This window comes from Budorcas taxicolor, chromosome 1 (assembly GCF_023091745.1).
Source record: "Budorcas taxicolor isolate Tak-1 chromosome 1, Takin1.1, whole genome shotgun sequence".
NCBI classification, from domain to species: domain Eukaryota; kingdom Metazoa; phylum Chordata; class Mammalia; order Artiodactyla; family Bovidae; genus Budorcas; species Budorcas taxicolor.
This window is the reverse complement of record NC_068910.1, coordinates 100,045,934-100,190,112: the sequence shown is the minus strand read 5'-3', so window position 1 is coordinate 100,190,112 and position 144,179 is coordinate 100,045,934. Positions and strand designations below refer to the sequence as shown.

General features: G+C 37.6%; 1 pseudogene; it reads left to right on the top strand.

Moving 5' to 3' along the window:
• Positions 1-41,076: 41,076 nt before the first annotated feature.
• Positions 41,077-81,850, top strand: LOC128052287 (40S ribosomal protein SA-like; annotated as a pseudogene).
• Positions 81,851-144,179: the final 62,329 nt, after the last annotated feature.

Sequence of the window (144,179 nt, the reverse complement as noted above, 5' to 3'; positions counted from 1 at the left end):
CTAGTGTGTTCTCTTGGCAAAACTCTATTAGCCTTTTCCCTGCTTCATTCTGTAATCCAAGGCCAAATTTGCCTGTTACTCCAGGTATTTCTGACTTCCTACTTGTGACTTCCAGTCCCCTAAAATGAAAAGGACATATTTTTTGGGCTTTAGTTCTAGAAGTTCTTGTAGGTCTTCATAGAACTATTCAACTTCAGCTTTTTCAGCATTACTGGTTCGGACTTAGACTTGGATTACTGTGATATTGGATGGCTTGCCTTGGAAACGAACAGAGATCATTCTGTCATTTTTGAGAATGCATCCAAGTACTGCATTTCAGATTCTTTTGTTGACTATGATGGCTACTCCATTTCTTCTAAGGGATTCTTGGCCACAGTAGTAGATATAATGGCCATCGGAATTAAATTCACCCATTCCAATTCATTTTAGTTCGCTGATTCCTAAAATGCCAATGTTCACTCTTGTCATCTCCTGTTTGATCACTTCCAAGTTGCCTTGTTTCATGGACCTAACATTTCAGGTCAATGTTGCTCATTACAGCATCGGACTTTACTTCTATCACCAGCCACATCCACCACTGGGTGCTGTGTTGTTTTGGTTCCGTCTCTTCATTCTTTCTGGAATTATTTCTCTGCTTTTCTGCAATAGCATATGGGTCACCTGCTCATTGGGGAGTTCACTTTTCAGTGTCCTATCTTTTTGCCTTTTCATCCTGTTCATGGGGTTCTCAAGGCAAGAATACTGACGTGATTTGCCATTCCCTTCTCCAGTGGACCATGTTTTGTCAGAACTCTCCCCCATGACCCGTCCATCTTGGGTGGCCCTACACTACATGGCTCATAGTTTCCTTGAGTTAGACAAGGCTGTGGTCCATGTGATCAGATTGGTTAGTTTTCTTTGATTGTGATTTTCATTCTGTGTGCCCTCTGATGGATGGATAAGGATAAGAGCCTTATGGAAGCTTCCTGATGGGAGAGACTGACCGAGGGGAAAGTTGGCCTCGTTCTGATGGGCAGGCCTGTGCTCAGTAAATAAATGTTAGTTATTGTAAATATCTATGCAACATATTAAAAATTAAACTAAAAAGTATCTGTTCACTCAGCAAATGTTTGTTAGAGTTGGGTCACATCTGGAAACAAAATATTCCAAAGGTACCCCTATGGAAAACACATTAGAGATGGTTCTTTTTGGCTATGTGTGGTATAAAAACTGGATCTCCACCACATACAGTCATAAATATGCACACTCACTCAGTGCCCTTCTCCATATGCTTAGAAAAGTAGTCTGAAAGGAAATACTCTCACATATCAAGGCAATTATATTTTAAAAATATTTTCATGAAAGCTTGTTTTATTTTTATAACCTGAACAAACAGGCATACAAATGAAAATTCCATGAATATGTTGTTTATCCTGAAGACTGTGCAGTTTTCTCATTTTTATGCTGGAACTGTGCAGTGGTCTCAAACCCTTTTGAAAGAAAAACACTGATTAGACTCCCAATTCCCATGACAAAGCTGTTATCTTTCATTACTTTTTCATTCTAGGTATCCACAGCCAGCATACCACCAAGTCCTGTCATAACCTTCTAAATATCTTTAAGTAGTTCCCAGCTTTGTCCTCTCTCCACCTTCTCTTCTCCTGTTTAGCAGAAATCTAAATCCTCAGCTTTTGATGTGATGCTTCTGACTGTGATCCTTGCCACATTCTCACCCTTTCCCATACTCATCCTCCACAGAGTTCCTAGGAGCCCTTCCTGAAAGTCCTGCCTATTCATGTCATCCCTTGCCTAAACTTTTTCAAAAATTATTTTGTTCATGTAAGATGGCTCTTCTAATCTGATCCCTGAATACTTTTCCAGCTCCATGACTTATCCTGTCTGCAGTCTACCAAATCATTTGCTTTTTCAATTACCTTACATATCCTTTCAAAGGTCACTGCCTTTGTTCTGCTTATCACCCCTCCTGGAATATGTGTCACCACCTATGAACTTAACAGCAGCTCAGTTTTCAAGATTCATTCCCTTCTCTCATATCCTTCTCTGACACCTCCTAAGAGGACTTTGGGTGTTCTTTCTCCATGCTCTCAGAACACCACTATCCTAACTTTGCACTGTGGTAGTGTGACTGTTAACTTAGCAATCTCCTTCTAGCATCTTTAAGCTTTCTTGTCCTCAGAACCAAAGCATCTGGCACTTAAAGGTTATCATAAAATATCTTTCCTTCATGAATATTTCCCTTCTCTGAGCTGCATTTCTCTTCTGAGTTTCTCTCTTGGTGGAAGGTTCCTCTCAAGTACATCAAGAGTGGAAGTGAATGGTTTAACCTGGGAGTTCCCTTTAAGTATGGAGCACTGATGAGCAGGGATTTTGTAACCCTTGGAAAGAACTTAATTCCCAAATTCTCAATCATTTTTCCAAAGAAGGGTCAAACTCTCTTCTCAAAAGGTTGTTGTGAGAATTAAATATTTTTCGGAAATTACTTAGCACAGTGCCTGGCACAGCAAGGAACTCAATAGGCCTTAATTGTTATCATTACTTGTATCCTTGTTGCTGTTGATGTTATTTAGTTGCTAAGTTGTGTCCGAGTCTTTTGTAACCCCATGGACTGTAGCCTGCCAGGGTCCTCTGTCTGTGGGATTCTCCAAGCTAGAATACTGGTGTTGCTTGCCATTTCCTCCTTTAAGTTCAGTTCAGTTCAGTCGCTCAGTCGTGTGCGACTCTTTGCGACCCCATGAATCACAGCACGCTAAGGGATCTTCCCAAATAAGGGATTGAACATGTGTCTCCTCTTTGGAAGTTGGATTTTTACCACTGAGCCACCAAGGAAGCCCCTGTATTCTTTATATCTTACTAAAAACTCTATTGATAGCCCCAATCCTTTTGTTTGTGCATACTGTTTCAGCTATTTTTTGACTCTAAATTTGGACTACACATTTTATTGGTAAATAACTTATGTATTGCTTATATTGCAAGGCCAGAACTTGATATCTTATCATTAAATTATATCATTTTTTAAATCATTGACTTTATAATTAAAAATGTAACATCTTATAAATGGTGTTAAGTAACAAGATATAATACATGCTTTTAAAACTATACTTTATATTAAAATATAGAACATAACAGACTTCTTGGCCAACCCAATAAATTAAACTTTAAATATATAAAAATCAAATTATAGACAAGCCAACATCAAAGAGGTAACTTCTAAATAGAGGAATAACATAGGAAATATGATGAAGATATATGTATTTTATTTTAAAGGACATAAAACTTAAAAGAATATAGACTAACAAGCCCCTAATAAGTGATGAAAAGCCATGACAAGCACTTTGCATAGCAGAAAATGAATTAGTAAACACGGAAACATGCTGAACCTCATCAGTAATAAAAGAAACATGAAATCTGAATACAAATAATATATTTTTAGTAGTACAGCAAAGGCAGCCCACTCCAGTGTTCTTGCCTGGAGAATCTCAGGGACGGGGGAGCCTGGTGGGCTGCTGTCTATGGGGTCACACAGAGTCGGACACGACTGAAGCGACTTAGCAGCAGCAGCAGCAGTACAGCAAAGATGTAAAATAATTAAAATGCTCTCTGCTATTAAGAATGAGTTGGAACTTTTAACCAATATGCTTAAAATTAAAAGAAATATTTGGCAAAGCAATTTAGCTTTGTGTTTTTTTTTTTTAAGTTTACTTTCTTTACCCAATAATCCCAATCTTCATAAATTCCTTGCTTGAGAAGGAAAATAATGAGCCTTAGTATATATTGATAAAGCATCCTGATTGAAGATGTTTTAGAATGCTTATGCATTTGCCTAGTTCAAATGCAAAAGAGCATTCTATTTTAGCCTATTTTCTTATTTAATTTGCCATCATTTTAAATTACTCTTTAAGTCAATTAATCTGTTTCCCAATAAATCCAAGATGAAAATAGTAATTTTGTATTAATATGTTTAAAAATACATGAATTTCATTCTGAAGTCTATAGTATTATTATCTGAATTACTTTTTTATGACTTGTTTTAACCCTTAGAATTACATTTCTAGATCATATTGTGAACTCATTGCCAGACTAGTACTTGCTAAAGAACAAAGCTATTCTCCTTTGTCCCTATACCTTCTGTCCTTAGCAGGGAACCTGGCATGGTGAACACATGTATTACATTTGTTGATTGAGTGTATAACTGAACATTTTCTAAATATTTATATCTTCTTTTAGAAATTTTGCTTTATCTTTTCTTCAAGGTTGTATTCTTTGTGTTTTAGATTAGTTGTTTCTATTTAAATATATTCAGACCCTAAGGGATTATATTCATCTAATTTTATTCAGATGGTTCCAATCTTAAAAACAAACACAATCTTTCAAATCATCTACCGTTACTAATTTTTGGCCATTTTCCATATTTCTTTTCCTTTGTCTCAATTTCTGGGATATTATATTGGCCTGAGTTTTCAAAGCTAAGCCACAGCCTTAGCAACAGAATTAAGAGTTGGGAGGAATTTTTAGAGACCTAGTAATCTTGTAAGTAAATTTAGAGATGAAATAATTGTATATTAAGTAATTTGCTCATGGTTCTAAAAATACATAACTGCAAAGTTAGGACTAAATCCCAGTTCTAGATTGCATTGCTTCAGTATTCTTTCCATTATAAGCCTAAATTTTGAAGGTTCCCCCCCTTTTTTTTTCTTTAAGCTGTTCTTTTCAAAAACCATTTATTGAGGGCACACTTTTTGCCTGGCCCTGTGAGGGTCATGATTAATAAACAAGAATGCAGGGAAAGGTCATTGTTTGATTTGAACAGAGATGCGTGGCAGTTAGAAATATGGAAATGTTTTCTCTCCCACGTGTAATACTTCTCAAATCTTCTCAGATTTGTTGTTTTGCATCTTAAACAAGCTGATTCAGCCTAGTGTTGAACGCTGAATTTCTTTACTACTTTTTAAATTATAGTCTTCCCTTGAGAAACTTGATTAATTCATATTGCTGAAATTATCACCTTAGTGCAAATGACATATGGTTTCATTCTGTTTCTAGCCTCTCTGGTTTGGAACATATTTTTGAAGCACTAATAGATTTCTTATCCTGGAAGCCTCTTAATGCTTTGACATTAAACATAGGCATTACAAAATGTAGCAGTGTTAATTGAGAATGGTAATCAGGATGTCACCACTGGGTCCTATTTCCTGAGAGTTAATGTAACTCAATTATGTGTGGTATCCTTAGAATGGAAGTTTAACAATGAGCTATTGTTTTAATTTTATATTATTTCTATGCAAAACTGTGCTCTTTGTAAAATAACAGTATTTAAAGTTTGCAAAATATAAGTAATATTTAATTGCTACCATAGCTGATGCTAGTGTTTACCAACATTTTGGAGGTCTCTTTTTATCAAGTTTAATCCTTATAAAGGATATTTAAACATTTTAAATGCACCTATTCCTTGTAATATTTGTTTTTACTATTTAAAGAAAGCCATTTCACCTTAAGCTTGAGAATTCAGTTAAATATTTTTTAAAAACTGCCAATCAACAGAACTAAACAATAGCTTCTTGCACTAAAATATCCATTTTAGATATAACAGATTTAAATCTAAGATTCTTCTAAACCAAATTTGTTTTCCCCTGCTCTACACTGACTTTACCTTTGTGATAATACCTCCAGAGAGTGAAACTGGGACCAGTGTAGAAATATCAGAGCATTGAAAGGGCTGTCCACAGAAGACAGTGAGTTCATTGTGATGAAAATGATCAAGGTCAGTGTTATTTTTGACTCTGGCAGGATACTGCACAACCTGTATCTTTAAAATTCAATGAGACAGATAGAAATGATGAGTACTAAATGTCCTCTTGGAATACTGGGAAAAGCGAATTTTATGCCAGAAAGTCTTTCTGGAAGCCAACTGGTCATTTGTCTTTTCAGTACTTGATTCTGGTTCTTTTCCTTACATTTTTGGTTTGAGAAAGACGCCCACATTTCATGCTTTGCTTTTTCGTTAGTCATTTTCTTTTTATCCTAGTCATTTTCTATCTATCCTCTCAACATTATTCTTCTACCTATTACAACTTTGGTTTTGTCTCTCTCTTTACCTCCCTCACCCCATGACATAGAAGACTTTTTGGTTTTGTCCACTCAGAGGCTTAATTTATTTGCTAAAATTAGCCTATGGAACAGTTATCCTGATTCAGCTCTTGGTCTGTGTATCAGGTTGGGAACTTTTAGCCACAAATTACCGAACATGTCAGTTTACAGCAGCTTACATACCGAGTTAGGAAATTATTTCATGTAACCAAAGTCCAAACATCTGGAGAAGGGAATGGCTTGCTCACTCCAGTATTCTTGCCTAGAGAATTCCATGAACAGAGGAGCCTGACGGGCTACAGTCCACAGTGTCACAAAGAGATGGACACAGCTGAGGGACTAACACAAAGTCCATACACAGAGCAGGCCGTAGAATAGTATGACTGGATATTCAGCCATGTCCTTCAGTGTGTTTCCTCTATCATCCTGTAATTCTCAGTGTCAGCTTCACACGGAGATAATTCATTTGTGTTTGCATGACAAAAGGCAAGGGTTGTACATTTTTTGGAAAGAAAATCTCCAAATGTCCTCAGCTGACTTCTCATGTCCCACAAGTCTAGCTTGGATATTGGACATGGGATTTCCGTGATTGATTTATAACGTACATTTAGGCATCAACTACTAGCATATGGACTCATTGAGAATATATACTATCTGACTCATGACTATTCCCAATGCCTAGATATTTTCTGGCACATAATAGGCTTTCACCTTATAATTTTGAATAGATATTCAAATCCTCATGACTACTACATATGGCAGGTAACTACAGATGATGTTCCCAGAAATCAGCTAAAAGACCATCTGTCCATTATCTCCCCGTGCTTTCTTCCTCTCCTTGAAATCCCTATCCATACAATCAGCCCTGCTTTAACTCCTAGACCTACCTGGACTTTGGAGTTTGTCAGCCCTTTTTCTGTCTTTAAGACCTTTATTAATATGGATGGAATTAACAATACTACCTTAAAGAGTGATTGTGAGGATTAGAAAAAAAATGTATGCAAAGCATCTGACACTGTGCCAGATGTACAGATGGAATTTGATCAGTGGTCATGTTACTTTCTGTTTTCTTGGTACCAGACTAAGATTATGACATCCTCCCAGGCTCTTCCCTGTGCCACTAGTTATATTTGTGACAAACCTGACCTGAGTTCACGATTCACAGGGCTGACAGCTTGGACCTCACATGGTTTTCAAGTTCCTGCTCTGAAGATGTTTCAGGCACCAGAATATCTATACTCAAGGTCCTAACTGTACTTGTTTCTAGCTTCAGCTTCTGATTTGGTTTCTATCTTAATTGATGCTCTCATTGCTAATTCCTTAATGCCCTGAGGTGCTGACTATTGTTTTGTTCTGATCTGCTCCATATATGGGAGCTGGAATTGCCTCAGAACTCAGTTGACAACTTGGGCTTCCATTTTTAAGGACTGACTTGTTCAAGGTCAGTGTCTTCCTGCCTAAATGGACATACAAATGTCATCTAACTAGATTACCCATCTCCATGCTTGTCTATCTTACTAGTATATCTCATTCCTAACGCTTCAAACCTCAAACCTAGGAGTTTCATGAAAATCATTATATTTTGTAATTCTATGACTTACTTGCTCTGCAGAATAGCTCTGGGTTTCAGAATATACCAGATGTAATAGTGGAAACACAATAAAAAATAAAATCAATGTCAAAAGTCTAAGAACAAATTTAAAATCAATTCAGTTCAGTTCCGTTGCTCAGTAGTGTCCGACTCTTTGCAACCCTTCCTACCCTAAATATAGGAAATTCCTAGGGCTTTTATGTCAGCTAAAAAAGACAACAAAAAGATGGGTAAACATATAGCTGGTGTAGTGCCTACTTGTTATTCAGTGCTATCTTAAAAAAAAAAAAAACCAAAAACAACAGCTTTCATATAAAGCCTTGATTTCTTTTGAAATATCAGACTCAAACTGAAGTGTTTGATTTTGCAACTGAGACAACATATGTCACTTTTAGTGGTGGGAATTGAGTCGATAATTTTATGTCTACTTTTTCATCTGCAGTATAGGAATCTGGACTATTTAAATAACCCCTTTTCTTGCACTGGCAATGCTTAGTTATTAAGTTTATTTCCAGAGGTCTATCTACTCTGGTTCTACAGAAAGCAAATGGTACCATGATGCCTACACGCCTGCATTCTTGACATGTAGTGACTGCACCCTCTTCCTTTTATGGATAAGGACATCCCTGGGCACTCTACAAAAATGTTAACTGAAATCAAATCCTCAATTGGCTCTCTATTCTTACTTGAGTAACACACCCTATTTTCAAAGAAATGCTGACATGTGGAAGATTAGCATGAAGGTGAGAGGAAAGAAAGAAATCAAGGCAGTAAACCCTAAACTTATGTATGTGTTGAATATTTCATGGGTAACTGCATAGGGACTGTGTTTTTTTAAAGTATGTGTAACATCTGGTTCTTTTCTTCACTGAACTCATGTGCAGTGCTTTTTTTATGCTTAAGAACAGATTTTCTATTGTTTCAGAAGTAATTTTGCTTTTGTACCAAAGGCATTTGTATTAACTCAATATGGTGCAGTAAAAGTATTTCGTGGAATGGATTTGACCATATTGTTTATTGATCTCTCCACTTATTCACTTTATGTTTATCTTTAGCCAGCCATCACATCAAGTTTTTTGGCATTTATCTGGATACAGAAATTAGATATCGAAGGAAACCCTACAATTCATGTGGTTTTTTGTTGGTTTTTGGTTTCTGCCTTTTTGTTACGGTGTTTGGAATGCAGGAGGTAGGAAGGAAAAGTAGAATTTAATGCCACTTCATTTTACAAGAAAGAAACATGTATATGTAAATACTTCTGTTACTGCTCTCCACTTAACAAAGCAACAGCGATGCTGTGAGTATATGAAGCTTGTCAGTAAATAGTAGACCAGCAGGACTCTTTTCCATCTTAAGGTTGCATTTTTGCTGCACAGGTAATGGACAGAAAACATACCTGAAATATTTTTAAATATGTGGGAAGAAAAACTGATTAAAATCTGAACCTGTCAGTTTTATAAACAGAAAAATGTAGAATATTTTCAATTTCGTGATAATTATGACTTCTGTTTACACTTACGGTCTTAACTTCCATTGTAATATAGGTTGAAAACCTTACCCTATGCTTAGTGGTTAAGCCCAGTATTCTCTCTCGATTCCTTAGGCACCCTGCAAAGTATCAATCTTGTATATTTGCCTTCATGCTAAGTTTCTGTTCTGCTCCACTGTTAACTTAAAATGAACGTGCCAAACCTGAAATCAGTGTTTGTTTCCCACAAAACTAGCATTTTCTTCAACTTCTTTTAACAGTGGACCCATCACTTCACCATTTCTGCTGCTTACTGCACTTCACATAATTCACATCACCTGCTTAGATCTTCTAATTGGATCAGAAAACTGGTATTTTGATTGAGGGATTTTAATACATATCATCTGCAAATATATCTTAATACATACCTCCCTTGCTCAAATATTTTCAGTGATTATTTGTCTCCTAAGGAGTAATTCATAAACTTTCAAGCTTGGCGCGAATAGTTTTACACAATCCAGGCATACTGACCTAAGAGTGCACCCCTTGTCACTGTAAAGTGCTTTTGTAGAGACATCCTTGTTGCGAAAGTTATGGTTGTGAACGCTACATTTAAGCTGGGTTGTATTCTCATCACTTCCAAATTTATGACTCTATGATTCATAACTTTTTTACTTTAATTCTCACTTTTTCCTACTATTCCTGACATAAATCTTATTTATGTTTAATTAATATACATGTTGGATAGAAAACAATGTTTGAGGTGTGCATCCCATATAACTGAGACTAGATTACCTATTAAAGACTATTTTAAGTTTCACCTCATTCACTCATTTTTTTCCTGGCCACCTAACCCCATGTTTCTGAGCTTATGTTGCATTTACTGTCGGAATCTCTTACTTAGTATTATAATTTGTTGGTGTGGATTACTATTTGTTTTTCTAGTGGTATGTACTTCTGATGGTAGATTGTAAGATCCTGAGTAAAGAGAGTGTCTTACGTCACTTTGTTTCCCATCTCGTGTAGAATCTTCCATACTGTCCATATTACAGATACCTGTTGAATATTTCTGGATGATTCAGTGATCCTTTAACTTTACCACCTGTGTGAATCCTAGTTAATTTTCCACACCTATTAGCAATCTGCCTGCTGCATTCGAACTTGCCAGATTATAAAACCTAAGTAACTTTACATTCTCAAAGTTCTTTCAAACTTTTAGCCAGTTTTATTTTTTATTATCACCACCAATCATTTCTTTCTCTCTCTCTCACTCCCTCTGTCTCCTTTAAAGATTCTAGACATATTGTAAGTATGTATTGTAAGTATTTATGATTGACTGGTAACTCCTCTGGAAATATCTCTTTCTCCAGGTCACAACTCTGTAGACTTCTATGAAAGAGTTCTGCGACACAACTGGGTGATCAGTATCTCTGGGACTGAACAGTAGTGTGCATACGACCATGGAGTACGGTTCTTTAACTCCAAGAAAGTAGGTCCCATAAAACCCAAACAAAAGGCCTATTCAAGTAGCTCAGTGAGAATTTGCCAACCAGCTGGAAGATTGAGGTGACATCTCTCCACTAAGATACACCACCCCATGTACTCTTCTCCTCTGGGTGCTGCTCCTGATTATGGGGAATTTGGCACATGTTTATCAGACCAGCCAAAAACCTGCATGGTGAGGAGATAATTCAGAAGCCATGGGTCACACTATCAGATGAGCAGTCTCCGTTATCATAATGCAGGCATCCCCAGTGACTAGCCACACATTTTTACATGACTTTATTCACTAATTTCATGCCAAAGAAAGACAACAGATGGAAGGTCTCATGTAGACAGCTGTGCCAAATGGATGTGGCGCCACTGCTACCCAAAAGTGTCAGTCCTAGTAAACCAGGGCTATGAAGACAGCCAACGGGTGGGGCAGCCCAACACAAATATAGATAATATTTGTGGTTTAACTCCCACACAGTTATGCAGAAGGCATTATGAATTGGCTTACAGTTTGAACTGGTATTTTTAAAAATACTAAGGCATAAATAAAAACATGATCTAAATGCATAAATAGAGGTCTCTGCCTACCATGTGCTAGAAAAATATCTCAGGGTCTCAGGACTAAAATAAACATGATTTCTACCATGGGCTCAAACAATTGAATTTTGCCCAATTCACAATTAGGCAAAGCATGAGTATTTACTAGTAAAATTAACTTATTTTCTCCCTTTTCTCATTATAGCTACAGGCAAACAGAGGAAAGGTAAGCCATTATACAGCACTTTTAATTGATGCATGGAATCAATTGTGTTAACTCATTACAGAAAACCAACATCTCTCCTCTGCCCCTCACTTCTATGTAGAGGAAATTGATGTACTGAGGATAATTACTTGAATCTTCCCCTTCACTTTTATTCTATAAACATATCACTAGGCTTACAGTTCAGTTCAGTTCAGTTCAGTCGCTCAGTCGTATTCGACTCTTTGCGACCCCATGAATTGCAGCACGCCAGGCCTCCCTGTCCATCACCAACTCCCGGAGTTCACTCAGATTCACGTTCATCGAGTCAGTGATGCCATCCAGCCATCTCATCCTCTGTCATCCCCTTCTCCTCCTGCCCCCAATCCCTCCCAGCATCAGAGTCTTTTCCAATGAGTCAACTCTTTACATGAGGTGGCCAAAGTACTGGAGTTTCAGCTTTAGCATCATTCCTTCCAAAGAAATCCCACGGCTGATCTCCTTCAGAATGGACTGGTTGGATCTCCTTGCAGTCCAAGGGACTCTCAAGTCTTCTCCAACACCACAGTTCAAAAGCATCAATTCTTCGGCGCTCAGCTTTAATCACAGTCCAACTCTCACATCCATATATGACCACAGGAAAAACCATAGCCTTGACTAGACGGACCTTTGTTGGCAAAGTAATGTCTCTGCTTTTGAATATGCTTCTATAAACATATCACTAGGCTTACAGTTTTCAGTAAAAAATGTGTAAATAGGGAAAAAACAATAAGGGAAAAATTTCTCCATATAGAGATGAATTTCAGTTTTTCTATTGTTTAAATTATAATGAAGATTTTTGTTTTCCAATAGGAAAACTAAAGATAAAATGTAATAAATTGAGGAATGAATCTTAGGCATCAAATAATGAGATTTCCCGCTGAGCTACCATGTAAGCCCTTCAATAAGCAAGATTTCTTATCAATTCTTGTGAGTTTGTTTTACTATAAGAAAGTACATAAACTCCTGTTTATCAGGGAGAAATTAAAATTATATGTGATTTCTGTAAGGCAAAATTACCTTTTCCCCACAAATTTATAAGTAGTTGGGCCTTGTAGAAGCTCTCCATGGTTATTATCTGCCTAAACTAGTCCTCATATTTAGATTTTTTCTAACTTAAAGAGATACTATGTTTTCACACCTTATATAAGGCCAGAAAAAGCATAGCTAATGTTGATATTTTCATGTAACATGTAACAAATGTATACTTTCATGTAACAAAATTGGTATAGTAAAAAATGTACAGGGTTTGTACCACAGAGATAGGAGTTCAGTTCTGAACTCTATGTTGTAATCTTCAGCATATCACTTCTTTTCTCTGCATTTTTTTTTCATTTGTAAAACAATACTAATTTTCAGCTTTGTTGAGGTCATTTATATAGTGCTTGACACATGGTAGGCTTAAAAAATTGGTAGGTCTTATTATGGCCTTTTAATCAGAGACTTATGCCATAATTAATTGTTCATATATGACCTTTGCTTCCCTGATAGCTCATCGGTAAAGAAGCTGCCTACCAAAGCAGGAGAAGAGAATTCAATCCCTGGTTCAGGAAGATCCCCTGGAGAAGGAAATGGCAACCCACTCCAGTATTGGAAATTCTCTTGTCTGGGAAATTCATGTGCAGAGGAGCCTGACGGGCTATGTCCATGGGATTGCAAAGAGTCAGAGATGACTGAGCATGAACATGAACATGAAAGATCTTGGTAAAACAGTTCAGTTAAGTTGCTCAGTTGTGTCCAACTCTTTGCAACCCCATGGACTGCAGCACGCCAGGCCTCCCTGTCCATCACCAACTCCCGGAGTCTACTCAAACTCATGTCCATTGATTTGGTGATGCCATCCAATCATCTCATCCTCTATCTCCCCCTTTCCCTCCCACCTTCAATCTTTCCCAGCATCAGGGTCTTTTCAAATGAGTCAGCTCTTTGCATCAAGTGGCCAAAGTATTAGAGTTTCAGCTTCAGCATCAGTCCTTCCAATGAATATCCAGGACTGATCTCCTTTAGGATGGACCGGTTGGATCTCCTTGCAGTCCAAGGGACTCTCAAGAGTCTTCTCCAACACCACAGTTCAAAACCATCAGTTCTTCGGTGCTCAGCTTTCTTTATAGTCCAAATCTCACATCCATACATGACTACTGGATAAACCATAGCCTTGACTAGATAGATCTTTGTTGGCAAAGTAATGTCTCTGCTTTTTAATATGCTGTCTAGGTTGGTCTTGGCTTTTCTTCCAAGGAAGATGTGTGGTATCCAGTCCCATCACTTCATGGCAAATAGATGGGGAAACAGTAGAAACAGTGGCTGACTTTATTTTGTGGGGCTCCAAAATCACTGCAGATGGTGATTGCAGCCATGAAATTAAAAGATGCTTACTCCTTGGAAGAAAAGCTATGACCAACCTAGACAGCATATTAAAAAGCAGAGACATTACTTTGCCAACAAAGTCCATCTAGTCAAGGCTATGGTTTTTCCAGTGGTCATGTATGGATGTGACAGTTGGATTATAAAGAAAGCTGAGTGCTGAAGAACTGATGGTTTTGAACTGTGGTGTTGGAGAAGACTCTTGAGAGTCCCTTGCACTGCAAGGAGGTCTAACCAGTTCATCCTAAAGGAGATCAGTCCTGGGTGTTCATTGGAAGGAATGATGCTGAAGCTGAAACTCCAATACTTTGGCCACATGATGCAAAGAACTGACTCATTGGAAAATACTCTGATGTTGGGAAGGACTGGGGGCAGGAGGAGAAGGGGACAACAGAGGATGAGATGGTTGGATGGCATCACTGACTCAACAGACATGAATTTGAGTAAGCTGCGGGAGTTGGTCATGGTAAGGGTGAGCTTGTGTACTGCAGTCCATGGGGTTGCAAAGATTGAGCAACTGATCTGAACTGAACTGAATATTGAAAAGGCAGTCTTTCTTCCTGACCTCCAAATTTCTTTATGGTCCAAAACTTTAGGAAATAAGGCATTTGAAATAAAATAGTAGTGCAGCATCCAGGTTACCTTTTGTCTATTAACTCATTCATTAATTAATTCAAGGAATATCTAATGAGCACATATCAGGCCATACCTCAACTGCTCTGATAGGATATTTTCCCTCAGTTCCCTCCATGCCTCCATGCTGCTCAAAGGTACTCTGCATCTGCCATGTGCTCCCATAGTATCCTGTGCATTTCACTGATAGAGAACCTATTGCTAGGTATTTCAGTCATATATTTGCTTCTCTGTTTACTTCCCACTAGACTGTATATCCCAAATCTCATTTTTCTGTCTGTACTACTATATATTCGGTTCAGTTCAGGTCAGTCCCTCAGCTGTGTCTGACTCTTTGTGACCCCCATGAACTGCAGCACTCCAGCATTCCCTGTCCATCACCAAGTCCTGGAGTTCACCCAAACCCATGTCCATTGAGTTGGTGATGCCATCCAGCCACCTCATCCTTAGTCATCCCCTTCTCCTCCTGCCTTCAATCTTTCCCTGCATCAGAATCTTTTCAAACGAGTCAGTCAAATGCATCAGGTGACCAAAATTTTGGAGTTTCAGCTTCAACAGCAGTCCTTCCAATGAATATTCAGTACTGATTTCCTTTAGGATTGGCTGGTTGGAAAAATAAGTCATTCCTAATTTAAGTTTTTACAGCAAGGAGAACAAACTAGATATATTAATAACACCTGGAATACAGAGCTGGTTGTAAAGATTCAATGAGAATATGGACTAATCAACCCAGCAAATAATTTTATCACACAATCCAGAAAAGGAAAGAAAGTTATATGATGAAAGTAGAAAATGTAGGAAATCAACTATGAAGTTCAAGGATAGAAGTACATTTGAGTAACCCAGTGTTTTTTTGTTTGTTTGTTTGTTTGTTTTTAAGCAAAGGAGCGCTTTACTTTCTAATTAGGGAATGGACAATTACGAGCTCCTTCTCTAGAGCATCTGCAGCACACATCCCCTGCCAGCTTGGACCAGGCTGCTTTAGAGGGATCTCATCAGCGGGGAGGGACTGGAGTTCACGCGGGACTGTCCTGCGCTTGCTCCAAACCAGTGGGCAGAAGGGCTAGTCTCTGCACATGGCCCGCCGCCACCATCTTGAATTGAGTGTTGCTTGCACGTTTCTGTAAAACGTCTGAGCTGAGGTGTCAGCACAGCTGTTTAACAGAGGGAGCTCTTGTCTAAAGTGCCAGGTGCAAGTCTTCTGCATGCTGCGCCCTATGAGCAAGTGAAACAGGACTAAGCACAGGAGGGAAAAAAGGTTAGACTAAATTTTGTTACCTTTTCTGTTTTTATTTCTCAAGAAATATTAGTAATCCAGTTTTTATTACACAGTGTATTCTAAACAAATTATGTACTTTTTTCCTCCTTGACTTTTCTACTGGTCTAATATTCTCTACCCATTTTTCATGCAAAGAAAAAAAAGAGAGAAAAGGCAGAGGTTGAGATCATGGTTATATAAACCATGTGTGAGAATATTCCATTGCATAGTAAAGCAAAATTTGCACCATTGAGGAGAAAAGATAAAGCATTGTAAGTTGTCTCTATAGCCTAAAGAGGTTTGGATTTTCAATATGCTTCACTCCCCAAAATTTAGAGCCACAAAATCTAAGATCCTTACTTGCTGTTACAAAACCAAAATTCCACAAGCAAAATGTTAGAGATATAAACTTCTTTTATCCAGATGTAAAAGATAACTTTGAATTGCTTTTCTCTTTTTCCTCCTATTTTTTCTTCACTTGTAATTGGGCTAGTATTTCTCTGCTTTTATGTTTTGAAAATATCATCCCACTGATGCATACACTTAAAAAGTTACTTGATAACTGTATTCCTTCACTATATATTCAAATAGCATGGGGAGAAATTGAAGATAGAAAAGCATTTCTAGACTTTCAGAGATTAGTGGATTGAAACTGAGAGATCCTTGCATCTACCCAGCATGAAAATGCCTCTAAGCTGAACAGATCTTCTAAGTGCACCTGAGGGAATACATTCTGCTCAGGATTCAGTCATGCTTTCATACCAATTAAGATGATAGACTGTATATTTAATAAGTGTTTTCAGTTGTGAAAGAGGATATATATTGTGAAACAACAAATCACTAGGGTATGTTTTTATTATATTATAAAAACCTTTAAAACACGGAGTGACAATAGGAAATGGCTTTTTGCCATAATTATTTTGAAGTGCTACTTTCATTCTTCCTGGTTGGCACACTGTAGTATTTATACTTGACTTAACCTGTGGGCCATTTCTCGGCAGGAGTAGGCTTACACAGCAGTGAGTGCAACTTTTAATGGGGTGATATCATCAGCAACATTATTAGTATCATTTATATAGTGTAATAAATAATACTTATTTCTAAACTGATGTCAGCAGAGAGAATCCCTGCCTTGAGGATCTAGCTGTATTCTTAGAGATTGTATTTGTACATGGTTGGGTCAAGTCATCCAAATATATCTCTGTTTATCTTTCTGACTTAAGTGTCTTGTAGCCACCTACTTGACTGAAGTACACTGAGTAAACTGAATGGAATCACTCTTTTTGAATTTCCCAAACTCACTAAGAATGAGGGCTAATTCTGATTGTTCATGAATGATTATAGTTCACAATCTGGAGTTTGACCATATGGTTTGTTTTCCATCCCATGACAATTGCGAGAGTGCATGAGGGTCCAGGAATAATTAACCTGGGAGAACTATAAACCAGACTATTTCATGTAACCTTCGTGGTTACCTTTGTTATGTGTGAAGCAACTTCATTAATATCTGCTTTCCTGCCTCTCCTACTAGTGGATCACGTGAATACAAATTAGGAATTTTCAGCTCTATCATTTACTGTTTGCCAACTGTATAGAGTATCCTGTTTTAAACTTTGATATACATAAGAGTTTTCTGAGAATCTTTTAAAAAAGCAAATTTGATTAAGAAAAACAAATTTCTGAATTACATTCTGATTCTTGGATTGAACCGGAGGAACTGCATTTTCAAGGAGTGAGCAGGTGATGCTGATGCAGTTGGTGGTGTTCACACCTTGCATAACAAGGGAAAAGAATTTTAGCATCCTAGCTAAAGGTCATTTCCTGAAGATGATGCGCTCTTCAGAATGATAAAAAGGTATTTCAAACTTCTTGTGCCCCATCCCAGGAACGTCTGCTAGCTCACAGCTTCTCTCTTTGTTGTCCCTTCTTTCCCACCACCCATCTCTTTCTATTTTCCCTCCTTCCTTACCCCCAGCACCCCTTCCCTGCAACCTGAAAACAGTGAATCATTCTTGCTTTAGTTCTGAGCTAAGCAGTTTTTGCAGATCTCTTTTGTTGGGACACATTTTCCCTTCCTTAAACAAAAAACACCAGGGAGGAACAGGGCAATGCACAGGGCAGAAAGAGGTTTATTAGAACAATGTCCCTTTGTTTGGTTTTCTAATAGAACACCAGGTTTATCAGAATTAATGCAGTCAGGGTTAGCACAAATCCTTCCCCTTTTGGGGGAAGATTTTGCTTAGCAGCAAGGAAATCTGCTGAGCAGAGTGAACAATGTTTTATTTGACCAACAGATGGCAGTAGCAGTCTCTCTTTCTCTATTGCAGTAATCAGAAAATTGAAACTAACTTGCTCCTGAGAGCCTTCTAAGAGCACTCATCAACATTTTTTAGGTTCTTTGAGCTCCTGGCTGATTTCAAAACGTTATCTCACTCTTTGAGCACTGGACCACTTAATCACTCTTACAAAATGTAACCCTATTTTCAGGAGACATGCTACCTACCCAATCCATATTTGCCTAATTCAAATGGAAAACCAGGAGACTGTGACTGTCTCATTTCCAATATGCATAATTTTTTATTTTACGCATCTGAAAATTTTAGCTACACTAAAAATACAATTTTAAAAAAGAACTCATATTTTTGAAAATTACATATGTTTTCAAATGAGTCAGTGTAAATCATTTCACCAGTCTCCATCAAGATCCAAGCTTTAGAGCTATGCAGTTGTACATGTCAAATATATCAAGTGTGTTTCTATCTATAGTGTCTCTGAGAATATTTATTACCTTTGTTAGTATATTTGGTAGGATGTGTATCTACAAAAGCCTGCTCAATACTCCTTTTTATAAACATTCTCCTTACTATTGGGCAGATTTCTTATAGAATTTCAATTAAGAGATACAGAAAAAATATTTTGATCCTCAGTGTGAAAAACTACATATAATTTACTTGTCATTCTAGAATTATAAACATTTATATATGTGTACCTGTTTCCTATTTAACAGCTACCATTTAACTATAACATGTCTGAGCATCATAATTTAACTGCTAATCTTAAATTTAAACTCAGAATATCATTGATACATTTTTATTCTATCCATAGTGATAAAATGAATTTTTATAATTCATACTGATACTGTCTTCCTTGATACCTGTTCTAACTTCTGGTTAAAGCTCAGGGTTTGAAAGTTTGTGTTCCAGCTTTTGCTGTGGCTTCATTTCACTCACCTGTTTTAAGGATGGCTCAGACGGTAAAAAATCTACCTGTAATGCAGAAGACCTGGGTTTTATCCCTGGCTTGGGAAGATACCCTGGAGAAGGGACTGGCAACCCACTCCAGTGTTCTTGCCTGGAAAATCTCACAGTGGAGCCAGGAGGCTACAGTCCATAGGGTTGCAAAGAGTCGGACACATCTGAATGACTAACACATTTTGCTTTTTAGACACTTAGTTCAGAATTTCTATGTTCATACCCTGTAAATGTTTAAAAATGCATTTATAGAAAAACTGAATGTTCTCCCCTAAGATTGTGCACAAGGCAAGAATGTTACTTTTCACCCCTCACTCAACATACTACTTAAATTTCAAACCACTGTGAAAAGGCAAGAAAATGAAATAAAAAGGCATACAGATTAAAGGCAGAAGAAATAAGATTGTCTCTATTTTCTAGTGCTTTGGTTGTCTACCTAGAAATCTCAAGGAGACTACAAATATACTCCTAGAAGTAAAAAGGGAGTTCAGCAAGTTATAGGATTTGAGAGCAACACATATTTTTATGTCCTACAATGAGTATGTAAAAACAAAATTAAAGGCTTAGTATCATTTACGGTTGCCCCAAGAACAATAAAATATTAGGTATAAGTTAAAAAAAAAGTACAAGAAGTGCTACTATTTCATTTGTTGGTCAAAATGCAATGAAAGAAATCCCAAGAAGACCTGAATAAATGGAGAGGCATATCATATTCATGGATTACAAAATTCAGCATAATGATATCAAATTATTTCCAAATTGATTTATAGTTTTGATACAATTCTCCTAAATATCACAACACACCTTTTTGCAGACACAGAGAGGCTTATTTTAAAATTTACATGGAATGGCACAAAGATTAGAATAACTAAAACAATCTTGGAAAAGAAAAATAAAGTGAGAGAAATCACTCTATCTGATATTAGAACAATATATAGCTTCAGAAATCAAGACTAAGTGACACTGAGGGAAGGATAGACACAAATATCTGTGGAAATGGTGGAGAAACCAGAAATATGCCCACAAAAGTATGCTACACTGTTTCTTAGAAAAACTGTGAAACAATTCAATGAAGGAATAATTCAACATCATAGGCAAAGAAATGAACCTCAAACTAAAATTCATACATTGTACCAAAATTAAACCAAAATGAACCATAGACTTAAATGTAAGATAGAACACTTTTAGAAGAATTAAGTGAAAATCTTTGGGATCTTGAGCTTAACACTGAGGTTTTACACTTGATATCCAAGCGTGAACCATAAAAGGAAAGTTTGATAGACTGGAATTTAGCAAAAATAAAGAAAATTTGCTCTGGAAACGATACTGTTAAGAGAATGAAACAAACTAATAAGCATGTGAAGAAAAAATTGCAAACCACATACCTGACAAAGGACTAGAATGTCAAATATATGAAAAGCTCAAAAAACTCAGTAGTAAAAGCACAAACAATCTGTTTAGAACATGGGTAAAATCAATGAACAGACACTTCACTGAATAGGATATATGTAGATAGAAATAAACATATAAAATTTATTAAAAATGAATAGCCATTATTGTTGTTTAGTTGCTAAGTCATGTCAAAGTCCTTGTGACCCCATGGACTGTAGCCTGCCAGACTCCTTGGTCCATGGGTTTTCCCAGGCAAGAATACTGGAGTGGGTTGCCATTTCCTTCTCCAAGGAATCTTCCTGCCCCAGGAATTGAACTGGTGTCTCTTATGTCTTATGAATTGTAGGTGGATTCTTTACCACTGAGCTACCTACTCCAAAAAAGTGTTTCTGTGTTATGTTCCTTTTAGAAAATAATTGAATGTCTGTTATGTATTATATTGATGTTGTTACCAAACCAAGAAACAAACATAGAGTTACTTGCAGTCCACAGACAGTAATTTAAGTAAAAAGTTTCTTCAATAAAAATATCCTTCTACCATTCTACCCTTATTCTTAAAGTCCTACCATTCAGTTTATCACTTTGATTATAGCACTGAAGTCCCCTCTAAGAAAATAATGTCCTCAGAAGTGCTATTTGTCTCTTAAGTGCTTACTACTTGGAAGGGTAATGTAACAAACCAGCAATGAATAAGTATTCTAGAAGGATTTTTTATGCCAAAAAAGTAGGATCTTGAATAAATCATTCGTAGGACAGATAAGTTTGATTAAAAAATGGAGTCAAAAGAGAAGTATAAGGGATCAACGTGAAGACTTCAGAATTTTGATTCTCAAAATGTTATCCTTTATGATTATAAGTCATTTATTTGATTCATAAAGGTCAATAAAGAGAAATTCCATAGAATTTCACTTGTTTGTACTAAGAGTAACATACTTACTCTTAAGGACAATTAAGGGAGACATGTTCAACTCAGGAGCAGAATGACTGGTCTTCAAGATAAGGTTACCAGTTATCTTGCAAAGTTCCTATTATAGACACTCATGGATAATTGCAATTAATGGTTTTCTGGAAGCACACTGTTTCATGAATCGCGTTGATCTTTGGTTGGTTTGGGTCTTTTTTATCCTAGTCTTGTATGTATGTGTGTGTGCATGTGTGTGTGTAAGTTGCAGTGAGCTTAGCTTCTTCATTATCAGTTTAATCTATTGTAGATAGCTGTTTATATAACAATAGAGGGTAAGCACTGTCTATTTTTGGCTTTTAATTTAATAATTAAAATTTAAGACATGTATACCTTGTCATTAAAATATGAATCACTCATACATCTGCTGCTAGGGAAAATTGGTATATCATCTATTCCTATCTTGGAACTTGAGTCATTTAACCTAAAATATACTATAAAAATAAGTAAAATGAAATTCTTGGTGTTTTTGAAAATTTATACAGGATACAATCTCACAAACTGAAATCATGCATCTATGCTCAAATTCTTCACTTGTAAACCGAGTAACTTTTAAGTAAACAAGCAAATACATTGAAATATATTGTAAGGGACAAGTTTGTTGTTAGTTCTTTATTTTTTATCCTTTTTGGTTTTACTGGAAAATGAGAATGTGGGGCAGGCACGTCTCAGGATCATTTAGTCTCCTTCAGTGAACACTGGTCTGTGTTTCTGAGACTCTTCTGACCCAGGAAGCCAGAAGGCAGCACAAAGGTATAGAGATTCAGAGAAAAGGAGGGAAGAGGGAAGAGAAGAGGGTAAATCCTGCAGAAGCGAAGACTGCTGAAGAAAAACATGGTTGATCTCCCAGTTAGCAGGGGTGTTGGCCCTATTCACCTCATTCAAATCTTTCACAGTTTATTATATTCTACTTTTGGCTTTTATTTAAATGCTAAGTTTTTGCATTAGAATGTGAGATAGTCTGTGGATATAGAGAAAGCAGATTTACAGTCCAGATCAGGAAAGATTAAATGGATATTGATGGAAGAAGATTCTGTGAAACACATTTAGGATTGAATACTGCATGATACATTAGAGTAAAATTTCTGTGCATATATGTACATAACTCTTAAGTCTTTTATGTGTATACACATACACACACACACAGACACACACACACAACTTTATCAGCATGACTGTTATCAATTCTAGAACCATGTTGCTTGGGGTCACTAAGGACTTTTAGTTCTCAAGCATATTCCATGTGTATTCTGACTTTTAACTCTGCTCCCACAAGTAGTGAACCCCCATGGAAATGGATTGAGAAAGGGAACATATACAGCAATAATTTTTCTTGTGAGATTTCCATTTGTCAAAGGTAGAAGTAACTGTGCATTATAAAATTTGCCTTGTTTTAGAAACTGTTGAACAATATTTTTATATTAGCATTTTTATATCTGCTTAACAAAAATATAGGGTTTATTAATGAGTAAGATAAAAAATATTAAAAAAATAAATGTTGCTTAAAGTTTATAGAAGCGTCTTGCTACCAATAGACTTAAATTTGAAGATTTCTGCCATACCAAAGAATTTTCAAGAAAAGTGTATTTTGTTAAAGATGTGAAAATTTAACTATGATGTCAGCTTAACACCTATAATGGTAATTAGAAAAAATAAAATGAAGGTAATTATGGGGAAAGAAAGCCACATGGGGAACTGAGTAGGCTGAGATGAAATTAAATCTTCCCCTGTCATTTTCTATTTTTTTCTTTTTGGGGTAGGAAAAGTGCAAGAAAGTAGATGAGAAAAATTGTAACTCTTTATTAATTGACAGCTAATAGGTGCTTTCATTCTAATTGCACATAAGCCAAATTAAACTAGAAATATTAAGAGGGTTTTCATTTAATTTGTTAGAAGAATTCTAAATCAAGTGATTTTAGGAGAGCATGTGGATTTGTGTAACAGTTCATTAGGGTTATCGTTTGGAAAGGAAGAAAGGATGGAAGGGAGGAAAGAAAGGAGGCTAGGAAAGGAGGAAGGGAAGAAAAGGAGGAAGGGAAGAAAAGGAGGAAGGGAAGAAATAGAGGGAGGGAAGAAGATGACTAGCAGAAAATGGATACAGGAGAGTGTGCAAGCCTTCCCTAGAGTATTGTGTCTTTCCTCAGGCATTAATATCCAAGAGCAACAGTGTGATTTTTACACTATTTTATACACACCATTGAAAAGATTCTCTCTGCATTACAGAATTAATAAAAGACCATCTATAATAAAGAGCCTCCTCCAGTGGACCTCATTTTGTCGGAACTCTTTACTGTGACCTGTCCAACTTGGGTGGCTCATAGCTTCATTGAGTTATGCAAGCCCCCTTGCCACAACAAAGCTGTGATCCACTGAAGAGGGATACACTGGAGAGGAAATGGCAACACGCTCCAATATTCTTCTCATGAGAACCCCTTGAACAGTATGAAAAGGCAAAACCATATGACACCAGAAGATACACCCCCCACCAGGTCAGAAGGTGTCCAATATGCTACTGGGGAAGAGGAGAAGGCAATTGCTAATTGATCCAAAAGGAGTGAAGAGGCTGGGCTAAAGCAGAAAAAATGCTCAGCCATGGATGTGTCTGGTGGTGAAAGTAAATTCTGATGCTGTAAATAACAGTATTGCATGGGAATCTGGAATGTTGGGTCCATGAATCAAGGTAAATTGGACATGGCCAAGCAGCAACTTGCAAGACTGCATGAACATGGACATTTTAGGAACAGTGAACTAAAATGGGTGGGAATGGGTGAATTTAATCCAGATGACCATTATATCTACTACTATGGGCAAGAACCCCTTAGAAGAAATGGAGTAGCCTTCGTAGTCAACAAAAGAGTCCAAAATGCAGTACTCGGGTGCAATCTTAAAACCAACAGAATAGTCTTGGTTCATTTCCAAGGTGAACCATTCAAAATCACAGTAATCCAAGCTTATGCCACACACAAGGATAGTGAAGAAGCTGAAGTTGACCAGTTCTATGGAGACCTATAGAACCTTCTAGAACTAACACCAAAAGAACATGTCCTTTTGATTATAGGGGATTGGAATGCAAAAGTAGGAAGTCAAATGGTACCCAAAATAACAGTCAAGTTTGATATTGGAGTACAAAACAAAGCAGGGCAAAGGCTAACAGAGTTCGTGAAGAGAACACGCAGGTCATAGCAAACATCTTTTTTCAACAACCCAAGAGACAGCTCTACACATGGACATTACCAGATGGTCTGTACAAAAGTCAGATTGATTATGTTCTTTGCAGCTGAACATGGAGAATTTAGTCAGCAAAAGTAAGACCTGGAGCTGACTATGGTTCAGACCATGAACTCAACTGTTGCAAAATTCAGGGTTCAATTAAAGGAAACAGGGAAAACCACTAGGCCATTTAGGCATGACCTATGTCAAGTCCCTCATGATTATATAGTGAAGGTGATGAACAGATTCATGGGATTAGATCTGGTAGACAGAGTGCCTGAAAATTATGGACAGAAGTTCATAACATTGTATGGGAGGCAGTGATGAAAACCATCCCAAGGAAAAAGAAATGCAAGAAAGCAAAGTGTTTACTCTGAGGAGGCTTTATAAATAGCTGAGGAAGGAAGAGAAGTGATAGGCAAGAAAGGAAGGGAAAGGTATAACGAACTGAATGCAGAGTTCCAGAGAACAGCAAGGAAAGATAGAAAGGCCTTATAAAATGAAAAATGAATAGAAATACATTAAAGCAATAGAATGGAGAAGACTAAAGAGCACTTCAAGAAAATTGGAGATATCAAGGGAACACTTCATGCAAGGATGGGCATGATAAAGGATGGAAACAGTAAGGACCTACAGAAGCAGAAGAGATTAAGAACAGATGGCAAGAAGACACAAAAGAACTATGTAAGAAAGGTCTTAATGACCTGGATAACAACAATGGTATGGTCGCACATCTAGAGCCGGATGTTTTAGGGTGTGAAGTCAAGTGGGCCTTAGGCAACATTACTATGAATAAAGCTAGTGAAGGCGGTGGAATTCCAGCCGAGTTATGTAATATCCTAAAGATGATGCTGTTAAAGTGCTGCAGTCAATATGTCAACAAATTTAGAAATTTTAGCAGTGGCCACAGGGCTGGAAATGATCAGTTTTCATTCCAATCCCAAAGAAGGGCAATGCCAAAGAATGTTCAAGCTACTCTACAATTGCACTCATTTCACATTCTGGAAAGGTTATACTCAGAATTCTTCAATCTAGGCTTCAGCAGTATGTTAACCGAGAACTTCTAGATGTACAAACTGGGTTTAGAAAAGGAAGAGAAACTGGAGATCAAATTGCCAAAAATCATTAGATCATGGAGAAAGCAAGGAATTCCACAAAAACATGTACTTCTACTTCATTGACTACACTAAAGCCATTGACTCTGTGGATTATAAAAACCTGCTGAAAATTCTTAAAGAGATGGAAATACCAGACCATCTTACTTGTTTCCTGAGAAACCTGTATACAAGTCAAGAAGCAACAGTTAGAATCAGACATGGAAAAACTCACTGATTCCAGACTGAGAAAGGAGTACACCAAGGCTGTGTATTGTCACCCTGAGTACTTCATGCTAAATGCTAGGTTGGAGGAATCACAAGCTCGAATCAAGATTGCCAGGAAAAATATCAACAACCACAGATACACACATTATACCAATTTAATGGCAGAAACTGAAGAGGAACTAAAGAGCCTCTTGATGAGGAGGAAAGAGGACAGTGTAAAAGCAGGCTTAAAATTCAACATTCAAAAAACTAAGTTCATGACATCTGGTCCCATCACTTCATGGCAAATAGAAAGGGAAAAAGTGGAGGCAGTGACAAATTTTATTTTCTTGGGCTCTTAAAATCACTCTGGATGGTGACCATAGCCATGAAATTAAAAGACACTTGCTTCTTGGGAGGGAAACTATGACAAACCTAGACAGCATATTAAAAAGCAGAGACATCACTTTGCTGACAAAGTCTGTCTAGTCAAAGCTATTGTTTTTCCAATAGTGTATGGATGTAAGAGATGAACTGTAAGGAAGGTTGAGAGCCAAAGAATTGATGCTTTTGAATTATGGTGCTGGAGAAGACTCTTGAGAGGCTTCAACAGCAGGGAGATCAAACCAGTCAATCCTAAAGGAAATCAACCCTGAACATTCATTGGAAGGGCTGATGCTGAAGGTGAAGCTCCAACATTTTGGCCACCTGGTGTGAGGAGGTGACTCACTGTAAAAGACACCAATGATGGGAAAGATTGAGGGCTGGAGGAGAAGAGGGTGGCAGAGTATGAGATGGTTAGATATCATAACAGACTCAATGGATATGAATTTAAGCAAGCTCCAAAGGATTGTGGAGGACAGAGGGGGCATGCTGCAATCCATGGGGTCAGAAAGAGAGGGAGTGACTGAACCATATGACAGTATGTAATGAGTGGTGGAGATGATTGTTTTAGTGATTTATCTTTCTGTATAAAATGTAAAATTGTAGTGAGATAGGAACTGTTTGTGACAGCATCTTATCAATGAGATGTCCTATGAGAAAATATTAATTTGCTTTTTTCAGGGAAAGAAACTGCCCAGATCCTTTACGTTTGGGCAGATCATCATGGCCCTTATTAATTATGCCATCTAGACGAGGGGAACTTGCACTGCACTGATGTGTGATAGAGTCTTTGTTTTACAAAACAGCCTGGGATGCCCATATTTACGGCTCTGTGGATGAGGCCATTCATTCACATGAGGAACCTAGAGATGGAATTATTCCTTGTATCCCCTCCTTGCTCCTGCCAGCCGCACACATAACCACCTCAGGACAGCTGAGGAAGGTGGTACTTGTGGTGTGGATCTAGTACCATATCTGAAGAGAAAGCGGTGTGAGAGGATTCTGGGTTCAGATTGAACCTTTCCAAAATCACCTTGTATCCGAAAGAGATAGGGGCAGGAACCAAAAGTGTTCCTTTTTAGGAGTTACAAAAATGCGACTCATGGCTGTAAGGGTCTGGGGCCAGCTTCACAGTGCATAATTCATACGCATTTGCTTCTCTAACAATTTCTGTAGCCAGTCAATGGCCTGTGCCTGCCTCTCAGAGGATGCCTTATGCCGTATAAACTTAGGCAGTGGAATGAAAGGCTTGGACGACCCTTGTCAACCAGCGTGAGAGCTCTTCCCATTGACAGGAAACACATAAAACATGTCGGTCCACTACCCTAGGTGGTGTGACTTTGTGGCCAACATTTTGCTCTAGACTCTCTGTATACAAGGGACAGGTTATCAGTAAGACTGTGAAACTTCACACCACATTTAGAAAATGGTTAATCTGAGAGAAGCTATATTGTAACTGGGGGCAATGCAACCAAAGATGGAATTGGACCCCCAGCCCCTGCCACCTGCTCTGACATTTCTGCTTCCAGCTCTGCTGCTTCTGTGTGATGGCTTCAGCCTCATCCTCTATGTCCTCCTTGAGCCAGTTTCTAGACTCCATATTCCAAGCTCTGTCATGCAGGGAAACTGAGGTCCATTCTCCCATCTTTAAAAATTTTAAAAAAACAAGATCAGAGTTCTTAAGAAAGAGCTTTGCTTGATTTGTCCTTAGATCAGGCTTTGTCACCTAGCATATTGACATTCTGGGCCAGCTAACTGTGTGTCAAGGATGGCCATCCTGTGTGTTATAGGAGGTTTAGCCGCACCCCTATCTTCTACCTACTAGGTGCCAATAGCTCAGTATCTCCTGTTGGACAAAATTGTTCCATGGTTGAAAATCATTGCCTTATTCACTGTGGTCAGAAATACAGGATCCCTTTATGTCAGAGCAGGATGGTGAGGTGGGATTGGGAGAAAGAATAAATCCTCAATTTATTGTGAACTAGGCAGCCACCACAACTTGAACTTGCATATCTTATATCTTCCAGTGCTACTTTAGCCATGTAGGCTCTTTCTAAGCTTTTGCACTGACACATTCTCTAGTCTTTGTTGTCACATGGTTATTTCATTACCGTGGAAAGTTATTTAAAAGGTTTGGATGAGTGAAGAATAAGAATTTGGTAAAATACTGGATAACAATTTTTATAATATTTACCCATATTGAAACATAAGTATATTTAAGCAACTTATCTCAAATGTACAAATAACATAAAATCATTAGCCATAATTAGATTTATAGATTAATATTTTCCTTTGACAAGGAGGATGAATTATTCATTATTTTTCTATTTTACTTATATCAAGGAAAATCTTTTCATTGGTTAAATAAAGGGGAGTATAATTTAAGAATAATTATGATAACTGTGAAGGTCCTTCCCTGGTGACTCAGATGGTAAAGAGTCTGCTGCCATTCAAGAGACCTGGGTTTGATCCCTGGGTCCAGAAGATCCCCTGGAGAAGGGAATGGCAACCCACTCCAGTATTCTCGCCTGGAGAATCCCATGGACAGAGAGGCCTGGCAGGCTACTGTCTATGGTATCACAAAGAGTCACACACAACTGAGTGACTAACACTATTATAATTTTGAAGGTCAAGTTGATAATTTTGAATGCTTCACAGGATAAATATCTATGTGGTTATCTATAACTAAAGAAGCTCATATGTCATTCACATATTATTTCATGTTAGGGTTTATTTATTGAGTTCATTTCCAAGATTCTTCTTGATTCCTTTTTCATGGATATTGCATTTAAATCTTAAGAAACTACACCATATCATTGTAGAGTATCTATTCATTAGGCCTTGCAAATGTGGACATATTAAGGCAGAAAAAAATGTAAGCATGAGAATTCTGGCTGGCTAACGTTATAGAATCAAAGAAAAAATCTCACCCACCCAATAAGTCCTCAGAAAATGACCAGAGCATGTGTTTTGTCCTTGAAATTTTTGCTATTCTTTTGATTTATAAGCAGTCTAGAGAAGAATCCTATAAATTAAAACATATACTCCTGCATCTTAATTTTTATACAGAACCCAGTGGTAGATTTACAGTCATTCAAGACCTACTTCATCATAATTAAATTGTACTTGTCAGCTTTTTATTGCTCTTCTTAGAGATAAATCCTTATCTTAGAGGTTCCCACAGTGATTGTCATCATGGCCTCTTGCTTTCATCATGGAGAGGGGATTCTGACAGAATCATAACTCCTACAGATCTTGTATGACATACCTTCAGCTTCATTTCTTTATCACAAAACAGTTATTTTGTTATCTAAAAACATTTTGATTGCTCATTTTGTCAAAGTTTTCCAGAGCTTTCTCCCCCTCATTCTATTTCACTTCCTCTGTCCCTTTTATTCTTTCCTTTTCTTCTAACAAAAAAGAATTGTTGATTTTGCTTTACTTTGTTTATAATCACAGAACTTCCTATTCCACTGTGTTTAATGGAAGTTTGCTTCCATATTATTCATTAGAGAGTAATAAATATTCTTGCTGTAAATGTGAAGGTCTCTGATGAAGAAAAATATCCTTTATCTCTAACTTGCCTATCCCAAAATTAAAACTACATATGCCATCCTTTCATTCTCTTTTCCCCTATTTATTTATTAGACTTCTAATAAAATTTAGATATAATTTTTCCAAAACATCTCATACCATAATCATCAAATAAGGGGAATAAAAAAATATTTTGTTGTTGGTGGTTTTTATCTATTTTTATGAAGCAAAAATATTTTACAAGATTTATGAAATGACTCATTTGTTTTATGCATATAGGAGTTAGTTATATGTCAATCTGAAAACTAAAGGAAAAAAGTATATTAAATATGACAGATAAAAGTGATAATTTTAACATATTGATAAACACTGAAGTTGCAATAAATGAGGGAAAAAATATAAAAATATTGAGAGACAACTTACATAAATGCCCAGAATACCTCATCAATTTTAAAATTTAATGAAAATTAGAGCAGTTAAATGTCATACTGATGTTTAAATTAACAAATATTTTTGAAAATCAGAACAGGTAAATATCAATACAAATCTTTTATATTAGCAAATATTTTGAAAATATTACTGTATTATTCTCCCAGGCTGCTGTAACAAAGTACCACAAACTGGATGGCTTGAAACAAAATAAATGTATACTGTCACAGTTCCACAAAATAGAAGTCTGAAATCAAAGCAATGATAGGGACATGCTCCCTTGAAGAGCCGACTGATTAGAAAAGACGCTGATGCTGGGAAAGATTGAAGGCAGGGGGAGAAGGGGATGACAGAGGATAAGATGGTTGGATGGCATCACTGACTCAATACACATGAGTTTGAGCAAGCTCTGGGAGATGGGTGAAGACAAGGAAGCCTGGCGTGCTGCAGTCCATGGGTTGCAAAGGGTCAGACGTGACTGAGCGACTGAACAACAACAGCCCTTGAAGAGAGAATCCTTTTTCCTCTTCCAGCTTCCGATAACCCTGGCCCTTCTTGATGTTATGGTGCTGTAACTCCAGACTGTGCCTCTGTGTTTACATGGCCATCTTTCCTCTGTGTCTGTATCTCTTCTCTTCTTATAGGAATACATATCACATTGAATCAGGGTCCACCCTAGTTCAGCATGACTTCATAGGTGGCACTTGTGGTAAAGAACCTGCCTGCCCATGCAGCAGACATAAGAGATTCAGGTTTGATTCCTGAGTCAGGAAGATCCCCTGGAGGAGTGTATGGCAAAGCAAGAGAATTCCCCAAAAATATCTACTTCTGCTTCATTAACTATGCTAAAATCTTTGACTGTGTGGATCACAGCAAACTGTAGAAAATTCTTCAAGAGATGGGAATACCAGATCACCTAACCAGCCTCCTTAAAAATCTGTATGCATCTCAAGAAGCAATAGTTAGAACCGGACATGGAATAACAGACTGGTTGCAAATTGGGAAAGGAGTACGTCAAGGCTCTATATTGTCTCCCTGCTTACTTAACTTATATGCAGAGTACATCATGTGGAATGCCAGGCTGGATGAAACACAAGCTTGAATCAGGATTGCTGGGAAAAATATCAATAACCTCAGATATGCAGATAACACCACCTTAAAGAAGAAAGGGAAAAGGAACTAAGGAGTCTCTTGATGAAAGTGAAAGAGGAGAGTTGAATATGTTGGCTTAAAACTCACCATTCAAAAACTGAAGATCATGGCATCCGGTCTCATCACTTCATGGCAAATAGATGGAGAAACAATGGAAACACTGACAGACTTTATTTTCTTGGGCTTCAAAATCGTTGCAGATGGTGACTGCACCCATGAAATTAAAAGATGCTTGCTCCATGGAAGAAAAGTTATGACCAACCCAGTCAGCATATTAAAAAGCAGAGACATAACTTTGCCAACAAATGTCCATCTAGTTAAAGCTATGGTTTTTCCAGTGGTCATGTATGAATGTGAGAGTTGGACCATAAAGAAAGCTGAACGCTGAAGAATTGATGCTTTTGAACTGTGGTGTTGGAGAAGACTCTTGAGAGTCCCTTGGACTGCAAGGAGATCAAACCAGTCCATCCTAAAGAAAATCCATCCTGAATATTCACTGGAAGGACTGATGCTGAAGCTTCAATACTTTAGCCACCTGATGCGAAAAACTGACTTATTAGAAAAGACCCTGTTGTTGGGAAAGATTGAAGGCAGGGGGAGAAGGGGACCACAGAGGATAAGTTAGTTGGATGGCATCACCAACTCAATGGACATGAGTTTGAGCAAGCTCTGGGAGATGGTAAAGGACAGGGAAGCCCGGTGTGCTGCAGTTCATGCAGATGCAAAGAATCAGACACGACTGAGTGACTAAACAATAGCAACAGCTCCAATAAATAGTCTTATGGACAAATTTCTGTGCATATCCAAGATTATTTCTATAAAATAAGTTTGTGGAAGTGGAATTCGTAAACCAAAATAGGAATATTTCTAAGGCATTGACTTGTGTTGCCACCAATCTTCCAGGAAGCTCTTTACCACTGTGTATTCTTGTTGGCACTGTAGAAGAATACTCATTTCCTAATTTACTTACCAATGGTGCTTTGTTATTGATATTATATACTTGCTTTCTTGGACTTTTGGTTAATTTTATGTTAGAAATATAATCTAATTGAAGTCTTATTTCTGGTGGCTGTATAGAGCTTCTCCATCTTGGTCTGCAAAGGATATAATCAGTCTGATTTCAGTATTGACCATCTCCTGATTTTCATGTGTGGAGTCATCTCTTGGGTAGTTGGAAGTGGGTGTTTGCTATGACCAGTGCATTCTCTTGGCAAAACTGTTAGCCTTTCCTGCTTCATTTTGTACTCTAAGACCAAACTTTCCTGTTATTCCAGGCATTTCTTGATTTCCTACTTTTGCATCCCAATACCCTATGATGAAAACAACATCTTTTTTTTTTCTTTTTTGGTGTAGTTCTAAAAGGTCTTGTAGGTCTTTATAGAACTATTCTACTTCAGCTTCTTCAGCATTAGTGGTTGGGGCATAGACTTGGATTACTGTGATATTGAATGGTTTGCCTTGAAAACGAACCAAGATCATTCTGTCATTTTTGAGATTGCACCCAAATACTGCATTTCAGACTCTTTTGTTGACTGTGAGGGCTACTCCATTTCTCCCAAGGGATTCTTGCCCACAGCAGTAGATATAATGGTCATCTGGATTAAATTTTCCCATTCTGGTCCATTTTAGTTCACTGATCCCTAAAATGTCGATGTTCACTCTTGCCATCTCCTGTTTGACCACTTGCAGTTTACCTTGATTCGTTGACCTAAAATTCCAGGTTCCTATACAATATTGTTCTTTACAGCATTGGAATTTAGTTTATCACCAGACACATCCACAACTGGGTGTTATTTCCCCTTGGCTCAGCCTCTTCTTTCCTTTTAGGGCTATTTCTCTGCTCTTCTCCAGTAGCATATTGGGCTCATACTGACCTGGGGAGTTCATCTTTCAGTGTCATATCTTTTTGCCTTTTCTTACTGTCCATGGGCTTCTCAGAGCCAAATTGCTGAAGCGGTTTGCCATTCCCTTCTCCAGTGGACCACATTTTGTTAGAACTCTCCACCATGACCCATCTGCCTTTGGTGGTTCTGCATGGTATGGCTCATAGTTTCTTTGAGTTAGACAAGGCTGCGAACCATGTGATCAGTTTTTTTGTTTTTGTTTTTTTTTTCTGTTACTGTGGCTTTCATTCTGTCTGGCCTCTGATGCTTAAGGATAAGAGGCTTATGGAAGCTTCCTGATGGGAGGTACTGGCTCTGGGGCAAGTCTTACTCTGATGGGTGGGGACATGCTCAGTAAATCTTTAATCCTGTTTTCTGCTGATGGGTGGGGCTGTGTTTCTTCCCAGTAGTTTGGCCTAAGGCCAATTTATGACTACAGAAGAGACTATGAGTCTATAAACCAGATTTTAAGGCCAAACTACACTAGGGGTAATGGTAATTAATCTCCTTTAAAAGAACTTACACCGCCATGCTGCAGCTCCTAGGACTGTTGTACTCAGTGCCCCTGACCCCATGGCAGGCCACTGTTGAGCCACGCCTCCGCCAGAGACTCCTGGACACTCACAGGCAAATCTGGCTGAGTCTCTTATGGGGTCACTCCTCTCCTCCTTTCTCCTGGGTCCTGGTGTGTACAAGATTTTGTTTGTGACCTTCAGGAGTGTGTTTCCCCAGTCCTGTGGGAGTTCTATAATCAAATCCCACTAGCCTTCAAAGTCAAGTTCCCTGAGGATTCTCAGGCTCTTCTCTATCCCTGGGTTGGGAATCTGGCAAATTGTTGTGCGGTCTGTGGGTCCTTTGCTCGGCAGCTCTGTGGTGGGGCTGATGGTGACCTCCTCCAAGAGGACTTGTGCCACGGGCCGTCCCCCCCGGTCTGCTATGGCCAGAGCCCCTGTGCCCACAGCAGCCCACTGCTGACCCATGCCTCCACAGGAGACATGCAGACAGGATTATCAGTCTCTTGTGGGGTGCCTGGGTCCTGGTTCACACAAGGTTTTGTTTGCACCCTCCAAGTGTCTCTGGAGGGTATGAGATTTGCTTCTAAATGCAATTTGGCCCCTCCTGCTGTCTTGTTGGGGCTTCTCCTTAGCCCTTGGGCACAGGGTATCTTTTTTTGGTGGGATCCAATGATCTCCTCAATGGTGGTTCAGCAGCTAGTTGCAATTTTGGAGTTCTCACAGGAGAAAATGAGTGCACATCCTTCTACTCCACCACTTTGGATGATATGAAATTATCTTCTTTATCCCATTTAGGAAAACCATTATTGTTGCTTTTATTCAGTTGCTCAGTCATGTCTGACACTTTGCAACTCTTTACTGGAGTTAATTGCACTGAAAAATTGCAAATTAAATATTCAATAGTAAGATATAGGTTTAATAAATAATAAGACATCCAGATAATAAAGTGCTATATATTTAATGACATGGGAAAATGGGAGATAAACATTTTACAGAAGATAAAAGAAAATTACAAAACAGTATTTATAATCTTATCTCATTTGTATGTTAAAGCTAATTTATGACTACAGAAGAGACTATGAGTCTATAAACCAGATTTTAAGAGTGGTAAGGTTGTGGGGACTACACATGCTTTTGAGGATTAAATAAGTTAAAACAGCTTTCAATACCATACCATTTGCTTTCTTGAAGTGGTTCACTGACTCAGAAAGATTTTATTACCATTTTCATTTTGGATACATTCGTATTATTGGAGTAGATGAGTGCTTGAAGACCATTGATATTTATAAGTGGGGAGAACCTAGAAGAAGACTTAATTTTTTTCTGTTTTCTAGAAGACACAAGGGATTCAATTACAAAATGGGAAATTGCATGTTTATAATATTTAACTTTTATATGTAGAAAAATATAATTTTGGCTGTTAATATAAAAAAGATTCTTAGTTTTTAAATATCTGAAAGCTAGGAAAGGATATTTTAGAAATAAAGCAAGCCTATAAGGAAGTAGAAAAAAAATAAATTGCATTTAAAGTATGTTAGTCTAAAAATTACAAGATTTGGGGGTTTAGAGATTACTTGATTAAAAAGCTGATTACATATGAAAAATGTTAGGATATTTTTTTAGAAATAACCACAAGTTGGGTTCTGTGCAATATCATCACAATGTTGGAACTTCTTTTTCTGCTCTGTTAAATTTGTGGCTCAATTATTATAATTCCCAATATACTATACTTTGTTTTTATTCTACAGCCTTTTCTGTGTGGTCACGGTTTTAACATTGCTCTCTTGTTCCAAGACACATGAGTGCCAAATGAACTTCAATAACTCCTAAGACAGTGTTCCCCTCTTCTTATTCTCTGTTCCTTGCCCTTAACTAATGAAGATCTTTGTATAAAATCAGGAAGTTGGCTATATATATTTTAGAACAGGCCAGAAGGGGCCTCAGCAGATACATACAATAGATTTTTATGTTCACATAAGGTTTATCTTATTTCTTCTAACAGTTGGTTTTGTAGGCAGTTTCTGTACGTTTCCTATGGTTTGTTCTTTTGGACATGTCCTTCCATAAAACTAGAACTAAGGGTGAGCCTTCATCACTGAGCCTGTTAACACTGACTCCTGACTTAAAACGTGCAATGGGACTTTTGTGCTCATACAAGGCCTATAATATTGCTTCCAACAACTTGTCTTAGGGAAGTTGGTCCCTTGCCAGGTGAGACTTTTCACAGGCTGCCTCATGACATGGCAGCTGTATGCTTCCAGTTTCAACAATCCAAGAGGCAGAAATGGGAGAGGAACATTGACAGGAGGGAAACACCTGTCTTTTCATAACTTCATCTCAGAAATGGCATTCCATTGCTTCTACCATCTTCTATTCACTAAAAGGGAATCAATGAGTCCATCTTTCACTCTACATGAAGCAGTTACACTATGGTATTAGTTGGGGAGGAAAGAATCATTGGAGGCTATCACCACCTAGTGACTGGTTGAGAAAAAAATAAATAAATAGAGTAGGTTGGTTAAGTAGCTTTTAGAGATATTATTTGGATGTGGATTTCAGTGGATATATATTTCAGGACCCAGGTAGGGGTACTGGCCAGAACAACGTGTGACTCTGGTCACAGAACTAACGTTGTGAAGAAGGGCCACCATGACCAGAAGACTGCAGGAACACTAGGGAAATAAGAACCCAAGTTTAGGCCTGGGACATGGGCGCATAACAAGGAAGCAGTTGTGACACAGAAGCTAACTTAGAAGTCATTTGCCTCTATAAAGGCAATTTCTGCTACACTACTGTTTCAGTCCAGAAACTGGGTACCTAAAGGAGACCTGAATCTGGGAAGCTTCATTGGCTTAGCCTGAAGAACAAGAAAAAGGCAAGGCTGACGTGAACCACAGGACAGTGGTTCTCAAACTGTTTGGTATCAGAATCAAACAGTTAACTTAGAAAAAGTGCAAAGACTCAGATCCTATGTTACTTCAATAAGCCTAGCCTCTGTATGTTTCATTTTAATGCTCCAGGTAATTCTAATAGATACCAAAGTTTGAGAACCATTGCCATATAAGGGCTATTATGTTCCCTAAGGAGTATACCATTTACTGATTCATGATAATTAATTCATTAAATTAACAAATGAACACTAAACCCTGACACAGTTCACGGTAGAAATATGAATGTGCATCCTTGCAGGCAGAAATGGAGAAAAAGATGGTTATAACTAAAAGCATTCCAAAGAAAAGGCCTGTGCTTTTATGCTGGAAGAACAAATCATGGCTGGCACTGATTAATAGATTCTGCTCTCTTAGGCTGGCAATATCCAAAAGAATTTTCTTTGCCAGAAATAACAAAATGGACACCCAAGCCAGCATCTGGAAGTTATTCTTAAAGAAATATGGCATTAGCTAAAATTAGAGTGGTGGGTCAGTTTCTATTTATCCATTCATTGGTCCGTGCTGATGAAAGGTTAATGCAATTTAAACTAAAATCTTCATCCTGTTTTTCATTCTCTTCCTTGTTCCATCATGCTTATTTCCAAATGTGTTTGACAAACATATACTGGTGGCACTTTGCTAAGACTTATATGGACTATTTGCTTAGCTGCTCAGTCATGTCCCATTCTTTGTGGCCCCATGAACTGTAGCCTGCAAGGCTCCTCTGTTCATGAAAATTTCCAGGCAAGAATACTGGAGTGGGTTGCCATTCCCTACTCCAGGGATCTTCCCAACCCAGGGATCAAACTCGTGGCTTTTGCATCTCCTACACTGGCAGGAAGATTCTTTACCACTAGCCTAAGAGTGGTAAATACTTTTAATCACTCAAGTGAGAGAATTCCAGCATAGGATGTATGCAGTCTTTGGACCCAGAGAGACCTGGCTTTAAATCCAAGTGACATCATTTACTGCCTGTAAAAACTTAAGTTACTTGTCTTCTCTAAGTTCTCTATTTGTATATATGTGTGGATTAACTAATTGCTTTGCAAGATTAGTATGAGAAGTGATGTAGGCAAAATGCTCGACTCATAAGTCGACTCATAAGTGCTCAGTAAACTGAAGTATTTCTGCTATTGCTGACTGATACCTCACATTTTGTGAACATCAAAATACATTAGAACCACTGTTTGTTCAGGATCAGGTACAGTTTATGCCCATTAGGTTGTATTTTTGATTTTCTGGTTTTTTTTTTTTCTTCTTCTATTTTTAAAATTTATTTTTCAGTTCAGTTCAGGTCAGTCGCTCAGTCGTGTCCGATTCTTTGCCACCCCATGAATTGCAGCATGCCAGGCCTCCCTGTCCATCATCAACTCCCGGAGTTCACTCAAACTCACGTCCACTGAGTCGGTGATGCCATCCAGCCGTCTCATCCTCTGTCGTCCCCTTCTCCTCCTGCCCCCAATCCCTCCCAGCATCAGAGTCTTTTCCAATGAGTCAACTCTTCGCATGAGGTGGCCAAAGTACTGGAGTTTCAGCTTCAGCATCATTCCTTCCAAAGAACACCCAGGACTGATCTCCTTTAGAATGGACTGGTTGGATCTCCTTGCAGTCCAAGGGACTCTCAAGAGTCTTCTCCAACACCACAGTTCAAAAGCATCAATTCTTTGGTGCTCAGCTCTTTTCACAGTCCAACTCTCACATCCATACATGACCACAGGAAAAACCATAGCCTTGACTAGACAGACTTTTGTTGGCAAAGTAAAATCTCTGCTTTTGAATATGCTATCTAGGTTGGTCATAACTTTCCTTCCAAGGAGTAAGCGTCTTTTAATTTCAAGGCTGCAGTCACCATCTGCAGTGATTTTGGAGCCTCAAAAAATAAAGTCTGACACTGTTTCTCTTGTTTCCCCATCTATTTGCCATGAAGTGATGGGACCAGATGTCATGATCTTAGTTTTGTGAATGTTGAGCTTTAAGCCAACTTTTTCATTCTCCTCTTTCACTTTCATCAAGAGGCTTTTTAGTTCCTCTTCACTTTCTGCCATAAGGGTGGTATCATCTGCATATCTGAGGTTATTGATATTTCTCCCGGCAATCTTGATTCCAGCTTGTGCTTCTTCCAGCCCAGTGTTTCTCATGATGTACTCTGAATATAAGTTAAATAAGCAGGGTGACCATATACAGCCTTGACATACTCCTTTTCCTATTTGGAACCAATCTGTTGTTCCATGTGCAGTTCTAACTGTTGCTTCCTGACCTGCATATAGGTTTCTCAAGAGGTAGGTCAGGTAATTTGAGGATAATTGCTTTACAGTGTTGTATTGATTTCTGCTGTACAACAGTGTGTATCAGCTATAAATATGCATATATCCTCTCCATCGTGAGCCTCCTGCCAACCCTCCCTCATCTCACTCCTCTAGGTCATCATAGCACTGAACTGAGCTCCCTGTGCTCTATACATTGACTTCTCATTAGCTATGTATTTTACACACAGTAGTGTATTTTCAGGGAAGGAATAGAGATGCAGATATAGAGAACTGACTTGTGGACTGACTTGTGGAAAAGAGGGTGGGATAAGTTAAAAGAGTAGCACGGGTTTCTGTTTTTAAGTAAGAAAGTATAATAAGTAAGAGCGCACATTCTAGATCCAGACTGCCAAATTCATATCTTCCTTTATCATTCACTAGCAATGCATCTTTGGATGATTTAATAGACAATTTACTCAGCCTTTCTGTTTTGCTCACCTCATCTTTAAAAGAGGCTTCCTTGATGGTTCAACGGTAAAGAATCTGACTGCAATGCAGGAGATGCTGGTTTGATCCCTTTGTTGGGAAGATCCTCTCAAGGATTAAATGGCAGGTCACTCTAGTATTCTTGCCTGAAAAATCCCACGGACAGAAGAGCCTGGTGGGCTACAGTCCAAAGGGTCACAAAGAGTTGGACATGACTGAGCACCATCTTTAAATTAGGGTTAATAATGATGCATCTTACGAGTTTGTAAGGATTAAATATGTATTTGTAAAGCATTTTACAAGAAAAAGCATCATGTGTGTTAGAATTGTTGATCATATATATATATATATATATATATATATATTTGGGGGTTTTTTTGGTAAAGTTCATCCTTTACCTGTGCTTTTTTACTTTAATAATAGTGAATATGGTTTATCAAAGAAAATTATGGGTTAAATTGTACTTTTACATTAGTCTCAACTTTTTGATGGTGTAATAGTGCTATATGTCTCTGGATTGTTTTATAATCCTTACCCTGAGTAGAGGATCCAGTTCTTCCAAGCACGTGAGCTGTTCACCAGGAGTCAATTACTTGTGGGAGCTTCAATTCATCATCCAAATCAGAGTAATTCATAGAATTGCTTTTAGTAAACTAATTAGTGCTCATGTGATCCAAACATGTGAAAGAACTATCTCAACATACCTGACTGACTCTCAAAGAAGTAACATTCTTTATGAGAGCTCTGCTCAAAATTGAAATAATGGGAGAGAATGATTTAATCTTTTTGCCTTTCTGACAGCATATAGCAATAAAATGTTCTGTGCAGTGGATGCCAATATATGTGATGAATGCTAGTATAACAACAGAACAATATTTTCTTACATATAAGAGAGAATATCATATTAATGCAGTTTTTTATGTTGTCTACTGGAGAAAATTTATTTCAAAGACTGCCTAATTCTTAAAATTAAAACTGTTATACCTATATTGTTAGAAGTGAAGTTTCTGAGATCATAAAATTTATTGTCATGGCCATTTGGGCAGAGAAATATCCTCAGGTGACCAAGAGTGTGAATGTCCTGTGAATACTGTTACTGATGTTAATTCATTCTCTAGGCTGGTGGGTGATAAATCTATGCTGCCTTGAGAAAATTTCCTCGAAAGCGTCCCCTCCCTCTTCTGCTTTTGAGAATTCACATCTTAAAACTAAAAAGATGCACTTGTAACACACATTGAATTGATATTAAGTATCAAAATTTTCCTGATGTCTGCACAGCCCCAGGGATAGAAAGTCACTTTGCTTTACTCTCATAGCTGTGATAAGAGCACTTCGAATGAATGGAGAAGCAAATTATCATGTGTCAGCCTGTTTGGATTCCCAGGGAGAGGGCAGTTGTCTTCTCAGTGACTTTCACTAAGCATTCAGAGGTTTATTCCACCAACACTGAGATTCTCATGTTTGAGAACCTCCTTTCATGCATTGGAGAAGGAAATGGCAACCCACTCCAGTGTTCTTGCCTGGAGAATCCCAGGGATGGGGGAGCCTGGAGGGCTGCTGTCTATGGGGTCGCACAGAGTCGGACACGACTGAAGCGACTTAGCAGTATGATGCAAAGCATGAGGAAGTCTGAATGTGGGAATTGGAATCTATGGGGGTTGGGTAGTCCCTGAGGGAGCAATACCTTGAAACTTGCCCCTTGGGGCACCAGCACACAAAGTGTGAGGCATGGATGCAGGGCAGGTGTCCCCAGGAGGACAAGGACAAGCAACAACAGTGTGACAGACCAAATACATGGAAAGAGCTCAAAGAGAGAAGCAGTCTCAGAAGAAATGTACCACTCTGTCCAGAATGTGCAGCTGCAGAAAAGAGAGAGTGTAAAAGCAAAGGGGAGAGAAGAGAATGAAAGTGTAGAAAGAGGAAAGACAGCTTACCTGGATTCACCTCACAAACCACAGGACCCTTGTAGGACCCCACCTAGATACTGAGTAAATACAGTGGTTCTCAGTTCTCTGGGGACACATACACAGATTCAAGAGAAAAGCAGAATAGAAGATAGTTTTTCAGGAGCGGGAATGACATGCTGATGGAGTCGTCTACGGCTGGACCATATTTATGGACACTTTTTGTGAAGTTGGCTTACTGTTCAAAGCTAAACTCCTACTTGTCTGATATGCTTATAATTCTATGTCAGGTTAATTTTAACTATTCATTAAAATCAGTTAATGGTTTGTCTTTAGTTTTGTCGCTTTTAAGCAAATCCTGTTTGTTTTATAAATTCAAATAAAATACTTTACAAAAAGTATGTTTAATAAAGCATGTTTCCTCACTAGTATCCTTGGCATTAAAAAGTAATTGTTGGATTTGTTTTCAGTGTGACTGAATGTGAAATAATAAAGGTGTGCACATAACAAGCAGGCTGGAATATCTGAAACTTCTCAAGGGATGTACTTTAAGGTGGAACTGCTCAATGTTACTGAAAGCTCTGTGAACAAAATACTATTCTAGTACATTCATCTCATGGTATTAAATTGTCTAGGGAAGACACTTGTTTTGATTATTGCAGATTTCATTATAATGATTCATCACATCATTAACACAGTAAAAGAAATATCCCTTTAAAACATATTTATTGTGAAGTCTGTTTTTGAGAGAATATTATTTGTGATATCACCAAGTCCTATTTATGGGGAACATTTTTCTTCGTGCCTCAAAAAGTACTGACAACTAGTTTGCTTTTACCTTGTGGACCATTAAATCATACGATTGATTATGTTTCCCACTTTGTGTGGCTTCTAGAGAGATTTTAGAGGCAAAATTGTGGCCCATCTAGATCAAATTCACTGGATCTTATTACATGTATTTCATGTACTAGGCTAATCACTGGTTTCACTTTCTTGACCCTCATTTTTTTATTTTTCCTTTCCTCCAGTTTCCTCTAATTTAAAAAAAAAAAGTTTACAGCTCTAATTCTTCTTGGACTTGGTGGATGCCCAGATGTGTTTACTAAAGCCTGGGTAGCTCCTAGCATCCTACCTGCAGGCCTCCTGGTTAGAGGAAGGTCGGGATTAGCAGTTCAATAAAGGTAAGTTACCCAAGCTTTGAAAGAGATCCAACCAGTTATTCCTAAAGGAAATCAGTCCCGAATATTCACTGGAAGGACTGATGCTGAAGTTGAAACTCCAATACTTTGGCCACTTGATGCAAAGAACTGACTCTTTGGAAAAGATTCTGATGCTGGGAAAGATTGATGGTGGGAGGAGAAGGGGACGACAAAAGATAAGATGGTTGGATGGCATCACTGATGTGATGGACGTTAGTTTGAGTAGGCTCTGGGAGGTGGTGATGGACAGGGAAGCCTAGCATGCTGCAGTCCATGGGGGTCAGAAAGAGTTGGACACGACTGAGTGACTGATGGAGAGGGAAATGGCAACCCGCTCCAGTACTCTTGCCAGGAAAATCCCATGGACAGAGGAGCCTGGTAGGCTACAGTCCATGGGGCCTCAAAGAGTCAGACATGACTTCACTTTCACTTTTCACGTTCATGCATTGGAGGAGGAAATGGCAACCACTCCAGTTTCTTGCCTGGAGTATCCCAGGGATGAAGGAGCCTGGTGGGCTGCCTACTATGGGGTCACACAGATTTGGACGTGACTGAAATGACTTAGCAGCAGCAGCAGCAGAGCGACTGAACTGAGCTGAACCAAGCTTTCTAGTTCTCACTGATGACCAGTTCTTTCTATTCTTTCCACTGCCCACCCCCACCTCCCCACCCCCGCCCCATACCTTACTTCTGTGGCTTTTCTGTTAGCTTACTATTTTACTTGACTTTTTGGAGAAGACTTTTTGCTCTCTGATTACTCAGAAATGATTGTACTTCTTTCTGAAGTGAAATGTTTTTGTATTTTGATTAGAGGTCTCCTTGATTTCATAAGCCATTGCTTGTAAAAGATTTATGAAACAATTAATGCTGTTGTGCCCTCTCCTCACATTATATTTAACCAAACACATAAAAAGAAGTTCTTTGATCAAACTTCATCATTTAAGTTTGCCTAAATAAATGAGAATTTGACTTCTGTCTTAAGCTGAGAAAAGGAAACACTTCCAGAACTTATAAAACAGGTGGCTGGGGGAAAATATGGTAATGTATTAAAGCAAAATCTAGTAAATGACAGAGCAAAGTCAATTAATACTGCTGAGTTTATGTACAAAGAGTTCAGCGGAAAGAAATTTTTACTTAAAGGTTAAACTGAATGATAGAACTACTCCGAGAATAAAAAATAGGTTGTTTAAAAACAACAACAAAACAAGATCCCAGTTTTACCTTACAGAATACCTTTAGGATGCCAAGAATGCACATGCATGTTTGCTTTCAGTACTGGGCCAGCCCCCAAACCTGAGCTGCTTATTTCTACCTGTATGATTCTTTCAGTATTAAAATGTGCCTAATATTCAAACAGAGGGTGGATGGCAGGTGAGGCAGCAGCAGCGGATGTAGCAAGGAAGTCTGATAAAGTGATTTTTGAACAGAAACCTGGACCAAAACTTGGAATTTGCAGAAAAAGAACATCCCAAGCAGAGAGCACATCACTGCAAAAGCACTACCAGCCCTTCAGTAACCGCTCAGCACACAGTTGGTTTTCTTCTGTAGGATCATGTATGGCCATATAGGTGATAAGAGAAAAACCTGTAAGAAACCTTGTACTCACACATTTGTATAGATCTCCAGTCTTAAAATTACAGCCAGATTTGTTTTAAAAATTAACTGAAGATAATTCATTACTCATGATGCCATATCTCTCTAATCAGCTTTTGTAGGTCTTCCATTTCTAAACATATAAAGGGATAACATAATTTATAAGAAAACGGAGCCACAGGAAAGAAGGAAAATGATAGCACTTTGTGATATTCATAACAGAATGTTTCTAGTTGCAAATTCTGAATAATATCTCAAAAGTAACTTTCAACTAACATTTCATGAATATCAACTCTTTCAGATGGTCCTGGAGGGCAGAGCCAGGTCTCCCTTACAACGCAGTGCAGTGACCGTGAAGCTGCAGAACTGTGTCCCTCCACATATGTTACAGAATGATTTAAAATGCAATTAAGTAATTCCAGAATTTGTTACTACAGCTCATCTGGCTCTTCCATCCGTATTTAAGCTGAACCAGGATAACAGGATTAACTGCAGGGGGCAATGCGCATATGATGGATTGTGCAGTGCATGCCTGGGGGTAGAAAGAGGAAACCAAGCAACAGTATCCTTGTGTCACAACTTGCTGACTCTCTGTTTTCAGAAAGTCTGGTGGCCCTGTCTCTTTCAGACCTGAGACACAGGGGCCCCCACATTTCTACAAATCAGATAGCCATCTGTCAGACTGAGTTGAATCAGATTTCCATGATGTGGAAAAAAGGCTCAAGAGTATTGTAGATAAAGCCATCAAAATTATGTTCCACCTGTGGCCATAGCCAAGCAAAACCTGCCAATTTTATCCCATGGCAGATCCAGTGACAGCTCTCATCACTTGGCTTTGCTTGCTTCGTTCTGCCTTTCTAAATTTCACTCCAAGCTGAATTTTCTTCAAGACAATATAGGCTTGAACAGCAGGTGAATCCAAATGATGAGAAATTCACTGAAAAAAAATCTCAGCCTATTTTCACATGCATAATTCACATTTGTAATGGTTTCATTCAGGTGGCTTATTGAATTCTTTTAAATACAGTAGGGTTTTTGTGTGTGCATCCCTTGACAAAATGGATTTCTCTTATACTGTATAAATACTCAGGATAAACTATCAAAAATTGTCTCAAACTGACCAAAATGATTTCTATAGTATGTAAAGTTAAGTATAAGGAAGAATATAAAATTTAAAATTTGTGGCCTTTGTCCTTTAAATTTTACCTTTCTGGAGTAGATTTAGAGTCCTTGATGTATATTAATAATAAGAGAAAAGTGAAGAAAATTTAATGTAGTTGTTTTGTAACACTTTAGGAGTTATTAGGAGTCCATAACTCTAAAGCTGGAAAATAAAATTAATTTAAATACGGAATTCTTTCTCCAAATGCAAGTATGTTATTATATATATATGCATATATATATGATTTACACACACATGTACTTGTTACATGTCAAACCAACTTCACACACACACATATACACATATATACATATACACACACCTGTATACACATATATATTATATACATAGGTATAGGTTTATGTATGTGTATGTATGGTTGATTTGGTTTGGCAAGTAAAAAGGAGACAAATAACCTAATAATATTTCATTCTGATTCTGTCTTTAACACCAAGCTTGCTATTAACTTGTTCTAACTTCCCAAGCCTTACTTTACTATTTTGTAAATAAGAACTAAAGAAATGGAGGAGATTCAGTGATTTTCCAGATGGTGCTGTGGTGAAGAATTAGCCTGTCAGTGCAGGAGACACTGGTCCCATCACTGGTTGGGAAGATCCTCTGGAGAAGGAAATGGCAACCAGCTCCAATATTCTTGCCTGGAAAATTCCATGGACAGAGGAGCCTGGCAGGCTACAGTCCATGGGGTCACAAAGAATCGGACACAACTGGGTGAGTAAAATGCAACGGCTGACAAATACAGGTGGGATATATTTTTTACAGGCTATACTATTATACCTGAAGTGTCTGTTGATTATTCTACTGCTATGAAGCTGCATCTTAAAACTCCAAAGTTGAAAATCCAAATTTCATTATTTGTTATCTTCAGGTAAGCTTCAGCTCCCTAATACTGACAGATGTCATTTTAAACTCTGCTGGAACAAGGAAAAAAATAAGTAAACACATTCAGAGATACAGATCTTACTGAACTTAAAAGAATTTCAGGCAAGAGGCCAACTTGGGATTTGGACTGGAATTGACAGTATGTCCAGATAATGTTATTAACTAACATTTATTGAGTGCTTACTATGTGCCAGATACTGTTCTAAATGCCATAGCATGCTAGCTCATTTAATCCACTTAAAAATGACTATCCTAATTTTACAAATGAAAACTATGCCTTAGTGTGGTTAGGTAACCCAACTAAATTTGCCTGGATTTAGAATCAGGGAGTCTGATTCCTAAGTCGTATGAGTATTCCCAGGCTAATAACAGTCATCAGCTAAGTCACTTCATCTCTCTAAGCTTCAGGTTTTTCATCTGTGAAATGGAAGTAAACCAAAGTTCTTCTTTCCTAAGGTTTAAATGAGATAATAAGAATTTAGCATTCTAGGGATTAAATGAGACAATACTTAAAACCACTTAGCACAAGGGAAATAGTTTGGTAATTGCCTAACATGGACTTATCATATGACCCAATGGTTCCATTTTATTTATCAAAGAGAAATGAAACCATATATTATCACAAAGACCTTACCTAAATCAAGTGCTTTATTCATAATTATAAAAACTGGAAGCGACCCTAAAGTAATTCAATAGGTGAATGGAAAACCTGTGGTGTTATAGAATATTTCTCATCAAAAAAAGGAAAAAATATTAATACATGCAACAATATGGATTACTCTCAGAGTCATTATGCTAAAGCAAAGAGTTTACACACAAAAGGCTAATGATATATAAGTTGCAACTCCATTTATATGAAATCCTGGAAAATTATAAATCAACAGGTACAGAAATCAGATGGTCACTGCTATCTAGTGTCTAGAGGTAGGGTTTTGGGGAGAGAATTGATTACAAATGGGGACAAATGAATTATTTGGTGTGAATGAACAATTCTATAATTTTAGTGGTGTTGCATGACTATATACATTTGTCAAAACTCAGAACTTTTCATCCAAACAGGTTGAATATTACTCAACATAGATTAAACCTCAAACAAGCATTGTACCAAAAAATGTTTTTAAAAAAGAATATTTAGCAAAGTTCCTAGTGTATGTGTGTATGTGCATAGTTGGGTCCAACTCTTTGTGACCCCATGGGCTATAGCCTACAAGGCTCCTCTGTCCATGAAATGTTCCAGGCAGGAATGCTGGAGTGGGTTGCCATTTCCTTCTCCTCCTAGAATATAGTAATGATAAAATACTATATATGATTACAGCCACAATGCAATGTGGCTTGCTTGCTCCTTGGGAAAAAAGCTGTGACAAACCTAGATAGCATATTAAAAAGCAGAGATGTGAGAGTTGGACTGTTAAGAGGGCTGAGCACCAAATAATTGGTGTTTTCAAATCATGATACTGGAGAAGACTCTTAAGAGTCCTGCGGACAGCAAAGAGATCAAGTCAGTCAATCCTAAAGCAAATCAACCCTGAATATACATTGGAAGGCATATTCATTGGAGTGATGCTAAAGCTGAAGCTCCAATACTTTGGCCACCTTATGCAAAGAGCTGACTCATTAGAAAAGACCCTGATTCTGGCAAAGAGTGAGGGGAGGAGGAGAAGGGAGTGACAGAGGATGAGATGGTTGGATGGGACCACTGACTCAATGGACATAAGTTTGGGTGAACTCTGAGAGATGGTGAAGGATAGGGAAACCCGGTATGCTGCAGTCTATGGGGTTGCAAAGAGTCAGACATGACTTTAGGCTATTGAATAATAGCTTATTTGTCTTTCATATTTGATCTTTCTTTTTTAAACATAATATACAATGGCTGAGTCTAAATTAGAATAAAACTGCTTTATTAAATGGATGGCTATTAAAGAGTAATGCTCTCTAAGGCACTTAGTACATTATGCTGAAAACAACAACTCTAAATTTATTCTTGACTTGATTTCTTGTGAGTTTGGGGCTTCCTCTCAGAAGTCTTCACCTTACTGAATAGTCTTAATGGCATAACTTTTATCTTCAAATGATAAAGATGACTGCTTCCTCAAACTACATACATACCACATTGAAATCGTTTAGAATATCCATCTCAATAATGTTCAGATGAAATACAGTTCTCTGTATTCTCACCTGCCAATGAGGTATTTTATGATGAATTCTGTTATCTTCCATACCTCCTATATCAGTCAGGGGTTTGGGGATACCACTGAGAGAGCTGCTGTAATTTGGGGTTCACAATTTACTTTGCCAACAAAGGTCTGTCTAGTCAAAGCAATGGTTTTTCCAATAATCATGTATGGATGTGAGAGTTGGATTATAAAGAAAGCTGAGCACCAAAGATTGATGCTTTTGAACTGTGGTATTGGAGAAGACTCTTGAGAGTCCCTTGGATAACAAGGAGATCCAACCAGTCCATCCTAAAGGAAATCAGTCCTGAATATTCATTGGAAGGACTGAAGCTGAAGCTGAAACTCCAATATTTTGACCACCTGATGTGAAGAACTGACTCACTGAAAAAGACCCTGATGCTGGGAAGGCTTGAAAGTGGGAGCAGAAGGGGGCAACAGAGGATGAGATGGTTGGATGACATCACAACTCAAAGGACATGAGTTTGAGTAAACTCTGGGAGTTGGTGATGGACAACGAGGGCTGACATGCTGCAGTCCATGGGGTCACAAACAGTCAGACATGACTGAGCAACTGAACTGAACTGAATTTGACAAAATCATAAGCACTGGTAGGTCTGAAGGACAAAGGGGATAGGTGGCTCTTGGAATTCAGGGAGGACAGTATAAGGAGGAAGCAGCCTGATTGGAGATCTTTGGAGGAATTCCATGGCCAAACCACAGTGACCTAATAGGAATGGGAAGTGAAAGTGAAAGTATTAGTTGCTCAGTCATGTCTGATTCTTTGCAACCCTATGGACTGAAGCCTTCCAGGCTCCTGTGTCCATGGAATTCTCCAGGCAAGAATACTGGAGTGGGATGCCATTCCCTTCTCCAGGGACTCTTCTCAACCTAGGGATTGAACCCATGTCTCCTACACAGTAGGCAGAGTCTTCTCCATCTGAACCATCATGCAAGCCCAATTAGGGAATAAATATCTGACCTCACTCTCCTTCTCTTCAAAGTCTGCAGGTGACTTACACTGCCAGAGGAAGGAGAATGTGTTGGTGGAATCTATAAAGATGTTGAGGTTGTCAGGCTTCCAAGTGGCTCAGGGGTAAAGAATCTGCCTGCCAATGCAGGAGACACAGGTTTTATCCCTGGGTCAGGAATATCTCCGGGAGGAGAAAATGGCAACCCACTACATATACTTGCCTGGGGAATCTCATGGACAGAAGAACCTGGCAGGCTGTAGTTCATGTAGTTCCTGAGGCTGCAAAAGAGTCAGACATGACTGAACGACTAAGCATGACACATAGAAGCTGTCACCACAGACACAGGGTGAATCCAAGTGGAGAATGGATCTGGAGGGGTTACTAGAAGATGGCCAGCACATTGCCCTAAAAATATTCAGAACCACGAAGTTTCTCTTCCAAGTATTTTCTGTTTTGCAGATTAATTTCCCATTCTCTTTTGTTTGTTTTGCACATTTTCAACACTTCTCACTCTCCTCATTATTTACCTTGCTCTTGTCAGATCCCTTTGTCAGTCTGAAAGTGCAGGCAGGGACCTGGCTCTGTCTATGGCCATACCACCCTGAATGTGCCCGATCTTGTCTGAAAATGCAAGTGGCTGTCTTTTCATGTTGACCTAATTCAGGGTCTTTCAGTTTGGCCAAATGGCCTAAACCAAAGTTCTAGAATGATGTAGGAAGCCAAACTATGGATGGAGCAGATAGGCTGGCCCCTGGAAAGAGAAGGGGGGTGAGTAGGACAAAAGAAGTGCAAATTTACAGTTTTAAGAGAAACTGGGGCTGTGGGGCAAGTGAGGAGTATTTTGTCATAGGAAAGTGTCTAGGACTTGGAGTAATCTATCTGGGTTTTGTTCTGGGCTCAACAAAGATTAACCATGTGGCTTTGTACAACTTATTTTACCTAGTGGACTTTGGTTTTCTTATTTATAAAAGGAGAACTACCAGAGGCCCTATGTGGGGATAGTACAGAGGTTCAGGTGTGGTTATAAGAGCCAGTGTGCCTGGATTTGAATCCTGGCTTGCATCCTGACTTTGCCACTTACTAGTTGTGCAAGTTACTTAACTTCTCTGAATTTAAGTTATCATGAAGTATCTATCTAGCTCATAGAAATTATTTAATAAAGGTGAATTACTAGTATGCCAGACCTAGAGGTCAGTTACAGTCATATTTCATCCTTCAATTAATTACTAGCAATATAGATTATAAACGATGCTTTCATCAGTATTTAGTCAGTTATCCTTAGAGTTTGGGCTATGAACTGTCAATCACTATATTAATAATGTATAGGATATTTCTTTGCTGTTGTTCAGTTGCTCAGTCCTGTCTGACTCTTTGCGACCCCATGGACTACAGCACGCCAGGCTGCCCTGTCCTTACAAATAGGATAAAATTCTTCAAATGTTTATATGCTTAGCAATGGAAATTTTTAATAAAAGGATGGACTTTAATATAGGGAAATATTATTTTTAATATTCCAGTTTTGAGTGTCCATTTTGTCCCAATTTTATTAGATCTCCATTAACAGTGAATTTTTTATAATGGCATAAAATATTTCCAAATGATTTGCCATATGTCTCATATGTATTTATAGTAAAAAAAAGATGCATTTACTACGGTACCTACTTTTCTAATTGAGACTCTAAAGAGCTACATGGACAAAGTCAAAACATATATTTCTAATCTTCATTTTAGGACTTTGTTTCCCCTCAGAATAAAGGTCTGTGAATATATATGATAAATGTGTGCTTCAGTCATGTCCAGCTCTTTGTGATCCCATGGACTGTAGCCTGCCAGGGTCCTCTGTCCCTGGGATTTTCCAGACAGAAAAAATTGGACTGGGTAGCCATTTGCTACCCACTGTAATTAATTATTGTTAGTTAATTAACCCAATGTAGTTAATTATTAATCACTAAAATATTTAAATTACTATTATATAAATTAATTTTAAGTGACAAATTTGTTGAACTATTTCTAAATTAAATAATGAATTAGATTGTATTTCATTGAGTTTGCTATGATTGGTTTAATTAATTATATCAGAATGGAAACAATCCAACACATTTATCAGGAAGCATGAATAAAATATTTCTAAGTTTCTCTTTTTACAAAGGAAAATAACTCTTTCCTGGATATCTTCTCCTTATATTTATCTTCAGCTATTTAGGGAGTCCAACAAGATCTTCTTTACATATACCCTTTCATGAGATTGTAAGGGATGCAAAAATTAGTCCATTTAGAATAACAATTTATGGTATTGTTATTGATTGGTTGGCAGTATTTGTTGCTGTTGTCTTCCAGTTAAGTTTAACAATGGGAAGAATCAATACAACAAGATAAATTCCATAATTGTCACCTACTAATTTATGGAGAAAACTTTTTTGTAAAGTCTGACTTCAAAAGAAAATTAAATTTTTCCTGAATAACAGTATATAGCAACATTATTTAATGAGATATATCTAGCTATAAATATCTAGAAACTTTATTAACAGCAATAATTAACAATAATAACTAGTAATTAAGTTAAACAATAATTAGCAATAATTAATAATTAAGTTAACTTAATTTTATTAACAATAAATTAACAAGATTGTTTTATTAGTTCCTCTGTTAGCACTCTAGACATTGAAGTTCATTTTTTGAAGTTATGATATTAATTTTAAAGACTTTTAATATGGCATTTATAAATATCAATACTGTTTCATTTGTGTAGGAAATGAATATGCATGTGTTTTTTGAAATAGACACTAAAGATTCATTAATTTCATTAGTTTCTTTAAATGACTACAGATGATCCGCACCTGTTTTGTATTTTCTGAAACAAATTCCAAGAACAAAACAATAAAACAGCCTTTAGAAAACATTTTGTCTTCTGGGAACAGAAAAAAAATGCAACTTCACATGAAGGATTGTTAGATCATATATGTTAGAAAATTATTTTTAAAATAAACTTTTATTGCATGCTGTCATGGAGTTAGATTACAATTTCATTTGTCATAGTGTTATAACTTTGTTAATTTTGAGAAATAAATTTGTTTTTAAGCCAGTGTATCCAAACTGAAAATAAAAGTTAAAAAATAAATATTCATCCCATTTTTCATTTATTCATTCAATAGGCATTTTGTGAGTATCGATTAGAGGGCAAGTATTGTGTTAGACTCTAAGGTGAGGGGATGAATGGCTCCTTTCTTGAGGTGTCTACAGTCTGGTGGAGGAGACAAAAATTATGACAAAATTATGAACAGGATATTAGGAGCCGCTAAGGATGAGTGTCTATCTCAAGCGAAGGAGTGGAAAACAGAACTGAATCTTGAAGGATAAATAGTATTGTGTAATCAGAGAAATGAAATTTAGTACTCCAGGAACTCAGAATAATTTTTTTTCCTACTGAAATACCTTGTAGCACTCCTTAATCTGAATGCTGAATTTTAGCAACTGGTGAATGGTATCAGATCTGTTTTCTTGAACTCTGCCTTAAAGCTTAAGGACATTTAACCCTGTCATCCAAGATGGCTGAGTGTGTTAAAAAAAAAAGTCAATTTAATTGCAGTATATTATGAACATTTAACATAGGATTCCTATGAATCTTATATATCCTAGTGACTTCTCAGTTTATCTGTATTCAAAATACCTGTTTTTTTTTTTTAATACAAATAGTATAGAAAATGATGCTAAAAGCAATTACAGTTGACCCTCAAACAATGCAGGGTTTATGGGTTGACCCTCAAACAATGCAGATTTTCAACTGAAATGCAGGTTTCCAACCCTCCAATCAGTTGAAAATCTGAGTATAATTTATAATTGACCCACCTTACACACCGTTCCTTAGTATCCACAGTTCCATAGTCACAGATTTAACTAACTACGGACCAGTATAATACTGTGGTATTTACTACTGAAAAATATCCTTATATAAGTGGACCCATGGAGTTCAAACCCATGTTATTCAAGGATCAATTCTAATATAAAAGTAGCAGTTTAACATAAATATTAAAACAAATAATTAATATAAAATCAGTATGTCAGTATATCAAGCTTTCCCCCATTAAGTCTTTTAAAACATTAGAGATTTGCTTTTTGGGGAAAAAATTTTCCCCAAATATAATAATAACACATTTAAAATATGGTGCATATTGATAATTAAAAATAAAATGATCTTTAATAAAATATTTTATTAATATTACCTAGAAATTACAAGTTGCAAATATAGTGTCTATTAGATATTTAATTCAACATCTTAAGTATTGAAAGAAAATAATAATGTGCTAAAAGAAATAGGACATACTATATTCACTTGAAAAATTCGACCCACTAAGAAATATTGAAAGCAGTCCCTGATATCCAGAAACTGGCCTGACATGAGCAACAAGGCCCCAGTGTCTTAAAAGCTGGCCTGGCGCTTACAGCTAGGCCATTCTGTTCTTCTGGACACAGACTCAAAGAATACCAAGATCAGGTGAGGTCACTCTGAGACCATGATAAAATGAGACAAAAGCAAGACCATTGCACAATTTTGTCTAGGTGCCAACAGAAAACAAGGTCATTGTGTAAACCATGAAATACCAATCATCTTCTCATGATTAACCTGAGTGACTGCTGATTCTTCACTAGTTACAGCTTGATCCTCACCCTAGTCTTTTCTTCTTTTTATAGGTAGAATTTTTTGAGATAGCCAATCATAGATTTGCACTCACTTTCTGATAGCATCTGTAAGTGAAGGAAAGTGAAAGTCACTCAGTTGTGTCTGACTCTTTGTAACCCCATTGGAATTCTCCAGGTCAGAATACTGGAGTAGGTAGCCTTGCCCTTCTCTAGGGGATCTTCCCAACCCAGGGATCAAACCCAAGTCTCCCGCATTGCAGGCAGATTCTTTACCAGCTGAGCCACGAAGGAAGCCCTCGTGGATTCTGACAGCATCTAGACTTGGGTAAATGCTCCCTTCCTTAAGCCCTCCTGAAAGTCATCCAACCAAAGCTCAAACCGGAAATAGCTATTTCTAAAACTCTCTTGCAGATACTACAGCTCTCCAAGATGTGTGTTCTTCCATGCTATGGTGTAAAACAAACCCAACTTATTCAACTCCAGGTATTTTCTAGTGGTCCTTGGCTATAGGAAATTAATACTAGCCAAAACCCTGCCCTAGATTTAGATTCTATATTGCAGGATAACACAACCACATTACTAGTAACTGATGCTGTGTCTTAGCACAGGTCTTCACAGCAGATCTTATATTTAAGAGCATTCACTTTGGATCCATATTCCCTAAAGTCAAATTGTAGCTCTGTCATTCACTAGCTATGTGGTTCTTAGTAAATACTTAATCTCTGAGCCTCTCTCTATTGATATATCCGTAAAGTGGGGAAATAATCGTACTTTTTTTATAGGTTTTTATGAAAGTAACAGCTCTTTGGAACATTGTTAATGCTAAATAAATGGTAGCAATCATCATTTAAAATTATCAATACTCAAAAAGGAGGAAACTTTTTACCTAAAATATGAATATTTCAGTAATGGGAATAGTCTGAAACCTGATTTATGAAACATCTTTTTGCGAACGTACTGTCATAAAGATGAAACTCAATATATTGATCTTTCGGTACTAGTAGAGTAATCTGACACATTAAATGAATAGATATTCTATACCAGTTTAGGCCCTGAGTCTATAAATTTTTTAAGTTCAATTATTTCTTTTTACGTAGAGGTTCTCTCTGAATTTTTATATAAAGTCTTAGTTTGAGGTCTGGTAACTGATCTTCAAAGATGGCTCCTCAGTGAGGCATGCCTCCTGATGTATCCAGGCCCTTGGGTGGTCCCTTCCTCTTGAACTTAAGTTGACACTGTAACTTACTTTTGAACCCTAGAATATAACAGAAGAGATGCCATATGACTCCTGAATCTGGGTCACAGGAAACTTGTGTCTTATTGCCTAGGTATTGTGGGACACTTGCTCTTTGGACACTGCATCTTGAAACCAAGCTACCATGCCATGGGAAGCCCATGGCACATGAAGAGGTAGATTTAAGATGTTAAAGTTTATAACACCAGCTACACTTAGAGCCAACAAGCTTCATCAACTGTCAGGCACATGAGTGAACCCTTGTGGCTATACAGTCCTGTTGAGTCTTCAGATGAGTATATCTCCTGCTGATATCTTACTGCAAGGGTACAGAAGACTTCATCTGAGACCACTCTGTGAGCTCAGTCAAGCCCCAGATTCATTAGGATAATAACAAAATGTAATTTCAAAATATTAAGTTTTGGGTGTTTATTACATAGCAATAAATAACTGAAAAAAGTGTGTGGTTTTAACAGTTTGTGTCCATTTGAATATTTGAATAGACTGACTGAAGGAAAATTTTTGCTAGCCAATATATTTTTGATGTGGTCACTAATTTAATAAAAATAACACAAAGAGTCCAACACCTTTGAACACACTCCATAAGTATTTCCTTCATGGTCAATGTTCAAAGAGTTTCATTCTCATTTCTCTTTTATTCTGATATTTTAAGTTCTGGTATTTATCTTTTCCATATGGCAGAAAAAGAACATATTAGCTGTTGGAGAAAAGGGGAAAGAATCTATGACTTAAGCAACACAAGAAGTGGCTTATCATTCTTGATAGCTCTACAAGAAACAGATGTCACCATGGTGACTTCCTGCCAGGGAGTGTGAAAGGAATTCTGGGAAAGCAAATTGGATACCAGCAGAAGTGTGCTAATGAATCATGTGATAAGCCACATGTTAATTGCTAATAAGTGGAACAAATTATTACTTCTGGTGGAATGATAAATTTGATTGAAATATTTCATGTCTAATAGTCTCAATCAACTTCATGTGTGCCTTCTGGATGCTCCAGGGAAAAAGTACTTTGCAGATGTTTTTAAATACAACTGAACTTTCCCTGAAACTACCTCCTAAATTGTTGGTCTGATTCACTACCAAATTTTATGAGTTTCATATTGGCATCAGAGATTTCTTAAAGTTACCTAGATGGAAATCTGGATAAGAGGCAAAACAACTCTAATGAGCCTGTAAAACCGAAAAATTTAGACAAACATGAATTAGCAAAACAAGATGGAGATATTTAATGGTAGAAATAGATGGAAGAGAAATGTAAAAAATATTTTCAGTAATCATCAAAATAATGGACTCTAGGATTCTTTTTCCCTCTCTCTCTCAAAGGAAAGTTTAGAAATGTGATGATCAGTTCAGTTCAGTTGCTCAGTCGTGTCCAACTCTGCGACCCCATGAGTCGCAGCACGCCAGGCCTCCCTGTCCATCACCAACACCCGGAGTTCACTCAAGCTCACATCCATCAAGTCAGTGATGCCATCCAGCCATCTCATCCTCTGTTGTCCACTTCTCCTCCTGCCCCCAATCCCTCCTCGCATCAGAGTCTTTTTCAGTGAGTCAACTCTTTGCATGAGGTGGCCAAAGTACTGGAGTTTCAGCTTTAGCATCATTCCTTCCAAAGAACACCCAGGACTGATCTCCTTCAGAATGGACTGGTTGGATCTCCTTGCAGTCCAAGGGACTCTCAAGAATCTTCTTGGGAGTCAAAAGCATTGATGATGCTTTTGAGTTCAAAAGCACTGATGATGCTTTTGAGTTCAAAAGCATCAATTCTTCAGTGCTCAGCTTTCTTCACAGTCCAACTCTCACATCTATACATGACCACTGCAAAAACCATAGCCTTGACTAGACAGACCTTTGTTGGCAAAGTAATGTCTCTGCTTTTTAATATGCTATCTAGGTTGGGCATAACTTTCCTTCCAAGGAGTAAGCGTCTTTTAATTTCATGGCTGCAGTCACCATCTGCATTGATTTTGGAGCCCCCCAAAATTAAGTCTGACACTGTTTCCCTTGTTTTCCCATCTATTTGCCATGAAGTGATGGGACTAGATGCCATGATCTTAGTTTTCTAAATGTTGAGCTTTAAGCCATCTTTTTCACTCTCCTCAATGTGATGATACATAGATATTTTTTTCCCTTAAAAGTGTAATTTAAAAATGTTAAGTCATTTCCCCCATTTTATTTCCTTCATCTTTGTTACATTTATCAAAATTGACAATCTCTCCCTCAGTCACAAATAAGTAGCATTTTGCTTGTGAATCCATCCTTACTACTATTTTTCCAAAATCTTCCTCTTCTTTAGTAAATAATGTTGCTTTAATCTGATTTGGTGGTGCCAGACCATATATTTATTTTATTTTTTTGATTACCTCTTGGATTCTCTACATCTATGAAGCACTTTCTTGTTTACAAACCCTGAGTATAATTAAGGGACCTATGGGTACTTGCAAAGAATGCAGAAATTCTGGCTTTAATTTCCAGTCATAGGTTCACTCTGCAGTCACACTTGTTATTTACCATGTTTCTGGAATGTTGTGTGAGAGGTGATATGTTCTTTTAAAAGAATCTTGGGCTGACGTATCTTATCCACGTGAAAGTAACCAAAGTAAGGAAAACAATGGGACTTACTGTTCCCTAAGAGCCACTCGCCCCTGTTCGTTCAAATGAATGGCAGTTATTTTTTTATAAGATCTGATGGCAATTGCCTCTCTTTCTGGTCTCCTTTCTTCATTCACACTATCTCCTTTCTTCTTTTCAATATTACAGAGTTGAGCTTGACCAGCTAGTCCCCATTCCCAGGCCATGGGCCATAAATGATGAGATATGACCCTGTGTCTTCTAGTCTGGTCTGAATTGTTATAATTTGCTGGAGTGAGAAAAATCCAAACCCACACACCGCTGGCAATTTGGCCAAACTTATTGAGGCTGGGTCTTTTTGAGTGTTTCAAGCTACACGTGGCCTTAATAATGAAACAATTCCTGGCTTGATCCCTGACTTCAAAGATTAAAGATCCAGTTTTCCTAGGATACATCCCATTCTCAATCTTTTCCCCTTGATTTATGTCCCCAAGTGCCCACTATATTTCTCAAAGCATGTGTTTACACCACCTTGCATTTGGAAATTGTCAAATTTTACAATTTGCAGTCCATCCAACACACTGTTGCTGGAGTTATCTTTATAAAGCACAGATCTTATTTTTTTCTGATAATGGCACTTCTTAACTCAAAGTCCAACTGAATGGTTCTCCCTCTAAACCCTTCACTTGGTCTGTTACAGCATGCCACAGGTGTACCTCAGAGTTGTCTCATTGGAATAGACTCTGATGCTGGGAGGGATTAGGGGCAGGAGAAGAAGGGGACGACAGAGGATGAGATGGCTGGGTGGCATCACCGACTCTATGAACGTGAGTTTGGGTGAAATCTGGGAGTCGGTGACGGATAGGGAGGCCTGGCATGCTGTGATTCATGGGGTTGCAAAGAGTCAGACACGACTGAGCAACTGAACTGAACTGAACTGTAGTCAACTGTGTACAGTAGCATTATGTTTAATAAAATGAGCATACCTTAATTTTTGAAATGCTTTATTGCTAAAAAAATGCTATCATCTGATAATACAGGATTGCCACAAACCTCCTGTTTGTGTAAAAACTGCAATAACCGTGAAGCTCAATAAAAAGAGCTATGCCTGTATGTTTCCATTATGGTAGATCTTCTCCTTATTGTCCCTCATTTAAGAAAAAACAGGCACTATCAATATTATAAGAAAATAGATACATACCTAGAATTACAGTTATGCTAACTATAGGCCACTCTATTCCTCATGATTTAACACACCAGATCCTCAATCATTCTACAGCCAGGCATTTCAGCTTTCCAGTAGCTTTTTTTTTCCCTCAAAACAATAATTATGATTGCTAATATTAATGTAGTAAGTCATTGCATCCTCACAACAACTCAAGCAATTGATCTTATTATCCCTTGTACATAAGAGGAAACTGAGGCACAGAGAATCTAGGGAACTGATTAGTCACTGATAATGCCTAGAGAATGTGAAAGTGTGTGAAAGTAAAACTTGCTGTCATGTCTGATTCTTTGTGACCCAGAGGACTATAGCCCACCAGGCTCCTCTTTCCATGAAATTCTCCAGGCAAGAATACTGGAATGGGTTGCTGTTCTCTTCTGCAGGGGATCTTCATGACCCAGGGATTGAACCCAGGTCTCCTGAATTTTTGGTGAACTCTTCACCATCTGAGCCACCAAGGAAGCTATGAGAGAGCCAAGATTCAAAGGGGAACAAGGCTGGCTCCAGGGCCCTTTCCTGTTAATGTTACTGAAGGGTTTTTTCATTCATTTACTTCCTAAATTTCCATTCCTTAGAAAGAATAACACAGCATTTGAGAGAAGTCCTGAAGTCAGAATCTCTGGGTTCCAGTTTGGGCTCCACCAGATGGCTGGCTTTGGGTAAGTTATTCAAGTTTTCTAAGATTCCATTTACTTCATTTTCTATGACCCAGTTTTAAGGGTCATTGTGATGGCTAAGTTAAATCATGTAAAGATTTGAGTATATAGTAAGCTCATGATGATTAGTTTCTGTTAATATTAAATGCTACCTCTTCCTCAAAGAACTTAAGTTTCCCCATTGTTGTAGCACTTTGTTTTCTTGCTGTGAACCTTGGAGAATTACTGACTGGAGAAACACTTAAAGACTTCTGATGCAGTTCAGATTTAATATCAACATTTCTAGGGGTGGGACTAGCCATCAGTATTTTTTTTTTAACTTCCAGATGATTCAAATATGAAGCCACTGTTGTGAAAACTGCCTTAAGATTTTTCTAATATGAAAAATCTTTGTGCATATGTTTCTCTTTCCATAAATTTCAAGGTCCTTGATTGCAAATGCTCCATCAAATTCATCTTTGTTTTTCCAGTGGTAACTAGCACAGTCTTACATAGAGTTGGCACAAACAATTATTTATTCCTTTGAATTAAAACATCCCCCAAATATGCTCACTGTTATAGAATAAAGGATAAGCTCTTTTTTGCCATCACTAAATTGGCCACCTCATGCGAAGAGTTGACTCATTGGCAAAGACTCTGATGCTGGGAGGGATTGGGGGCAGGAGGAGAAGGGGACGACAGAAGATGAGATGGCTGGATGGCATCACTGACTTGATGGACGTGAGTCTGGGTGAACTCCGGGAGTTGGTGATGGACAGGGAGGCCTGGCGTGCTGCAACTCATGGGGTTGCAAAGAATCGGACACGACTGAGCGACTGAACTGAACTGAACTGAACTGAACTGAAAGAACTCAATGCCTGTCTTAATCAAAGATTGGCAGGATTCAGGTAAACAGATTTGGATGGGAAAGTGGCAAGAATGTGGTGATAAAGCAAAACACCTCACTTTTAATTTTAAAATAACAAGCTGCAAACTTGACTATGCTTTATAATCATCTGGGAAGATTTTTACCAAAAAAATTGAGACCCTCTGTTTCCCAGGAAATTTCAGTGTTTTATCAAGCTTGAGAAATACTGACTTAGATGGATCATACAGACTCAGGACCTGCCTCCTTCTACCCCAAGGTTGAAAGTCAACCACTGCAGTTTACATTTAAATACCAAGTAATGAAAAGAATAGAGAACATCCTGTTGTGTAAGTGTACCTGCATGATATCAGGACGGGGAAACATACATGCATGTGCAGACACACAGAATACATTTATCTGTTTTAAGTTACCTTTCACCACAGACAATGAGAACCAGAGGATAGGATCAGTCCATAAGGACAGTATGTCCAAGACATTGTTATTGGTGAGGTAATTCTGTTTTGGTGAAGGAGTCAAGGAGATAGCTTTGCCAAATAACTATCAAATATGCAGAGTCATTTTTAAGGGGACACTTAAGTTTAACTTACTGTATGATAATCTGGACTGAATCTAGATGATGCTAACTTGCTACCTTAGAATTACCATATCTAGCGTTGTGAAGTACTAGAACCGTTTTTGCCATATTTCAACCACAATTAATTCTCAGATGGGAAGATTTCACATTATATTAGCCTGTTCAATGCTCTTTAATATTTTAACAAATAATAGGAAATAAAATATTAAGGGTACAATATATTGACACAGTGATAAAGAATCCACCTGCCAGTGCAGGAGACGCAAGAGACTCGGGTTCGATCCCTGGGTTGGGAGGATCATCTGGAGAAGTAAATGGCAACCTGCTCCAGTACTCTTGCCTGGAAAATTCCATGGACAGAGGAGCCTGGTGGACTACAGTCAGTGAGGTCACAAAGAGCTGGACATGATTGAGTGACTGAGCACACACACCAAAAACAAGAATATGAATGCTTGTTCTATGATGTACAGATTGCTAGCATTTTACATATTATTTCAAACTGAGATAAAACAGTGCTTGTACCATATTAAATTTTAAATTTTTGTAAACTTTTTTCAACATGCCACATTATTCGTCCAAATATCTTTCAATTTAAGTTAATCTTAAAGCTATTTGTTTTCTCTTTCTTGATAAGAAAAAGAAAAATCATGATAAACAAAACATGTGAATAATGTTATATTTTTAAAAATTAAATTTTTTTCAAATTTCTTCAAAAATATGCCAATAACACATCCCTAATTATTGGTCTTAACATCTTTTTGGTAAAGAGATCAATTAAGATGATATTATTGATGTACATAAGAAATACTTAAAGCCAGATAATACTGATATGTAGTGGGAAATTCTCATCATATCATCCATCTACTATGAACAGATAAAAATGAGTAAAGCATGATTTATAATCAACTTCCCAAAATCAACTGCAGTATTTTAAACAAAAAAAAGTAAATGAAAAAAATCCATTATTATTTCTTCCTCTGTGTGTCCCAAAGAAATTTAATTACACTTTTTAGTCCCTATTCAAAGTTTTTATGTGTTATACTAAGTTATTAAATTATAAACTCCTTAAGAGAACATATATTAATTATTTCTGGATTTTTTGCAGTTCCCAACAGGGTAATTTATACATACAATGTGTTCAATACATATTTTATTGAACTAAAGTGTAAAGCAGTTTTTAAAGGCTGCCACATTCTAACCTTGTATTAAAGCAGTATAAAATTAAAATGTGATCCATGGATGAGCATCAGTATATCTGTGAACTTGTTAGAAACACAAATTCTCAAGTCCCACACAAGACCTACTCTATCAGAATCTCTGTGGTAAACCTATGTTTAACTAGCTGATCTTTTAATCCAGGTGATCTTTATGTCCTCTTAAGTGAGAGGATTGACAGTATATTTCACATCAATTTCTTATGCAAATAGGTAATACCTATTAAATCTGCTGATTACCACTAAGCTGGAAATGATATTATTGACCCATCATTTTTAGGGGAGGGAGATTAAATTAAAATTCTAAAACTAGAATAATTGTTGTTTCTAATAGAATAATATTAAATATAGATAAGCGTAGGCTATTGTACATTAACCATATACTTTTTTAACAGCAACTATTTGAGCAAATTCTGGGAGATAGTAGAGGATAGAGGAGCCTAATGGGCTACAGTCCATGAGGTCACAAAGATTCAAGACAAGACTTAGGTACTGAACAATTAGTTACTGAACTGAATTAATTGTGGTTGAAATATGGCAAAAATGGTTCTAGTACTTCACAACACTAGATATGGTAATTCTAAGGCAGCAAGTTAGCATCATCTAGATTCAGTCCAGATTATCATACAGTAAGTTAAACTTAAGCAACAACATTATATCAAATACTATGCCAGATAATGGGATGGATACAAATGTATTTCCTGCTTTCAAGGAGGAATATTTAGGCTGAAGAGACACTTATTCACACAAATAACTTAAAGTTCAGTGAAATAAGTGTGTCAGTTGTTTAGTAATTGTCTCCCAGTTCAACACCTACCGCCATATACATCTTCATTAATGTTTGGTCTGGGACACCACAAACCACATTTTTGGATGGGCAGCTGGCTGCCTTTTAACCTCTGAGTGGGATGCTGCTGCTGCTGCCGCTAAGTCACGTCAGTCATGTCCGACTCTGTGCGACCCCACAGATGGCAGCCCACCAGGCTCCCCCGTCCCTGGGATTCTCCAGGCAAGAACACTGGAGTGGGTTGCCATTTCCTTCTCCAATGCGTGAAAGTGAAAAGTGAAAGTGAAGTCTCTCAGTCCTGTCCGACTCTTCGTGACCCCATGGACTGTAGCCTACCAGGCTCCTCTGTCCGTCGGATTTCCCAGGCATGAGTACTGGAGTGGCTTGCCATTGCCTTCTCTGGAGTGGGATGCTAAAGGAAGGCAAAAAAGTTAGAAAAAGAAAAAGGGACTTGCTATTTCCTCCTGTTTCCATTGGCTTTCTACTGTAGTTAGCATCTTTCCAGCTTCATTACTTCACTCTAGTGTTAGTCGCTCCGTCCTGTCTCTTTGTAATTCCATGAACTGTAACCTTCCAGGCTCTTCTGTCCATGGAATTCTCCAGGCAAGAATACTGGAGTGGGTTGCTGTTCTCTTCTCCAGGGGATCTTCCCGAGCCAGGGATCAATCCCAGGTCTCCTGCACTGCAGGCAGATTCTTTACCATCTGAGCCACCAGGGAAGTCCTTACTAAGGTGATGCTGCTCCTGCTGCTAAGTCGCTTCAGCCATGTCTGACTCTGTGCGACCCCATAGACGGCAGCTCACCAGGCCCCCCCGTCCCTGGGATTTTCCAGGCAAGAACACTGGAGTTGGCTGCCATTTCCTTCTCCAATGCATGAAAATGAAAAGTGAAAGTGAAGTTTCTCAGTCTTGTCTGACTCTTAGTGACACCATGGACTGCAGCCCACCAGGCTCCTCCGTCCATGGGATTTTCCAGGCAAGAGTACTGGAGTGGGGTGCCATTGCCTTCTCCAGATACGAAGGTGATAGTTGGTTCCAATCACACCAGCTGAATTTAGTTTGCAGTTTTTTTTGAATACTTTTAGAAGCAGCCTCCTCTGCACCTCTTTAGAAACATCAAAACTTGTGGGCTCGTCCCCCTCCACAGAGATCTGAATTCCAGCCACTAACAAAGGTCCATCTAGTCAAGGATATGATTTTTCCAGTGGTCATGTATGGATGTGAGAGTTGGACCCTGAAGAAAGCTGAGCACCAAAGAATTGATGCGTTTGAACTGTGGTGTTGGAGAAGACTCTTGAGAGTCCCTTGGACTGCAAGGAGAGCCAACCAGTCCATTCTGAAGGAGATCAGCCCTGGGATTTCTTTGGTAGTAATGATGCTGAAGCTGAAACTCCAGTACTGTGGCCACCTCATGCGAAGAGTTGACTCATTGGCAAAGACTCTGATGCTGGGAGGGATTGGGGGCAGGAGGAGAAGGGGATGACAGAGGATGAGATGGCTGGATGGCATCACTGACTCAATGGACATGAGCTTGAGTGAACTCCGGGAGCTGGTGATGAACAGGGAGGCCTGGCATGCTGCAATTCATGGGGTCGCAAAGAGTCGGACACGACTGAGCGACTGAACTGAACTGAACTGAAAGTCCATTTTCTGGGCTAAGAACCAGTGCCAGCTCAGAGGCCCATCATCAAAGCATCTCAGTTTTAATAATTCCACTGTCTTCTGTTTATTTTCTAGCCCTACCTGTGGTTGCTGTTTCCTACAGTTGCTCCCACTGCAATAACCTAGTGCTCCATTTTTGCCTTTGTATCTTAATCAACTTTAAATCCTTTAACAATTTTTTATATTATCTGTGTTAGAATAACTGGTGAGTTTTCTGTCTCCTCACTGGACATTAACCAATATAATAAATGATAGAAGATAGGGACTGTGGTTAAACAACAACAACAAAAATGCCTGAACTATTTAAGTCATAGAGTATATGTAATTGAATTTGATTCTAAGACTCATAGCAACCAAATTTTTGGCTAGTTGAGAAGAAATAACTTTTCAGGTCTGACCTCGTTTTGGAAATGAATTTTAATTTTTTGCCAAATGTAGAAAACACCCATATTGGGGAACCATTTATTTGATATTGTAGTATGGTGACAGTCTGTAATTGGAAAGGTCATTGAATTAAATGGCAAATTAATTATTGGGGTTCTATGATAATGGTATTTGTATATTAATTTTATTATGCCCTTTTCCAGCAAAATAAGTGTTTCTTGAAATGTGTAGAACATGCAAAAGGAAGTAAGGTAAAGCAGTGCATAAACTGAATGTTTATGTCCCCACATAATTCATAGGTTGAACTTAATCTCTGATAGGATGATGTTGGTAGGTGGTGCTTTCGGGAGGTAATTAGGTCTTGAGAGTGGAGCCCTCATGAGTGGGATTAGTGCACTCATGAAAGAGAACCCAGGGAGCTCACTCAAACCTTCCAACAAGTGATGACAAAGTAAAAAGAAAGTCATCTTTGAACCAGGAAGTGAATTCTCACCAGATGTTGAATCTGCCAGCACCTTGAACTCTGACTTCCCAGCCCTCAGAACTGTGAGAAATAAGTTTCTTTAAAATATATATATATTTATTGAACTATAGTTGATTTATACTGTTGCGTTAACTTCTGCTGTACAGCAAAGTGACTTAGTCATAGACATATATACAATCTTTATTATGTTCTTTTCCATTATGGTTTATCTCAGGATATTGAATATAGCTCCCTGTGCTATACAGTAGTACCTTGTTGTATACATTTCTATTGTTTATAAGCCACTCAATCTATGGTAATTTGCCAAAGCAGCCTGAATGTACTATGACAGGGAGTAAGATCAGAGTTAGAGGAGGACATTGGAACATGGTACTTGACTGAAGCCTGCGTAGGTGGTCAGGTACTGGAGCAGGGCGGTGTATTAAGAAAGTAATTGTAAAGAACTTGGGCAAATAGGCTGACAAAAAAAATCCCTCCTATCTCTGGACCCTTCAATCCTAGTAATAAGCAAGGTCAGAAACCCCTGCAGCTGAGGTTTGTCCTTGTCTCAGCTTTCATAGGCCATCTTTGAAATGCTCTGTTCCAGAACAGCATGTACACATGGAAAGTGCTTATCTGTGAGATGGTTGCTTTTTCAATCTTGGTTTTTTCTTTTTTTTAAGTTTGCTAAGATAGTTGCAATAAATTTGAACTTTATGTTATATTGGAACATGATACAAAATTCTATTGACATTTCCAATAAAAATATTAGAAAATTTTCTACAATATCATCATCAGCCATGACAACAGCACATTTTATTGGAATATGTCCCTTTAAAATTTATCCAAACCTAGTAAATAGACAGCAGCAAGAATTCTTAGTGTTTATGAGATGTTAGAAACACATGCATGCCAATTTCTATAAATGATGTAAAAAGAACAATCTTATATAAGATTGGCAAGTGTGTTGGGATTAATTAGACAAATCTGCCAAGTTTTAGACATAGCATTTTGTAGACTTCACATATAAATGTATTAGGGTGGGTTCATATTTATGAGAATTGTCCTATTATTTTACTTTTACTTAAACAATGCTGAAAGTTGCATATTAAAAGTGAGGGAGACTACAATCTGTATTCTTTGTTTATAATATGCCAAATATCCCATTATTTAGAATATCCAAGTGTTTAGTTTCACTTAGACTCTAATGTTTAGTTAGTGAACTAACATTTCACTTTGTATCTCAGTGCTATGGCTTCACAAATACATAATCAAGAAGGCAAAGTTTTAGTTCTCCAAAATTAGAGTATATTCATGAGGTTTATTACATATTACATAAGAAGTTATAAAATTCCTATTGTGGCAGGACATTAGATACAATTTTCTAGATATATACTATTCACTGACATGTATCTTATCTTTACATCCACCAAGCCTTCTGACTAATGAGAATATAAAGAGTATTATCTCACCTGAAAATGTAATGTTCAGAGGGAAACTTTTAAGGAACAGGGTTGAATATTTTTTTTAACAGTTCTTAAAGACTGTCTTGGAGAAGAGAATGGCAATCTACTCGAATACTCTTGCCTGGAGAATCCCATGGACAGAGGAGCCTGGCGGGCTACAGTCCATGGGATCACAGAGAGTTGGACACGACTGAGCAACTAACACAACACAAAGACTGTCTAATAAATATGTTAGGATTAAACACAATACTTTCCACTATTCTTGGAAATTTAACATACATTTTAAAGGTTCACTGAAGTGATGTCATGTGTCTATGACAAGGATCCTCCTTATTTAGATTCATTTATCATTATTTTCATTGCAGAAGACTTGTGATACTGAGACGTGTTTGTATGTAAGTGAAGTTCTGGAGTGGACAATTGTAAACTTAAATACCCATTTTAGCTATGTTGGTCATTTAACTATATTTCCTTCCCAATAGTTCTATGTAAAGCTAAATCACAAAGTTAAGTGAGAAACTTTTAAAATCTCACGTCAGAGCCAAAACTTGATAAAGTCTGTGTTAGAAATGGAAGTATGCACTGGTGAATCTGACTTCAATTATCTATTCTCTTAAGACTATATGAGTACAATAAAAATGGATTGTTTTTCACTTTTGATTGGTACTGATTACAAAAGTACCAAATATGTTTACTTCTCAATGGGAGATCTGGTTTCCATGGGGACCAAACCAACCTCATCTGCTGTTTTGCAGACCATGCTCCATGTACCACCTCCACTTTGGCAGGAATAGAGAGTGGCTGAACACAGCTACCCTGGCAAGTGTGCACAGCCCTCTATACAGTTTCTCCTTCATTTTCCATCCCCTTCCAAGAACAGAGCCCAGGGGGGGCTTCAAAGATGTGCAGCTTTCCTCCCACTTTCAAGTTGCATCGCTTGTGATGCTCTTTGAAACTGGAACATTCTACATGATGATGGTAAACATCCGCCATGTGTCACAATGTTTCTTCAAGTTAAGTGTCAGATTATCTGGCAATATAAATAAGTGCCTATTTTTTATTGTTTTAATGCCTCTGTTACACAGATCAATGATATTTCTTACACAGATGGATTAAATATCTATCATATGCTGGCAATTTGCCCTATTTAATAGATATTTACTACTAATTCAGGTGTACATCCTACACTTAACACAGCTTGCTATGTGCCAAAAATTGTTCTAAGCCTGAGGGATATAGAGATGAGGAAAATGAGTTCTTACTCTCAATAGCTTAGAATCTAGAAGAGAAATAAGAATCACAGAAGCAGTATTTATAAACCACTGTGGTAAGTTTAATGATACAATATTTACATTGAAAGATATGGGGTCACAGCAGGGACCCCAATCTCATCCAATGGCATTAAGAAAGGCAAAAGGAGGCTTTCTGGGAGGCTGGCTTAAAAGAATAAAGACAAATCAGATGGTGAAGAAGCAGTAACTTCAAGCAGTAAAGTAAGAAACAGCAGCTTCTGGTTTCAGAGACAGAGGCAATTTTGTGCTTGGCCAAAACTTGTGAGGTGAGAAATAGTAAAACCAGTGAGCTGAAGTCAGGTCATCCATTCTGCAGTGAATATTAGAAATTATGGATTTTCTCCAGAGCCACTGAAAAATATAAAAAGGAATCATAATGAGGACCACTGGTCAGTTGTGTGTTATTGAGTAACAAGACCCTGTGAAATATTTGAAGATCATGAAATGCTTAAATAAATAAATGGTCACCTAGGGGACCAGAATATAGCCCTGATGAATGTCAAAGCCAAAACTTTTAACATTTAAAACTCAAGATTTCACTGAATACAGTTCATGTGTTATCTTTAAAATCAATGTGTTACATTTCATTTCTACTTAGCTTAGAAAAGAGAAATATGGTGGAAGGATGGCATACCAGCAGGCCTGAGGACGTGTGAATAACTGTGGCTCCTTGGGTCACTGGCATATAGTGAACCAATGGACAAAAAATATAGGGAGTCAAGAATATTCTTAAAATTTGAGCTTTTTCCTTTGGATTATCAAAAAATATAGTGAGTTTTTCACTGTCAGAAGTAGAAAGGCATAAACCTAATAATTTGAAGGTACTCAGATATTACTAGTTCAGTTATTTTATTTTATAAAAGTGCAAACAAAGATCAAACAGGTAAAATGATTTGACTAAATCACACAGGGATTTCTATTGCTCTTTGTTCATAGGTTTGTTTTGTTTTGTTTTGTTTTTTTCCTATTCAGTTGAACAAAGTATAGAATAAACTGAAGATATAAACATAATTTTGGGCATTGGGAGAGATGTTAAATATAAGCATTATATGGTTCTATCCTAGTCTAACAGTCCATGGGTTTTTAAAGACGTTCTACTTTAAAATTTGATAAAATGTTGGCTAATGAGTTGAAACCCTCTGACTCCTCTCCAGTCAAAACTAATTCATTTGATATAACCATATTTTCTTTCATTATCTTATTCCTATTACTTTTTTACTTTATACTATTATTACCTTGTTGACAGTTTAGAGTATAAATTATTGTTTACTATAATTGTTTACAGTAAATTACTATTTAATAAATTTATTGTTTACTAAACATGAATTGATGGGCTATATAGGTAAAACAGTTTCTCTATTATAGAGGGGGGTGCAGCTAGTGGCATGATCATATATCATTAAAAAAAACAAATCTTATTCCGTAGGAAATTGTCTTTAGCTCATTCTGCTAGTCATCTATAGCAGTGTTTTGCAATAACACAAATAACAAAGCAAGGAGCAATATTAACTTAAAATGTGAAGCCATTCATTACGAGAAAAAACTCAAAATGGATGAAAATTTGTTTCTTGAAAACTAAAAAAAATCTGTTAAGATGAAAAGCCAAAGATTTTGAATAGTTTAAGAAAAAGTCTTTAGAAGTATTTTGGCAAATACTATTAGAATATTAAATGAAAAGGTAAAGCATTTGTCTTTCATCCGGAATAGTATTGACTATTATTCAATATTTCAAATTAGAAAATGTGTGGACATTTGTGTCTGTGTGGGTGCCATTCAGTTTGGTCTTGGGCAATTGAAATGGCTAAATAACACCCATATGGTAAACAGCTTGGTACGCCCAGTATAAAGGAAAAGGTGTTGGCAGAGAATCTGTGAAGGAGGCATTATTATTTGCACTCTTAGAGGTAATGTAAATGTCCAGCTTCAAGGGCTTTGTTTCTTTGCTTTAGTTTTTTAATTTTTCCTTTCTTTCTTTCTGTAGAGATGTTAGACTTTGGCTGGGTTTTCATAGAATAGAATATTTTTCAATATTAAATACTCATGTCCAGATAAAAATTACGTAGTTTGTTGCCTTGAAGGGTGATGGAAGGAAATCTATATATTTAGTTTCTATAACAAGAATCAGGTGTATTAGAGAGTTATGGAAAAACATAAAATGATTTTTTCTGAAAAAAATCTTGCATTCTTTATAGGTCAACATGACATGTGAAGGAAAGATATTTAATAATAATACTTAATCATATTAACAGGTAACATATACTGAATATCAATTATCTGCCAGGGCCCTTGGAGAAGGAAATGGCAACTCACTCTAGTATTCCTGCTAGGAAACTCCCATGGACAGAGGAACCTGGTGGGCTCTGGGTTCACAGGGTTGCAAAGAGTTGGATCTTATTGAATGACTGAGAATGTCAAGGCCCTTATTAATAATTTCCATGTATTGTCCATTGATCTAATTTCATTTCATTCCCATAATATGTCTATGAAACTAGCATCATGACGATGCTGATTTTGCAGGTTTAGGAACTGAAGAACTGAGAGGTTAATTTAAACCACTGAGTGTGGGGCCAGGAATCTAATCCAGGCAGTCTTGTTCCACAGACATACTTGTCACTAGACTGGTATGATGCCTTTTTGTAGTAAGATACCAATTTTTTAATGTTTTTGCAACATTTCAAAAGTTGTGGGGCTAGAGAAGACATTTAATATGATGTTTATAATGGATGTGAGCAAGAGCTCAGAATTTGGAGTAAAGAGAACATAGCTTCACTTCTCCATTCTGCCAGTCTTAGGAAGTATTTACCTTCCCCAAAAGGTAAAGTGAGTCTCACTGTCTTCATCTTTTTTCTCTTTCTTTTTAATTTTTTAAATTATGGATATGGGTATTTTTAATATATTATAAATTATATTTAAAATATATTTAAGGTTATGGTAACACATTTACAGAAGACTTTTAAAATGGTGACATCTTTTCCCACATAGTGTTGTTTTCAGGATTAAATCTATACGTGTAATGCATTTACTTATTTGCTCGTGTGCTTTCAGTGAACTGTTATTTTTTTCAAAGCAAAGATCTAATGTCTACAGAGAATATGTTGTGTGAACCATTTATCTTCATTTAAGCAGAGTGACATTTGAGCATCAAATAAGTTCTGAGGCTTATATTTCTGAATTAGAAGATGAACATTAAGAAATCATTTCCTTTTTTATTTAATTTTGGAAGTCAATAGTACATATACTTAATTCTGGTGCAGTATAATAATTTTAATTCTGAACTTAAGTTTAGAAGATTCAAACTGATGCTCACCAAAAGTAAAAATGGAATTATTTGTCTGTGTTACATGAACTAATGTTTTTAACACACAGTTTAAGATTGCTAACATCAGGGACATTAAATACTATACCTAGACTAAATAAGTAACTCTTTTTGAGGTTTTACATGGATTTTTCAATAGAAAGTAAAAAAAAATTATATATCCATTCCTAGAAATATTTCTTAGTAATTACCATAGAGGATGATGTGGAAGACAATTTTTATGTTTTCTTCTTATGCAACAGGAATCAAAACTTTAAATTCTCACAGAAAATTTAACTAATCTGTTAATTTTTAACATGTTTTGAAATATAAGATTACTAAAACAATATATCTTTGAAGTGGAATAATATCTCTTATTAAAAATTAGTCAAAACATGACATAATAATATCTTAAAACATTTTCTTATTATATTTAAAAATAAATTTTTAGGTATTTTATAAGTACATCATTTAGGAAATGATGTCCACAATATAAGAATATCTTCTGAAAATGAATCTAAAAGAGATTAAGCACTATATTTAGTGAGAATAGTCTGTCATAGGCAATTGAACACAAACCAATTTAAATAAGATATTCCATAAATATGTTAAATAAATAAAAATCTGATGTAGAGCTCATACATTACATAAAAAGAAAAAATATGACACTTTCACTTTAATGAAGCTTAGACTTTTTATGAATTTTATACTTACACAAAATAAACTATCACTTAGATCTAAATTTTTAAGGATTTTCACTTATAAAGACTCAAAATTATAGGACTTTGAGAATCATCTGCCTTTTGACATAGATTTGAAAACTTCAAATAACTTTTAGTTTCAATTCTCTGGCAACAAGGGAATCATCACCACATGCTGAAGAAACAGTATTATTTAACTCCTCTCCTGGACACTTAAAGGAGCAGCCTACAATGTGGTTTGGGACAGCTGGCTCCCATGTGCCTTGGTTTCAGTATTTATCACTGGGGTAGATGAACCTCACCTTGAAATGTGGGCAGAATAGTCTCTTCACTCAGCGCACAGAAGGCTATGTGGCAGGGTTGAAGTCAATATTCACACTTGCCCTGTGAAATCTACTTGATTCAAAGTTTTCCCTTTGCGGTATTAGCAATGGTGAAGGATGATATTCAGCTCCATAACCAGTTGGAATTCATGAATTTCAAATTAAAATTTGAGTCTTCTATAGTAAAAAAAAAAAATCATATCTTCTCCATCTGGGGTTCATGGAGAGACTTCAGGGGACCAAGGGGCCAGGAACCAAGTTGAGACTGCGTGCTGTTCCATGTGTATGCACGTTTTTCTATGAAGCAGGCTCTTAACTTCTACACTTCTGTTGCATTCTCAAGAGGATATGTACACTATCTTTATATATTTATATATAAATATATAAAAAATATATTGTTATATATATACAAAGAATGTAAGAATCATTATGTTGAGAGAAAAGGAACTCCAAACTTCTGTCACATGTTTTAAAGAAGCCAGGAACAATTGACCTAAGTTTAAATTTTGTGTCAAAAAAAAATTGCTTTGTACAGGCTCTCTAAATAGTACTCAGAAATGCCGTGAGGCAATCAGGGAATTATCTTGAATATAGCAAGGGCGGCTGCAATGGTGCACATAGTGGCTGAGAGGAGCTACCCCACATCTGAGGTCAGGGGCGGTGACTGGGAGGAACAACTCCACATCCAAGGAGTGGTGCCTGTGCGGAATAGAGGAGCTATTCCATGTTCAAGGTCAGAAGGGGTGGCGATGAGAAGATACCCCTCTTCCAAGGTAAGGAGCAGTGGCTGCGCTTTGGTGGAGCAGCCGTGAAGAGATACGCCACGTCCAAGGTAAGAGAAACCCAAGTAGATGTTGCAAGAGGGCATCAGAGCACAGGCACACTGAAACCATACTCACAGAAAACTAGTCAATCTAATCACACTAAGACCATAGCCTTGTCTAACTCAATGAAACTAAGCCGTGCGCTGTGAGGCCACCCAAGATGGACCAGTCATGGTAGAAAGGTCTGACAGAATATGGTCCACTGGAGAAGGGAATGGCAAACCACTTCAATATTCTTGCCTTGAGAACTCCATGAACAGTATGAAAAGGCAAAATGATAGGATACTGAAAGAGGAACTCCCCAGGTCATTAGGTGCCCAGTATGCTATCGGAGATCAGAGTAGAAATAACTACAGAAAGAATGAGGGGAAGGAGCCAAAGCAGAAACAACACCCAGGTGTGGATGTGACTGGTGATAGAAGCAAGGTCTGATGCTGTAAAGTGCAATATTGCATAGGAACCTGGAATGTTAGGTCCATGAATCAAGGCAAATTGGAAGTGGTCAAACAGCAGATGGCAAGAGTGAACGTCGACATTCTAGGAATCAGCAAACTAAAATGGACTGGAATGGGTGAATTTAATTCAGATGACCATTATATCTATTACTGTGGGCAGGAATCCCTTAGAAGAAATGGAGTAGCCATCATGGTCAACAAAAGAGTCCAAAATGCAGTACTTGGATGCAATCTCAAAAATGACAGAATGATCTCTGTTCATTTCCAAGGCAAACAATTCAATATCACAGTAATCCAAGTCTATGCCCCAACCAGTAATGCTGAAGAAGCTGAAGTTGAATGGTTCTATGAAGACCTACAAGACCTTTTAGAACTAACACCCAAAAAAGATGTCCTTTTCATTACAGGGGACTGGAATGCAAAAGTAGGAAGTCAAGAAACATCTGGAGTAACAGGCAAATTTGGCCTTGGAATATTGAATGAAGCAAAGACTACTAGAGTTTTGCCAAGAAAAAGCACTGGTCATAGCAAACACCCTCTTCCAACAACACAAGAGAAGACTCTACACATGGAAATCACCAGATGGTCAACACCGAAATCAGATTGATTATATTCTTTGGGTCCAAAGATGGAGAAGCTCTATACAGTCAACAAAAACAAGACCAGGAGCTGACTTGGCTCACATCATGAACTCCTTATTGACAAATTCAGACTGAAATTGAAGAAAGTAAGGAAAACCACTAGACCATTCAGGTATGACCTAAATCAAATCCCTTATGATACAGCGGAAGTGACAAATAGATTTAAGGGCCTAGATCTCATAGGTAGAGTGCCTGATGAACTATGGAGGGAGGTTCCTCACATTGTACAGGAGACAGGGATCAAGACCATCCCCATGGAAAAGAAATGCAAAAAAGCAAAATGGCTGTCTGGGGAGGCCTTACAAATAGCTGTGAAAAGAAGAGAAGCAAAAAAGCAAAGAAAAAAGGAAAGATATAAGCATCTGAATTCAGTTCCAAAGAATAGCAAGAAGAGATAAGAAAGCCTTCCTCAGCGATCAATGCAAAGAAATAGAGGAAAACAACAGAATGGGAAAGACTAGAGATCTCTTCAAGAAAATCAGAGATACCAAGGGAACAGTTCATGCAAAGATGGGCTCGATAAAGGACAGAAATGGTATGGACCTAACAGAAGCAGAAGATATTAAGAAGAGGTGGCAGGAATACACAGAAGAACTGTACAAAATAGATCTTCACGATCAAGATCATCACGATGGCATGATCACTCACCTAGAGCCAGACGTCTTGGAATGTGAAGTCAAGTGTGCCTTAAAAAGCATCACCATGAACAAAGCTAGTGGAGGTGATGGAATTCCAGTGGAGCTATTTCAAATCCTGAAAGATGATGCTGTGAAAGTGCTGCACTCAATATGCCAGCAAATTTGGAAAACTCAGCAGTGGCCACAGGACTGGAAAAGGTTAGCTTTCATTCCAATCCCAAAGAAAAGCAATGCCAAAGAATGCTCAAACTACCGCACAATTGCACTCATCTCACATGCTAGTAAAGTAATGCTCAAAATTCTCGAAGCCAGGCTTCAGCAATACGTGAACCATGAACTTCGTGATGTTCAAGCTGGTTTTAGAAAAGGCAGAGGAACCAGAGATCAAATTGCTAACATCCACTGGATCATGGATAAAGGAAGAGAGTTCCAGAAAACATCTATTTCTGCTTTATTGACTATGCCAAAGCCTTTGACTGTGTGGATCATAATAAACTGGAAAATTCTGAGAGAGATGGGAATATCACAGCACCTGACCTGCCTCTTGAGAAAACTATATGCAGGTCAGGAAGCAACAGTTAGAACTGGACATGGAACAATGGACTGGTTGCAAATAGGAAAAGGAGTACGTCAAGGCTGTATATTGTCACCCTGCTTATTTAACTTATATGCAGAGTACATCATGCGAAACTCTGGGCTGGAAGAAGCACAAGCTGGAATCAAGATTGCCGGGAGAAATTCAATAACCTCAGATATGCAGATGACACCACCCTTATGGCAGAAAGTGAAGAGGAACTAAAAAGCCTCTTGATGAAAGTGAAAGAGGAGAATGAAAAAGTTGGCTTAAAGCTCAACATTCAGAAAACGAAGATCATGGCATCTGGTCCCATCACTTCATGGCAAATAGATGGAGCAACAGTGGAAACAGTGTCAGACTTTATTTTTTTGGGCTCTAAAATCACTGTAGATGGTGACTGCAGCCATGAAATTAAAAGACGCTTACTCCTTGGAAGGAAAGTTATGACCAACCTAGATAGCATATTCAAAAGCAGAGACATTACTTTGCCAACAAAGGTCCATCTAGTCAAGGCTATGGCTTTCCCAGTCGTCATGTATGGATGTGAGAGTTGGACTGTGAAGAAGGCTGGGGGCCAAAGAATTGATGGTTTTGAACTGTGGTGTTGGAGAAGACTCTTGAGAGTCCCTTGGACTGCAAGGAGATCCAACCAGTCCATTCTGAAGGAGATCAGCCCTGGGATTTCTTTGGAAGGAATGATGCTAAAGCTGAAACTCCAGTACTTTGGCCACCTCATGCGAAGAGTTGACTAATTGGAAAAGACTCTGATGCTGGGAGGGATTGGGGGCAGGAGGAGAAGGGGACAACAGAGGATGAGATGGCTGGATGGCATCACTGACTCCATGGACATGAGTCTGAGTGAACTCCGGGAGTTGGTGATGGACAGGGAGTCCTGGTGTGCTGCAATTCATGGGGTCTCAAGAAATCAGACACGACTGAGCGACTGAAATGAACTGAAATGGATGAACTGATACTGAGAAGACTATGCCTGAGTGTCTGAAATACATAATCAGAGGGAGGGGTAAAAGTTAGAAAGTGAAAATGTCATCAGCAACTATTTAGTAAGCATTATCTACCAGCCACTGAAGTAGGCATGTTACATATGTGAATATAGAGCGACCTCAAGCATCACTTGGCAGTTATCACCATTATTCTCAATAGACAGATTACAAAAGGAAACAAAAGTTAAGAATCTTGATGAAGTTAACACAAATAGCTTAAGAGGGAGATCTGAAGTCCTCACCAGGGTCTGACTAGACTGCAGTATTTCTGATATATCATGATTTTTTGTGTTTAAAATCTTAGCATTCTATAAGTAAAAAGTTTCAGGAATTTTGTTTTATTCACCAGTATGTAGGGTTAAGTTGGTACCTAGAACAAAATAGGAACTAATTGTGAAATGAATGCATCTAGCCCAAACTACCATTTAACAGAGAAAATATGAGAACAAGAGAGGGAAAATATCTTACTAAAGGCCACTCACCTAGTTAGTGGCAAAAGTAATGGAAGCCCAATATCCTGTATCCTAGATAAATATGTTGTCTACTGCATATGAGTGGTAAAGCCCATTCCAGAATACCTCTTTATCTTGGATCAGTACTGGCTCTCTGAAGTAGATGACATCTTCAAAATTATTCTATGTAATTGCACCCACTAAACACTCTATCTGTAACAAGTTTTCATTCTGTTCTTGAAAAGAATTTGTCCTTAATTATGATATAGTTTCCTTCATCTGGTATATTTTGCTAATGTTCTTATTTTGTCCTTGTGATCTATAAAGAATCATATAATTCTTCACATCCTTAAATTCACCTTCAGTATATGTCTAGCAAATAAAAGAGAACATGTCCCAAACTGACTCTTGCAATGCAATTTGTGCTGATCACAGAGTTCAGCTTTTGGTTTAAATTTTCAATTGCTCCAGCTGTATGGTTTATTCTGAATCCTGATAGAACTTTTTACCTCACTTTAAGCAGTCATCAAGCTTTATAACTATTCTTGTTTGTGTATACATTTAATCTTTCCTAAAACAGAACTTATATGTGATTTTATATCTTACCTACAGTAAATAACTCTTGTTAGATGCTCATGCCTTGCTAATAACTGGGCATTGCTCTGAATTAGTTGGGGCTTTGAGGTACTTCTAGTCCTGAAAAGTTATTTAGTAGCTACAATATTTATAGAAGTTCAATTTTCCCTCAACAATTACCAGGCTACTTCCTTGGTCCTTTTACATTTCCTCATATATCCTTAATTGATCTCTGTACAAATGTATATTTCTGATCATCTATTTATTAGGTAGAAAGTTAGGCCTGAGCCTAGCAGAAAAGGATGCAAGCAGATCTCTAAACCCCACCCCAGTCAGGGGCTAACAGGGCCCAAGAGAGCTCACAGATATCTACAAAATAACCACAGAGACTTTTCTAACTCTGGAACCTGCATCCTAGGTACACATGGGATACAAACTAACCATAGGGGCTTCTCCAACTCCAGTATGTGAGTCCTTGATACACAGCTGTGTCCCCAAGTGACCTTAGGCAGCCAGGAGCCCATTAAGGGCTCATAAACATTCAATACACACATACATCTGATTATAACAGACCGAATTATGGGAAAGACATGCTCAATAGAGCCTGTTGTTAGGTAACTTGCAACTGTCAAATCAAAATTGTCCGTCCAAGCCCCTTAGATGAATATGTAAAAGCCATATCTTGAAAACACTGTACCTCATCATTCCAGCACCAGTACCTTTCTTGCTTGGCCCACCTCTCGCTGAGGTAGTCTTTCCTTAGTAAACTTGTTTTTGTCATAGGTAGGACTTCAGATTCTTCTTGTATCCTTGCCAAGTACTAACGCCCACGAGGGAGGGCCCTCTTTGATGCTCCCAAATCCAGTAACATATTAATTCATTGGCCAACACTGATCTCAGCTCCCGGTTGTGTCTTTTAGTTGTGCTCAAGATTCTCTAGGCTGAGAAAATGGTTAATTTTGCTAAATATACCTCCTGACATCAATAAGATACAATTATCATCAACTTCTTATGAAATGAAAACAATATAAAACAAGGCCACATAGGCCCCAAGGAACTATATTTTCTGAGGTACAGATTACACTTTAAATTCTGAATTTTACTTTAAGATACTGTTTATCTCTACCTTTCAAAAATATGGAGAGAAACAGATATATATAAATATAATTGAAAAAAAAATTAGTTCTATTACAGTTACCTCAGGTTTTTCTCCCCTTTCTATGGGAAATATACTTGGCTTTAGCAAGAAGGACTGGAAGAGAAAAAAAATTGCATCTAATGTGTATGCCAGACACTGCTGAGGAAAATCATCCTACTTCATTTGTTTACCATGCTCTTTCAAAGTAAATTTCCTTCAGTTAAAGGGAGATTGTTAATGTCAGATCTTTCTATGTCTAACCAAAATATATCAAATATTGTTCAAAGAGCTGACTCACATTATGTCTGTGTATTGTACAAAGGGTGCATTAAATATAAGTTTTTAATAACCAAGAAATTACTGATAGACAATCCTTAAAAAGAAGCCATATAATGAATGTGGGATTAAGCCCTTAACAAGAGTCCTTGATACTTGCAGACATCCTGCAGCTCTCTGAATTCCCATCATGTTTTTAATCATAATTGCTTTCTTAGCACCCATCTGGGCTGCTATCAACAGAGGCCTATTACTTCCAGAAAAGAATAAATAGGGAGGCAAGTTAATTCTTCGGAAGCTCCAGTTCTGCCTTGGTGCAGATTTCTCCATAATAAAATAAAAGAAGGAAGCATTGAAAAAAAAAAAAGATTTAACTGAAGCAAGTACCCCTAAATAGATTATTTTCCACAAAGAATCAGTGGGTGCTAAATGTTCCCTTGTTGGCTATAAAATCACTGGGGGAGAAATAACAATTCCAGCAATCACAGCATTAGTTTAACCCTACGAACTTAGATACAAAGAAAAAATGAAAAATACTTTCAAAAGACCATCCTAAAGAAGGCCACACAATTAAGATGGTCATTAGTGGGAGGTTTCCAGCTTCTTTGCTTTTGCTCTGGAAGGGGCTCCATAGGGTCTATGATTACCCTTCAAAGCATAACAATATGTGTTTCTGTTCATGGATTTGGGGGTTTGAATATGTTATTAAAAGAGTCGCTGTAGTTTCATCACTTCTAGTATCTCCTGGGGCATTGTATACAGCTGCATTCAAAGAAAATGAACTGTTTTAAACTTGATCATATTCGTCCCTTGGGCTCATCTGATTACAAAATTGCCCAATGAGCTGTTACAGTATTTTCAACTAATTAAGTAACACATATATTGGGATTTCTTTCTTCTTCTTTTTTTTTTTTTTTTGCCTTTATAGTATATGTTTCACCTGTCTCTAACAGTGTGAACGTCTCAGTGTTTATTGTGCTGCCAAAACACTCAAACCACATCCCTAAAATACATCTTTTCTCACATCCCTCTTCATGTCATGGAGATGAATAGTGCACATTTGTTTTGCCATTTTATTGATTCTTAATCAGAGCCATTAAAGAGCAAATCTATTCAATCCAGGAACTCTGAGAGCTACATTTGACTACCAGATCATGCAATTTCCTAAATCAGTGGGTGACAATTCAAGAGTCCTTTGGGACATAGTTACTACACTGAAGCAAGGAAACAGAGACACATCTTCAGTAAAAGAAACTGTCACATAGAGGAAGAAGTGAATCCTTCAGAATGTGTATTTTTGCCATGTTGCAAATTTCTCTTTGAAATCAAGGAATGATGGATTAAAAAAAAAAAAAAAAGCCATTCAATGCTGCTGAGAGAGGGTTCCATGCAGCACTGTTTTGGGATCCCAGCTTAACTCGAAAGGAAATTTTTGCAGTGTCTAGAATCCTTGATATACTACAAATGAAGGAAGAATATGTCCTCAAATTCCTTGTAGCAGGAACCCATCAGGTGGCACCAATCTGGACTTCCAAATTGGACAGTACATCTACAAAAGGAAAAGCAATGGCATCCACATCAGAAAAACTTAGTTCCCAAGACCTAAGATCATGACATCTGGTACCATCACTTCATAGATGGGGTAAAAATAGAAACAGTTACAGACTTTATTTCCATGGGCTCCAAAATCACTGTGGACAGTGACTGCAGCCATAAAATTAAAAGATACTTGCTCTTTGGAAAAGCTATGACAAACCTAGACAGTGTATTAAAAAGAAAGGACATCACTTTGCTGATAAAGGTCCATATTGTCAAAGCTATGGTTTTTTCCAGTAGTCATGTACCAGTGTGAGAGTTGGACCATAAAGAAATCTGAGTGCCAAAGAACTGATGTTTTTGAGCTGTGGTGCTGGAAAAGACTCTTAAGAGTCCCTTGGTCAGCAAGGAGATCAAACTAATTAATCTTAAAGGAAATCAGCCCTGAATATTGATTGGAAAGACTGAATGCTGAAGCTGAAGCTCCAATACTTTGGCCACCTGATGTGAAGAGCCAACTCATTTGAAAAGACCCTGATGCTGAGAAAGACTGAGGGCAGAAGGAGAAGGTAGTGAGAGGATGAGATGGCTGGATGGCATCATTGGTTCAATGAACATGAGTTTGAGCAAACTCTGGGAGGTGGTAAAGGACAGGGAAGCCAGTGTGCTTCAGTCCCTAGGATCGCAAAGAGTCAGACACGACAGAGAGACTGAACAGCAATCACATCATAAATCTGAAGAGAACCTGGGAGAAGCTTCTTCCAGCAGCTGTGTCATTGTTGCCATTGAGAACAGCTGATATTAGAGTCTTACCCTCCAGGAATGTTGGCTAGCGAGTTGTACTGAAGTTGGCTGCTGTGTCTGGAGCCACTCCTACTAGTGACTGCTTCACTCCTGGAAGCTTTACTAAGCTGGATCCAGGCAGCTATTGCTCTGTGTAACACAGACTCTCCTCTTTGTTATGTGGATGTTGCTATCTGAGCAAGAGCAAGGGAAATCACTCAATGGATCTGATGTGCAGGATGCTGGCTTAGGAAGTTCTGCACACACATGGCACCATGTCCCCCTGAGCAACCTTGAGAGGTCTTGCCTGATATTTGCTTCCAGGGATAGTAAAGAGATTTTTAAAAAGGCTTGTGACCAAGGAGGAAGGTCAGGGCAAATGGACCAGTCCAGCTTCTGAGTTTGCTACTACTCAATCTGAGGTTGCAGACTAAAGACACAAAGGAGTCCTCTGTGTCTATCCAACAGTTTCCTACTAAAGATGGTGATGGGGCTTCCCTGGTGACCCAAATGGTAAAGAATCTGCCTGTAATGCGGGAGACTGGGTTCTATCCCTGGGTCAAGAAGATCCCCTGGAGAAGGAAATGGCAACCCACTTAAGTATTCTTGCCTGGAGAATCCCCATGGACAGAGGAGCCTGGTGAGCTACAGTCCGTGGGGTCAAAAAGAGTCAGGCACCACTGAGTGGCTCACACACACACACACAAAGATGGTGGTACTCAGTCTACCACCAAAGGCTCATGGGCAGCTCCCACTGCTCAGGCCACTGAATGGCTAAGAGCAACCCCTAGTAGTTTTAATGTGCTCCTTAATCTTAAGAATTAAGGGTGGGGGGAATTAACCAGTTTCTTTGAAAAAAATGATTCAGCAATACAAGTGTTATCGATAGAATGTGTACCCCTAAAAGGCATGTATTGAAGCCTTTCCCCTCAGTGTATTGGAGACAAGGTCCTTAGGGAGATAAGTAAGGCTAGATGAGGTGGATCCTGATCCCACAGGACTGGTGTCCTTAGCAGAAGAAAAAGACGCACTACAACTTGTACCTTTTTCCCTCAAGAGCTAAGGGAAGAAGCCATGTGAGGACCCAGAAGGGGGCAGCTGCATGCCAAGAAAAGCACTTTCTTCAAAAACCAACTCTGATCCTGCTTGCACTTCTGACCTCCAAACTGTGAGAAGATTAATTTCTGTGGTTTAAGTCATCCTAGTCTGTGGTGTTTTTTTTAATGACAGTCCTAGCAAAGTAGTACAGTGAGCTCTAAAGAAATTATTCTATAGGAGAGCAAGGACAGTTTTCCTAACTTAAAAAGAAATAGTTTGTTGTTTAGTTGCTCAGTCCTGTCAGACTCTTTTGCGACTCCATGGAGCCCTCCAGGCTCCTTTGTCCATGGGATTTCCCCGGCAAGAACACTGGAGTGGGTTGCCATTTCCTTCTCCAAGGGATCTTCCTGACCCAAGGATCGAACCACTGAGCCACCAAGGAAATCCCATATAATTCAAAATAAGTGAGTAAAAGTACAGTTTAGTTCAGTTCAGTCACTCAGTTGTGTCCACCTCTTTGCCACTCCATGAGTCACAGCACGCCAAGCCTCCCTGTCCATCACCAACTCCCAGAGTCTATGCAAACTCATGTCCATTGAGTCAGTGATGCCATCCAGCCATCTCATCCTCGGTCGTCCCCTTCTCCTCCTGCCCCCAATCCCTCCCAGCATCAGAGTCTTTTCCGATGAGTCAACTCTTCACATGATGTGGCCAAAGTATTGGAGTTTCAGCTTCAGCATCACTCCTTCCAATGAACACCCAGGACTGACTTCCTTTAGGATGGACTGGTTGGACCTCCCTGCAGTTCAAGGGACTCTCAGGAGTCTTCTCCAACACCACAGTTCAAAAGCATCAATTCTTTGGTGCTCGGCTTTCTTCACAGTCCAACTCTCACATTCATACATGATCACTGGAAAAACCATAGCCTTGACTAGACGAACCCTTGTTGGCAAAGTAATGTCTCTGCTTTTTAATATGCTGTCTACGTTGGTCTATAACTTTCCTTCCAAGGAGGAAGCGTCTTTTAATTTCATGGCTGCAATCACCCTCTGCAATTATTTTGGAGCCCCCCAAAATAAAGTCTGACACTGTTTCCACTGTTTCCCCATCTATTTCCCATGAAGTGATGGGACCAGATGCCATGATCTTAGTTTTCTAAATGTTGAGCTTTAAGCCAACTTTTTCACTCTCCTCTTCCACTTTCATCAAGAGGCTTTTTAGTTCTGTACAGAAAATGCCAAAAAAGCTATATTCTTGCCAGGATAATCATAAGAACAAAATGCTATAAATCACTGTCTGTTTTCATTCAAATCTGTAGTAGAATCAAAGGACTGTACTAGTCATATGTCACAGAGCTTCTCAGAATCCAGCATACTTCCATGTTGTCTCTTAATGACCTATATATGACACCATCCTTTTTGATAGTGGACTTTGAGATGCTGCAGTGAAATGCCTAAAGATGGCATAAAAGCTCATAATACATTGTGGGGCTGAAGGCCTGTGCCTGAGAGGTCACAATCCATCCAAATGCAGTAGATAGTCAGTTCATGTTACTTGGAACAGTGCTGTCTTCAATGGCTTATCACATGCCTGAGTGGATTTTTATTAAATTAATAGAACACGATAATATAGTAAGTGTGATAGTTGCAAAGTTGTGTAAAAGTAAGTAATATGATTGCTAGAATCAGATCTAATAATATGCCATCTCAATAAGGTATATTTGACTTCATGTGAAACTTTCTTCTTATAAAGGAGATAGCGGATAACTGAAATAATGAGATTATGTTTGTGAAGTTCCCATTGGCATTATTCAGAGGGTACCTCAACATTCTATTTCCTAGTTATATGTGTGTAGCCTAAATGTCTCCCAACCCCCGAGCCTTTCCCATGATTAGACATAAATCTCTTTTCATGGAAGATGCAACAGCCATCACAGTACTGTGGATGATCGCTTAACTTTCTGCGCTTTCTCTACTACTTTGGATTCTCAATTCTCTCCTGCCTTCTCGTTTCCTTCAGCTGCTGTTCTTTGTTGTGGCTCCTTCTACTGCCTTAAACGGGCAGAGACCATTTCTTCTGTATTCACCAAAGTAAATCTAATATGAAACTTCTGTGCAGAACAGAACTTTTACTGAAAATTTGGAAGTAACAGAGGAAAAATATCCCCAACAAAAGAGGAAAACATAAAAACTGCTATTTTCCTGTTGGTTGCTCTTGTAGCAGGGAATTTTCTCTAGCTTGCGCACATTGCTGAGGATTTTTTGCCAGTCCTTTCTTGTCCTTGGGAAGGGAGTTTTCAGTTTTCCCAATGTTTAACTTATGCAACCATAAGGCAACTGCATAATCCCAATTATTTCATTTTACAAAGCAAATTATCTTTCATTTTGTTTTATAGTCTTTCATCAGACCAACACTGAAACATATATCTCAAATTATTATTCAGTAAAATTGCATTTTTACTCTACTGTCTTAAGATCTTTAATACATATTCACTAATCAGATTATAGAACAGTTCCATCACTCAAAGTTCACTTGTCCTATGCCTTATAGAAAGCCCTCTCCCATCCCTAAGCCTTGACAACCGTTCATCAATTCTGTATCACCATAGCTTTTTGAGAATATCACATAAATGGAATCATAGATTATGTAACCTTGAAGGTGTTTTCTTTCATTCAGCACAATGCCTTGAAATTCATCCAAGTTATTGGATGTATCAATCATTTCAGCCCTTTTACTGCTGAATAATGTTCCATTGTGTGGATATACCACTGCTTATGTCTCATATGCTAAAGAACTTTTGAGTTGTTTCTGGTTTAGGTGATTATAAATAGGATTGCTGTAAAATTCTGCATAGAGATTTCTGAATAAGCATGAGTTCTGTTTTGTTTTTAATTTCTCTGAGGAAAATATCCAATATTTTCCAGAACATCTAGTAAATATCCAGTAAAATATCCAGAACAGGTAGGACATATGGTAAGTGCATGTTTAACTTAAAACAAAAACCTGCCAAACTTATCCAAAGTAGGTGTATCCTTTTTTTTTTTTTGCATTCCTATCAGTAATGTATGAAAGTTTCAGTCATTCTACAGCATCAATCACACTTGTATTGTCAGATAATTTTTAGCTGTTCTAGTGTTCTTGCCTGGAGAATCCCAGGGATGGGGAAGCCTGGTGGGCTACCGTCTATGGGGTCACACAGAGTCTGACACGACTGAAGCGACTTAGCAGCAGCAGCAGCAGTAGGTATATAGTGGTATCTCATCATGCTTTTATTTTATATTTCCCTAATAGCTAACCATATTGAGCATTTTTCATATGCTCATTGTCCATCCTATATCCACTCTGATGAAGTATCTTTTCAAGTCTTTAGCCTACTTTCAAACTGGGTTGTTTGCTTTTATAATAAGTTTTCAGAGTTCTTCAGACATAAAAAAAATTTGTCTCATCTACAACATTTTCTGATTAATTTCTAAAGGGCAGTTATTCTGATGTTTTCTCCCATTACTACTTAAAAAAAAAAATGCAGTCTCAAAAGAAATACCCTTTCCATTTGCTAAGCCTAAAATCAGTACCTATGTTCATCATCTGTATTCCTCTATTTGTGCTATCTGTCTTATGCTCCTTCAATTACATTTTTTTTGATAGTTCCTTAATCTTTTGCATGGTCCATTCTTTCTTTTAATGTTAAAATCTTTATATTGAATATAGACATAACTTATGACTCCTAAGTCACTGCCTTTCTGTCATTGCCACTAGGCTTCTTGAAAAATGTACTATACTTTCTGCCAAAGTATAGTACAACTTTGTAGTACTTTATATAACTTTATAGTATTTATGCAACTCAAACTCTGCTTTCATTATCATTTTAAAAATGATCTCAAAACAATCAACAGTGACCAGCAGTTTCCTCTTTTGAGGGCCTCTTTGTGTTCATTTTTAGATGACGCACTTGCCTACGACTTCTCTCTAGATAATGAAAGTATCACAGAGAACTCAATCATTGTAGTTACAGAGAAAGAGCAAAGTAAATATTTTTGGAAACAGAATCTTATGCTTTCTGAAAAAAATGTTTTATAGAAAAATTCATGTGGAAAAAAGATGCAGAAATGCTCAGAATTTAGCATCCACATAAAATTTAACTGGGTATATTTATATGTGAAAGGCATTTGTGTTCATGGTATCTTGTTTCATTTGAACTCGTTCTTCCAGATTGAAGTATGTGAACTTGGTTTACTGATGTAATCTTTCAATGCTTTGTTTTTCTGATTTGTAAAATGGAGATAAAAATAGTAGCTAACCCAAAGAAGTTTTGTAAATATTGTATAAGACTATGAGTGTAAACCCAAAAAAGTTTTGTGAATATTATATGAGATTATGGGTGTAAAGCATTTATTAGAGTAACTGAAATACAGAAAAAAATTAATAGGTAATCTGATTTTTTTCTTTTGCAGTATTTCTCTAATTCATTTAAAAATACATTTTAAAGATATGACAGTTCATTCAGCATGAGTCATTGACACTGGTGACCTATAAATTTTGTGGAGCTTTGAACAGTTTTTTCCTTTTAATTCTGAAAGTCTAGATGTAGAATATATGGTGTTTATGTGCCTTTTACATATGTTGGGTAAGTTTTCTCTTTGCTTGCCTGCAGAGAACCTCTACATAAACCAGATTTGTAGAGTTTAACCAACTCAGTGGGAACTCTACATTATGAATGTATTTTAACTGACAGAGAAGAGAATCATGAAAGAGTTCAACCAAAAGTTTGAGTGCTAATTAACAAAAAGCTTGTGCTTAGTTATCTTTTCTTTCTTAAAATCAGTTACTTGTAACAAATTATTACATAGGTTTTTGCATATAATTCAGGTCCCAAGATATTCCTGGGTGCTTTTTTTCTGTGTAATTCTTTAAAACGTTCTGCATTATCTATCATCTTAGGAGTTTGGTGATTTATTCTCTGTAGGATAGCATATGCATACACTGGAGGATTTTTGTTTTGCCTATTTACTTCCAAAGACTCCCTTGTCTAAATAATTCTGTTAAGAGTTTATTGTATAAACCACATTGTTTTTTTCTTTTTCATTTTTAAGTATTCACCTGTGCTCTTATAATTCCAGTTTTACAAAGAAGCAAAGGCTATTAATCAAATTTAACTGAAAATAGCTCTTCTTAGGACTGTTTCTTTTGGCAAGAGCAAAGAAGTGAATCATGTAAAAGGAATCCATTAGAATCATCATACCCAGCATTCCTAGAAAATAACATATTTATGGGTTTATGGCTAATTATAATAATGTTCCTTGGTAATATCTTGATTTTATACTTGAACACACAATAGAAAATTGCTTAATGTTCTTATTTCTCTTCATCCACTAAGGATGGAACAGTTATTTTGAAACAAGTTTCATGGGCATGTGGACTATGCATCTGTGTGTAGGGAGGGAGCGGTTAAAATCTTATTTTTTCCTGTAAATATCTGGCATATATTTATGTTAAAATGGTTTTTAATATGTTTTGGTTAATTTTTTTAAAGGTGCATAAGAATCTTTATTATATAGGATGTCACCTCTGAGTGATTTTGAAATATTCAAATTTTAATTTAACTAGTTTTAATGTTGGTTTCAAAATTTTCACAGTAGAATAAAATTTGTTATTTCAATGCAAATGCACTTGTTATTTTTTTTGTTGTTGTTTTGTAAAACATTCAAACAATACAAAGTAGATGAAGCCAATGGATTGCATTACCACATCCATTGGTGATAACATAATATGGCTTTATTTAGGGCTTGGCCTGGTAGCTCAGCTGGTAAAGAATCCACCTGCAATGCAGGAGATGCAGCTTTGATTCCTGGGTTGTGAAGTTCCCCTGAAGAGATAGGCTACTCACCCCAGTTTTCTTGGGGTTCCCTGATGGTCAGATGGGAAAGAATCTGCCTGCAATTCAGGAGACTTGGGTTCAATTCCTGGGTAGATCCCCTAGAGGAGGGCATGGCAACCCACTACAGTATTCTTGCCTGGAGAATCCCCATGGACAGAGGAGCCTGGTGGGACACAACTAAGTGATTAAGCACAGCACATGTGTCCACACATTAAAGTTGATGAACCACAATATTACTTTTTTCTCACAATTTTTCAACTCCCTTAGATAAAGGAAACTCAAGTAAATAACATTAATTTGAAACTAGTTGTGCAAAGTATTTCATCTAGAAAGGGGAGAATCTCAGGTCAAATCTCCTGTAGTCCTTTACCTTTTCATCTCAAAATTTACTGTATGTACTGATTACCTAGTGTTTTAGTCAATCTGGGCAGCTCTAACAAAAATACCATAAACTGGGTGGCTTAAGCAACACACGTTTACTTATTATGGTTCTGAAGGCTGGGAAATCCAAAATCAAGGCACTGATATAATAGGTTTCTATTGAGAACCTCTTGGCACATTGCCCTTAGGCTTACCGTGTCCTCATATGGCCAGAGAGCTCTCTAGAGTCTCATTTATAATGACAGCAGTCCCATTCATGAAAGTTTCATTCTCATGACCTAAATACCTTTCAAAAGTCCCCATCTCTAATTGCCATCCCTTTTGGAGATGGATTATGGTTTTGTTAGGTAGTTAGAATAGGAAAAAGGGGTCCAAAATGGCAGCTAAAAGACAAAGAAGGGAAAAGCCCTCAAAAATAGAACAAAGGAAGGTCTGAGGACTGGAGTGAGGACCTCAGATAAAACAAACAGCCCTCCAAGCTAGCCCAATTTACATAGAGCAGGCTCAGTGGGAGGAGACAAGTGTATAAAAAGAGGAAGCCTTGAAGGATTGAGGCCTCTCTTTGTCTTTTGGGTCATTGTCGTCCCACCCTCACTCCTTGAGGGTGTAGTATCCTTTGTTTTTCCTAATAAAACTGAGCTATGACACTGGTCTGTCTGTTGCTTCAACTTTTTGCTGCGGTGAGACAGAACAGAAGAAATTACACACTCCTACAACAGTTTCAACATATATTTTGGGGGGAGAACATAAACATTCAGTCTAGAATACCTAAAGAACCTCGCTAAAAGGCAGATTGTGATTCAATGTATTTGGGGTGTGACCTGAAATCCTGCTTTTCTAATGGCTCCTAAGTAATACTGATACTTTCCCTGTCTAGACTGGGCACTATTAAAAAAATTATTTAATAAGGCAATTTAGAAAATACAAACAAAGTTTATTTAACATTTCATGAAGTGGATGGTCTTTATTTGCTGCTGCTGCTAAGCTGCTTCAGTCGTGTCCGACTCTGCGACCCCAGAGATGGCAGCCCACCAGGCTCCTCTGTCCCTGGGATTCTCCAGGCAAGAATACTGGAGTGGGTTGCCATTTCCTTCTCCAATGCATGAAAGTGAAAAGTGAAAGTGAAGTCACTCAGTCATGTCCAACTCTGAGACCCCATGGACTGTAGCCTACCAGGCTCCTGCGTCCATGGGATTTTCCAGGCAAGAGTACTGGAGTGGGTTGCCATTGCTTTCTCTATTTGGAGAACTGCAAAATGGGGCAGAAGACAGGAAGTTTTTATAGGATAAAAAATAATCAACAAAAGAAGTATAGGAAACGTGATTGGCTAGGGCCATATAGTTAAAACTTTCTTGGCATGGGAATGAACAAGAAAACAGGTATAGAGTTGGCTTGGCATTCAAGAATTGGCTATTGGATGTACTGCATGTATTGTCAAACAGAGCATTCATAGTGATACACGTGTTACCTGAGTTTTGGTGTATTGTCATGAAACCCCAGGCAGGAATATATCCATCTTGGACCTAGAAATTTATTTCATCAGTACTGTGATTATTCTCCAATATTCTCAAGTTTCTTATGGGGAGTCAAGGCCATCTGGTAATAAACAGGGTACTCTATTACCAATGATTTCTATTTTTTTTCTTTTTCCTTTTGATGTGCAAACTTTGTAAACTTTTTGTTTTGGCCTTGGCATTCATGTCAGACATTGAGAAGGGAAGAGGTGTAAAGATCCAAGCCTATCTTTGTACCAGATGCCAACAATGTTCAGACCCATTTGGATCAAAATTTTCTAGTTCATTATGGGTAGGTGCTGCCTGTCACAAGCTGTCAGTGGACCTCCATGAATGGGGCTTAAAGTGGTCATTTCACTGCTGGGCAGATTCTGGCATCCCTACAACTCCAGGCATCATGATTCTCAAAGGCCGAAAAGGATACAGTCTTGCAGAAAAGCATAAAAAGTATTTGGTATTTTAACTTGTATAATTTTGATTGTTTAAAGGAATATAGAAGTTCTTAACTTTTAGCAGAATATTTTATTGGCTTTTAACAGTTTGATGCATAAACATCCTAACACCACTTCTAGTCCTGTATGGATTCCTAAGTATGTAGGTAGTACCTAGTTAAGGCAAGAATGGTTGCTCAATTCTTTCAATAACAGCTGGATCTGGATTTCCTTGTTACATCTTTTTAAGTGAAGAAAACAAACATACAGAGGGAATATGGAAATGTAATTTATAAAAGGTGAGGGAAGAGACTTCCCTGACCTCTAAAGAAAAATAAAGCAAGACATTTGAAAGCTCCTAATGCTATTGCCATGTTTAAGGCATTTCTTATATTTCTATTGCTTTTGCTTTGTTTTCCCAGAATAGCTTGTTATTTGTGGGCAATTGTCTGGAAACGATAGGAAATTATTTTTAAATTGTAGACATCAATATGTTACAAAGCCTTTGCGTTAGGCACTGGCTTCTATAAATTTATAAGAATTATTGAAAGGAGCCAAACTCAAAGAAGTGTGAATCATCCAAACATTTTAGACCATCAGGGACTCAGAGGTTCTTGTACTTGTAAACACGAAAGCAAGTTTAACAACAGGCTTTGTTTTGCATGAGATTGATGCATAAATTACTCTCAAGAAAGCAGAGACAGAAAGAAAAACACCAATACAGTATACTAACACATATATATGGAATTTAGAAAGATGGCAATGACGACGCTGTATGCAAGACAGCAAAAAAGACACAGATGTGTATAACTGACTTTTGGACTCAGAGGGAGAGGGAGAGGGTGGGATGATTTGGGAGAATGGCATTGTAACATGTATACTATCATGTAAGAATCGAATCGCCAGTCTATGTCTGACGCAGGATACAGCATGCTTGGGGCTGGTGCACGGTGATGACCCAGAAAGATGTTATGGGGAGGGAGGTGGGAGGGGGGTTCATGTTTGGGATCGCATGTACACCCGTGGTGGATTCATGTCAATCTATGGCAAAACCAATACAGTATTGTAAAGTAAAAATAAAAATTAAAAAAAAAAAAAAAAAAGAAAGCAGAGACATTTATTGCTCCACCCTTCCCTGCAGGAATACTTCGAAGGAAAACTAATTAACAGTACTTTGCAAATTTTGTAAAGCTACAGGAACATCACAAAGTCATTATCTATGGCAAAGGTATCCTAATGTGCTTTGGATGCTAAATTCATCTTTTATGAGGTGAGAATGCAAGGTCCATCCTGCTGAGAAGTCTTTGTTAAAAGATTTGTGAGGGACAATGTACTTGCCTCCAACACAACCAATGGTTCTTGGGCCTTTGTATTTCAAAGATGAATAAATAGCAAAGCAAAAAAAAAAAAAAAAAAAAAGACATGGTGTAAACAACTAATTTAACCAAAATAAGTGCTTCAAATAAATCAGTTATTATCACTATTATTTCTATAAAGAAATGACACTGTCATTACTATCATTCCTAAAAAGAAATAGCATGTTAACACAGAAATGTAAGTAGGGAAAATCTCTAGCATGACACATGTTGACTGAAAAAATAGTCACAACTTAGAAATTGAGAGTTATATTTTATTTGGTGGGAATTGTTAGGACTTGCTTAGTGGGTAAAGAATCCACTGGCAATGCAGTAGCCACAGGAGATATGGGTTTGATTGCTGGGTGGGGAAGATACCCTAGAAGAGGGGATGGCGACCCACTCCAGTATTCTTGCCTGGAGAATCCCAAGGACAGAGGAGCCTGGCAGGCTACAGTCCAAAGTGTCGCAAAGAATCGGACACAACTGAGTGACTGAGCATGCATGTATGGTAGATTTTAAGCCTGGATGCATTCAGTACCAAAGACTAATATAGGATCTCTCAGCTGTCAATAAATTACTCTCATTCTCAGACCATGGAAGTGATGTAAATTTTCTCTTTGCTTTTTCATGTGTTTGTTTATTTTTGTTTTACAAATAGAATATGACTAACTACCAACTGGTGAAACTTCATTTCATCAGGGGAGTTTGTAATTTCCTTGGTTCTGTCTCGTCATGACAAAAATTTGAAGCAGCGGACAGACCAGTGTTATAGCCCTCAGATGGACCAGTGTTACAGCCCAGTACAATTTCCTCTGACAGACCAGTGTTACAGCTCTGTTTTATTTAGAAAGTAAAGGAAAATACATCCTCTACATGTCAGGGTGGGCCAACCCAAAAGACATAAAGAGAAGTCCAAAGTTCAGTTTTGGCTTCTCTTTCTATATGTTTTTCCTCCGTCCCCTGAGTCTACCCTGTGTAAATTGTACTAACCAGGAGGGCTGTTTGTTTTACCTGAGGTCTTGACTCCAGGTCATTGGACCTTCCTTTGTTCTATTTTTGAGGGCTTTCCCCTTCTTTGTCTTTTAGCCACCACTATTATGAACTGCTTTTTCCTATTCTAACTACCTCACAATTTCAAATCATGGTTCAAGAATAACATACTGGGAATTTTTCCCTTGGTAAAGTGGCCAAAGCACTAAGATTACTGGTTCAATTAGAATTAAACTTATGGAGATTTAATGAATTAGAATTTAGCAGAATTTGTTATTAGATTGTGGCTTTCATGAGGAGAGGAGTGGCAGCTTAAATTCTTTTTTAAAAAATTATGGTCTTTTTATGAAACTATTCTAAATTAATAATAAAATAACATTTCACCACAAGAGGATATACATACAAAGACAGAAGAACATATCCCATGGAAACATACATCACCTTCTTATTGTAACCAACAGCCCCACTCACTTGGAGTGTGGGAGGATGCTGGCATGTCCCTCAACTGCACAATGAAACATTAAAGCTAAATCATGTTCTGAATTGCTGTGATAGTTGATCCTTCTTAAAACTTCTTCAGAGGAAACAGGCACTTTCAAGAGGGACTATAAAGTAACTCATTGAGATGTTTTCACTGATAAATGTATTATATGCATATTTAAGTAGTCATAATCATTTGCAATATTTGAAGCAATAATTATACTATAATGCTTGGTTCGTGTAACAGTGGGTCCCTTGAGAGCTCATAAAATATGATGCAATTTAAAGTATATTAAATATATTCATCTTCCTGGGATAAGAAAATATCCAAGCTAAAGCAAAGGCCAGTTTAACAAATCAGTCTTTAGAATAAAATTTGACTTTACATGCTCATTTTGAAAGATGACTAAAAGTAAAACTGGAGGAAGAGGGATAAACAATGCTGTCCTCTTATAGCATAATTATTCTATGTTATGGGAAATAAAATAATATTAAAATATTTGAAATGTGGTATTGGAAGCACTTATTAAGAGAATGATAACCACTTTGGTTCTATTTAATGAAACTTAAAAAAAAAATCAGTGCATTAGAGTACTGAACAAAAATGAGATAGTGTGGTAAATATTTGGCTGAATTAAGTATCTAATGTAATGTTGGGCACTTACTATGCATGAATGCTGACTTGCTCAGTCATGTCCGACTCTTTGTGACCTTGTGGGCTATAGCCACCAGGCTCCAGGCAAGAATACTGGAGGGGGTTGCCATGCCCTCCCCAAGGGATCTTCCAGACCCAGGGACAGAATTCACATCTCTTCTGTCTCCTGCAATGGCAGGTGGATTCTTTGCCACTAGTGACACCTGCACTTACAAGGTATTTAGGAAATATAAGATTAATGAGTGAATGAATAAAAAGGCAGCTGAGTTTTTGAGTTTCTCACTTCTTTGATAGTATTTCTGCATGTGAGTACATATGCAAATTATGTAAATAGCCTGCAATTAAAAAGGGCTTTAAGGACTTAATTGTTCCATGCCTCAGGCATGGTGGGGATCTTAGTTCCTGGGACCAGAGATCAGACTTCATTCCCTGCAGTAGAAGCAAGACGTATTAACCACTGGGACCAGAGAACTTCCAAAGTGTAGGGATTTAAAGATGAACACATAGATATCCTTACTCATGAGAAATTCATAACTATACAATATTTAAAATGTGGAACTGACAAAGTAGGGAAGAAACTTATTTCTGTTACCACAGACTCAGTGGGTATTTTCAGCCTATGTTGTACTTTATGGATAGAAGTTCTATGTTTATGCTCAATAAATTATTTAAGAAAACATATATATTGCAAAGTTGAAAATTTTAGAATATTTTTCAGAAAACTTGGCTATATAATAAACTCAATATCAAATGGAGGCAAAGGAAGTAAATTTCTACAGGAAAAATTTTTTTCCTGTCCTCTTGAGTACAACAAATGAATGATTGCCAAAGGAAACACCAGTTGTAACATGTATGTATATACTAGTCTCTGGGATATATAGATTAGTTTGCTAAAAAGACAATAACATAAATCTACTTATTAAACCTTTTAATATCAATAGCTCTTGAATGCAGAGTAGGGTGGTTGTTTTTTTTTTTTTCCCCTACGAACACATCAATTATTTTCTTCTGGGCAGGAGTTACCTTTCCAAAGCAGCTTTGTTAGAATATATCTTGATGACAGTTTTACAAAGAACATGAAGGCAACTAATCTCAGTGCAGTGATTTGAACTGACAACTGCATTTTGGTACAGTCTACTTATGCATAGTAGTGTATATTAAACTCTAATTAGAAGATCATGAGCTGCAATGATACAAATTGCTTTTACAGAGTATTTCTACATGACATAGAAGCATACAGTAACATATGTCATTAATAATAATAGTCAATTAATATTTTATTAATTGAGATCAATTAATATTGATAATATTAATATTAATCAATTATTTATTGATTAATTCATGTTTTATTAATATAAATTAATATTTTATTTCAAGCAACATTTTTTACTTTCTCTTTCATCTTTTAAAGTAGCTGTATATGTAATGCAATGCAATGTATATGCAATATCAAACCTGGGTCAAACCCAGGGTTGGGAAGATTCCCTTGGAGAACGGAAAGGCTCCCCACTCCAGTATTCTGGTCTGGAGAATTCCATGGACTTGTATAGTCCATGGGGTCGCAAAGAGTCTGACACAACTGAGCCACTTTCACTTTCACTTTCACATATATAATGCCAAAAACAGTAAGTCCCCTACAAATCAGTTCCCTTTCTGAGAGCACATTCAGAAGTCCAACAAAGTTAGCTTAGGTGTCCAGTTAACACAATCCGCTATATAGTACTGTAACGTAATAGGGTTATAATACTCTTTACACAAATAATGCATTAAAAAAACACACAAAAATAAAACATTTTTAATCTTACTGTACAGTCCCTTGTAAAGCATAGTAGTATAGTACAATAGCTGGCATACAGGGGCTGGCATTGCATGAACAGGCAAAAAGAGTTACTAACTAGAGGAGGGAGAGGAGGTGGGAGATGGTACAGCTGAAGTATCATTAGCATTAGGAGATGGAGGCAAGCTATAATTTCCCTCACACTTGATGTTGATGCACAGGTTCTGGTTCTTTGCAGACTCAATTTTATCTACCCTCTTGAAAAACAATTCAGTGATTTCTAGGTAAAAAGGTCCGTCCAGTCAAGGCTATGGTTTTTCCAGTGGTCGTGTATGGATGTGAGAATTGGAGTATAAAGAAAGCTGAGTACAGAAGAATTGATGCTTTTGAACTGTGGTGTTGGTGAAGACTCTTGAGAGTCCCTTGGACTGCAAGGAGATCCAACCAGCCCATCCTAAAGGAGATCAGTCCTGGGTGTTCATTGGAAGGACTGACGTTGAAGCTGAAACTCCAGTAATTTGGCCACCTGATACAAAGAGCTGAGTCATTTGAAAAGACCCTGATGCTGGGAAAGATTGAGGGCAGGAGGAGAAGGGGACGACAGAGGATGAGATGGTTGGATGGCATCACCAACTCAATGGACATTGGTTTGGGCGGACTCCGGGAGTTGGTGATGGACAGGGTGGCCTGGCGTACTGGGGTTCATGGGGTCGTAAAGAGTCAGACACGACTGAGCGACTGAACTGAACTAGGTAGTCACTCTTTTTTTCTCATCATGGATGACCTGGTAGCACTGGATTGCATTCTGAATGGCTACTGCAACCTTCACGAACAATTTCACGTTTGGGTCCTATGTCTCAAAAACTAACAGTGCCTCCTCAAATAAAGAAAATCCTCTTGCCATTTCCTGCATCGTGAATCTCTTCTGTTCTTCAGCTACTTCTTTGTTTTTTCTCTGGGCCTCCACTTCCATCAGGTCTTCATTAGAAAGCTCCTTGTGCTGCACAGCAAGGAGTTCAGTGAAGTCTTCCTCACACAAATCTAGCTCCAGCTTCCTGCTGAGGGTCAATAAGTTGCTGAAGACCTCTTTGATTTCTCATCCTCCATGTTTTCATGTATAGTGGTTCTAAGCAGACTATTCCTAGAGAATAATTATTTGGCCACATAAAATTGTTGATGGATTCCTCATATGAACACCTGAGCATTATTAGAAACATCTACTGATTCATACAAAAACTCTGGAAACCACTCACCTTGTTCTTTAGATGGTTATTGATGCTGCTCTGAACTCTTCAAGCAACCATTCTTGTAGAAAAGTTTATCGGTTATTACATAAATGTTTAATAACCATTCATTGCCCTCTGACAGTACAAAAAAATAGGTGGCAAACTATACTTGGTCCATTGGCTGTAGTTTGCTGACATTTGTACAATGACAATAATGATTCTGAGAGATGTACACTTCTTGGCACAGAGTAGACCCTCAATAGGCTAACTCACTATTATAAAAGTGTGTGTGTGTGTGTGTATACACACATATATGTATAAATATTTATATATCTATGTGTCAGTATATGTTAGTTTTTTGGTATAAGTTCCACTAACAATAGACATAGATGAAAATATAAACCATACAACCCATTTTTGGGGACAGAATTATGTGCTGGAGGTAGCTCAGATGAGTCAGTTTTTAAAATTGCTGAAATTTTGAGCCCCAAATTAAATTAGATATACTTACAGTGAAACAAACTATACTAGAAAGATAATAGTTACACAAATTTTACCTATATACAATTATCTTGCCATATTTTACTGTTACATATATTCTTGAGGTTATGTCTATTGTATTAATACCTTTACGTTGGAAATAATATACAAGGGTGTGTAACTATGAATTACTTTCCAAATCTGTATTCAGCAACTACACATAATACATGTTTAAACTGGCTATGATGGGTATTTACACACAGTGATAGGCAAATTCCACAAGTCAGGACTTGATGTACAGTTTTGTTGATTGTCTAGAGATAAGAAATTAATGGAGGAAAGAGTAATACAGATTAAATATAAACATGTATTGGGTCTGTAGTCATTACATGATAGAAAATGCACACATATACAAATCACATTAGAAAACTATTATCCAAATTAACAGGGAAGTTGCTCACAGAGAAGTCACTTCACTATAACATGAATATCTGACGTACATCCATGTTTTATTTCCTTTCACTCACTAATGTGCTTGAAAATATCAGAGGGCTGTTTGGTGACCATTCCCAGTCCACCATTGGTCCCTGAGGCTGACTGCTTGGACCCTACCAGGCTGATCCTTAGTCATTGGGTGTTTGGGTGTCTTTTAAAGGAATGACTCCAGAGGAAAGAGGGGGAAAACACAAAGGAAGAGCCTCCCTGGGGCTGACTGCTCATAGTTATCACTGTGTTGATAGTGCAGTGCCCAGTGTGCAGAGTCCTCTGTAAATATCAGCTTAGCAGAAAGTGATAACCAAGAACTGATCCCTCAGGGCAGGGTTGGTGAGGGTCATGTGGCTCCCTGAAGTGCAGTTCTGAGGCCCTTGGAGGGAAATCTACTGCTCAGAATGGCTGTCCCTTCTGTCACATACTGCCTTGAGACAAAGTCCAACCAGAGTCCTGCTTTTGACCCCTAGGGTCTCCCTGGCAAGCTTTATGGGCTCTACAGGGGCTGGGCAGGATGGAGAGCAAGGGTCAGAGAACCTGGTGGCCTTTGCACATACAACCATTCCCTCCCTCCCCCTAGGCTGCTTATTGTTCAGCTTGCCAGGCTGAAAGTTTCTTTATAGAACCCTATAATGTCTCTTTATAGGAATGGAGCAAAACAGTTCAGTTCTGTTGCTCAGTCATGTCCAACTCTTTGCAGCCCCATGAACTGCAGCGCGCCAGGCTTCTCTGTCCGTCACCAACTACTGGAGTTTACTCAAACTCATGTTCATGGAGTCGGTAGTGCCATCCAACCATCTCATCCTCTGTTGTGCCCTTCTCCTCCTGCCTTCAACCTTTCCCTGCATCAGGGTCTTTTCAAATGAGTCAGTTCTTCACATCAGAGGGCCAAAGTATTGGAGTTTCAGTTTCAGCATCAGTCCTTCTAATGAATATTGAGGGCTGATTTCTTTTGGATGGACAGGTTGGATCTCCTTGCAGTCCAAGGAACTCTCAAGCATCTTCTCCAGCACCACAGTTTAAAGGCATTAGTTCTTCAGTGCTCAGCTTTTTTATAGTCCAGTTCTCACGTCCATACATGACTATTGGAAAAACCATAGTTTTGATTAGATAGACCTTTGTTGGCAAAGTAATGTCTCTGCTTTTTAGTATGCTGTTTAGGTTGGTCATAACTTTTCTTCCAAGGAGCAAGTGTCTTTTAAATTCATGGCTGCAGTCACCATTGGCAGTGATTTTGGAGCCCCCAAAATAAAGTCTTTCACTCTCCATTGCTTCCCATTCTATTTGCCATGAAGTGATGGGACTGGATGCCATGATGTTATTTTTCTGGATGTTGAGTTTTAAGCCAACTCTTTCACTCTCCTCTTTCACTTTCATCAAGTGGCTCTTTAGTTCTTCTCTTTCTGCCATTAGGGTGGTGTCATCTGCATATCTGAGGTTATTGATATTTCTCCCGGCAATCTTGATTCCAGCTTGTGATTTATCCAGCCTGGCATTCTGCATGATGTACTCTGCATGTAAGTTAAAACAGCAGGGTGACAATATACAGCCTTGACATACTCCTTTCCCTATTTGGAACCAGTCTGTTGTTCCATGTTCAGTTCTGACTGTTGCTTCCTGACCTGCATATAGGTTTCTCAAGAGGCAGGCCAGGTGGTTTGGTATTCCCATCTCTTTCAGAATTTTCCACAGTTTGTTGTGATCCACACAGTCAAAAGCTTTGTCATAGTCAATAAAGCAGAAGTAGATGTTTTCCTGGAACTCTATCTTTTTTGATGATACAGTGGATGTTGCCAATATGATCTCTGGTTCTTCAGCCTTTTCTAAATCCAGCTTGAACATCTTGAAGTTCATGGTTCTCGTACTGTTGAAGGCTGGCTTGGAGAATTTTGAGCATTACTTTGCTAGCATGTGAGATGAGTTCAATTGTGTGGTAGTTTGAACATTCTTTAGCATTGCCTTTCTTTGGAATTGGAGTGAAAACTGACCTTTTCCAGTCCTGTGGCCACTGCTGAGTTTTCCAAATTTGCTGGCATATTGAGTGCAGCACTTGCACAGCATCATCTTTTGGTATTTGAAATAGCTCCACTGGAATTCCATCACCTCACTAGCTTTGTTCATAGTGAGGCTTCCTAAGGCTCACTTGACTTCATACAGGATGTCTGGCTGTAGGTAGTGTTCACACCATTGTGATTATCTGGGTCATGAAAATCTTTTTTGTATAGTTCTGTATATTCTTGCCACCTCTTCTTGATATCTTTTGCTTCTGTTAGGTCCATACCATTTCTGCCCTTTATTGTGCCCATCTCTGCATGAAATGTTCCCTTGGTATCTCTAATTTTCTTGAAGAGATCTCTAGTCTTTCCCATTCTTTTATTTTCCTCTATTTCTTTCCATTGATAACTGAGGAAGGCTTTCTTATCTCCTTGCTATTCTTTGGAACTCTACATTCAAATGGGTGTATCTTTCCTTTCTCCTTTGCCTTTAGCTTCTCTTCTTTTCTCAGCTATTTTTAAGGACTCTTCAGACAGCCTTTCTGTATTTCTTTTTCTTGGGGATAGGCTTCATCCCTGCCTCCTATACAATGTACAGAACCTCCGTCCATAGTTCTTCAGGCACTCTATCAGACCTAATCCATTGAATTGATTTGTACTTCCACTGTATAATCATAAGGGATTTGATTTAGGTCACACCTGAATGGTCTAGTGGTACTATACTTCATGAGAACACTGTACTTCAAGTCACACTGAGGATTTAATAAGTGTGCTTTTCATGAAAAGATAATTAATATTGCTAGTTATTAGAGAAATGTAAATCAAAGCCATAGTAATGCTCATACCTCTTAGAATGATGATCATCATAAGGTCTGCAAATAACAAGTGCTGGAGAGGATGTGGTGAGATGGCAACCTTTCTATACTATTGGTGGCACTCTAAATTGGTGCATCCACCTTGGAAACCATTGTGAAGGTTCCTTAAAAAATTAAAAACAGAGTTGCCATATAATACAGCAATACCTCTCTTGGGCATATATCTAGAAAATATAAACACTCTAATTCAAAAAGATACATGAACCCCAATGTTCATAGCATGATGATAGCCAAGACATGGAAATAACCCAAATGGCCATCAACAGATGATTGGTTTAAGATGTTATAGACACACACACACACACACACACACACATATATTACTCACCCATAAAAAGGGATATAATATTGCCACTTGTAGCAACATGGACAGGCCTAGAGAATATCATACTAAGTGAAGTCAGACAGAAAAAGCTAAATGTTATATCAGTTGTATGTGAATCTAAAAAATAATACAAATGAATTTGTATACAAATGAGAAACAGACTCACAGGTATAGGAAGCAAGCTAATGGTTACTAAAGGGGGAGGAAAAGGGATAAATTAGGGATATGGAATTAATAGATACAAACTAGTATACATAAAATAGACAAGCAATGTGGATTTACTGTATAACACAGGAAACTATATTCAATATCTTGTGATAATGTAATAAAAAAATAATCTGAAAAACTGTGTAACTGAATCACTGCTATACCCTTGAAACTGATACAATGGTATAAATTATCTCTACTTCAATTAAAAAAAAAAAGTGTGCTGGGCTCTGCTTACCCTATTGCACTTGGAACATCCCCCACTAGAAGAAGTCTATATAGGTCTTCAGTTGTGGGTCTTTGAATAAGAAACAGATCTGAATGGAGCAGACTTGAAACTCAAGCCCATCTGTGTCTAGGGTACTAATCAAAAGAACTAAAATTGAAGAAGTAAATGCTTATGGTCATAAGCTACAGGGATTTGAAGGTTATTCATTATGTATGTTATGCATCACTGTTATTGCAGAAAAACCTGCCTAATATGCATATATACACAGGGAAGAACTGATCTATCCAAATACCCTCCATCTCCTGTCCTAAAAGCACTGGAAATAGTAAGTGATGAAAAATGGATCTTCTCTCTGAAGACATGGACATATACGATATGCACAGTCAGCAAACAATCACATACATATATAATTATAAAACTACACATTGTCACATGTGTTAGCCAAGCAAAAATTGAACAGCATAGGGTGTGAAAATAAAGAGATACAGGAGGAATTTCAAATGGGAAATCAGTGAAAGTTCCTTCAAGTACTTCTTATTTAAAATCTGAAAGAGTCAGAGAAAATAAACAAACAAACAAAAAATAAAGTAAGCATTTTTGTCTATAGGAACAGAGTGAACAAAAGAGATGCAGGGCTTTGGGACTCTTAAGGCACTAGCTGGAGCCAAAGGAGGGGTTTAATGGCTTTTATACTGAACACAGAGCAACTCGTGAACTAGTATTCCTTTAAACTTATATTTTATGTATGTAAATATATTAGTCTCATAACTAGAATAAATTCAGCCTTCAGTATACACAAACTTGAAATTTTGAATGTCTCCAGATGTGAAATGTTCTTGTAAAACTCTTGCCAAAGTCTGTATTAGAGGAGACTTTCAAAATTCCATCAGAGTACAGCCCATATTCTATCTAGAAAAAGGAAGAAAGGAAAGAATTTACTCATGAAATTCATTTTTAAATAAATGACAGCTATGAAATATTATCCTAAGATATAATTTTATATTTTAATTTCTGGAAATTTAATTGTAATTTTTGAAAATTATATTTTTTCATTTGTGGACTCATCACTGAACTATAATAGTGAAACTAAGCAAGAGAAAAATTCCTCCTTTAGAAGAGACAAAAATTGCTATGTTTTTGGCTCAGCAGAAGAGCCTTGCTAAATATCAACCACAAAAATCTTGTAATAGCACTATCTGAAAATCAAGTAAAATAGAAACATTTACTCGTAAAATTCTCATTTATAAATATACATTTATAAATCACTATTGAAAGAATTATAATCTATGAAATTTCCATTTGAATTGTTATATAATCATTTAAATAATATCAGTAAAGTCAAAAGTTAGAAATGCCAGGCTGGATGAAGCACAAGCTGGAATCAAGGTTGCTGGGAGAAATATTAATAATCTCAGATATGCAGATGACACCACCCTTATAGCAGAAAGAGAAGAGGAACTAAAGAACCTCTTGATGAAAGTAAAAGAGGAAAGTCAAAAAGCTGAGTTAAAATTCAACATTCAGAAAGCAAAGATCATGGAATCTGGGCCCATCACTTCATGGCAAATAGAGGGGGAAACAATGGAAACAGTGACAGACTTTATTTTCTTGGGCTCCAAAATCACTGCAGATAATGACTGCAGCCATGAAACTAAAAGACACTTGCTCCCTCGAAGAAAAGTTACGACCAACCTAAACAGCATATTAAAAAGCAGAGACATTACTTTGCCGACAAAGGTCCATCTAGTCAAAGCTATGGTTTTTCCAGTAGTCATGTATGGATGTGAGAGTTGGACTATAAAGAAAGCTGAGCACTGAAGAATTGATGCTTTTGAAATGTGCTGTGGGAGAAAACTCTTGAGAGTCCCTTGCACTGCAAGGATATCCAACCAGTCCATCCTAAAGGAAATCAGTCCTGCATATTCATTGGAAGGACTGATGCTGAAGCTGAAGTTCCAATACTTTGGCAACCTGATGTGAAAAACTGACTCTTTGGAAAAGACCCTGATGCTGGGAAGGATTGAGGGCAGGAGGAGAAGGGGACAACAGAGGATGAGATGGTTGGATGGCATTCCAATCGATGGACATGAGTTTGAGCAAGCTCCAGGAGTTGATGATGGACAGGGAAGCCTGGCATGCTGCAGTCGATGAGTTCTCAGAGTCGTACATGACTGACTAAATTAAACTGATGTCAAAACAGAAAAAGGTCACAATTATTTTTAGAAGACAAAACTGTTGTATTTCTGGATTATTTTAGTAGAGTTGTTGACAATACCAAAAATATGATAATTATATTTGAAAGTAGAGTAAGATGAAGCAATTAACTTACATAATTCAGCATTATCTTAAAGATTTATGATTTCTATCAAGCTTTCATTTGATTCAATGCATAGTCACTTAACTAATAATAAAAGTGAGAGAAAAAAATCAAAATTACTTCAGCAGAGAGGGAAGAAAATGTCTTAAACTGAGGTTCTGGATCTTCAGAACTAAGCTTATTGGGAGACAGAATCAACTCAAAAGCAGAAACACTTCTGTTTTCAGGTTGAATGGTGGGGAAGAATGAATTCAGCCCTGGTGCAGAAACATTTATTGTCCATGGAGGATGCTGTGGGTCATGGAGATCTCTTGAAGGAGCTGATTTCTGGAAAGGTTGGTTCTTGCTTTCCAGAAGCGGGGCAGGCCAACAATCCCTCTTCTCAGAAATTTACCATTGGCCCCTTCTGTAACATGTGGCTTCTGATGGGAGGGTAGAGTGCAGGACAAGAAAGTGCATTCAGATTTGGAGGGTTAGATCCGCAAAGGTCCTGAGTTTCTACCTTGTAAGAGCATTAGGACAAGCTCTTTCTTTGTCTTGTGGAGGAGTTGCTGTATCTTTTTCTAAGGTCATAGGGATGGCATCCCCTTACTAGTCATGAGACCATCAGTCCTGGCCCTGTCATAGCATCTTATACCTCTTCAAGATCTGTCAAACAGAATTCCCTAGTTGTCTTCCAGGGCCTATGCCAAGTGCCCAATTTAGAACATCAGGGACATAAAAATACTTTTAAAAATGTTCAAATTAAATTCTAACTCAAATATTTGTCTGAAGTTTTTATTTTTTCTCCTTAAGCCATCAAAGTTATTCTTAATCATCAATATTTCCTACCTGTAATCATGGGCTTTTCCATCATGGGAAATATACTCTGATAGTGATACTTACCAGTGAGTATTTCCAACTTTTCTGAAAGATTTTGAATTCTATTTTATATGTGTTTAGCTCTTCACATGCATGGCTGATCTATTGCTTTGGAAAGATTCTCCTCTTTTCACTCTAAATTGAGTATTTCATGGAGATGAATTTTATTTTATCTTTAATGAAATTCAGAAAGGACACAAAGTTCTATTGAAGCTTTTTCTTTTTAGTTTCTAACAGGTTTTCTGATTGCAGCAAAACTGCTCAGTTTGGATACTTTTATTATGATCTTGAAGTGCATTAATTATCCTGTTATCTTCAGCTAACTTAGTGTGCATTTGGTTTCTTTTTTCTTCAAAAGTTTTTGAAGGATATTAGTTTCCTATGGCTGCTATAACAGATTAAAACAAACAGTGTCTTAGGGCTGACAAAGGTCTGTATACTCAATGTTGTGGTTTTTCCAGTAGTCATGTATGGATGTCAGAGTTAGACCATAAAGAAAGCTGAGCACTGAAGAATTGATGCTTTTGAACTATGGTGTTGGAGAAGACTCTTGAGAGTCCTTTGGACTGCAGGGAGATCAAAACAGTCAATCTTAAAGGAAATCAATCCTGAATATTCACTGGAAGGACTGATGCTGAAGCTGAAGCTCCAATACTTTGGCCACTTGATGCGAAAAACTGACTCATTAGAAAAGACCCTGATGCTGGGAAAGATTGAAGGCAGGAAAAGAAGAGGACAATAGAGGATGAGATGGTTGGATGGCATCACTGACTTGATGGACATGAGTTTGAGCAACCTCTAGGAGTTGGTGATGGACAGGGAAGCCTGTCGTGCCCGATGGACATGAGTTTGAGCAACCTCTAGGAGTTGGTGATGGACAGGGAAGCCTGTCGTGCCCCAAAGAGTTGGACATGACTAAGCAACTGAACTGAACTGAACAGAGTGGCTTAAAAACAGCACACATTTACTATCTGACCACAGAAGGCTGAAATTAGTTTCACAGGGCTAAATGCAAGGGATCAGCAGGGTGGTGTTTCCTCTAGAAGCCAGGGGAAATTCATTTCTAGTGCTTCATCGCTTCCTGCATTCCTTGGCTCATGGCCACATCACTTCAACCTCTGCTTCTATCACATTATTTTCCTTTCCGACTCTGATCCTTCTGCCTCCCTCTTATAAGAGACAGTTGTGATTACAGTGAACCTACCCAGATCATCCAGGAAACACTGCCCATCTCCAAATCCTTAACTTAACCAAATCTATCAAGTCCCTTTTGTCTGGTAAGTTTCTTGGGATTGTAACATGAATATCTTTGGGAGGGGCAAGCTATTACAGAGTTTTATTTAGCCACATCAATTGGTTTCTTCTCAAATTCTACTAAGAGGTTTCCATTTGCTGATATATTTGTTTTATGGGATTCCCAGTTCCCACAATCCATGCTGTCTTTTCTAAGAAGAGGATCACACACAGCCTTAGAGAAATTCACCCAGTAATATGATTTTTCACTTTATAATAACTTACCACGTACATGGCACTTTTAGAGTTTTGTAGCATTGCATATTTAATGTTCAATTACTCTTCTTTTTCATCCTTCTACCTGTGAAGGCAATTTTATGCTCTTCTTAAGTTTGGAATTTTCATTCACAACACTTTTATTTTATTTTGTTAAACTTATTTATTTAGTTTAATTGGAGAATAATTACTTTATATTAATGTGAATGGTTTTTGCCATACATCAGTATGAATGGCCATAAGCATACATGTGTCCCCTCCTTCCTGAAGGCCTCTCCCATGTACCTCCCCACCCTATCCCTCCAGGTTGTCACAGAGGCTTTGGGTGCCCTGAATCATACATCAAACTCCGACTGGCTATCTATTTTACATATGTTAATGAATATGTTTCAAGGCTATTCTCTCGACTCATCTCACCCTTTCCTTCTCTGACTAAGTCCAAAAGTCTGTTCTTTATATCTGTGTCTCCTCTGCCTGGTGGGCTGCCGTCCATGGGGTCGCACAGAGTTGGACACGAGTGATGCGACTTAGCAGCAGCAGCAGCAGCAGCTCCTCTGCTGCCCTGCATGTAAGATTATCAGTACCATCTTTCTAGATTCCATCTTATATGTGTTAGTATATGGTATTTTTTTCTATCTTTCTGACTTCACTCTGTATAATAAGTACTAGGTTCATCCACCTCATTAGAACTGAGTTAAATGCATTCCTTTCTATAGCTAAGTAATATTCCATTGTATGTGTGTACCACAACTTCTTTATCCATTCATTTGCTGATGGACATCTAAGTTCCTTCCAAGTTACAGCTATTGTAAATAATGCTGCATTTAACATTGAGGTACATGGGTCTTTTTCAATTCTGGTTTCCTCAAGGTATACGCCCAATAGTGGGTCTGCTGGGTTGTATGGTTGTTTTATTTCTAAACGTTGTCTGAAGTCATGCTTCTATTTTTAAACCCTGAAGTATAATGAAGGTGGCTTTAGTTGCAGCTACTTGAAATTTTCAGTGTTTTTATATACGATTTATCATTTAAAGATAATGAAAACTTATGGAAAGAGAGATTCTATATTCTCCTTAATGGCCTCCAACTTTTGTATTTCTATTAAAGTGTTCTCCATTTTGACTTCCATTAAAGTTAATTTAATTCCTGCAAATTCCTCTTTATAATGATCTCAAAGGTGTACTCTCTTTCTTTCAGCAGGACAGCCACTCCAGTGACCAGTTCTTTATCTCTAAATGTGTACAGGTCTAGTGACTATGGGATCCTGCTATCATAAAGCTAGTATCCTCTACTACAGTAATATGCACAGATCTGCGGCTGGTCTGAGGTCTGTTGTTGGTACTGCTGGCACTACAGAGCATCACAGCCATCAGCTGACTCTCCATGGCCTCAGAGGCCAGAGCTGAGACCCATCATGTTGCCAGCCCAGACAGTTCTGTGGACATTCTTTCTAGAACCACACCAGTGTCTAACAGTACCATCTTAGTATAGGTGTGAAAGAAAGAGCAAGAACAGTGGAAGAGAGCCTCCCAACCTTCCTAACATGGTGATATAGCAGGGATTATAAAACAGGACCAGAGGGGATATAGACTAAGCTTCACAGTGATATTGCCCTGGGGCTTGAGTTTCTATGCAGCCTTGCCCAGTGCCCCAAGCACCCTGGGAATCCATGTCTTGTCTCCCCTTTAAGCCATTCAAAGGCCCTGCTTGGGATGCTTCGCTGATTGTGAAGGGATGGCTGTGAAGATTTGCAAGTTTCCTATTGTCACATATATTTTATCTTCTCTTAAATAAACTTTTAATTCTGTGGCCCTTTTAAGAGTGCCAGGCTTAGCAAACAAAAATATAAGGTATTCAGTTAAATTTAAGTTTTATGAACAATGTAGATATTTTAGTATAAATATGCTCCATGCAATAATTGTGACACACTCATAAATATATATATATATGTATTTGGGGGTTTTTGAAGTTCAGATTTAATTGGGTATGCTATGTTTATCTGGCAACCTTTGTCCTGGAGGCATCATTCTCACAATGACAGCATAAAATACTGCTTTCAGTGCCGGACCAACCTAGAAAGTATTTTGGGGGAAGGTATGGAAAACCCAAGGAAGAGTTTCAACCACTGGTATACTGAAGCCAGATCCCACCAGCTGGCTAGAACGGACTGTAAGCATCTTCTCTCCAACCTGTACTCAGCAAGGTCTCAGTCATAGGTTGAGACAGACCACGACTGTCATTTAAACCAAAGATATATAGAAACACGAGGCATCAAATCTGTCTGCTGCCCAACCCAACCGGCCTCCAGAAAAATGTTCGTTTTAATTTGCACATGACTGATCATAATCAATCCTCTTTAACTCTATCATTCTTAGGATGTGGAAAAAGCACTTTTCCCTTCTTAAGAGTAAAGGTGAAGGAGAAATACCATTGCCACCAGAGGTCACTCTTAATCTCCTGAATCCAAAATTACCCAGGCTACAAAAGGAATCTCTTCCTGGAGCATAGAATCAAGAAAGACGTTTTCTGTTCCATAAAGTAGAGAACCTAAAATTCAGTTCACATTTTAATGAATCACTGTGGATTTTCCATAGAATATAAAATAGTTAAAACCAGTATTATTAATATTATTTAATATCAGTTTTCTGTTGATTGTCAAGTGCAGAAACTTACTTATTATAGCCTTCTCCCTTTAGCATAATAAAAAAAAAAAATTAAGATGGAGGGAACTGTACTTCACCAAGGTTTAGTTTTACCTACACATACCTTAGGCATAGAGTGAACATGTAGAACCAAAGAGAAGGCTTCAGTGGAGGTAAAACACTTTGGTGCTCTCTTGATTAAAAAGATATCATGATTTATAGAATTTGACTTAAAACATAGCTCTACTTAAGATAAAGCTCTATTCAGCCTATATTTTCTTGAATATTTGTTACTTAGTAAAACTAAAAGTGTTTACTGGGCATTGTCTATAAGTTGTTTGAAATGAATAAAATATTATCATTCTCTAAACTCAGAGTCTCCCGGAAGAATTATATATACACATCCCTGGAGGAAGGCATGGCAACTCACTCCAGTATTCTTGTCTGGAGAATCCCCATGGACAGAGGAGCCTGGTGGGCTACAGTCCATGGGGTCACAAAGAGTCAGACACAACTGAGCAACTAAGCTGAGCACACACATATATGTAATAGTACTTGGTTTAATAAAGCTTTCAATGAAGTATGAGAATTCAGAAATATACAGCAAGTCACTCTTTTCTCTTAAATTTATTGGCTGATTTATGACCTAATGTCACTTTGTTATGAACAAGAAGCTTACCTTCTATTAGGGGAAGGTATTAAAAAATAAAAAAAATTAAATTAGTGATAATTCCAAGTAGTGCCAAGCACCATGAAGAAACTAACACGGGGTAATGAAATATAGATACTGGGGTATGATCAGCAGGATCAGATAAATCCTCTCCTGGGGGAAATAGCTGAGTCCTGAACAAGGAGTAAGTTCTGTGAACGTCTGAATGTAGAAGACTAGAAATTTTAAAAGCCTAGAAATTTAAAAAGTGGGAACTTAGGGATCCTTACAGAGGTGAGAATTAATGGACTTACTCAAATCAAGTATGAGATTTGTTAATAGGCATGTCTGAAGAAATGCCCTTGCAAGTGTAATGGGCGAACATATTTAATGAACCTCTCTGCAATGTGAACTGGATGGATTAGTTTGTTGCTAGGTGCAGTCAGTCTTCTGCAGACTCTGGGACGAGAACAAAAAGGTGCCCCCAAGAGAAAAGCTAAAAGACCCTTGTAGGAGAACAGCTTGCTCCAAAGATGCTGGCCATCAGATCTGGCCTCAGAAGATGGACTCCTTTTCAAACAGTCTTGGGAGATATGAAACCATCTGCCTGTGCTTAGCAACTCTAAGAGGCTGTCTAACGTGCTGAAATTGAATGACATGAAAGTTAGAAGAGGACATTGTCCAATATTTGAAGTGATGAAAGGCTTTTGAAATTTGAAATGATTGTGAGTGGAATTATATAAATCTATAAAGCTAATAAGGGATTTTTAAGTCCTCTTAATGAACTTAGGGGCTTCCTAGGTGGCTCAGTGGTAAAGAATCTGCCTGCTAAGACAGGAGCTTCAGTAGACTTGGGGTCAATCCCTGGGTTGGGAGGATCTCCTGGAGTAGGAAATGGCAACGCATTCCAATGGGCTTTTCTGGTGGCTCAGATAGTAAAGAATCTGCCCGCAATGCGGGAGACCTGGGTTCGATCCCTGAGTTGGGAAGATCCCCTGGTGACGGGAAAGACTACCCACTCCAATATTCTGGCCTAGAGAATTCCATGAACAGAGGAGCCTGGCAGGCTATAGTCTATGTGGTCACAAAGAATTGGACACCACTGTGTGACTTTCACTTTCACTTTCAATGAGTTTAAGCTTAACAGTCATGTAAAACTGATAAGATATTTTTTAGGCATCTTAAATAATGAACTTAATAATCAAGTGCAAATAGCTTTTTAAATTATTTTTAAAAGATCTACAAAGAGGAATTGTGCACTAGATTTAAAATTCTGAAGAGGAATTTTTAAAAAAGAAGATACAATAAGACTTTCCTGGTGGAAAAGTGGATAAGGATCTGTCTGCCAGTGCAGGGGACATGGGTTCAATCCCTGGTCTGGGAACATTTCACATGCTGTAGGGCAACTGAGGCCACATGCCACAACTACTGCAGCCATTGTGCCTAGACTGGGGCTCCACCACAAGAGAAGTCATTGCAATGAGAAGCCCACACACAGCAAGGAAGAGCAGCCCCACTCACTGTAACTAGAGAAAGCCTGCACGCAGCAACTAAGGCCCAGCACAACCAAAAGTAAAATAAAAAGAGTATACAATATAATTTGCTCTCTGTTTATTCCAGTTTTCATGAATACTACCTCTCATACTAACAAAACCTATGCTGTGATTTCATTGCATGCTAGGCAACTTTCTCATTTTGTCTTTCCAGGTCCTTAATGGCTCAGATGTGGGCTTGAGAGACTGAGTCTGCACTGAGTGTCTAAACCTGGAAGGCAGAGATCAGGGACATTGGAGGATTTATGTATCTCTTTCCCGTGGGGATGTGTAGATGTAACTTAACTGAATAACCCATTTGTTCCTTTCATTCATTTATTCTGCTGGAAATCAGATTAACACAGGCTTAAATTTTCTTTCTTTTATGTATTTACATATGATCCTAGGTATATAATGGATTTTCAGGAGACGCACAGTTAAAAAATCTGCCTGACAATGCAGAAAAAGCAAGAAATGCGAGTTTGACCCTAGGGTTGGGAAGATCCCCTGGAGTAGGAAATGACATCTCACTCCAGTATTCTTGCTTGGAGAATTCCATGGACAGAGGAGCCTGGCAGGATGCAGTCCAGAGCTCACAAACAGTTGGACATGACTGAGCACATACGCACACATGCCTACTAGCTGCATAGGTTCCTCAACTCTCTAAAATTCATCCGTATCAACACTAAAATGAAGATACTACGTACATTATCTGATGGTTATTGAGATTGAGTAAGAATGCAGATCAAGTGTTTAATACAATGCTGTGGACCTTTGCTCTCAGTAAACAAAAGATTGTTGTTTTTTCTATTATTCATTTACTAATTCAAAAACTATTTACTAACTACACTTATTATTACTAAAACTGTTTTTGATCCTAGGATCAGAACAACCAATAATACACTGTATTTATCCAATATGTTATATACATGTATCTAATATATTGTTTGACCTATTATATATACATGCATGTATGATTATAAACTACATGCTGTGTGGGAGTGGTGTGTACAGAAATAACTCTGATTTTGTTATCTATCATGGAGAAGCCAAGGCCCAGAGAGAATGATAACTTTTCCGAGATGGTACAGCTCATAGCAGAGCTCAGGCCTGTTGTCTCAACAACCAACACCAAAGTGCCTGGTTCAACAGAGAGTGGTTAGTTCCTTGTGGGATGACAGTTGGTGAGTGTTAGGAGAGGCTTAAAGAGGGATACCTTTGGAAAGAAAGGTAAGTTTTTATCAGATGGGGAGGGAGGAGGGAAGATGGGGAGAATTAGTAGCAGAAAGAGAAGCTAGCATGTTCTTTCTATCAGCTGTGGAAAATAAAAAGCCTTGTTTCGATATTAGCAATTACAGACAATTTAAAATTAAAATCTCTTCCATTAAGGGAAAGCAGAAACTATTACCCTTTTAATATCAGTTATAAAGTTTTGCTCTATTCATTTGTTAATGACCTTGCAGGAAGGCACACAATCAATTCTCATAAAAGATAAACTCATCTTCTTTATTAAAGAAAGGATAAAGAATGAGGAGTATTTAGAGTTCCCTTACCTTAATGGTTAACAAAGATAAACTTGAGTTCATATTTTGTATTTCTTAATGTGTACATTTTGTTGTTGGTTGGGCTTGCAAAATAAGGAGTTGCTGACTGGCAGGTCAATTTAATTTGTTACACACTTCTATATTTTCAGTACTTATATGTAGGTTACGTGAAAATTTGTGGGGAAAAAAATGTGTTGCTGCTATAGGTGAAAGTGAAAAAGTGATTTGTTCAAGTGGTTAGTGCCTATGACTGGGGTGCTAAAGCAAAAATAATGTAAAATATTTTATTTCAGAAATAATTTCAGCATTTCTGTGACCTTCTGGTCCATAGCACACTTACTTGACTCCTACCCACCTGGGAATCCATGGACAAAGACTTAGATGCTGCCATTCTTACTCCCCCTTTGATTTTTCTGGAAACAGCCTGAAAATACCATGTCAGGGTCTCTATTGCCCTCTGTTTTTCTCCTTTTGCCCAGGAATACTAGTGGAGCAAATTAATATATCTCCTTACCCTCCAGCCCTAGATGAACCCACTAGTATTTAATAGTTTCTAATCATAGCCAGGTTCTCATTGTTGTCAACCATTCCCATTTACTTCTGCTTTATCCTAATCTCGGAGAAGGCGATTGCACCCCACTCCAGTACTCTTGCCTGGAAAATCCTATGGACGGAGGAGCCTGGTAGGCTGCAGTCCATGGGGTCGCAAAGAGTCGGACACGACTGAGCGACTTCACTTTCACTTTTCACTTTCATGCATTGGAGAAGGAAATGGGAACCCACTCCAGTGTTCTTGCCTGGAGAATCCCAGGGACGGGGAAGCCTGGTGGGCTGCCATCTATGGGGTCGCACAGAGTCAGACATAACTGAAGTGATTTAGCAGCAGCAATCTTAATCTATTTCCCAAATTCTTGCCAGATTCACCCATTGAACTCAAGCACCTTACTTCTCTTGTTCTCTTGTTCCCAATTCTACTACAGTATTATTGCTCTTACTCCATTATTTTATTTACCAAAAACTTCTCTGAGTATGTTTTACTATTAACCACTTCCTCTCTAATAACTTGTAAATTTAATTTCCACATGTTGTCTAGCAAGGGAAGGCAGCTTAAAATAGACACTGGACCTGAATATTAATTGCTGCTCCATCCTTTCTGGACCTGTTTGTTACTTCATGTATGAAATGGCGATAGTTAAAATACAGCGCATGGTTTTATTGCGAGAGTGAGATCAGATACATGAAGAATCTATCGTATACCTGGCAGAAACAAGGTGCAGAATAAACACAGAATCCCACTCTTTCTTTCCTACTTGTTAAGGCATGTTTTGCTTCTACTCTTGATACTTTAACTATTCCTTCTGTATGTTCCTGTGAGTTCCTCTTCTCACTTCAGTGTTTTGTTTATAGCCTTCTTTTTATTGTTTCTGTAATAATTTTACTTACAACCACAATTTGAAGCCTCCTTCCATGTATATTTGTCCCAATTATGTATCTTTGATTTATCAGACCTTGGATTTGAAAGTAGTCTTACTGATCACCTGACTGGACTTAATTATTGAGAGAGACAACCAAGTCCCAGGGGGATTGCATTGCTTTTCTAGAAACATAAGAATTAATGGGAATAGAATCTCCATCTTCTGAATTTTGGATAACTGAGTTGCCAGTTCTTTCTCCACAGTTTCAATGTTTCATTTTGAATCACTTGGTCATCTTATAAGAATCTTGTATTTTTTATAATTAGCAAAGCAATGGCACCCCACTCCAGTACAGTACTCTTGCCTGGAAAATCCCATGGGTGGAGGAGCCTGGTAGGCTGCAGTCCTGGTGTCTGCAGTCAGACACCGCTGAGCGACTTCGCTTTCACTTTTCACTTTCATACATTGGAGAAGGAAATGGCAACCCGTTCCAGTGTTCTTGCCTGGAGAATCCCAGGGACGGGGGAGCCTGATGGGCTGCCGTCTACAGGGTCGCAAAGAGTCGGACACGACTGAAGCGACTTAGCAGACTTAGCAGCAAAGTATTAATATACTTACCTTCTCATTATCTCCTATTTGCCTTTGAGCACACTGAAACTCAGTAAATTTAAACAGTTCCCCAGGTTTTTAACTAATTGTAACAGGGCAAGAATGAGACTCAAGATTTCCAAAGAGCTCTGATAATTCTTTTCAAAATCTGGTGCAAGAATCTAGTTTTATGTTTTTCATGCCTTTTAGATGGTTTACTCAGTGTTCTCTATGCTGAGGAAGTGATTTCTGAATATTACTGTGTCCTAGCTGTAAAGTATAAAGATTACACCAAAAGCACATGTAAATTTGTTATTAAAATATTTCAAGAGGAATAGGATTACAACCCACTATTCACTGCCCCCCACACATATATATTTTTTGTTTCTTTATGAATCATATTATATAATATATATCATGTCAGTTTATTTTAAATACAGTGGAACCAAGTTATTCTTTTACCTCCTTCTTTGTCAAGATTATTTTGCAGGCAATGCAAACAAAGAGTTGCTCTGTGGTAAATTTCCTCAGGGATGATTTAACTAGCCACTTTCCAGACATTCTCATATAGCACTCAGATATATCTTAATGTGAAGCAATGACAAAGACATCTCTTCACTGGCTGTTATAGGGTAGTGCTAATAAAACACATCTAACCATAGGGAGTACATTGGAATATTTTATGACTAGGAGGTGATTGCATGAATTATAAGTAGTATAACCTGGTTACATTGTGATAGACTCAACAGCTTCAGTAAAAAGTACATATCAAATATACAATGCAAATGTAACATTCATTAGCATCAGGTTCTCCATATATACCTGCTATTATTTTCAGAGTGGAAGCTTAGAGTTATTCTCTTTGAAAACATCTTTAATCTCCACAAATGAAGTTGTATGTACTATATTTCCCAGATCATCTACATTTCAATAAATGTGGTAAAATATTGTATAACTTTAGATTATTTCTCAAACTAGATTATGACAAATATATGTATAAAAATAAATGAATGTTATTTGAATTGGAATACTGTTATTAAGAGAAGCTACTTATACATTTATAATATATATAATATAATTTACTAATGATTATTGACTAATTTGATGTTAATTATTAAATTATATGTCTGACGTAAAATTTATCTGATTTATTATTATGTATGAATCTATATACTTATGAAACATATAATCTGGCTAGCTGCAATCACAGCATTCACATCAGGAAAATTATTCTAACATGTATTATGGGACATGTTAACAAGATAATAACATTTAAATTTCAATTAATTATATACACTGTGTCATGGTTGCCAATAAAGCAAATGTGATATTAAACTGCATTAATAAATACATTCCATGTTTTAAATAAGGAAGAAAATAGCACACTGTATAGCACATAGATCACATCTGGGTAGATGTTGGCTCCAGACAGCACATTTTATATTTATTATTTGCTTTTATTGATATATAATTTATTTGCAATGTTGTTTAATTACTGCTGTACAGCAATGTGATTCAGTTATACATATATATCCTTTTTCATTATGATTTATCATAGGATACTGAATATAATTTCCTGTGCTATAGAGTAGGATCTTGTTGTTTATCCATGCTATATATAATAGTCTAGATTTGCTATCCCCAACATCCCACTCTATCCTTCCCCCAATCCCCTTTCTATTGGTAACAAGTCTGCTCTCTGTAACATGAGTCGGTTTCTGTTTCAGAGTTTCATTTGCGTCATATTTTAGATTCCACATACAAGTAATATCATATGACATTTATCTTTATTATCTACTTCACTTTGTATGATAATCTCTAGTTGCATTTATCTTGCTGCAAATGGCATTATTTTGTTCTCTTTTTATGACTGAATAGTGCTGCATTGTTGATATCAACAACCTTAGATATACAACTCTAATGGCACAAAGTGAAGAGGAACTAAAGAGCCTCTTGATAAGGGTGAAAGAGGAGAGTGAAAAAGCTGTCTTAAAACTCAGCATTCTAAAAACTAATGTCATGGCATCTGGTCCCATCACTTCATGGCAAATAGCAGAGGAAAAAGGATTTTATATTCTTGGGCTCCAAAATCACTGTGGATGGTGACTGCAGCCATGAAATTAAAAAGCACTCCTTGGAAGGAAAGCTATGACAAACCTAGAAAGCATATTAAAAAGAAGAAACATCATTTTGTTGACAAAGGTCTACATAGTCAAAGCTGTGGTTTTTCCAATAGTCATATACAGATGTGAGAATTAGACCATAAAGAAGGTTGAGCTTTCTCAGTGATGATGCTTTCAGCCTTGAAAAATTGGTGCTTTCAAATTGTGTTGGAGAAGGTGTCTTGAGAGTCCCTTGGTCAGCAAGGAAATCAAATTAGTCAATCCTAAAGGAAATCAATCCTGAATATTTATTGGATGGACTGATGCTGAAGCTGAAGCTCCAATACTTTGCTCACCAGATGTGAAGACCCAACTCATTGGAAAAGACTCTCATGCTGAGAAGGATTGAAGACAAAAGGAGAAGGGGCATCAGAGGATGAGGTGGTTAGATAGCATCACTGACTCAGTGGGCATGTATTTGAGCAAACTTCAGGAGATAGTGAAGGGACAGAGGAGTATGGCATGCTGCACTCTATGGGATTACAGAGTCAGACACGACTCAGCTACTGAACAGCAACAACAAAGTAATGCATTCTATATATGTACCTTGTCCACCTCATGCGAAGAGTTGACTTATTGGAAAAGACTCGGATGCTGGGAGGGATTGGGGGCAGGAGGAGAAGGGGACGACCGAGGATGAGATGGCTGGATAGCATCACTGACTCGATGGACGTGAGTCTGAGTGGACTCTGGGAGTTGGTGATGGACAGGGTGGCCTGGCATGCTGCGATTCATGGGGTTGGAAAGAGTTGGACACGACTGAGCGACTGAACAGAACTGAACTGAATAATTAGTTATGTTGAGCAAGTTTGCATATACCTGTTGACCATCTGTATGCCTTCTTTGGATAAATGTATATTTAGGTCTTCTGCCAATTTTTGATTGAGTTGTTTGTTGTTTTCTTGCTGAGTTCTATAAACTTTGTGTATATTTTGGAAATTAAGCCCTTTTCAATCAGATTTTTTGCAAATACTTTCTCCCGTTCTGTAGATTGTCTTTTTGTTTTGCTCATGTTTCCTTTGCCATGCAAAAGCTTGTAAGTTTGATTAAGTGCCATTTATTCATTTTGTTTTTTTTTTTTTCTATTGTCTTGGGAGACTGACCCAAGACGCAATTTATGTCAGAGAATATTCTGGCCTATGATCTTTTCTAGGAATTTTATGGTGTCCTGTCTTACGTTCAAGTCTTTAAGCCCATTTTGAGTATTGTCTGAAGCCTGGGAAGGCTATGCTTCGTGTTTGTTCCTTTTCTTCAGAATTGCCAAAGCAATCTTTTGTGATTCCATATAAAATTTTAGGATTGTTTGTTCCATCTCTGTGAAAAATGTCATGGGTAATTTGATAGTGGTCATATTAAATCTGTAGATTGCTTTGGTTATATACCATTTTAACAATATTAATTCTTCCAATATAAGACATGAGCTATCTTTCCATTTCTTTGAATCATCTTTGGTTTCCCTTATTAATATTTAATAGTTCTCAATGTTTAAGTCTTTCACCTCCTTGGTCAGGTTTATTCCTAAGTATTTTATTTTTGGAGGTGTGATTTTAAAAGTTATTGTTTTTTTTTTTTTACATTTCCTTTCTGATATTTCATTTTTGTATATAAAAAATGCAGCTTCTTTCTGTATGTTAAGCTTGTATACTACTTCCTTGCTGAATACATTGATCAATTTTCAGTAGTTTTTGTGTGGAGTCTTTAGGATTTTTAATATAAATATTATGTCATCTGCATATAATGAAAACTTTACCTTTTCTTTCAAATTGGATACTTTTATTTCTTTTTTGTGTGATTGGCGTGGATGAGACTTCCAGTACTATGTTGAATAGAAGAGGTAGGAGTGGGATTGCTAATAAAAGTAGGTTGGGACAACAGTCCTAAACAGTAATCTGAATCATGGAATCCATAATCTTGGTGATGATGATGGTGATAGAAATCACTTAGCTAGCATTTCCCAGAGGCTAGGCAGTGTTTCAAGTTATTTGCATAAGAGATAGGGAACATTGTTTTCTATATTTTGCTTTGTTCCAGATTTTATGAGAAAGTCTTTCAGCTTTTCACTGTTAAGTATCATACTGAGTATGGATTTGTCATAAATAGTTTTTATTATGCTGAGATATATTCCCTTTATATCCACTATGGTAAGAGTTTTTAACACAAATGGAGGTTGAATTTTGTCAGATGCTTTTTCCACATCTATTCAGATGATCATATGGTTTTTGTCTTTTCTCTTATGTGGTATATCACATTGATTAAATTGCATGTGTTGATACACATACCAGTACATTTTAGATAAATGTTGACAAACTGATGATTCCAGGGAAAAGCAATGAGAATGTAAACCATTTGCTCATTAGAAATGGTAGGTGAAATGGAAGATATTAAGGCTAAGGAAGAAGAAATACTGAGGTAAGTGGGCAGTGAGGAGATAGGACTGGGAGTTTGGTGGATTTAGTGGGCTTCAGAGGGATGAAAACTGTAATGTGAAAGGGGAATTAGCTTCATTTGTAAAACATCAGAAGCTAGATTATGATAATGGCAGTGGAGGAGTCATTTTACGAAATCAGATTTAAGCTCAAAGAAGGAACTTTCTGACAATTAGTGATGCCTAAAAAGAGACCAGATTGCCATTAGACATGAAATTGGTTTTTATTGTTGACTATTTTAAAACAGAGTCTACACAAGAATTCGTGTGTTGGAGAGGACCAACATACACTGAATCCAAGTATAATACATTTTTAAATAAGGTGCTCACATATTTTATATTCCCAATATAACATATTTAAGAGTGAAAGGGATTGCTAATAAAAGTAGGTTGGGACAACAGTCCTAAGCAGTAATCTGAATCATGGAATCCATAATCTTGGTGATGATGATGGTGATAGAATTCACTTAACTAGCATTTCCCAGAGGCTAGGCAGTGTTTCAAGTTATTTGCATAAGTGATAGGGAACAGTACTTTCTATATTTTGCAGAGAAAGATAATTGCAGTTCAATTTTCTATATTAATTTAAGGTAATATAGTTGATAAGACATAAAATCAGCTGGTAAGAGGTAAAGATGGAGAGATTCTAATCCAGATAATCTATTTCTAGATCTCATGGACTTAACTACTATACTATGCTACATGTATAGGTATATAGATATTTTAAAACTTTATTTAGAAATAATTATAGATCCACAAGAAATTACCAAAATAGTAAGAGAGGTCTCATATTCCCTTTCCTTAGTTTTCCCCAGTGGCTACATCTTATGTAAGTAAAGTATATTCAAGTCCAGGAAATAGACATCAGTACAGGGTGTCTAAACAATTTCTATGCCATTTTATCACATATCTACACAAGTACCCACCACTGCAATCAAGATATAGATCTAGTCCATCACTACAAAGAGGTCCCTTGTTGTTATTCCTATGTAGTCATGCCTAAATTCCCCTGATCATCATTCCTACCACCTGGCCACTACCAGCGTGTTCTCCATTTCTATAATTTTGCCATTTCAAGTACATTTATAAATGGAATCATACAGTGGTAAACTTTGTGATTGGAGTTTTCATTCTGCATAATGCTGAATAGACATCTTTAATAGGAAAATTTAAGCATTTGATTGCACAGTTTCTATAGACAAAATTCCATTTGATTTTATAATAAAGAATTTGCTTAAACATTATTTTATAAACAACATGCAATGCAGAAGATACAGTAGAATCAATAATCTGTTTGGGAATAAGTATGTTAAGAACACTTGATGAAAAAATAGCATTCAGATTAGCTTAACCATATAGGAATTGTCATTTTGATCGGATTTGTTATGATTATCTTTTAATGACTAGATGTTTATTTTGTGTAACGTCTTAAATGACCTGTTTTGTTGCCGATAAACAGAGAAGCAACTTGATGTGCTGATGGGAAAGAATATAATTTAGCAATCAGCATTCAAATTTATTTTAAATTACATTCCCAGACATTAGGAAATATTAAAAAGGAATTAAGAAATTTTCTCCATTAGAGTTTTAGTTAGAACCACTTCATTAAATGACAGCTTCAAAGTAAATAGGCAGGCAAATATGATTCTCTGCTAATCACACTGGCTGGTAAAATTGTTTCTTCATTTCTTATTTCCAGTTATCTCCACCAAATAATGTTATCTATAAGATAATATTCTGACTGAAGAAAACAGGGTAGGCAAATAAGCAAACCTAATTGCCAATAACATTTACATCTAAAACATTTCATTATAAAACAGTTTAAAAACTCAACAGCTAACAAGATTAGCAGGTGTTTTTTTGTTTGTTTGTTTCATTTTAGTTTTTATTTCATTACATTTCATTTTATTTGGTTTTGGTAAAAAGAAATGCTAATGCATTCTTTCATGCACATGGATAGGAAAAGCCATTGACTCACTTGAGGAAAGGCAGTCGAGCAGACTCTGGAATGTGAGCCTTGATCTATAGCTTGGCACAGCACTGTACACACCAGCTTTGCCCAGGAGATGTTTGGACAACAGAATAGAACAAAACAAAGAAAATGTACAATTAAGATTTTAATTCAACTTTTCATCTAAATTATATTAGTGAGAATTTATCTCATTTTTTTTCCACATAGAAAGTGGTAAAACATATGTATATATGAATCATACAGATAACTAACAGAAAAAAATTTAAAAAATTACACTTCATTGTAAGCAGTTTAGTTGTCATGTTCTCTTTTTTTCAAAACAAATTAAGTTATTTTACCTTATACATCTATAGAAACCTGAAACCCATGTGTTATAAGGCATCATAAAAACACAACCCATGAATGGTCAACATGAACACAATATTTCCATTCTCATATTTCAGTATAAACAAAGTTCAGTCAACCAATCAACAAGGAGATGGAAAACAAAGAATACACTACCCATTCACAAAAAGAATTCACTTTTGTAAATGAATTTTTGTGCGTGTGCGTCACTTGTTAAAATAAAATCGATCTAGCTAAAGAAAATGTTTCCTTAGAATTTTACTGAACATCAGTGCAGCCTTTCAGATTAGTCTGTTAATTAACATGAGTCATTTCCTTATATACAGTTGTAGATTATATAATTATACCATATGTGTTCATTCACTTGTTAATCAACAAGTATTCACTAAGTTCTTACTATATAGAAGCATTGGAAACATAAGATAAATGTTTGGTTTGTCCTCCAGAATATAGCTAACAGCCGTACATGTGGAAAATTAGCCAATATATATAATAAATGCTAGAAATGAAGCACTTATCAACTCTAGTAAAGGTGCTGCTACAGATAGAATGAGGACGAATGATGGCAAACGTAATATGGCTCCCTAAGATTAGTATCAAAGGTAGCCATGCAGATAATTAAATCCAAATGCTTCATCTTATAGATGGAGAAACAGAGGTTTGAAAAGTTATCACAGCTAGTCAGAATATATCTTGTCTAGAAGCCAAAATTTAAAATGTCTTGACTGCTAACCTTACAAATGTTGCTGTGAAGAATAAATGAAGTATAATAAGAAATCTTTGGTAGATAGCAAAGTATCAATAAACCTCTAGGAAGAAGTCTCTTGCAGTGGAAACAGCATGAATTTGGACTATAACATACTTGGGTTATACTTCCATCTCTTTCTAAATATGGCACTTAACTTATCATTGCTTGGTCTCACATTCCTCCTTTCTAACACAGGATCAATCATTCCCAATATCTCATAATCATTTATCTATGCCAAAATCAATCACTTGATAAATTTGTTGTATCATTACTCACTATTTGATAAAGTTTTAAAGAGGAGATGTCTGTTTAGGGGGGAAATAAAAACTTGATTAATGTGTTGGATTTGAAGATGATATGTCTACAATATATCTAAGGGAGTGTTAATTTGTAGATCATAAGAACATTTGATAATTTTGTTTTGATTTTCTGGTCTCTTGAGTGGAAACTCACCAAAGAGGAGCCAACAGTGGGAACTGAAAGGCCAGTGTTCACATCATTAAAAATACTATGAGAAAGAGTATAGTGGGATTTGTTGACGTTTAGCTGTGAAGTGAACTTTTCTATAATTCTAAACTCTTATTATAATGTATTATACAAGTGAATACTTTTTCTTTTTAGCAGAGATTAAATAAGTCATGGAGTTTTACATTGGGTTAGGGTGGAATGAAGCAGAGATAATTATATGGAAGCAGGACCCTGGAATGGAAAACATATGCCTCTTGGGTAATTGCTGATACCATATGGAGAAAAGAGAACTGCCATAGCGCATGTACTAGGGGATTCCCATCATAACTCAAAGGGCAGGAAGTCCTCAGTTGATATCTCAGTTGCACTGGATGTGAAGATTCACTGAGACAGTGAAAATGATAACCTGGTTATCAAAGCACATTTTGGAATGTCTGCACACAGTGATGACCTTTTTTTCTCATTGGCCTCAAACCTTAATCACTGGCTCTCTGACCTCTGCTAATCAAAACACGGTTGGAATCTCACCCTATCATAATGAGATATGAGTTCCTAAAAATTTGAAACAGGAATAGACTGGAATTAGTATTTATGTTGCACTAGAACTATTATGTATGATTAGAAATATGGATATAGCCTGACAAGTGGACAGTAAGAAGGGAAATCAGGCAGCAGAACTGAAAAGAAGAAGCATTCTCACCAATAACAGTGCATTTTATCTAATTAAAGCATTGTTATATTTCTTAGAAACAGTTATTTCTTAGTTCAGTTCAGTTCAGTCGCTCAGTCGTGTCTGACTCTTTGAGCCCCATGAATCGCAGCACGCCAGGCCTCCCTGTCCATCACCAACTCCCGGAGTTCATTCAGACTCATGTCCATCGAGTCTGTGATGCCACCCAGCCATCTCATCCTTGGTCGTCCCCTTCTCCTCCTGCCCCCAATCCCTCCCAGCATCAGAGTCTTTGACAATGAGTCAACTCTTCGCATGAGGTGGCCAAAGTACTGGAGCTTCAGCTTTAGCATCATTCCTTCCAAAGAAATCCCAGGGCTGATCTCCTTCAGAATGGACTGGTTGGATCTCCTTGCAATCCAAGGGACTCTCAAGAGTCTTCTCCAACACCACAGTTCAAACACATCAATTCTTCGGCGCTCTGCCTTCGTCACAGTCCAACTCTCACATCCATACATGACCACAGGAAAAACCATAGCCTTGACTAGACGGACCCTAGTCGGCAAAGTAATGTCTCTGCTTTTGAATATACTATCTAGGTTGGTCATAACTTTTCTTCCAAGGAGTAAGCATCTTTTAATTTCATGGCTGCAGTCACCATCTGCAGTGATTCTGGAGCCCCCCAAAATAAAGTCTGACACTGTTTCCACTGTTTCCCCATCTATTTGCTATGAAGTGATGGGACCGGATGCCATGATCTTCGTTTTCTGAATGTTGAGCTTTAAGCCAACTTTTTCACTCTCCTCTTTCACTTTCATCAAGAGGCTTTTTAGCTCCTCTTCACTTTCTGCCATAAGGGTGGTGTCATCTGCATATCTGAGGTTATTGATATTTCTCCTGGCAATCTTGATTCCAGCTTGTGTTTCTTCCAGTCCAGCGTTTCTCATGATGTAACCTGCATATAAGTTAAGTAAGCAGGGTGACAATATACAGCCTTGACATACTCCTTTTCCTATTTGGAACCAGTCTATTGTTCCATGTCTAGTTCTAACTGTTGCTTCCTGACCTGCATACAGATTTCTCAAGAGGCAGGTTAGGTGGTCTGGTATTCCCATCGCTTGAAGAATTTTCCACAGTTTCTTGTGATCCACACAGTCAAAGGCTTTGGCATAGTCAATAAAGCAGAAATAGATGTTTTTCTGGAACTCGCTTGCTTTTTCCATGATTCAGCGGATGTTGGCAATTTGATCTCTGGTTCCTCTGCCTTTTCTAAAGCCAGCTTGAACATCAAGGGGTTCACAGTTCATGTATTGCTGAAGCCTGGCTTGAAGAATTTTGAGCATTACTTTACTAGCATGTGAGATGAGTGCAATTGTGCGGTAGTTTGAGCATTCTTTGGCATTGCCTTTCTTTGGAATTGGAATGAAAACTGACCTTTTCCAGTCCTGTGGCCACTGCTGAGTTTTCCAAATTTGCTGGCATATTGAGTGCAGCACTTTCACAGCATCATCTTTCAGGATTTGAAAGAGCTCAACTGGAATTCCATCACCTCCACTAGCTTTGTTCGTAGTGATGCTTTCTAAGGCCCACTTGACTTCACATTCCAAGATGTCTGTCTCTAGATGAGTGATCACATCATCATGATTATCTGGGTCATGAAGATCTTTTTGTACAGTTCCATGTATTCTTGTCACCTCTTCTTCATATCTTCTGCTTCTGTTAGGTCCATGCCATTTCTGTGCTTTATCAAGCCCATCTTTGCATGAAATGTTCCCTTGGTATCTCTAATTTTCTTGAAGAGATAATTAGGTACATTAGGCCATAGGAATACAAAATTCTGGGGACAAAAAACAAATTACTTGGGTAATTTACTGGAGGCAATAGTGATAGAAGCCACGCCCATCCTTGTCTGCTCTTTGGTTTCCAGGTCCATTTATTCTGACTTTGGAAGCAATAGCTCCATTTGTTGTTTACCGAATCAAAATCATACTCAAAGCTTATTTTGGATCCTATAGGATAGCACCCCAAACTCACAAATGTTCTTGTAACTGGTCCCACAAATGAGTGAGTGTTCAGCAAGCCTTCTGACATTCTATAAGGAAGCTATATGGGATGATAAGACACATAGTAGAATTGTAAAGCCCATCTGACTCACATTTAGCAGAAAAATGAGATCCTCAGACTGAAATGGGATAAAGTAATCATGAATAAGGTAATGAATAGTGGTGTGGAAAGAAGCATTAGGGACAAGGCAGGCATATCCATCCACAATAAGTTTATATTACCATGAGGACAAAATTTTGTAATCTCTCTGGTGCAAGAATTCCAGTGTAATCACTCTTCCTGTGGGTGTCCGGTAAGTCCATTAGAGAACAGAGCCATATTAGGAACTTAGCCTCAACTTCTGTTGTTGCAGATGAAGAATACAGCAGAGACAGTACTCAGATAAGTCTTGCATGGGGAATATCATACTGTCAAGTCTATAACTTTATCTTTGTGCATAACTTGACTAATCTTGCCAATATAGATAACTTTTCCTCCATGAACTGTGAAACTATTGGCTGAGTGATACTCTCAGAACTGGTTATATTGTCTACATGAATATTAAAGTGAAAGTGTTAGTCATTCAGTCATGTCTGATTCTTTGTGACCCTATGAACTGTAGACTGCCTGGCTCCTATGTCCATGGAATTCTCCAGGCAAGAATACTAGAGTGGATAGCCAATCCCTTCTCTAGGGGATCTTCCTGACCCAGGGACTAAACCCAGGTATCCTTCATTGCAGATATATTCTTTACCAATTCATCTGAGCCACCAGGGAAACCCATATGAATATTAGGCCCCTCCTTTATAATAGGTGACTTTTTTTTTTTTTAACCAATCATCATAGGGAACTTATCAAGAGATTCAGATTGAGAAAGATGGGACAGTGCAGGAGCCCAGGTGCCAGGAGATCTTGTGCTAAATATATATGAATCTTCCTTGTGCTCTCAGATACTAGAAAAACATTATCTAACTCCACCGGCGATTGGAGTTCTTCTACGCACCCTACTTTATGATTTGGTGTATCGGATTCCAACAGTTCATAAAAGGGTAATCAGTCTACCTGCTCAACTGGTGTTCCAGATGTGGCATTCCACCTCTATCAGAGCCTAGAAGCAAGCCCAGGAGCTGTTTCTCAGTGTTAGGTATTTTGGTGTGCAATAACGCATAGCTGAAATCCAAAAAAATCTGGGAGTCTGAATCATGTATCAGTGATACTTAAAGCATTCATTTTTGTCACCATTCATAACTGCCATAGACATTTGGAGCACTTTTAAATCTGTTGGATTTACCAGGTCACAAAGCCCAAGAAGGAAATCCCTTTACACTGTGTGTGCCAGCTTTAGAATCTTTCATTGCTCTAGTATGATATTAGTTTTCTATTGCTGAGTAACAAATTACCACAAACTTAACATCCTGAAGCAATAAAAAATTACTACCTTTTAGTTCAGTTCAGTTCAGTCGCTCACTCGTGTCTGACTCTAGGCGACCCCATGGACTGCAAAATGTCAGGCTTCCCTGTCCATCACCAACTCCCGGAGCTTGCTCAAACTCATTTCCATTGAGTAGGTGATGCCATCCAACCACCTCATCCTCTGTTGTCCCCTGCTCCTCCTCTCTTCAGTCTTTCCCAGCATCAGGGTCTTTTCCAATAAGTCAATTCTTCACATCAGGTGGCCAAAGTATTGGAGTTTCAGCTTCAAATCAGCCCTTCCAATGAATATTTAGGACTGATTTCCTTTAGGATGGGCTGGTTGGATCTTCTTGCAGTCCAAGGAAGCCTCAAGAGTTTTCTCCAAAAGCACAGCTCAAAAGCGTCAATTCTTCAGTGCTCAGCTTACTTTATGGTCCAACTCTCACATCCATACATGACTACTGGCAAAAACACAGCTTGGACTATATGGACCTTTGTCAGCAAAGTAATGTCTCTGCTTTTTAATATGCTGTCTATGTTGGTCATAACTTTCCTTCCAAGGAGTAAGTGTCTTTTAATTTCATGGCTGCAATCACCATCTGCAGTGATTTTGGAGCCCCCAAAAATAAAGTCTGACACTGTTTCCACTGTTTCCCCATCTATTTGCCATGAAGTGATGGGACCGGATGCCATGATCTTCGTTTTCTGGATGTTGAGCTTTAAGCCAACTTTTTCCCTCTCCTCTTTCACTTTCATCAAGAGGATTTTGAGTTCCTCTTCACTTTCTGCCATAAGGGTGGTGTCATCTGCATATCTGAGGTTATTGATATTTCTCCCAGCAATCTTGATTCCAGCTTGTGCTTCATCTAGCCCAGCATTTAACATGATGTACTCTGCATATAAGTTAAATAAGCAGGGTGACAATATACAGCCTTGACTTACTCCTTTTCCTATTTGGAACCAGTCTGTTGTTCCATGCCCATTTCTAACTGTTGCTTCCTGACCTGCATACAGGTTTCTCAAGAGGCAGGTCATTAGTCAGCTCTTAGCATCAGGTGTCCAAAGTATTAGAGCTTCAGCATCAATACTTCCAATGAAATTAAGGGTTGATTTCCTTTAGGATTGAATGATTTGGTCTTCTTGCTGTCGAAGGGACTCTCAAGAGTCTTCTCCAGAACCACAGTTTGAAAGTATCACTTCTTTGGTGCTCAGCCTTCTTTTGGTCCAATTCTCACATCCATACATGACTACTGGAAAAGCCATAGCTTTGACTATATGTTTTTCTCCAAACTTGAGCTTAATCAGTTATGCTGCTAGGACCTGTTCTCTCTTTGAAAGTTTTTTCTCCTAGTTCTTCCTCAATATTCTCTAACCCTGACTACTCCACCTTCCCCATCTTTCACGACATTCACCCCCAGTAAAAGTACAAAAAAAAAGAAGCAAAACATGCACACATGTGTATAGGTTTGCATAAGCACACACACACACGCTTCTTCCTCAGAGGTTGTCTGTTCAAAGCTAACATTATTTTATGTTAAAATAATCTACATCAGCAAAAGCAAATATTATCTTTATTATGCAAGGTAGTTAATTATGTTCTCCTGTTTTATTAAACTCTGTCTTATCTTTTGCCTTTCATAATGAAAAAATAATATCTTTTTTTTAAAGAAAGAAGTCATCTTTTGCCTAAGAGGAATTATGCAGTTGCCCACATATAGAAAGTATGCAATCATTTTCTTTCTTTTAAAATGGCAATATTTCATTGTAGCAATAAATGAAGTGCATGCTCTTTCTTTTAACTTAGAACACACCAGGAGTAAGATGGAGAGGTTATATAGAAAAGTTGAATACAGAATTTTCAGTGATCAAGAGCTTGGAATCCTTCAACAAAATTTCAGATTCTCAATATTGACTGCTCATTAGGGTCACTTGGGGCTTTAAAAATATCCCAGTTCTTAGGCCTCATGCCCAGGCTATCATATCAGAATTTCTAGGGGTGGGATCCAGGAATCAGTAGTTTTAAAAGCTCCCTCAGATGGTTTGAATGTGCAGCCAAAGTTGAGAATGATTCATTCAGAGAAAACTGGGATATTTCCAAGCATGGCTAGTTAGAGGATGAATGCTGTCTTGTCAACAGCACTTGACAAACTATATCAAAAGTAATTCAGGGTGATGAAGAAGTCAGAGCTTTGCCTATTCATATTCTTTATAAAGAGTAGGAGTTGTTTCTTAAGAAATGTTTACTCATCCATGTGGGGCTTCCCTGGTGGCTAAGTGGATAAAAGAATCCGCCTGCCAATACAAAATATGTGAGATACAGGTTTGATCACTGGGTCAGGAAGATCCCCTGGAGGAGGAAATGGCAACCCACTCAAGTATTCTTGCTTGGGAAATCTATGACAGAGGAGCCTGGTGGGCTGCAGTCCATGGGGTTGCAGAGTCAGACATGACTTAGCAACTAAACAATTCATCCATGTAGATTATGATACAAACGAGAAAGCCCATATAATAAAAAAATGAGTGCTGGAGGTTTGGGTTGGGTGGAATGTGTGTAGCTGACCCATGTCAACATATCAAAGCATTTGTATCTATATATATCCTATCTTTTCAAGTTTTTGTTGGGGGGGAGCCAAAACCATTTGATATTAGTATCAATTCTGGAAGAAGCCATCTCCATCAATTTGCCATTTCCTTTTGTTTTATAATAATTTGGAAATAGAATTTAAGCATAGAAATAAGTCTCTATGGTAGTGAATTTCAGTATTTCTTCTTAACCAATGGACAAAGGAAGTAGCTTTACCCATAGCCTTATAGCAAATTAGAAATAGAGCTGAGATTAGAATCAGACACTGTAAGTATAGTGTTCAAGAACACATTCCATTGCTTAAAAATGTTTTTCTAGGTATACTTTTCTTCTTTTTAAAACTTGGATGGTCTGTATAAATATCTAGTGAGTTCACATTGAAGTCCTCTAAAGTTATTTCTTTCATCTCAGGCTTAATGATTTCCCATTATGATTATTATATAGAAAGAGAAAAAAAGTAGAGACTGACAAGATTAATGTATCACAAGCTCTTTGCCTCACCACCTGGTTGAAAAAGTATTAAATCATTGGAAAGCAGAGTTTTCTCAAATTTTATTATGAGTACAAAATGAAAAATAATGTTAAAAAGGGACAAGATGTATTGAGTCAATTAGTACTATATTCAGTTTTCTTGCCAGTCAATGTCTATTTTGGGACTAAAGTGATGGTTATTGATGTTTATGCTCCATATCAACAATTGGTAAATTAATTGATGTTTATGAGGATAGGTTTGGAATAAAGGGGACAGATTTTTATAGAGGTTTTTTTCTTTGGAAAATGAAGAAATGAAGAATAAAAAAACCTTCAGCTCTTCCGACTGATAAAAGAATAAAAGTGATTGTGAGAGACGCTTAAATGGAAGACTAAGAGGGGGAGATTGGGATATAAGACAGTGATTACAGTTTTGTAATCTGCCTTTGGCTCAAGAGTAATAGGGTTTGAATAGAAGGTTTGCCACTTCTTCAGTCTGCAATTTAGGGCAAATTGCTTATAGTGTCTATATCTCAGTTTTCCTTCTCTGTAAATTGGGAGTAAATGAATCCTTATTTTATAAGGTGATGTGATAGATAAACGAGTTTATGCCTAATAATATTAGAAATAGAAATAATCTCTATCTGTCTAATATACTTATAAATACCTCATAAATATTCATCTAGTATTAGCTATCATTCCAGGGCAATGAACTTATGCTGGGAAAGAATGACATAGGCTGGTTAATAATATGGAGACGTAATCTTATCCATAGGTAATAGAATCTGGTATGAATTGCATATTAAATATAAAGTTCAGTTCAGTTTAGTCTCTCAGTCGTGTCCAACTCTTTGCGACCCCATCAATCACAGCACGCCAGGCCTCCATGTCCATCACCAACTCCCGGAGTTTACCCAAACCCATGTCCATCAAGTCGGTGATGCCATCCAGCCATCTCATCCTCGGTCGTCCCCTTCTCCTCCTGCCCCCGATCCCTCCCATCATCAGAGTCCTTTCCAATGAGTCAACTCTTTGCATGAGGTGGCCAAAGTTTCAGCTTCAGCATCAGTCCTTGCAATGAACACCCAAACTGATCTCCAGTAGGTTGGACTAGTTGGATCTCGTTGCAATCCAAGGGACTCTCAAGAGTCTTCTCCAACACCACAGTTCAAAGGCATCAATTCTCTGGCACTCAGCTTTCTTCACAGTCCAACTCTCACATCCATACATGACTACTGGAAAAACCATAGCCTTGGCTAGATGGACCTTAGTCGGCAAAGTAATGTCTCTGCTTTTTAATATGCTATCTAGGTTGGTCATAACTTTCCAAGGAGTAAGCGTCTTTTAATTTCATGGCTGCAATCACCATCTGCAGTGATTTTGGAGCCCCCAAAAATAAAGTCTGACACTGTTTCCACTGTTTCCCCATCTATTTGCTATGAAGTGATGGGACCAGATGCCATGATCTTCGTTTTCTGAATGTTGAGCTTTAAGCCAACTTTTTCCCTCTCCTCTTTCACTTTCATCAAGAGGATTTTGAGTTCCTCTTCACTTTCTGCCATAAAGGTGGTGTCATCTGCATATCTGAGGTTATTGATATTTCTCCTGGCAATCTTGATTCCAGCTTGTGCTTCTTCCAGCCCAGCGTTTCTCATGATGTACTCTGCATATAAGTTAAATGAGGTGGGTGACAATATATAGCCTTGACGTACTCCTTTTCCTATTTGGAAACAGTCTGTTGTTCCATGTCCAGTTCTAACTGTTGCTTCCCAACCTGCATACAGGTTTCTCAAGAGGTAGGTCAGGTGCTCTGATATTCCCACCTCTTTCAGAATTTTCCGCAGTTTATTGTGATCCACACAGTCAAAGGCTTTGGCATACTCAATAAAGCAGAAATAGATGTTTTTTCTGGAGCTCTCATGCTTTTTTGCTGATCCAGCAGATGTTGGCAGTTTGATCTCTGGTTCCTCTGCCTTTTTTTCTAAAACCAGCTTGAACATCTAGAAGTTCACGTTTCACATATTGCTGAAGCTTGGCTTGGAGAATTTTGAGCATTACTTTACTAGCGTGTGAGATGAGTGCAATTGTGTGGTAGTTTGAAAGTTCTTTGGCATTGCCTTTCTTTGTGATTGGAATGAAAACTGACCTTTTCCAGTCCTGTGGCCACTGCTGAGCTTTCTTAATTTGCTAGCATATTGAGTGCAGCACTTTCACAGCATCATCTTTCAGGATTTGAAATAGCTCAACCTGAAATCCATCACCTCCCACTAGCTTTGTTCATAATGATGGTTTCTAAGGCCCACTTGACTTCACACTCCAGGATGTCTGGCTCTTGGTGAGTGATCACACCATCATGATTATTTTGGTCGTGAAGATCTTTTTTGTACAGTTCTTCTGTGTATTCTTGCCACCTCTTAATATCTTCTGCTTCTGTTAGGTCCATACCATTTCTGTCCTTTATTGAGCCCATCTTTGCATGAAATGTCCCCTTGGTATCTCTGATTTTCTTGAAGACATCTCTAGTCTTTCACATTCTGTTATTTTCCTCTATTTCTTTGCATTGATCACTGAGGAAGGCTTTCTTATCTCTTCTTGCTATTCTTTGGAACTCTGCATTCAGATGTTTATATCTTTCCTTTTCTCCTTTGCTTTTCTCGTGTCTTCTTTTCACAGCTATTTGTAAGGCCTCCCCAGACAGCCATTTTGCTTTTTTGCATTTCTTTTCCATGGGGATGGTCTTGATCCCTGTCTCCTGTACAATGTGAGAAACCTCCTTCCATAGTTCATCAGGCACTCTACCTATCAGATCTAGTCCCTTAAATCTATTTCTCACCTCCACTGTATAATCATAAGGGATTTGATTTAGGTCATACATGAGTGGTTTAGTGGTTTTCCCTACTTTCTTCAATTTCAGTCTGAATTTGGCAATAAAGAGTTCATGATGTGAGCCACAGTCAGCTCCTGGTCTAGTTTTTGTTGATTGTATAGAGCTTCTCCATCTTTGGACGCAAAGAATATAATCAGTCTGATTTCGGTGTTGACCATCTGGTGATGTCCATGTGTAGAGTCTTCTCTTGTGTTGTTGGAAGAGGGTGTTTGCTATGACCAGTGTGTTCTCTTGGCAAAATTCTATTATCCTTTGCCCTGCTTCATTTTGTACTCCAAGGCAAATTTGCCTGTTACTCTAGGTGTTTCTTGACTTCCTACTTTTACACTCCAGTTCCCTGTAATGAGAAGGACACCTTTTTTGGGTGTTAGTTCTAAAAGGTCTTGTAGGTCTTCATAGAACCATTCAACTTCAACTTCTTCAGTGTTATTGGTTGAATCAAGGCAAATTGGAAGTGGTCAAACAGGAGATGGCAAGAGTGAATGTCGACATTCTAGGTATCAGCGAACTAGAATGGACTGGAATGGGTGAATTTAACTCAGATGACCATTATATCTACTACTGTGGGCAGGAATCCCTTAGAAGTAATGGAATAGACATCATGATCAACAAAAGGGTCCAAAATGCAGTACTTGGATGCAGTCTTTAAAACTACAGAATAATCTCTGTTCATTTCCACGGCAAAATACAAATTTAAGATGTAACAAAGTGCTGCTGTTGATTATTTTGCTAAAGGCATTTGTTCAGTGTTGTAGCTTGACATTTAAAGTAGTCCTCGGGATTCTCTAGTCTTTTCTCTCAGTCTCTCTCTGTTTTTTTTTTTTTTTTTTTTCCCTTCTCCTTCAAGATCTTTACTTTGGGAGAGAAAAATGCATATTTGGAAATAGATGTTATGTATCCAAGGAGTCATATGGAATTAGATGCTAAGACCACTGGAGGTTTACAGGTGAAAATAGGAAAGAAGGATGACTAGTGAGACTATGCTTCTCAATTTTGAATCACTCTCAGTTATAAATCTCCAAGGGAGTGATGGTTTAGAAAGTTTTATCAGCAAGCCTCCTTGGAGTGCCTGTATCAATATGACATAAAAATAAGTCAAGATCCCTGGAGAAGGAAATGGCAACCCACTCCAGTACTCTTGCCTGGAAAATCCCACGGACGGAGAAGCCTGGTAGGCTACAGTCCATGGGGTCGCAAAGAGTCGGACACGACTGTGCGACTTAATTATGAGGGTATTATTAACTTAAAAGTAATTTTTAAATCTCATAATTCTTTTCAGGATAAAATCTATAAAGCTTTAGGATTATTTTTCACAGATCTAAATTTAATATAAATCTTATTCTATTATAGCAAAGTGGAAAACTATAGAATTAAATATCTTTATTTCTAGAATCTTCAATTTCTCCACACAAAGTAAAAGAAGAAAACAAATCTTTCTAACTTTAAATCACATCATCTAGGAAGTATCACAGTTTTACTCCTTTGGATTTGACTGTTACTAATTTTCATTTATGAATTATCTGAAATTATTTATTAATAGCAGTAATTATTACTATGATACACAATTAAGCCACATGATATGTTGTTTACATGCAGTATAAACCTTGATTCCTAGATTTTGCTCTTGAAAACTAATAATCCTCTGTGTGTACATATTTATGCTATGACTTCTTTTATGAAAAATCGATGTGGATTTGAATTCTTAGAGCACAGTATATCTAGATTACTTGCATTGAAACTGTTAAGGTTATTTGATCAAGTACATATCTGTTTCTCATAGTCACATTCGTTCCGGTGTTTTAGCCAAATATTAACTTTTCTTGTAAATAAGAGTTTTTTATAGAATAGGCCCTTCTCTTAGCATTCTCTATGATCTTTAGGTATTTCTTTAAAGGTTTATATAGATGTATGGTTTATTTGTCTATATAATTTTACAGATTTTTCCACCAAATTAAAAAATTCTATTAAGAATTAAAATAACACTAAAATGGTGTTTTCCAAATGAGAAATATATATGTACCAGGAAAACAGAAGAAGCAAAATTGTGGAGGATATCCCTATACAAATGGTAAATAATGTACAAAGATACATGTACATGTATAGCTTATTCATATTACTGTACAGCAGAAACTAACACAACGTTGTAAAGCAATTACACTCCAATAAAAATGTTTTCTTTTAAAAAAAGAGAATAAGCCAAGATCACCCTTTCATTAAGAAAATAATTGAGGAGTTGTATACTACTGCAAATAACTTAGTTGTGATTCTATTAGAACAGTTATCTCAAAGCTTCTCTTTCTATAACAATGGTCATGTGGTCCAACATAGATCTTAATCTTATTCCAACAGACTTGAAGGCCACAATTTGGAATTTGGGGAAAAAAGGAAAGAACTAAAACATGCTGGATTATAACAATTTTAAGAACTAAAATCTATGCCAAGAGAAGTACATTACAAATTTTGGAAAATATTGCCATAATTGTAAAATAGGAAAATATTTTTCTCATTTTTATGACTGATTTCACTGCCATTCAAAAGTAATATTTATTCTGATAAGTGATATGTGTGTGCAAATGTGTGTGTACATGTGACTGTAAATAAAAACAATTAAGTTATCTTCATGGTTTAATCTCTAATTTCCTCCTGCTCAAATGTAAACTTAACATAGAAACCTTCATACACCCTTCCTATCCAAAAAAGGTCTCTGAATACTCTCTCTTCATCTTACTTTTTTATACTTTTTCTTCATACCCTTTTTTTTCATACCTGGCATATATATATATATATATATCCTGATATATATACATATGCATATATATATTAATATCTTTCTATTATCTTTCTGTTATTGATCACTCTTGAAGCCATATAACATAAGAAAATTAAATTTATTATTTATTTTAAAAATACCTAGCAGTTATTTCTAGGTTTGAAGTAGGTTAATAGATCATGCATAATATGATTATATAATACTTTGATTTTGTAGTTTGATGCAGTAATTAAAAGTGTGAGTCATAGGCTATGTGTTGAGTGTTTTAGTAATGTTTATCTCAGTTCTCTTATTTTCTTATTTAATCTTTCACTTAAAAAATTAGCACTGTATACTTATCATGTACTAGAAAATTGCCAGACACTGCACTACAGCTAAAAATAAGACAGCTATGGACTTCTGTCTCTTTCCTTACAACCTAGCAGGGAAGACAGTGGTTAAACAAATAATCTTTCAAATGGGTTTAATTGTGCTTGCAATTAGCACTCAGAGGAATTAGAGAGCTTTGGTAAGTGTATGCTGCTGCTGCTGCTGCTGCTAAGTCGCTTCAGTCGTGTCCGACTCTGTGCGACCCCATAGACGGCAGCCCATTAGGTTCCACCGTCCCTGGGATTCTCCAGGCAAGAACACTGGAGTGTGTTGCCATTGGTAAGTGTATGTAGAGAGGGAAAAGCTGGTTTGTACTATAAGGAAGTCTTCTCTAAGAAAAACAGAGAAATCTGAATCCTAAACCAGCAGTAGTGATACCCAGGAAAGGAGCAAATTAGTGCTACCCAGTTTCCCAGTTCTCAGCAATCAGTCTTTCCAGGTTTCATGGAAGTAGGGAAAAAGGAGGAGAGGATAAACTAAGGTGCGTGCATGCTAAGTCACTTCAGTTGTTTTGTGCAACCCTATAGTGAGTGGGTTATAGCCTGTTTACAGTTAGATCCCATATCCCCTTCCATAGAGCAGAAGCATGGAAATTTATAGTGTCTGGAGAAGTGAACACAAAATCTCCATATTGTAAGATACCATGTACAGTTTCAATGATAATCTGGAGGCAGTAAAAGTCTGTACTAAAAAGAATGTAGTAAAACTAACAAAAACACATTGGATATTGAAACTCTCATTCCTTTTCTTCGACATGGGTTTGAGAATTCTGCTAACCAGGCTGCTGCAAGCTAAACACTGAGCATGAGAAAGTGTCCTTGGACAATCTGACAAGGCCTAGAGGTAAAACTTAATAATATAATAGTAACTATGGTTTTCCAAAAGGTTCATATCTCAGTCAGATCTCCCTACTGAACCCACATTGGCAAAGACCCACTCACACTCAGAAATACCACTCACTTTGACTATCCCACCATTATATATGAGTAATCAGCTGAGACTTATTAGACAGCTGAGAAATACTTCATTATGTGAAAAAATAGAGACCAAAATAAATAAATAAAACAGTTTGAAGAAAGAACTATATAGTGAAGATAAAACAATAAAAGCTATGATCAATAATGTGAGAGATTAAAAGATATACAAACAGGAAAGAAGAACAGATTACTATTAAATAATACTATTAAATATCTACAATACAAAAAAATAACTCTGATATTAAAAATAGGAACATAGCAGAAACAGAAAGCTAAAGGATATGGAACATAATTTAGGGTATATAATCCATATGGTAAAACAGAAGTACAAAGTGGGAATATATTCCAGATAGTAGAGCAAAAATAGAAAAATAAGTGATAACATAAGAAAATTAGAAGATAAACCCATGAAGATTAATATTCAGATAACAGTCATACCAAACAGAAAGAAAAGGAAAAGCAACAGAAGGAAATCATCAGGGGAAGAATTTAAGAGTTCCCAAAGACAGAGGAACATAAATTTGCCCACTGCAAAATCTACCTATGTCCGCAGAACATCCTATCATGATATTTCAAATGGGTAAAATTTAGAGCCTACAAACTTCCAGAGAGAAATACAAAACAAATACCAAATAACAAAATCAAAACAATGGAAAAAAAAAAGTACAAATATATAAGCCAGACTCAAAATGAAATTCTCAACAACAACCTTGGAAGCACAGAAGACAATGACACAGTGTTTCCAATGTTGAAGGAGCTCTATTTTTATTCTAGAATACTATAGCGCCCCCATTATCAATGAATTGCTAAAATAGAGCAAAAAATACACTTGAAATATCTCACCTCCTAGTCACAATTTCTCTGGAGGCTACTGCTCAAATAAAACTAGGGGATGAAGCAAGACATAGAAAGCCTTGAAATAAAACAGGAAACATAGGAGAAAGGTAAAAGGAATCTCTAGGAGAATTTTGAACGGAGATGAAAACCTGGCCTGGAAGCGAACTTAATTACACTGGAGCAGGTCACTAGAAGATTATCCAAGAAGCAGAAACTGAAAGATATCTCCTGTGTGGAACTTTAGATATGGATAACACCGTGCAATGAGATTGGATAAATGGAAAAATAAGCAATTAAAAACTAGGTAATTATAGATTCCAGGATAGTGCAACGCTGTACAAGAAATTAAAGCTCCTCTCTGATACCTTTCGATGAATGATGTCAGATTCGTGATCTCTGAGGAAGAAGATTTAGCTTCAGGGATCAGAAAGTGAAAGTGAAGTTGCTTTCTGACTCTTTGTGACCCCATGGACTGTAACCTACCAGGCTCCTTAGTCCATGGAATTTTCCAGGCAAGAGTACTGGAGTGGGTTGCCATTTCCTTCTCCAGGGGATCTTCCCGACCCAGGGGGACCAGGCTTAATCACTTGAGCTTTAGTGTGGCAGAAGTTTTATTACAGTGAAAAAGAGAGAAAACTTCTGACACAGACATCAGAAGTGGTATGGAGAGTGCCTCCCCTCGCTAGTGTTATAAAGGCCTTGAATGCTTTACCAGACCCACTCCTCAGTATACATCTTAAATTAACAAGATTGGGACTAACAATAGAAAGGTCTTACCAGACCCACTCCCATACATGTCCTCAAGCAAGATACATTGTTATTATATAATCATTCAATTCAGTTCAGTTCACTCAGTTATGTCAGACTCTTTGCAACCCCAAGGAGTGCAGCACATCCGTCTTTAAGAGCTTGCTCAAACTCATGTCCATTGAGTAGGTGATTCCATCCAACCATCTCATCCTCTATCATCCCCTTCTCCTCCTGCCTTCAGTCTTTCCCAGCATCAGGGCCTTTACTAATGAGTCATTTCTTCGCATCAGGTGGCCAAAGTATTGGAGTTTCAGCTTCAGCATCAGTCCTTCCAATGCATATTCAGGATTGATTTCCTTTAGGATTGACTGATTTGATCTCCTTGCTATACAAGGACTCTAATGCCACAGTTCAAAAGCATCAATTCTTCGGCACTCAGCTTTGTTTATGGTCCAATTCTCACATCCATATATCAATTATGACCAACCTAGATAGTATAATCAAAAGCAGAGACATTACTTTGCCGACTAGGGTCCGTCTAGTCAAGGCTATGGTTTTTCCTGTGGTCATGTATGGACGTGAGAGTTGGACTGTGAAGAAGGCTGAGCGCCGAAGAATTGATGTGTTTGAACTGTGGTGTTGGAGAAGACTCTTGAGAGTCCCTTGGATTGCAAGGAGATCCAACCAGTCCATTCTGAAGGAGATCAGCCCTGGGATTTCTTTGGAAGGAATGATGCTAAAGCTGAAGCTCCAGTACTTTGGCCACCTCATGCGAAGAGTTGACTCATTGGAAAAGACTCTGATGCTGGGAGGGATTGGGGGCAGGAGGAGAAGGGGATGACCGAGGATGAGATGGCTGGATGGCATCACGGACTTGATGGACGTGGGTTTGAGTGAGCTCCGGGAGATGGTGATGGACAGGGAGGCCTGGCGTGCTGCAATTCATGGGGTCACAAAGAGTCGGACACGACTGAGTGACTGAACTGAACTGAACTGAGGCCAAAAGGCGCTCAGCCTTCTTCACAGTCCAACTCTTACATCCATATATGACTACTGATAAAACCATAGCTTTGGCTAGATAAACCTTTATCAGCAAAGTAGCGTCTGTGCTTTTTAACATGCTGTCTAGGCTGGTCATCGGAGAAGGCAATGGCACCCCACTCCAGTACTCTTGCCTGTAAAGTCCAATGGACAGAGGAGCCTGGTAGGCTGTAGTCCATGAGGTCGCTAAGAGTCAGACACGACTGAGCAACTTCACTTTGACTTTTCACTTTCAGGCATTGGAGAAGACAATGGCAACCTACTTCAGTATTCTTGCCTGGAGAATCCCAGGGGTGGTGGAGCCTGGTGGGCTGCCATCTGTGGGGTCACACAGAGTTGGACATGACTGAAGCGACTTAGCAGCAGCCGCAGCTAGGCTGGTCATAGCTTTTCTTCCAAGGAGCAAGCATCTTTTAATTTCATGAATGTAGCCACTATCTGCAGTGATTTCAAATCCATTCACTTTCTCCCACCTTTGCCATCGGTATCCTAGTCCAAGTCACCAGGGTCTCTTGACTGTATTATTTCACTGGACATCTGTTTTTTAATTTATATTTTTATCAAAGTTATATGTGCATACATGAATGCTGCATGAATTAAACATTCAAATAGTACAAGAGTTGCAATATACCCACATCACACACCCAGGGTATCCTGGCATCTTCCTCCACATTTCTCATCTCCAATCATTTTCAATTCTATTAGTTATTCTTTGAGCATTTATCTCTAGACCTCTACAAAATAAGTATCGTTATTTATTGAGTCAAAGTTGAGAGAGTTAATTCTAAGGTAGGTTGCTAAGAAGTCTGGGCTCCTCAAAGAGGAGAAAGGATTCTGGGGCTCTCAAGTAGGAGAAAGCAACAATCTTTTTTTCCCTATATTCCTTTGTCTTAGTCACATTAGATGCTTTTTCTTAAACTCTGAGTTGTTATGACAACAATCTTTAAGACTGGCTTCCTTTAAGCCAAGAGTTAATGGCTCAAGGATATGTTTTACCTTAAGCTCTGCACTAATGATTATATGAAGGTCAAGAAGCAGCAGTTAGACATGGATATGGAGCAACAGACTGGTTCAAAATTGGGAAAGGAGTACGTCAAAACTCTATATTGTCACCCTGCTTATTTAACTTACAAGCAGAGTACATCATACAAAATGCCAGGCTGGATGAGACACAAGCTGGAATCAAGATTACTGGGAGAAACATCAACAACCTCAGATATGCAGATGACACTACCCTTATGGCAGAAAGCAAAGAGGAACTAAATTGCCTCCTGATGAAAGTGAAAGAGGAGAGTGAAAAAGTTGGCTTAAAACTCAACATTCCAAAAAAAAAAAAAAAAAAAAGTCATCCCATCACTTCATGGCAAATAGATGGGGAAACAATGGGAACAGTGACAGACTTTATTTATTTTCTTGGTCTCCCAAATCACTGAAGATGGTGACTGCAACCATGACATTAAAAGACACTTGCTCCTTGGAAGCAAAGTTATGACCAACTTAGACCCTGATGCTGGGAAAGATTGAAGGTGGGAGGAGAGGGGGATGACAGAGGATGAGATGGCTGGATGGCATCACTGACTCAATGGACATGAGCTTGAGCAAGCTCTGGGAATTACTGATGGTCAGGGAAGTCTGGCGTGCTGCAGTCCATGGGGTTGCAAAGACACAGACATGACTGAGCAACTGAACTGAATTGATATGGATGATGAGGAATACTGAATCATCAATTTATACTTTTAGGTTTCTCCTTGAGCAACAGTGTGATAAACATCACCAGAAGGAAAAGAAAAATAATTAAAAGTATACAAGTTCCCTTTCATAATTACTTAGAGAGATTTGACTTGGATATATTGAGTAATGACTCAGTGTAAGGGTCTGGAGCTCAAAGAAAAATCTAAGCTTGACACATTACTGGGAGTACTGGTCTGGTGTGACTCATTAATTAGTCTTTCAGCATCTGGGATGGTACATATGTAGAACCAATTACCAGGAAATGTAGCAAATAAAGAACAGTCTTTGTATTAGCTGTTTATGAACACAGATGGTCTCCTTTCTTCTCCTCCCTGCCCTCAGATTCCAGCTGCTCTTTCTAAACCTCTGGCCTCTTCTCTAAGGTCCAGTTCTTTATGTTCCTCAAGGTCATAAAAATGGTGCATCTCAGTCACATCATAATGGTATGATATTACTGTCTTCTCCAAAAGAGGATGTTTAGTTCTGTTTCTTCAACCTGATAAGTTATAAGTTCAAAAAAAGAAATCTCTTGACTCTTTTACTCAGTTTTATGATGCTGTCCTCCCGTCAAAATGCTTGTGGGATGAGACGGTGTGGAGTATCCTTCCCTGTTAAAGTGACATTGAAGGCTGAAAGTTAACCTGGAATAAGAATTTACAGTGAGAACAGAAGAAAGTATAAAAAGGAGTCCTGAGAAATTTCAACACTTAAATGTTGAGAAGAAGAGAAGCAGAAAAATTGTGAAATAGTGGCCAAAGAAAGAAGAGAGGAAAGCCAGGAAAATTTAGTGTCCTTGAAGTCAAGATAAGAAAGAGTTTCTATGAAGAAGAAATCAACTACATGGAAAGTTAATGGGAAGTTGTTTTTATTTTTTTTTAAACTTTTTAAAAGATAAATTTATTTATTTTAATTGGATGCTAATTACTTTATATTATTGTATTGGTTTTGCCATACATCAACATGAATCCACCACGGGTATACACGTGTTCCCTATCCTGAACCCCTCTCCCACCTCCCTCCCTGTACCATCCCTCTGGGTCATCCCAGTGCACCAGCCCCAAGCATCCTGGGAAGTTGTTTTTAAAGTGAGTCACTAAGAAGATCCATTAGATTGGACAAAATTGTGATTTTCTAATATAAATTCAATGGAGTGATAGAAGCCTCGGTGATACTAAAGAATTGTTTAGATGGAAGCTCTAACTTCTCACTTTCTCTTTAGATATTTTAAAGTCTTGAATAGTAATTTGTCAATGCTTAGTATATCCAGGGATCATGGTGAGTGTTTGGTTAAAATAAGAAGTGGTAGTAACCCTTTCATTTGAGTTTTTCCCCTTTGGAAATTGATTCACATAGCTTATACTGTGATTTCATTTTAAATATACACACATTCACATATGGAACCACATATGGCTAATAACTGAAATGTTTGTAATAGAAACAGAAAAAAACCTGCTTTTTCTTATATTTAACCAAATAAGTTTGCTTTGTTTACATTTTGCTAGAGAAATGTACACTTTAATGTGTGGTACTGATTATAACACTGTAAGTACAAATTTAATTGGAGAATTATACAGAAGTATATTTTGGTATAATAAAAAAATCAAACTGCTTAACTTGCAATATCTTACTGTTTATTAAGCTTCTACTTTATGTAAGACTCTTGCAATTATGTAACTGTATTTGTATATTAATCTTTTTAATACAAAATAAAATTGATGAATAGGATTAGAAATTAAGTGGATTAATTTTGAATTTAGAAAGGCCATTGCCTAAGAGTTTGATTTGTAGGCCAACAATTGCAGGACCCACACCTATTAGGGTCTGGAAGCATTCAGGTCCCGTTGCTTCCAGAATCATTTGATATCCTTCTATTTGAATAGTCTTGGCTTATGTTAAAAGTCTTTAGTCTTTCTCTGTGTACATTAGAGGAATGCTTAGCAACCTTGTGGTTGTGATACTTTTTAAACTCTTGGGTCACTTTCAGTGAATATCAATTCAATCAACATTGGTCTTGAAAAGACTGATTTACTGCTTTGCATTTAGAACAAGACCAACACATCCCTTCCTGGTCTCAGGGAAGGCGCCTCAATCCCTACTCTGTCCTTTCTTTGCTGTATTTCCTCCTGCAATGTCTATTAGAATTCTGTAGCAAAGGTAGACAACCCCAAAGTGTTATCCTTGTAAACTGTATCCTTCTCAATGGTCTGAAAGGACCTGCCATCCTGTTCTACTTAGATAATCCCCAGAGATGTTTTTTACCCATCCTTTTAGCTGTTTCAGAGGGTTAAAGGAGCTAAACTTTTATTCAGTGTCCCTAACTTGACTGCTGCTAAATCAGGCTTTATCACTATAGCATATAACAAACAATAAAACCTTGGAAAAAGGAGAGAGGCATGGCCAAAATTTTATTTGACTCAGTAAAAAATTGGAGAGCTGATAATTTTTTGCTTGCAGCATAGTTGGAAGGAGAAAAAGTTATAACAGGGTTGTAATTTAGACCAGCTAAAACTATTGCCCAGAAGCTTCTATATCTTTGTTTAAACCCATGCTAAGGGTAAGGACATTACTTTGCCAACAAAGGTCCATCTGGTTAAGGCTGTGGTTTTCCCAGTAGTC